At 38.8% G+C, this 144,179-nt stretch overlaps 2 protein-coding genes, 2 long non-coding RNA genes and 2 pseudogenes across 17 annotated transcripts in view; 2 read left to right on the plus strand and 4 right to left on the minus strand.

Annotated features, from left to right (window-relative positions):
* Nucleotides 1-3,075: 3,075 nt before the first annotated feature.
* LOC144297060 (uncharacterized) lies at nt 3,076-69,924 on the minus strand. 10 transcript variants are annotated; one of them, XR_013364113.1, is made up of 9 exons: nt 69,641-69,924; nt 49,891-50,013; nt 48,150-48,303; nt 39,388-39,574; nt 24,729-24,898; nt 22,290-22,352; nt 8,512-8,577; nt 4,763-4,916; nt 3,081-3,867 (listed from the first exon to the last, which is right to left on the minus strand). It is a non-coding gene; the product is annotated as an uncharacterized LOC144297060 (long non-coding RNA). The 10 variants fall into 10 exon arrangements; XR_013364119.1 differs by lacking the exons at nt 4,763-4,916; nt 22,290-22,352 and adding an exon at nt 68,480-68,685 and having other exon boundaries at nt 3,076-3,867; XR_013364118.1 differs by lacking the exon at nt 4,763-4,916 and having other exon boundaries at nt 3,080-3,782.
* Nucleotides 69,925-69,988: 64 nt separating this feature from the next.
* Nucleotides 69,989-86,417, plus strand: LOC144297067 (uncharacterized). The gene is made up of 2 exons (XR_013364121.1): nt 69,989-70,127; nt 85,798-86,417. It is a non-coding gene; the product is annotated as an uncharacterized LOC144297067 (long non-coding RNA).
* Nucleotides 86,418-96,863: 10,446 nt separating this feature from the next.
* Nucleotides 96,864-97,633, minus strand: LOC144297066 (small integral membrane protein 8 pseudogene; annotated as a pseudogene).
* Nucleotides 97,634-100,952: 3,319 nt separating this feature from the next.
* On the minus strand, nt 100,953-107,879 carry MED21 (mediator complex subunit 21). Of its 3 annotated transcripts, none has more exons than XM_077870665.1 (4): nt 107,735-107,879; nt 103,257-103,371; nt 102,634-102,734; nt 100,953-101,425 (listed from the first exon to the last, which is right to left on the minus strand). In XM_077870665.1, exons 1-4 carry the CDS (start codon nt 107,774-107,776, stop codon nt 101,249-101,251), a joined length of 435 nt encoding a protein of 144 aa, XP_077726791.1. In that variant the 5' UTR covers nt 107,777-107,879; the 3' UTR covers nt 100,953-101,248. The 3 variants fall into 3 exon arrangements, with proteins under 3 accessions (XP_077726791.1, XP_077726790.1, XP_077726792.1); XM_077870664.1 differs by having other exon boundaries at nt 107,690-107,822; XM_077870666.1 differs by lacking the exon at nt 100,953-101,425 and having other exon boundaries at nt 102,668-102,750.
* The window catches only part of TM7SF3 (transmembrane 7 superfamily member 3), a 50,397-nt gene continuing 9,933 nt past the window's right edge, over nt 103,716-144,179 (plus strand). The window contains exons 1-8 of one of the 3 annotated variants that reach the window (XM_077870657.1): nt 103,716-103,732; nt 112,678-112,808; nt 127,362-127,510; nt 131,542-131,692; nt 134,230-134,350; nt 135,100-135,271; nt 139,195-139,372; nt 143,832-143,918. In XM_077870657.1, the coding sequence (XP_077726783.1) occupies nt 103,731-103,732; nt 112,678-112,808; nt 127,362-127,510; nt 131,542-131,692; nt 134,230-134,350; nt 135,100-135,271; nt 139,195-139,372; nt 143,832-143,918 (991 nt within the window). In that variant the 5' untranslated portion in view covers nt 103,716-103,730. Of the gene's footprint in view, nt 103,733-112,677; nt 112,809-116,267; nt 116,441-119,212; nt 119,448-127,361; nt 127,511-131,541; nt 131,693-134,229; nt 134,351-135,099; nt 135,272-139,194; nt 139,373-143,831; nt 143,919-144,179 lie in introns of those variants that run through there. The other 2 variants (XM_077870658.1, XM_077870659.1) reach the window with 2 other exon arrangements.
* On the minus strand, nt 129,374-129,485 carry LOC144297758 (U2 spliceosomal RNA; annotated as a pseudogene).

A 144,179-nucleotide genomic window follows, 5' to 3' on the forward strand; every position in this document is an offset into this window, starting at 1 on the left:
ACAGAGGCCTGTACACCTCTCTCCCTCCACCACACACATACATATAATTAATTCAAGTGAGTAGAATGGAGAACAGTTTAATTAAATGAGTAGAATGGAGAACTGTTTATGGAGTGTTCTATAGCAAATAATGATTTCACATACACCATATATTTTTCACAGCACTGGAGTAATAGGGATTGATCTAGGGTATCAGAATAGGATACTATGAAGGCTAAAGCTTTGACCTCCAGTTTCTAAACTGAGGCTATTCTAAAAAAATTCCCACAGGAAGTTGTTGAATATGCCTAATATGAAATAAATTAGAGCCATGTGGCCTTCTAGAAGCCTGGTGAAATCTAAGGACCTTTCTCAGAATATTGTTCTTAAATGCATAAAATAAACTGTCTAGGGCTACAAAGGAAATTTATTTTTTGACACACAGTTATCAAAATACTAAAAAGTGAATTTGTGATATACTTATGTGATAGGCAACTTCTAAGATGACTCCCAATAATCCTCATTTCTGTCTTGTGCAACCCCCTCCTATTGAGTGAGAATCTAATGACTGGTTTTGAAAAAGAAAATATTGCAAAACTAATGGGATATCACGTCTCACCATTAAGCTACAGAAAGAATCTGGCTTCCATCTTGTATCCTCTCTTGCTCTCTCCCTGGCTCACTCTGGTGACCAGCTTGCCGTGGTGTGACCTATCTTATGGAGAGGCTTGCTTGGCAGGGAACTGAGAGAGATCTTTGGTCAGCAGACACCAAAGAATTGAGACACTCAGTCCAACAACCCATGAAGAACTGCCAACAACTTAAGCAAGCTTGGAAGCAGATTCTCTCCCAGGTGAACCTGGAGGTAACTACAGCCCTAGCTGACACCTTGACTGCGACCTGGGAAAGGATCCTGAGCCACAGACCCAGCTAAACCATGCCAGACTCCTGACCCACAGAGATGCAAAATAATAAGTATTTCTTATTTAAGTCCCTGATTTGGGGGAGGCAGGTAATTTATTACACAGAGATAACAGACATATATTTGTATCTTTATTAATGCATTAAATAACAAGGTCAAGACTTACAGAAATTTTGCAGCAGTGATGCACATAATGTTTTAGATGTCTGCAACAACTTTCATGTGGTAGGAAATATGTATGATTTCTCTTGGGGGTGAAGCCACAGGTTGCTAATACTACTGTGGTTTGCTGACTACACTCATAATGGAAGAAATGCTAACTTATAGTTAGGCTTCAGTGAAAACAATATATAAATATACATTTATGTCAAAAATTAAGTATATAGATTATGGGTATATCTACTTTTTCATCAAATTTCATAGACCCAGAGTTAGAACCCAAGCCTATATCACAGATTATGTATAGAGTCTTCCAAAACTCTTATTATCAACTCTCTCAGACATTAGAATTAAAGTTCAGGTAATAAACCCAGTTAATAGATATAGACCATGGCCATTGCTAACTTTATCAACCTACGGTTGAACGTGAATTTTTATCCCCTTTCACTTATTCCCTCTTCTCCAAATTTATGCTAAATGTAGATTGACAGGTTAAAATCTTAGGCTGGAAAGTGAGAAAGATTGTGGTTGAAAACCTCTACAGCCCTCAAAATTCATCTGATTTTTGTTTTCAGCATGTAAACTGAAATCGTAAGCTCCCTGACCAAAGTGACTCCTTAGTATTACCTTTACTCTCCTAGTCCTACCTCATAGGAAGTAACCAATGAATGCCAAATGATGGCAGTAAATAATAACAGAAGGAAACTATGAATAAAATCTTTCTACTGAGTGAGTAAAGGTGCTTTGCTATATTTGTGGCTTTTGCAATTATGGGATATGGCCAAAGCCATGTTTGGAGGATAGTTTATTGCATTAAATGCAGTTAGCAGAATACACAAAATGTAAAAACAGATGAACCAAGTTCTTAACTCAGGAAACTTGAAAAAGTTGATTTCAAAAAGTTGCAATCTAAAGAAAGTAGAAGGATGTAAAGATGAGTACAGAATCCCTTCCAGGGGTCCATGGCCCTTATATGCACCAACTATCACAGATCAAAATATAATCAATCCTAGACATAACTCTGTTTTTTTTTAAATTTTTATTTATTTATGATAGTCACAGAGAGAGAGAGAGAGAGGCAGAGACACAGGCAGAGGGAGAAGCAGGCTCCATGCACCGGGAGCCCGATGTGGGATTCGATCCCGGGTCTCCAGGATCGCGCCCTGGGCCAAAGGCAGGCGCCAAACCGCTGCGCCACCCAGGGATACCCCATAACTCTGTTTTTTAAATGGATGTAAATTCTACTATGATTAGCAAATTCAAATACAATTCTAAAATATAAAGGCAAAAATTCATGCAATAGGGAATTTCTTTTAAAGGCTGAAATTGACCTATAACAACCAAAAGGTGATTCTTTGGAATGTCAAGGAAGTAGGAAACACTTTGGCAAAACTAATTCAGGAACAAAAGGAGAAGACACAGATAGTAAGGATGATAAAAACATAACTGGTATGGAGATTTTCTTAAAGCATAAAAAATTATTTTAAAAGAGAGAGAGACTATTAAGACAAGCTGGTTAACACTCCTCTCTGTGTGAATAAAAGAGTAATGTTAATTCCTGGTTCACTCCACGTTTAGACTAAAGAGCAACTAATATTTACTCTGGGAGTCAAGCATTGTGCTCTTTGCTGGTACTAACTCATTTAATCCTTACAATAAGCCTGTGAGTTAGGTATTATTATTATCCCCAGTTTTCAGATAATGAAACTGAGACTCAGGGAGCTATACGACTTACCTCAGGTCACCCCAGATAGTGAATGACAAAGGCAGCTACTCAGATTCCCAATAGTAGACAAAAGAAGCACAACTGAGCAAAAGCAAAAACAAGAAATCTGGAGACAGAGATACTTAAGTCACTTGCCTAATTACAACATGAATAGTGAATGTTAGCTATTACTGTTATGTTAATCCCCATAGTTTAAATGGGTTTAATACTACCACCTCCAAGGACCTGGCTCTGTGACTAGCTATATGACCTAGCACAGATCAAAAAAAGTTATCTGAAGTCCTATTTCTGCATCTGTAGAATGAAGAATATTAACACAACAGTTACTACAAAGATGAAATATAGTTATGCATGGTAAAAGCACTTTGAAACCTATAAAACCCCATTGCCATAATGCAAATAATACTAGATTAAAGATAGAAAGACCTCAATATCAATAGCTACCTCCTAGGATCACTGTGAGGATTAAGTGAAATTAAATGAGATAAATTAAGCACCTAGTGTGGGACCCAGAACATGCTACATTCAATTCAAGTATTTCCATTTCCGCTAATAATAATATTTAGCAATATTAAAAAACCATATGTTTCAGAATGGAACATTCTTTTCTCTTGTCAGCTACAAGTCAAACAGATCCTCTGCATTTAAGGAACACTTTTGGTGATAACAACATCCAGGAAGAAAGAAAAAGTCAGGTCTTTCCTGCTTTGATTTTTGTCTGCTTTCCATTGATTCTTATAAATTCCTGATACTAACAGAGACATAGATACAGTGGATTTTCCCACCTATGATATAGGAAATCTAGTGCATGAGTAAGATGAGGCTAAGTGATGCTGCAGTAACAGAACATCATGGAATTTTAGTAGTTTCAAATGGTGAGGATTTATTTATTGTTTACGCTTTATTGCCCTTGTAGATCATCAGTAAGGCCTTGCTCATCAGAGGTGCTTCAGCTTCCAGGCCAGTGGAGCAGCCATCATCTTGAACATTACTAGTCTTCATACCAGAAGAAAAGAAGATTGGAGAGTCTTAAGTAGAGATTTCTGTTTACAACCCACTGGCCAGAAGCAGTTGCATGACCCTATACAAATAAAAGGGAGCCAGGAAATATAATCTTTTGATACTCATGGAAGAAGAGAAAACCAGAAATATTCAGCAATTGTACTAATGACTACCACACATTGTATATTGTGCATGTGAAATGGTACTGTATATATGAAAACCACTGTCCAAATGCCAGCTATTATGATTCCCTTTCTCCACCTCCTAAAGAAAAACTGACAGTTTAGTTCCTTAGAAAGGAAACTGCAAGACACTATGATATTTGGTGATGATACACCAAATTAGATATAGCTATATTAGATATGGTTAAAAATTTTTATTATCAAGTTAAAAAGAAAAAAATAAATTTGGTGTCTTTGGTTTCCTAAAAATGATCTTTATTGGTACCTATTTTCCATGGTTTGAAGTAAACTGTCCATGCTCAGAGGCAAAAAATAGGACAGACCAAGTGGGCAAGGAGGACAGAGGGTCTCTACCAAGTCAGATTGAATGTTGGAAACAGGACCACAGGTGGGGTCCATATCTGGACAAAGAGGTGGTTCCTTAAGCCTTATGGTCTTGGGCACAAAACTCAATTAACTCATCCATATTAGGAATAATTTAGAAGGTCCTCATTATCAGAGAATAATTGTTACTAGGAAAAATAAATTAAGATTTTGGAAGGAGAGCCAGGATTTTATAGTAAACATAGGAAAAAATTTATGTTACATGTATTTTACAATAAAAAGTTTTTAAATTAGGTTACAATTGCAGCTATGCAGTACTTAGACTTAGCAAAGGCTGATTCACATGAGGGACTTCTTAGCATAATTTTTCTGACACAATTGTATGATATTATGGATTGACATCCCTTCAGTCTCCATTGGACATTACATCACAATCATATAGAGAAGGTCACTCTTGAAAAAAAATACCTGTTTTCTGAGATCTTTTGATGTTCACATTTTTCTATTTTAAACCATCACTTTCAACAGTTTCCACTATGTTGAAGCAGCTAAAACAATTGAACTTCCTTCTCAATTATCTCCTTGCACTAAAGGATGTCAACTTCAGGGCAAATTCTTAGAACTGGGTGAAAGGGAACGCACATTTTACACTTCTACACTAATCGCCAAACTGCTCTCCAGATAGTGTACTAATTTTCACTATAACCAGGACACAGTACAAGCAAATTCCCACTTCCCCACATGCTTGCTCATGCTAGGCTTTATCCATATTTTTAATCTTACCCAAGAAAGACTAAGACCTTGGCATGATATTAGAGATAGACTATAGTTTGAAAGAGAAGGAAAGTTTGTGTGGAGACTCATTTTGTGATAGGTCAATTGGCTAGTAATTATTTTAATGTTTTAATGACTTTTGCTTCTTTGGACAATCTTATAACAGTGGGGATTCAGGGAATGAATACCTGGATAAGAACCTCTCCCTTCATCTGAAAGAGATGTAAAAGCTAAATTCGCTAAAGGTAGGTAAAATGACAGCTACTTCATAGGCACACCAACAAAGTTCCTCTTCCTCCTCTCAGCACTGGGGCTCTGGTTGAGGTCAAGAGGGTAGGGAAGTAAGTCATAGATCCTGTGGGTTGTTTGAACACAGAGAATTCAAGTAGGGTCTGGGGCAGATTCAAGATCATCACTAGTGTTGGTTGCTGCTTTGTTGATCATTTTCTTTTTGCTAAGCAGTTCTGTGAATCTAGAGATAGGGATTGTGGGGGAGAAGTTACTGGATCTGCCTCTCATTCTGCTACATTCTCCAACCACCCTGTGAGTCAGGTTGTTGTTTTCAGAGGGTTACCGCACACATTTTATGCTGATTTGGTTTCCTGAAGGAAGTAACCCAAAGAGGGCTTTCAAAAAATTTATTTTTTTTTTCTAGCTAGGCCACACAGGCAGGGCCTTGTGGACAAGGTTAAGGAAATTATCTTCATGTAATAGCAATAGGAAACTCTTGAAGGATTTTAGGCATAGAGGTGACATGTCACATTTGCATTTTAAAAATACTCAAACAATAGTTTGAGGGGAACCAGAGTGGATAGTAGTGGGCCATTAGGAAGCTGAGTTTATATTTATAAGCACTAAGTTGTATAGATCATAAATGGTCTGGGGTGGAAATACCATGGTAAGCAAAAATGAGTATCTGGTCTACATGTAGATAATTTCCACTAGGGCTAAATGGTGAAAAGATGATCAGATATTATAAATCAGATAAAGTCAGTTTAATCATCTTACTTACCAAGCAAATTTCTGATTTCACTTTCATTTAGATTTTCTTATCGATTAAGGGTATGCTGATTAGCCAACAGAAATGGTTTGATGGACAATTACATTTTCCATTATAAATTGCTACATGTTCTTTCCTGACTTATTTACTCTGTATTAATTTCTCTAAGTGTGATTATCTCTGACAAAGTTAAATTTCTAGAGATGCAAACCTAAACATCAAGCTCTGTCCTAAGCAATCTAGACAGAGTTTCTTGTTAACATCTTTGTGTTGTTCTCTGGCTACAACAGTTTCTATGGTAGAATCATGCTGGTAAAAAACAAACAAACAAACAAACAAACCAATAAAAGAATCATGCTGGAGTAAAATTCTTATAAAAGGATTAATACACATACTAACTTTAATCATTTTAATGTTTATAACTGGTCAGTTGTAATGCTTGAAATGATTATTACATTATATATTACATTATTATGATTATTCACATATATAATGGCCCATTGTAGGTTGGGTTTCCTGGAAAGAAGACTCTGAAACTCTTGGATTAACATGTGCAGGAGATATTTTAGAGAGTGATCTCTGGAACCACTTACATGAGAGAGAGAGTGTTTCAGGGTTCAGTAGAGAGAGAACTTGAATTCAAATGCAAGTGCAGCAGAGGCCTCAGCCTATCCCACAGGGAACTCTGGAGAGTTGGAATGATCCTTCAGAGTTGTCCCAGTTGAGGCAAGGGGCCAGGTCTTTGTACCCCATCTCAACCAGCTGAGTGGAGAGACAACTCAGTTGGCTGAGGGAATGAGGGGCAGTTCAGTTGGCCGTGGATTCTCAGAAGCCAATGCTCTCAGCAGCCATGGATTTGAGTGATGCTCTGCAGCATCCACTACTAGTCTACCGAAGGCTTTGTCCTTGGGCCTGGGCTTTTATACTGCACGTGTCAATAAAACACTGCTCTTCAAAAATGCCCCATTTTGCCTCCTGATACAATATATTTAGGTCACATCACTTCTGTATTATCCTGCTTACCCTCAATCTAATCATGAAGAACATCAGACAAACAAAAAGTGAGAGATATTACACAAAATAGCCTATACTCTTTTTTTAAAGATTTTATTTATTTATTCATGAGACACACACAGAGAGAGGCAGAGACATAGGTAGAGGGAGAAGCAGGCTCCCGTGGGGACTCCAATGCAGGACTTGATCCAAGGACCTCGGGATCACGAACCAAGCCAAAGGCAGACACTCAACCACTGAGCCACCCAGGTGTCCCTAGCCTATACTCTTCAAAATGTAAACATGAGGGTGCTTGAATAGCTGAAGTCAGTTAAGAATCAAACTCTTGGTATTGGCTCAGATCCTGATCTCAAGGTCATGAAATCAAGCCCCATGTCAGGCTCTGTACTGGGCATGAAGCCTACTTAAGATTCTCTCCCTCTCCCTCTACCCACCGCCACCCATCCTGCATGAATACTCTCTCTCTCTCCCTCCCTAAGAAAAAAAAAAGTAAATGTCATTAAAAAAAAGACAGACTCAGAAATTGTTCCAGGTTTTAAAAGACTAGAGAAATAAGACAGCTAAATGCATCATCTAATCAATAATTGGTTACTTGACCACAATTTTGTTAGTTTTTGCTATTAAAGACATTGTTAGGACAATTGGCAAAAATAAACTAGATAATGTAAATTTTTCAATTCTGATAATAGTTCTGTGGTTACATAAGAGAATATCCTTGTACCTAAGAAATACACAGCAATATTTAAGCATAAGAAGGTAAAATGTTCCATTTGAACAGTACCATTTATTTTTATCTCAAATATTCTCAATTTTTCCCTCAGAAAAACTACAGTATCTGTCAATGGAGAACATGACATTTTCAGTAAGTAGGACTAATTATACCTCATAGAAATGTGTTTACCTAGAATGCATAGGAGGAGAATAGATTCTATCTTCTTAAAGAGCCCTTTCTGGGGCACCTGGGTGGTTCAGTCAGTTGAGTGTCCAACTCTTGATTTCAGCTTAGGTCATGATCTCTGGGGTCATGAACTCGAGCCCCTTCTCAGGCTCCAAGCTCAGTGGAGACTCTGCTTGAGATTCTCTCTCCCTCTCCCTTTGCCCCTTCTCCCACTTATGTCCATGCTCTCTCTCTCTCTCTATCTCTCTCTCTCAAATAAACAAATAAATCTTTAAAATAAATATGTAAATAAAATAATGGTTCTTTACAAAAGCCAGGTGGCTTCACTTTTTTCAGACTTGTGCAACTACCTCCATCCTGCATATATGTATTTGGATCTTTAGGCCTATACGATTTATCTTCCTTTAATATATTTAAATAACCATTTGTAGAAATGCATGCATACATACATAAAAATAAACAACAATTTGTCATGAATTGGTTCCATTTTACATAAATATTATTAGTGAACCTCCACGGGAATTATAGTACCTTAAAAAATGGCAGAGTCATCCTGTTTGTTCAATCAGTAAGGTGCTTTGAATTGTGCTGATCTCTCTGAATAAAAAAGGAATAATATTTTTATAAACTTTTACAATTATTTAATGCTTTCCATAAAGGATCCCAAAGTAATTTACAGGTATTTAATTAGGCAATGAACACTCCTGTGAGCACACTATATATTATTCTCATTTTATTTTTTTTAAGATTTTATTTATTTATTCATGACAGACAGACCAAGAGACAGGCAAAGACACAGGCAGAGGGAGAGAAGCAGTCCTGACACGGGACTCAATCCCAGGTCTCCAGGATCACACCCCAGGCCGAAGGCGGCACCAAACTGCTGGGCCACCAGGGCTGCCAGTATTCTCATTTTAAAGATGATTCAACTAAAGAAACATTTAAAGGAGGTAGATAAATACTTATATATACACACACATATACATATATAATGTATATATTTTAAGTAATTATATGGAACATAAAATTAATAGAAAACAATGTCTACAAGATAGGCCTAATCCCCTTTATTTACTTATTTTTATGCCTCTACTGTATATATATGGGATGACCAACCCATCCCAGTTTGCCCAGGACTTTCTTGGTTTAGCACTGAAAATCCTGTGTCCTGGGAACTCTCTCAATGTCAGGCAAAGCAGAACAACTGGTCACTCTAACTATACCTTCTGTTTGTATTTCAAGGTAAATGAAAATTGATTATAGTCAGACACTCTACTAGTTAGTAAATTATAGACTGGCCTTGTGGACTTGTGAACTTAAACACTCACTTTGTTCCATAATAAAAGTGAGGCTTGGATCAACTTACATGGGCTTTTGCATTCTCCACTGAACATTTTAACTTTTCTTTTTTTTTTTTATAGAAGTGACTATGTAGATCTACCCTACAACCCAGCAATTGCACTACTACTAGGTACTTATCCAAGTGATACAAACATAGTGATTTCAAAAGGCACCTGCACCCCAATGTTTATAGCAGCAATGTCCACAATAGCTAAACTATAGAAAGAGCCCAGATGCCCATCAATAAATCAACTGATAAAAAAATAGATCAATTGATAAAGAAGATGTGATATATATATATATATATATATATATATATATATATATATATATCAATGGAATACTACTCAGCCATCAAAAAGAATGAAATCTTGCCATTTGCAATGATGTAGATGAAGCTAGATTATATTATGCTAAGCAAAATAAGTCAGCCAGAGAAAGATAAATACCATATGATTCAACTCATACATGGAATTTAAGAAACAAAACAGATGAACATAGGGGAAGGTAAGGAAAAATAAAATAAGATGAAAATAGAGAGGGAGGCAAATCACAAGAGATGCTGAATTCTAGAAAACAAACTGAGGATTGCTGGAGAGGAGGTGGATGGGAGGAAGGGATAATTAGGTGATGGGTATTAAGGAGGGCATGTGATGTGATGAATACCAGGTGTTATATGCAACTGATGAATCACTAAATTCTACCCCTGAGACTAATAATACACTATACATCAACTAAACTAAATTTAAATAAAGAATAAAAAAGAAAAGAAAGAGTATGTAAACAGAATTACATGTTGCTGCTAGCCTCTCATGAGCCCAATCTTAGAACTCACAGCACTAAGAGCAGTTATTAGAGGTCCAAGGGGCTGGGAGCTTCATAATAGGAAGGGTCCCTAGGAAAAATGTAAAATGTCAAACAACACATCAACAGAACTTCCAGACATGTTGTGAGGAATGACAGACTTTGGCAAAACAGAGGTAAAAAGTATGTTAGTGAATGGCTTTCCACAGGAATCCTGGATCTTGACCCTAGCAGCAGCAGCAGCAAGAGCCCCATAATGATCAATAATGATCCCCATCAGCAGCAATCATACCACTGTAAATTAATACTGTATAGATTTTCAAATTATTCATACTTTATATGTAAAGAAAGATGAGGTTAAGAGGTAACTGGAATGAATGAAACAGCATTTGTGTATAGCCATGTGTATGGCTATTATATATAGCAATTAAACTTTAAACTACCTTGCTTAATTGATATAACACTTCCTTTTTTTTAATAAATTTATTTTTTATTGGTGTTCAATTTGCCAACATACAGAATAACACCCAGTGCTCATCCCGTCAAGTGATATAACACTTCCTTAAAAATGAATCCTGGAACGGAAAGAAAACATACCAAGAAAAAAATCATGCCTCCCTTTATACACTGTCTGTATCCTGTACACGTTTTATCACGGCACTTGCAACATTCCAAGCAATTAGAGTGATGGTTGATATATTGTAAGGACTCAATAAATACTTTTTGAAGGAAAAAATGAGAGAAGGAACAAGATTTAGGCAGGTGCACTGAATAGTCTACTGAAAATGAGCTTTCTGGGCCCCCAGGTGCTAATTAGAAAATACACAAGACATTGTTCTAAGTTGGGAGGAGGGGTAGGAGGACAATGAAATGTAAGATTATGCCCTCTGCCACTAAAAGGATTAAAACTCCATCAGGGGACACATGGGTGGCTCAGTGGTTGAGTGTCTGCCTTTGGCTCAAGTCATAATCCCAGGGTCCTGGGATCCCACATCAGGCTCCCTGTGGGAAGCCTGCTTCTCCCTCTGCCTGTGTCTCTATCTCTCTCTCCATATCTCTCATGAAAAAAACAAATAAAATCTTTTAAAAAATTAAAATTAAAAAAATAAGAAATAAAAACCATCTGGGAGCTATCACTGAAATTTTTATAATGCCTTTTGTTCAATGCAATAGTACAGAGCAATACATAAGTAAAAGTGGAATGATCAGGACAGTGACCTCAGAAGAGATGGCAGGTTCACTGTGTCCCACGTTAGACTAGGCGAGGTCCTAGCTTAGATGCAGCTTTCTGATTACCACAGACTGGATACAATGTTCCTCTTACAGCTTCCCTCTCATAGAATGGAGGTACTGAAATTCCTATGTGCTTCTCTGATTCTACCTCGAGGGAAAAATCTTCTTCTTTTTTTTTTTAAAGATTTTATTTATTTATTCACGATAGAGAGAGAGAGAAAGGCAGAGACACAGGCAGAGGGAGAAGCAGGCTCCACACAGGGAGCCCCACATGGGACTGGATCCCAGGACTCCAGGATCACACCCTGGGCCAAAGGCAGGTGCTTAAACCACTGAGCCACCCGGGCTGCCTGAGGGAAAAATCTTCTTGAAGGGAGGAACTCTAACTCATTCACCACTGCTTCTCCTAGCTGCCATCATGCCTGGCAAATAGAAGACCAAAAAGAAATGGTTTGGAAAGGACAGACTGAATAAATGAGTTAATGAAAACATATTTGGGGTGAATTTTAAAGGATCTGAGAAATTAAAGGATTCAACATTCAGGGATAAGAGAACAACACGGGCAAAGGTGTCCTGCAGGACAGGACTAGACTAGAAGTTCCAGGAAAGTGAATTTAGCACATAAAGCTTAAAAATTAGTTTGGCTTTTAACATGTGAGTAAGATTATTTTTTTTTTTGGTGTGTTCTAGGAATTACAATATACTTTTTAAAAAGTTTTCGTTTAAATTCCAGTGTAATATTAGTTTCAGGTGTGCAATTTAGTGATTCAACAGTTCCATACAACACTGGGTGCTCATCACAAGTGAACTTCTTAATTCTCATCACCTATTTCACCCACCACCCACCACCCACACCCTTCTCCCTACCCGCTGGTCATCAGTTTGTTCTCTATGGTTAAGCATCTGTTTCTTAGTTTGCCTCTCTCTCTACTTTTGTCCCTTTGCTTGTTTCTTAAATTTCACATATGAGGGAAATCATAGGGTATTTGTCTTTCTCTGACTTATCTCACTTAGCATAATTCCATCTGTGTTATTGCAAATGGCCAGATTTCATTTTTTATGGCTGAGTAATATTCCATTATATTCTTTATCCATTCATTAGTCAATGGACATAATTTGGTTATCGTAGATAATGCTGCTATAAACATCAGGATACATGTATCCCTTCAAATATCTTTGTATTCTTTGAGTAAATGCCTAGGATTAAGAATTTTTAACTTGGTGTTCTAGGCAAAAGTAAGGCAATAAAAATTTGAATTGGGAGATGACAAAATCAAAGAAATCCTTTAGTTGGTGGCAGGGGATGGATGCACTATTGAATGAGGGAAAAGAAGACACAGAACTCAGTCAAAAGGCCAAGGCAGGGGCCCAAGTCAAAGAGACGGGAAATTTGAGGGACTTGTAAAGAGAAAAGCAAAGATGGATGAGAGGAATATTTTATTTGTGATCCTATTATAAAACAGATGTATTTCAGAGACATTTGGGTGGCTCAGTGGTTGAGTGTCTGCCTTCAGCTCAGGGCATGATCCCCAGATCTAGGGATCAAGTCCTGCATCAGGCTCCCTGCAGGGATCCTGCTTCTCCCTCTGCCTATGTCTCTGCCTCTCTCTGTGTTTCTCTCATGAATAAGTAAATAAAAATCTTTTAAAAAACAGATGCATTCAGAAGAGAGTTTGAAGAAACAATCTCTATAGTCGATTGGCTATGGGTAAGAGCAAGGAAAGAAGAGTTATATTTTGGGCCTGGATAAATTAGTGAACAACAATTGTACCTACATATCAAAAAAAAAAAAAAAAGAAAGGAAAGGAAAGGAAAGAAAAAAGAAAAGAAAGAAAAGAAAAGAAAAAAGAAAAGAAAAAAGAAAAAAAGAAAAGAAAAAAAGAAAAGAAAAGAAAAGAAAAGAAAAGAAAAGAAAAGAAAAGAAAAGAAAAAGTAGGGGGATATATTTGGTTTTGGAATGTTGCTATGGTAGCCAGATTTGAAGATGGTTCCAAATAATTCCACCACTCCCTATACACTGAAGCAACTCCTCCCATCAAGAGATAGAGCTGATGACCTCTTTTCCTGAATCTGGCTGGACCTAGACTGCTTTCACCAATTGAATACAGAGGAAGTAATGTTCTGGGAGTTCTAAACTCAGACATTAGGAAGGACTGGCTTCTTCTACTTCCTCCCTCTTAAAGCTCAGAGCCATTGGGGAAATAGTCTAGGATACCCTGAAGAAGAGAGATAGGCCATGGGGAGAAGATGACACATGGAAAATCATCCAGGCACCAGATGTCCAGGTCCAGCTGCTATCTGACTACATGAGAGACTCCAAGTGAGACTCACAGAACTACCCAGCTGAGCCCTCCAAGTCAACCCATGGAATCATGATTCATAACAAAAAATGGTGGGTATTTTAAGCCACTAACTTTTGGGATAGTGTGTTAGGCAGCAATGGGTAGTTAAAATGGTTGCTTCTAGTGTAATCACAGTATATTCAAGGGAAAAAGTGCAGCAGCAGAAAATAAAACTAAGTTGCAAGGCTGGTACACATACAGAGGGGCTGTGGCCTGAGAGAGTAGACCAGCTGGCCAGAACTCTTCATCATTCTCTTGACATGGTTCTAGGAAGATGGAAATCCACAATTATTTTGAGGGCCTGTAAATTAAACCATCACTCTCTCCTTACTCTCCTTTCCCATGCATTAGAGTGTCAGGTAGCCAGGTATTTACCTCCCGTTGGCAACACCCCTGTAGTAGGGTTGCCAGGTAAAATACAGGATGCTCAGTTAAATTTGAATTTTATATAAGCAATGAATCATTTTTTGGTATAATCATGTCCCAAGGATTGCATGGAACATACTTACGCTAAAGAACCATTCATTATCTGTCTGAAATTCAAATTTAACTGGATACCCTGGTTTTTGTTTTTGCTAAATTTGGCAATCTTATCATCAGCCACAATATGGAGAGTTCTATCTGAAAAGGAGAACAGGGCAGTCAGTGTGGATATTGGCTTCCAATGTTTCCCATTGCATTCAGGAGTTTGGAGGCCCACCAGGGTAACACTGGTTTCTGAAGCGAGCTCAGCTAGCCAGCAAATCCCACTCAGAGACACAGTTACACTTTCTAGCATTTCATTCTTTTTTTTTTTTCTAGCATTTCATTCTTAAATATAAATAGATAGCCAGGTATTCAATGAAAGCCCACCACATTAAGAAGAAAGATAAAGAGAGATAAATAGAAAAAGTGGCCCTAGACAGAACAATTAATACAGGGAATAGGACCAAACTTTTCAAAAATGGAAATAGAATCCCCAGAGAAATCGAGGTGACAGTGTATTCCTAAAACAAGAATAAAATGCTATGGAAAAGGAAAAATCAGAGAATAAACCACATTCTTGGAATTTGAAAACACAACTGCTAAACCAAAATATTAAAAGGCTTGGAAGAGGGGATCCTGGGGTGGCTCAGCGGTTTAGCGCTTGCCTTCAGCCCAGGGCGTGATCCTGGAGTCCCAGGATTGAGTCCCACATGGAGCTCCCTGCATGGAGCCTGCTTCTCCTTCTGCCTGTGTCTCTGCTTCTCTGTCTCTGTGTCTCTCATAAATATATAAAACCTTTTTTAAAAAATAAAAGACTTGGAAGATAAAATAAGGAAATTTGGCAAGACATAGGAAAAAAAGACATGAAGTTAAAAGAGAGGAAGGAAAGTGAAGAAATGAGGGATCATTCCAGAAAGCCCAAACCGGCTCAAAAGCATTTCAGGAAAAAAAAAAAAAAAAAAAAAAAAAAAAGAACAGCCACAGAATAGAAAAGCTAAATGGAGAAACAAGCTTTCTTTGTATTACACAAGCCCATTGATTGCAGAACAGGATGAGTGGGGGTAAAACAAAACTGAAAGAAAACACCCAGCCATATCACTGGAAATGTATAAAGATAATACCCTAACAGCTTCTAGAAAAAGTTTACACACATACACGCACATCATTATCGTAAAAGGGAATAAAAGGCAGACATGCCTCAGACTTCTTATCAGTGCTGTCAAAATCCTGAAAGAAAATGGGTTTCAACTCTATGTCCAGCCTGTTGATTATGTTGAAGGCAGATAACAGACATTTACAAGTATGTAAGAACTTGGGAATGTGGGGCACCTGTCTCAGTCAGTTGGGTGTCAGACTCTTGATCTCGGCTCAGGTCATGATATCAGGGTCATAGGATTGAGCCCCGCATCAGGTTCCCCCACTCAGCAGGGATTCTGCTTTTTGCCCTCTCTCTCTGTCTGCTCTTCCTCCTGTGCGCTTGCATGTTCTCTCTCTCTCATAAATAAATAAATAAATAAATAAATAAATAAATAAATAAATAAATAAAAAATAAATAAATAAACTTAAAAAATTTTTACTCCTAATCCATCCTTTCTTAGCAAGTTACTTGAGTATAATCTCCAGCGAAACAGAAATAGAAATCTATAAACAAGGAGAGCAATGAAGGGAAGTACCAGGACGGCATCTATTTAAGCAGTTTCAAGAGAGAAACTCCTTCACTTGGCCAGAAAATATTTATTGTACACCTACCACATGCTAGGCCCTCTCCTAGGTATGTTGGGGATTCAGCAGTGAACAAACAAGTCCTCACAGTACTTACATTCCAATGAGGGAGGTAGAAAAATAAAACAAATTGTGTACGTCATGTAATTGTACGAAGCAACAAATGCTACGAAGGAAACAGCAGGGGAGGGAGAGGTGTGCCAGCACAGGCAGGGTGGACAAGGAAATCTTCTTTGAGGAGTGACACTTGAGGTGAGGCTTGAATGAAATGAGGAACTGGGCCATATGTAACTCTGGGGGAAGAGTATTTCAGGAAGAAGGAAGAGCAAGTACAAGGGCCTAGAGGTAGAAATGAGCTTTGCATATTGGAAGAGTGGGAAGGAGGCCACTGAGGTTGTGATATTGGGAGTCATAGGAGGTGATGTCAGAGAAATTAGCAGGCCCAGATCACAGAGCCTTCCTGCTATGTTAGCTGTGATGACAAAGTCGTTAGAGGGTTTTGAAGAAGAGAATAAAGTGCACAGCCCAATAGAGGAATACAGGAAAAGGATTCCATGAACTAGAAGGTATAATTGAAATGATGACAATATTAAGGATCAAGGCAAAGAATTAAAGAGAAAAATGGAAAGCAGTTTGCAACTCTAGGGAAAATGGGTGGTACAATAAATAAATGTAATTATAGCACATTATGGGGCTTCCCACTGAAAGAAATTTAACTCAACACAATAATATATAAATAATTTTTATTGACTTTCAACTTTTAGGATGGGATTGGAGTAAGCATTAAACAGAGTAAGCAGGGGCACCTGGGTGGCTTAGTGGTTGAGCATCTGCCTTTGGCTCAGGTAATGATCCCAGGGTCCTGGAATCAAATCCCACATCAGGCTCCCCATGGGGAGCCAGCTTCTCCCTTTGCCTATGTCTCTGCTATTCTCTCTCTCTCATGAATAAATAATAAAGTCTTTTTTAAAAAAGTAAGCAGAATAGCACTGTAGCTATGAGCATGGCTTCTAGAACAAGACTGCCTGATTTTGAATCCTGGCCTTGGCATTTATTAACTATGTGACCTTGGGAAAGTCATTTAACCTCTGTTCTTCAGTTTCCTTACCTATAAAATGGGGATAATAGAAAGTGCCTACCTCATATGGCTGTAGCGCATAAATTAATTGATATTTGTAATGTAGATGGAACAGTGGTTCCATCTTAGAACATGATTGGCATTAAATTAATGTTTTTTAAATTATATACCAAGGTATAATCAGAGACCAATAGAAAAGTGCTCTGTCCAAAACTCTCTGTCCCACAGATGTGAAGTTCCATTATTAGGGATTTTTGCTGAAGGCTTCACAATCTTTTAGAGCCCCTGTGAAGTAAAAGTTATTTTGAGAGGGATGACATCTTAAATTCTCATTTTCTCCAAAGTTGTTTGAATTAATCAAATCCTATGCAACCTTGACCCTTGTCGGAGCACACAGGCAGCATGGTGGGCAGCTGAGCTAGGGAGAGGGGCCCATTCACCAGGAAAGTACACAGCTTCAAAAGGGGATAGGAGAGGATAGTTCAAGAGGGAACTAACTAGGACTTCAAGACAAACAACCTCCCAATTTGGCCAAGAACCAGACTTCAACCAATAGAGTCTTGGCTCCTATTTCTCCATGGCCAGTCCTGTCTGTGTCACATTGACATGTTTAAACCAAGACAGACCAGGGAATGAGTACCAGGTTTGGCACAGGCTCAGGTTATTTACTACCAAACTAAAAAGCTGTGTTGTTTCTGGGGCTGCCACAGAGTCAAACCCCAGGAACGTCTTTCTTCACATTTATTTTTGTCCAAGGCTCACTGGCCCCTACAGTGGACTTGATCCCAAAGGGTGGTCCCTGAACCAGGTCAGCCTCGAGGGCTTGGGATGGGCTGTTTGTTCAGGCAGGAAACAGCTCAGAGAAACTCCACCCGCCTTTGGAAGTGGTTGCCTTGGGAGACCTTTCAATCCCCTCCAACTGGGGCTTCTGGCTGGCTGAACTCTTCTACTATTTCCACAAAAAATAGTGTCTGCGTTTGAGTGGAAAGAACATCTGTACAAGTTAAGACCTGCCTCTTTTCAAGATGAGAATTTCTGATCCATAGGGCAATCTACTTTGGAAGTTGATGAAATCCAAAATGTGACATTTCCAGTAAGCCCTTTCCAGCTTTTAGATTTCACTTTGAGAAATATGATATAGGAAGAAACCATGCTGGCTTAAACAAGTCACCATCAGCATTTGCATTTAAAGTATAGAAATCATAAAATTTTAAAGCCGAGAGAGACTTACTACCATCTAGTCCCCGCCCCACCTTCTTTTTACATATGAGGAAGCTGAAAAAAGATGTAGTAGAGATCTCCCTTGCAGCCCCCCTCCCACTCTAATGGCCACGTTTAGATGTCTGGTTGTTTGTGAGTGCAAAAGAAATCTGAGAAGCTTGGAACGGGCAATGGCCAGGTCAGTCCAGCCCCACATGTCCACTGTACTACAGGCCCAGGGGTCCTGAATCCAGAGCACTTGGGAGCTGGAGACACAAAGGAAACATAGAAAGGATAGAAAGTTTGGGAGCAAATGGGTAGGAATCAGACACATAGGATTTTGTTCAGCTGAGGACAAGTCCATCGCTCTGGAACTCTCAGTGTGGTCTCCCCATGGTCTAGGCTATAAAGTGTATTTACTCTGAAATATGGAAATACTTATCATTTTATCAGACTGATAAAATGTTTTAAAAGGTGGAGGTTGGAATAGAATTGGTAATGTACATGTCAGGGAAGAAAGCAAACTTTCCTTAGGGCAGTATTGGTGAAAACTAGCTTCGCTCTCAACATTTTTACCCCTCTCTCTGAATTATCTCTTATGCTCTTTTTTTCTAATGAGCTTTATTTGGCAGAACAGTCTTAGGTACACAGCAAAGTTGAGTGAAAAGCAGAGTTCTCATGTACTCCCTATCCCCACACAAGCACAGCATGGTCCACTATCAACATACAGTTCCAGAGTGATGCATTTGTTACAATTGGTGAATTTATTTATATTGACACATCATTATCAACCAAAGTCTATAGTTTACATTAGGTTTCACTCTTGGTGTTATACACTCTGTGAGTTTTGAAAAATGTATGATGAATATAATCCACCATTACAATATCATACAAAATTTTCACTGTCAGGCAGCCTGGGTGGCTCAGCGGTTTAGCGCCGCCTTCAGCCCAGGGCGTGACCCTGAAGACCTGGGATCGAGTCCCACGTCGGGGTCCCTGCATGGAGCCTGCTTCTCCCTCTGCCTGTGTCTCTGCCTCTCTGTGTGTGTGTGTCTCTCTCTCATGAATAAATACATAAAATCTTTTTTAAAAATTTCACTGCCAAAAATCTATGCTTTGCTTCTTCATCCCTCCCTCTCCTATAACCCCTGGCAACCACTGATCTTTCTTATTTCCAGAATGTTATATAGTAGGAATCACATAATATGTAGCCCTTTCAGATGGATTTCTTTACTTAGTGATATGCATTTAGAGTTTCCCCATATCTTTTTTGGCTTGGTAGATCATTTCTTTTTAGCACTGAATAACATTCCGTTTTCTAGATGTACCCACTTTATTTATCCTTTCACCTACTGAAAAACATCTTGATTGCTTCCAAATTTTGGTAATTATGAATAAAGGTGCTATAAACAACTGTGGGTAGGTTTCCTGTAGACATAACTCTTCAACTCATTTTGAGTAATATCAAGGAATGTAATTGCTGGATTATATGGTGAGAGTATGTTTAGTGTTTTAAGAACTGCCAAATTGTCTTCTGAGGTGACTGTATAATTTTGTATTCTTCCCAGCAATGAATGAGGGTTCCTGTTGCTACACATCCTCACCAGCGTTTGGTGTTGTCTGTGTTTTGGATTTTAGACATTCTACTAGGTGTGTAGTGGTACCACATTGTTGTTTTGATTTGCAACTCCCTGATGACATAGGATATTGAGCATCTTTTCATATGCTTATTGCCATCTGTACATATTCTTTGGTGAAGAATCTGTTCAAGTCTTTCACTTATTTTTTAATCAGATTGTTATATTGTTTTTTCTTGTGTTCCTTGTATATTTTGGATAATAGTTCTTTATAGGATATATTTTTTGCAAATATTTTCTCCCACCTAGTGTCCTCTCATCCTCTTGACTGTGTTTTTCACAGAGCAAAACTTTTTAATTCTAATGAAGTCTAGTTTGTCAATCATTTCTTTCATAGATTATGACTTTGGTATTGTATTTAAAAAATCATTGCCATACCCTAGGTCATTCATATTTCCTCCCATGTTATCTTCTAGAAGTTTAATAGTTTTGCATTAATTAACTTAATTTTTTAGATGTGGATGTCCAAGTGTATCAGCATATTTGCAAATATTTTCATATTTGTTGAAAATGTATCTTTTCTCCATTGTTGCCTTTGCTTCTTTGTCAATGTAACTTGCTGGGTTTTGACTGAGATTGCATTGAATCTCTAGATCAAGTTGGGAAGAATTGACATCTTGACAATATTGTGTCTTTCAATCAATGAATGTGGAATATCTTTCCACTTATTTAGTTCTTCTTTGATTTACTTCAGAGTTTTCAATTTTCTTCATATAGATCTTGTTTATATTTTGTGAGGTTTATAGCTAAGTATTTCTGAGGGTGCCAATGGAAATGACATTGGGCATTTTATTTCAAATTTTACTTGTTCACTTCTGGTATATAGAAAAGTGACTGGCTTTTGTATATTAACCTTGTATCCTGCAACCTTGCTTTAGTAACTTATTAGTTCCAGAAGATTCTTTTGTCTATTCTTTCAGATTTTCTACATGGACAACTTATGCTCTTTTTAAGTTTTGTTATATCTGTGGGGGTTTTTTTTTTGTTTTTATTTTTTTGTTTTGTTTTGTTTTGTTTTGTTTTGTTTCTCAATTACCTCCATTGGAACATCAGAGTTGAGGAAGACATTTGTGGGCGGATACAATTTCCCCTCTGATTCCCCATACTGAACTGAGCAGAGCTGGAATCAGCTCATTTGTGTTTAGGTCAAACCATTTGGAATGATGGTGAAGGGATGAGTTAGTGGGTGAATAAGGTAATTACTTCATCAGTTTTTCAGATTCTTTGCCTGATTTTTTAGCTATTGTTTCCCCCAAGTGCTTTCTTTACCCAAACAGCCATGGATGGCTGGAGATGCCTTCTCATTGTCTCAGACCTGGTACAATGCTTCCGAAATTTAAAATATGTAACTGGCTGGTCCTTGAGTCTGTTCTTTTGCAACACTGGTTGCCCAGATGATCTCCAGAAAGATATCTCCTTAATGGAGCAATCTAGGAACTTAAAATAAAAGATACCTTTGCGGGAAAGGAGAGAAAATGAGTGAAAATATCAGTGAGGGTGACAAAACATGAGAGACCTAAGTTTGGGAAATGAACAAGGGGTAGTGGAAGGGGAAGTGGGCGGGGGTTGGGGTCACTGGGTGATGGGCAATAAGGGGGGCACTTGGCGGGATGAACACTGGGTGTTATGCTATATATTGGCAAATTGAACTCCAATAACAAAAAGAAAAAAGAAAAGCTATTCACTTTCAAAGAAAAAAAAAGAGACCTTTGCTGCTATGTCCTATCCCTCACTCTCAACCTCCCAGAACACCGTAGTCAAGTAGCCCCTACAAGCAAATATTCTACAAATGTGTGTTCAACATTGATTTAGTCAGAAGATGGATAAACTTATTTTTTAATCAATAAAAAGTATATTTAAAAACATTTACTTGCTAATTCATTTCCACTACTCGCCAATAGGAAATGTTCTAAAAGCATTTAACAATCAGTTTCCATTTTTATGAAGTTCTCTTCTTTCTTCAGTTTGTTCATTTGTAATTTTATGAACCAGAAAACACTTTGGGAGGTATATGAAGGAGTGAGTAAAACATTCCACTTGCTGTTTCTCAAGAAACAGCACCAGGACACTAGTGATTCAGGAAATTTCAGCTGACCACTAGTGAACATGTGCATCTCAAAAATATCCAAATTAGGTGGACTGTTGCTAATAGAGTGTTGTTTTCATTTCCTTTTGAGGGCAGTGCCTACCTCAGTGAGACTGGAACCAATTTTCATTTCCTTAAGTACATAAGCAATTGATAGAAAAACCAGAGTTAGTCACTGCTTTCCAATACATTCCAGTCAAATGTCGAGTTGATTTGTTTTTACTAGTATTATTTTAACATCCTTTAAAAATTACCCTTCTCCTATCCACCTCTTCTCAGAGCTGCCCACCAGCCTGCCTCTTTTAATTGGCTTCAAAAGATTGGTCCCACCTAGTTTAATCATATAGTTTCTTTCTAAAATACTCTTCCTTGGCTCACTAACTTTAAAGTTGCCAACTTACTCTTTAATAATTTAACTCCTTTCTTGAACTGCCTCTTCTTAAGACCTCTCTTGACTTTCACTTCTAAAGGGGGGAGGAAAGTAAAAAGACTCACTATGAAATGGGCTAAGGAGTACATGAACCTTCTAACACCCTCCCTAACAGCAAGGGCTTTCACTCAGCCTGACATAAGGGCATAATATAACCCTAGTTTGATCTATATTCATCACATCCCCACCTTTATTCACACTTGAGTATTACTTGACTGGGATTTTTTTTTAGTTGGGAGGGGATGAGCATATGGAAAAAAGAGATAAGATTGATTTATACTGTAATTCTACACTGATCAATTGCAGCAATATCAACTATACTTCTATTTAAAATTCTATATTCCAAGGACACCTGGCTGGCTCCAGTCGGTGGAGTATGCAATTCTTGTGGGGTGGATACAGAGATTATGTAATAAAACACTTAAAAATAAATGATAAAACTAAAAAAAAATGATAAAACTAAAATAAAATTCCATATTCCACAAGTCTATTTAGCAATGTTGTTCTGGGAAGCAATTTGGAAATATGTATCAAAACCTTAAGAATATCTACATTAGTCAAGTTGCCTAAAGTCAGAAAGGCAGGTCAAATTGTTCTAAACAAAAAGAGGCATATATTAGATCAAGTAATTGGGAAAGTCTAGGGGAACCAAAAACTCAAATGATGTCATCAAAATCTCCCTTCTCTTTCCATTTCTCAGCTCTGCTTTTTCCTGTGTTGGTATCATTGTGGCTAAGATGGCCCATGCCAGTTCCAATCTTAAATGGCCTATAGTGCCCATAATTTCAAAAGAAAGGAGATGTTTTTATCCATCATTATCAGACTTAGAACTCCCTCTTAGTGTCTCTGCTTGGATCATATTCCCACTCCTGGACCAGTCACTGTGTCTGGGGTAATAGGAAACGGGACACTGTGATTAATTCCAACCACGTAACAAAAATTTCTACTAGGTGGAAGGAGAAGCAATTCCTGAAAGGAAATGGACAAGTGGAATAGAAGGTCAGTTTTATCATCTTTAAGAAGAAGAAGAAGAAGCAGAAGCAGGAGGAGGAGGAGAAGAAGAAGAAGAAGAAGGGGGAGGAGGATGAGGAGTGGGGGAGGCATTCTAGGCAGTCATAAACAAGGGATATCTATAGTCAACATTCATCTGCTTCTATGAATTTACTTAGGAAATAATCAGGGATGTGAGAGAGTTACAGGTTATTCATTAGAGAATTATTTATAATAATGCAAAATCAGAAAGAATTGAAACATTCAGTAATAACAGATTGCTGAATGAATTATATTACATATTCAATAAAGCACTATGTAGCCTTTGAGAAGTGTGTTACTGAAGAAAACTTAATGACATGAAAAAATAGTCATGATATATTAAGCATAGCAGAGTGCAGAGCATGGTCCCAATTTATATGCATTTTTGTACATACACACATTTTATCTATATAAAACATAATGTGCAAATATTATGAAAGACTAAGAATATATAATGTTGATTACTTCTACTTGCTGTAATTAAGAGTAATTTTAATCACTCTGGTACTTTTCTCTATCTTCTACAGTAAATATATACTTTTTAAAATTAAAAACATCATTGAAAAACTTTTAATTACTACTATCAATTTAAAACGGATCATGCTATTTCTCTCTGTATAAGAAGAGCTGAAATGGAGATGCTAATTACTGGTAAATAGCGAACTTTGGTTAGACTTCAAGGAAACTACTTAGGAGAATAAATTATTCACCAAGTTTTCTAAGATTAGCTAAGGGCCAAATGTGTTCTCTATTATATCACATTTCTATATTTTGAGACTTTATGTGTATGCACACAACTAAGTCTTTCAGAATGAATCAAATAGCTAGATCCATGCCCAAGCACAGGTCCAGATAGCTGTACAGGGAGAGGGTTGGAATATCCTTTCTGAGCTTCATAATTACTCTTCAATCTATCTGGAGAACCTGAAACATATTTCCTGCTGCAAGGGACAAGGAATTTTTCTGGTAGCATTAGAAATATTCAGATTAGGGGAGACTACTTCAGCAAAACAGAGAGCAATAAACAACCTAAATGAACAAATCTATAACTCCTAAATTGCTTACTCCCCTTGTTTCAGTTTTCCCTGGACAATTCCGTTTTTGAATGAGACTCTGCATCATCCAAAGAGCCTCTGCATTATCTGACCTCAAAAGAGGATTCAATAATTGGTCTCTCCCCAGTTTACCAATTAAAAATATCAATGAGCCAAATCTTTATAAGCCCAAAGGGAAAACCGTAAAAAATTATACCAGCGACTTTTAGAAAAGTACAAAACTAGAGGAAGAGACAAAAAGCAACACTCCTATTCATTTATTTGTATCATTACCTGTGTCCATCATTTTGTCTATAAGCTAGCCCCATTTGTTTTTGAATTACCTTACACGAGAGGCAGCTTGATGCCATAGGAAGATGAACTACTGAAGCTCTCTAATGAAGATGACATTTGTTCCTTGATGCCCTTCCACCGTAGGACACAACTATTCATAGAAGTTTGTTCACAATTTGCTTTTATCTGACAAGCTTGTTCTTGTCTCCTGAGTAGAAACCTTAAAACATATAAGATACAGCAATGACCTACACAATATTCTTTTATCTTCTCTATTAACAGAACCCCCAGGTATCTTTGGCTTGGCACTGTGCCCAGTTTAAAACCTTCATTTTCCAGCATAGCATATGTAGAGATGTGCCACTCAGAGCCCCTTTCTTCAAGAAAGGACTTGCTACCGCTTTCAAGGAGTGTGGTCAGCTGATAGTCTCATTTATCAGCTCCAGCAAATTCCAAACTGAGATCATGCTCTCCTGGGACAGCTCCCAGCCAATGACTAAGCAGGATGATAGTACAAAGCCTCACCATTTCTGCCCGATTCAAGACTTCCCTAAAGGGCAATCTCTGCTCTGGGGCTGCACACAGGGCTGACAGAGCTTCTCAGATTTATGTTAGAGAATAATAGCTCCCCTGCCCAATCTGGTGTCCTGCTTCTTTCACAAGTGTTACTCCTCTTTAAACCTTTTGCACTCCTAACTCCATCCAGCACCTGCTTCCTAAACACAACAGGTGACATCCAGATTCCTTGTGGTTTTGGGTGGCTACATGGCCAGTGACATGCAAATGGAAGTGGGTTAGGTGGGATTCTAGAGAAGCTCTTTAATCAGAAGCAGCTCAGCTGACATGGACCTTTTGCCCTTTGCATGTTCTCATCCTTCTGCTTGGGATACGGATGTGATACAGATGTGTTTTGAAGGGTAGAGCAGCTATCTTGTGAGAATGGGGTAACAAGCAAAAGGTCTAAAATTGCATGCTAAAGATGCCAGAGTAGAAACCTGGAAAGCATTATACCTCCCTTGGATCATACCTCCCTTGGAGTGCCTACCTCTAGGTTTCTAATTTTGTGCAGCAAATAACCCCCTTGACTTGTTTAAGCCTTGATATGTCACGTTTTACAATGGAATGCAAATGTAACTAATAGGTAGGAAATGTTCTTGGTATTAATCATGTTGTTAAACAAAACCAGCAGGATACAGAGCAATGTGCAAAGCATGCTTCTAATTATTTATTTACACGTGTGTTCATATATAAAACATATGTATATGTTAAAACATATACATAAACATAAAACATGTTTGTATATGTGTTTTTATACATATTATACACAACTTATTTATATAAAGCTAGAAGATGTGTTTAAGAAAAAAAGGAGGACTTCCCATATTCACCTGTCCAGCCAAATGGACTAAATCAACCTCCTTCAGAAGGGGATTGGGAATGACATCAGGCTCACCCCTCTCTCTTTTTCTGTAATGACTTAACTTATGAGGAATAAAATAATCAGCATGTGAAATATTTTTTAGTGTAAGACAGAAAGCAAATATTTATAAGTTTTATGTATTATAAAATATATATTGATTTGCCCAGGAAAGTGCAAAGCCAAACACTGCATATAATTCAAGTCAAACAATTCTTTTCCTAGTAGAGTAGAAGCTTTTCAAATTTCTTTTTTTTTTATTAATTTTTATTTATTTATGATAGTCACACAGAGAGAGAGAGAGAGAGAGGCAGAGACACAGGCAGAGGGCGAAGCAGGCTCCATGCACCGGGAGCCCGACGTGGGATTCGATCCCGGGTCTCCAGGATCGCGCCCTGGGCCAAAGGCAGGCGCCAAACCGCTGCGCCCCCCAGGGATCCCGCTTTTCAAATTTCCATCTTGTCATTATCCGGGAGTTCCCAATGAGAAGGCAAGAAACCCAACCTTTAAATTTCTAAGGAAAACCAGATAGCATTCATGGGGTTTTGAACTAGAAATCAGGAAATGTGAGTTGTAGACCTAATATACTGAAAAACTTTAACTGTAAAGGCTATAATAGGACTTTTCTTATTCCCTCACAGGAAGTTGTAAAAATCAAATGAGATAATTACTGTAACATGCTACACAAATATAAATTAGTAATAATAGTAGTAACAACAACAACAAATGTTCTTTCTCTGCTGCCAATCACTGTTCTACATACTTTACACATTTTAACTCATTCAATGCTTGCAACAATCCAATGATACTATGTGATATGATTATGTGGCCCAGAAGACTGGGCCCTCGAATATCCTGAGGTCAATTCTCCCTGATGTATGCATTTTTTTGAGTGGCCATTCATATGTTTAACAAATATTCTTTATTAGCATTTTTACACATTAATAAATACAGGAAATGTGTTTAATTGTGATTGAGTTGAACATTAAGCTACTTCTATATCTTTGTGCTTCTAATTATTTTTAAGAAAAGAAGACAAAGGGCAGCCTGGGTGGCTCAGTGGTTTAGCGACGCCTGCAGCCCAGGGCCTGATCCTGGAGTCCCAGGGTCGAGTCCCATGTTGGGCTCCCTGCATGGAGCCTGCTTCTCCCTCTGCCTATCTCTCTCTCTTTCTCTCTCTCTCTCTGGGTCTCTCATGAATAAATAAATAAAATCTTTTAAAAAAAAAGGAAAGAAAAGAAAAGAAGACACATGAGTAAGGAAGAGGCAGGGACTTTCATTTACCCTTTCCTCATGTGTTTGCCTTAATCCCAAGAAAAGGGAACCTCTACTCCATTTCTGTCTTCTTTATATTCGCCCTCTCATGGTTCCTCCTCATAGGAATGCCTGAAATGATTAGTCAGAATTGGGGATGATGGTTGAACTCCTTTCACTGGCAGGCTAGATCTGTGTTGAAGGCTAAACACTAGTGTTCATGATTGTCTTCTCTCATTCACTTCTGAGCTCACACCCAACAGACTCTACTTCCTGTTGGAGTGGCAAGCGTATACCGGCAGGGCCTGGAGCCCATGTTTTGAAAAGAGGCTTGTGGTCCTTTTTTGTCTGCTGTTTGGATTAGTGGACTCAGGATCTGTTCTCAAGGTCCTGCCTATGTCCTCACAACAGCATCCCTGAACATGCAAGGACAGAGATCTATTAATCAGCGTGCCAAATAGGAAACCCCAGCACAGCCAGACTCAAAGTGTAGTCTCTAACACTGCAATCTATCTCGGCCTTGCATTTGGGGGAATTTGTGGCTACTGCCTAGATTAAGAGAGTGGTGCATATACTTTTTATTGGCCTAGTGATCTTTTCATGTATGTTCCTAGAAGAGAAGAGGGTTAGTGGCACCCTAATCGCCTAAAAGAAATCCAATTTTTAACTTAAGAAACTTTATCTCCTCTGCTAGATGGAACCATATGTTCTTCTTCCATGTGTCCGGGTCATGGCAGAGGATTTGACCCAGAATAGTGGCTCAAAAATGCTTGTTGGGTGAATTAATAAAGCATGCTTAAAAAAAAAGAGGAAAAGTGGAATTTGAAAGAAAAATTGGAAAGGAGAAGAGGTTTCCAGAAAGATGAGAATGTAAACTAGATTAGACTGAGTAAGGAAAGATACAGCCTTTCACAGAACCAAGCCAAAGTACCAGGAACTGAACCATATGACTTAGATCTAACAGAATTCTCCAAGCCAAAAGGTCAGGGTCAGAACACAAGGGCAAAAGTCCTCGGGCACAAGCAGAGATGACAATTAGCTGTCAACAGGACTGCTGCTCTGTGACATATCTCTCCACAGGTAGGTCTTGACATATCCACTAGCTGACACCCAGCAGCTAAATTATCTTGGGAAGTTCAGTCACAGTATCTGTCAATATCATGTATTTTACATGTCAAAGAGGAGCAACTAACATATGACAGTTAAAGTTCCTCTTAAACAATAGATGAAAGGCATAAAAGAAATGATATGGGCAGTTCCCCACTTAAAGATATATATTGTTCAATGAATTCATTAAATTTTTATCAAAATAATACATGTACAGTTAAAACAATCAAATAGTGAAAACGGGCTTGTAATAAAAACCAGCACTTCCTGTTTTACCATTCACTAATCCCCAATACACAATAGGTGATTCTTTACCTTTTATCTATTTCTTTGGCATTTTGTTGTCATTGTTGTTAGAAAGGGAAAGGGAGGGGAGGCAGCAGAGAGAGAATCTTAAGCAGACCCATGCCCAGCATACAGGCCCAACACAGGGCTAGATCTCACAACCCTGAGATCATGACCTGAGCCACCCAGGCGCCCAAAACATATTTCTAAATAATATGCCTACACAGCTGCTATTTCTTGACTTACTAATTTTAGAAATCTATTGACTGCTTATGGAGGATAAGCTCTAACTCTACTTTCCCTATCTTTATTCACTCAACAGAGTTAGGTCACAATTTGAGGGTAAATCAACAGTATTATTATAACTATGTACTTGTTTACTGTTGAGATAAGTAATGGGGTTTTTTTTACATCTTTTTTTTTTTTTTAGAGTTAATAACCACTGCCTCATTTTTTCCTTTTCTTATTTTCCAGTGTTCATAATCCTGATTTTTTTCTATCAATCTGCTGTACTTGTAGCAATAGTTTTTCTGAATGCCAGACACATCATTTATTCAATCAAACCCCTTTTTTCCCTAAAGCCCTCCGCTCTGGTTCTCCATTCCTCTGCTCCAATCTTGACTGGCCTTTAGACCCGGGGTGACTTACTGGGACTTAATTTGTCAATTTCTTGTGGTGGATCCTTTGTTTCTAGATCCTTGATCTCATTTCTCAGTTGATGAGTTTATACTTTATCCAAGTGTTAGCACTAGTATTTTGTTTTGTTTTGTTTTGTTTTCAACTCATTTTTATCAAATAATAAAGACCAGATGCAGTTAAAATATTCTAAAAATAATATAAAGTCCTATTTAACAGAAATGATAGAGTTATCCAATAATAAGCAGGCAGTATCTGAATGAAAAGTCCTTCACTCCTTGGGCATATTTGGTGTGTGGAAGATTAAGTGTTATAGAACAATGCACAAAAAGTGAAGTCCAGGTTGTATTAACGAATCTGTGAACTCTAGGTAAGGTACTCACTTGGTATTTCTTCAAACCAATATCTTAAAGATATTTCCTTAATTGTGTATGCACACACATAGACTAATTTGTGCAAATTGAAATTTATATTTTTCTTCATGTCTCTAACCCTTATGCCAGCAGAATATTCATCTTTAAGTTCCCTCAAAACAAAACCCCACTTAAAAATAAGGTAAGTGATTCAAGTAGATTTTTTTCTGAAAATTCTAGTGGGGAATAATGCATGGCTTTTCATTAAAAAAAAAAAAGAAAAAAGAATAAAGAGAAAAGGGGAGGGAGTCCTTTAGCTGTATCTTTTCTTTCAAATTTCCATATTTGGCTTTAAAACCCCTCTTCCTCCCTGTAGCAGTAAGCCCTCCTGACAACTATCCCTGCTTCATAGAGCTCCCCCCTTCTCTCTCCCAAACTCTCTCATGCCAAACACTTGCACTCTGCCCAGTTCTTGTTCCAAACTTGCACAACAACCATTTGTTATTACTTATTCCAGTCTTGCAGTGTGCCAAAGGCTCCTAGATTGATCCACTAGTTAATTGGGATCCATTTTCTTTAGAAGTCGGTGAAGGATTATTAATAATAAATAAATGTTCTTCTTACATGTTCAAATTCAAACTAACAGATTTCTTATATGCACTAAAATTAGAATTGGACTAATTTCAGTTTCTCCACTTATATAAGGAGATGCACCTAAAAACCTAGGTTTATCAGCAACAAATTTCCAGATTGGTGGAAAGGGCATGTTTTATGCCACTTCCAGATTCATGCCCGTGTAGCTGGCTGAGTAACACTGAGAGTAGGCTATTTGAATGTGGAACAAGTGAAATCAAGGACAACCATGGAGTGTTCCAGAGAAAGGCAAGTCAAAGAAAATACATGCCGGGTGTAGGGGGAGGGATTGGCAGGTGTAAGGCAGCATAATATTCACTATTTGGTTTTTCTGGACTGTGAAGGAGAACTGTTGGATTTTCAGGCAGGAGAATTAGGCAGAGACTAGATTATGGAGAGTCCTGAGGCCAAACTGAGGAGTCTTTGGATTTCATCAGTAAAGCAACAGCAATGGAAAGTTTTAAACTTTTCTTGGTATGTTAAAAATAAAAGTAAATGTGAAGAATGAAGAAAGAAAAAAGAAAAAGGAAGGACACCTGGGTGGCTCAGTGGGTTAAGCGTCCCACTCTTAATTTCAGCTTAGGTCATGATCTCAGGGTAGTGAGATTGAGCCCCATATGGGGTTCCATGAGGGCATGGAGCATACTTAAGATTCTCTCTGTCCTCCCCAAACTTGCATGCTCTGTCCAAAAAAAAACAAAAAAACAAAAAAACAAAAAAACAAAAAGGGAGTGGAAGGAGAGAATGAAAGAAAAGAGAAATAAGGAAATCCTAAGAGTTCGAAGAAGTCTTGACATTTATTTATTTAGTCCTACCATCTTCTCACTGCTGGAATCTTTTCTTGAATCTCATATTAAAGGTTCTATATCCCAGAGTTAACTAGACTTTTTTATTTTGAGGTCATTGTAGGTCCACCCGCAGTTTTAAGAAATAATACAGAGATTATCTATATTCTTTTTTTTAATTTTTTATAGATTTTATTTATTTATTCATGAGAGACACAGAGAGAGAGAGAGACAGAGAGAGAGAGGCAGAGACACAGGCAGAGGGAGAAGCAGGCTCCATGCAGAGAGCCCGACGCGGGACTCGACCCTGGGTCTCCAGGATCACACCCCAGGATGCAGACGGTGCTAAACCACTGAGCCACGGGGGCTGCTCTTTTTTTTTTTTTTTTAGATTTTATTTATTTATTCATGAGAGACACAGAGAGAGAGAGAGAAGCAGAGTATTTATATTCTTCATATAGTTTTTCTCCCAACCCAAAGATACCAATTTGTGTAATTATAGCACAACATCAGAGCCATAAATTGTATTTACACGATCCATCCACTTTATTCAGATTTCACCATTTTTACATGTACTTACTTATGTGTATGTGTGTATTTAGTTCTTTGCAATTGTATCACATGTATGGACTTACTTGTTCACTACCACTCAAGATACAAAGTAGCTTTATCACTAGGATCTTCATGCCTCCTTATTACAGCCACAGAGATCTCGTTCCTTAATCCCTTAAGAACCCTCTCAATCTGTTCTATTTTTTTCATTTTAATGTCATAAAAATGGAATCATACACTATGTACCATTTTGAAACTGACCTTTTCCTCAACATAATTCTTTGATGATCTGTTCAAGTTGCATGTATCAATATTTAATTCTTTTTATTTTTAAACATTTTTAAGTACAGTTGACATTCTGTTTGTAACACAGTAATGTAACACAAAGTTACATTAGTTTCCAGTAGTGATTTGACAAGCTCATGTGTTATGCTAAGCTCACCACAGATGTGGTACCATCTGTTACCATGCAGTGCTATTGCAGTATTATTGACTATATTCCCTATGCTGTGCCTTTTATTCTTGTGACTTATTCATTCCATAACTGGAAGACTGTACCTTCACCCCTATTGCCTATCCCTCCATCCACCTCCCCTCTGGCAACCATTTTGTTTTAGATATTTGTAGATCTGATTCTACTTTTTGTTTATTCATTTGTGTGTTTTTTTTTTTTTTAGATTCCACATATGAGTGAAATCACATGGTATTTGTCTTTCTCAGTCTGAATTACTTCACTTAGCATAATATCCTTTAGGTCCACCCATGTTGTCACAAATGGCACAATCTCATTCCTTTTATGGTTATGTAATATTCTATTATATATATTATATATATATACTTCCTGACAAACACCAGGTATAAGGTGTGACATTTAGTTCTTTAATCCATCTTGAGTCTATTTTTGTGTACAGTATAAGAAATTGTGTCCAGTTTTTCAAGCACCATTTGCCAAAGAGATTGTCTTTCCCCTATTGCATACTCTTCCCTCATTTGTTATAGATTAATTGACAAGAATGGGTTTATTTTGGGATCTTTATTCTGTTCCATTGATCTATGTGTCTATTTTTGTGCCAGCACCATACTGTTTTGAATATCCATTTTGTATATCTTGAAATCTGGAATTGTAATATCTCCAGTTTTGTTTTTCTTTCTCAAGACTGTTTTGGCTATTGGGATCTTCTGTGACTCCATAGAAATTTTAGTATTATTTACTCTAGTTTTGTGAAAAATGTTGTTGGTATTTTGCTAGGGATTGCATTGAATCTGTAGATTGTTTTAGATTGTATGGACATTTTAACAATATTTGTTCTTCCAGTCTGTGAACATGGAATAGCTTTCCATTTGCTATCCATTCTTTTTTATGGCTTAGTAGTATTCTATGGTATGACTATACCACAGTTTATTACAAATAGAGATATTATGAATATTTGGTTTTATGTAGATATAAATTTTTATTTCTCTAGGACAAATGCTCAGAGGTGTAATTATTGAATATGTGGTAGCTGTATATTTCATTTTTCTTTTTTTTTTGTATATTTCATTTTTCAAGGAACTGGCAAACAGTTTTCCAGAGTGGCTGCGCCATTTTACATTCCCACTAGCAATGTTGAGTAACCCAGTTGTGAAACAGATTTTTTTTTAAAAGGAAACATAATTTTCAAAATATAATTTAAAAAAGAAAAGAAAAGGCTTACTGACAAACCTAGGATAGTCTGCTTTCAACACCATTTCCTTGCTCTTCCACAAGGGAGAAGGGCCAAGGTTTAAATCTCCCAGAAGCCCTTTCCCCATAGAGTTGCAGGGTAGTGTCTGCCAGTGAGAAGCACTGCAGTGAGATGTGGACAATAGAAGAGAAGGTAAAGCTATCCCTCTCTGGAGGCCACCACAGGCAGATATGTGAGCTAATGTAGACCCAAAGTTCTTAGTAGTCTCCAGATGAACCCCTACGAACTGCTTCAGAACTATTGGCTGCTGAAACTGCCTTCATGGTGCTGCAGCTGTGATGGCTTGTGGGAGCTTCCCACACGTTCTTGACTTTAAAAGTAGCTTTTAAGGGAGCCTTTGAGAACTACCCACTTTGTGCTATAGGCTGAAATCATTGACAATAGCATCCTTACCTGTGCTGGCCCTTACAAAATCTGCATGCCTCAAATTCCCTGTATTAAAACCATCCACTCTTGGAACACACAGATGGTGTCAGTTTTCCAACTGTTGCATAGGGTTGGCTCCTTTTTATTCGCCAAGAGCTTTTTGAACTTTAAAGATTAGGGGCAACCCGGGTGGCTCAGCAGTTTAGCGCCAGGTAAAAAGCTGCTTGCATCCCATCAATATTGGCTTTTTATTTGTTTTAACTTGACAAATGGTAATCTTGATTGTGAACTGGCAACAAGGATGGTTTGGAAGCTTATTTCAGCGTGGCCCATTTCAGGCTGAGCAGGCATGAGGCTTGTGATACTGCACTGACTCGGGGGCTCAGGCAGAGTATGTGAAGTTCCTGCAACAAACAGCCAGCAGGGAAGAAGAGTAAGCCATATGGCTTCTTCAGTCTGGGAAGGAAGAAAGTGGCCCAGTATAATCTGGAAGTCAGGTGAGAGATTGATCAATTATCTTTGCTCTTATATAACAGACTTACCACCTGTGAGCAGAGAGTTTTGGGAGCAGGATCCAGCTCCAGGAAAGATGGGCTGGAAGGTGCCAATGTGGGTACCAAATTCCTAGTTGCAAAGGAGCATTTAGGTACTAGTCAGGTTAACTTAGGAGGAGAAATTAAGGGAAAGCTGAGGAGCAAATAACAGGCTTGGGAAATGCTGCAATGAAGAAATCTGAGGGGTACAACTGTAGGCACTAGTACTGGTGCCACCAGATTCTGGGCCCCAGAAGTATGACTTTATTTCAAGCCACTCTGGTGAGGCAAGAGCTGCTGAGATAGGTCCTTATTAAGGGCCAGACTAATTCTAGAGTGGACATCCAATCATGAGGCTCTGGGAAAGGCAAAGACAGAAAACAAGGTTGAGCCTGACTGTACATCTTTTTGCCTAAGAATTTGCCTAAGCAAAAGGGATGGAGAGCAAGAGGTACTGGTTCACCAAATCCTAGAAGGAGGTAAATAATCAAATGATGGGGAAAATTGGGAGGCAGATGAGCCTCTGGGACAGAGAATGGAAAGCTTCCAGAACTCTCTCCTTCTCACAGTTATGGGCACATAACTGTGTATCAGACTTTCTTCTAAATGTTCCTGTTCCCTCCTAATGTTCTTTTGTCTCTGTTCATTTTCTTACAAGGCTCCTCTTGGCTGCAGTCCCTTTCCCTTTCTCCGGGTGAACAGATCCTGTCTTCTGCCTTCTTTAAACCAGAAATATTTGGCTTTATGTAATAAATCCCATTTCATGTCATATTCTGGTTATTTGTTTACAGATTTCCTCCACTGTATCAGACTTTGGACCATGTGTTTTACATCCTTATATCTCCCCACAATATACAACATCGTGCCAGTAGGTCCTTTTCATTAAATGCTCATAACCCTTTTCCTTTCCTTTTCTCTTTGTTCAGGTTTCAGCAACCTATAGTCTACATGCTAAATCCAGCCCTCTACCTGTTTTTGTAAATAAAGTTTTATTGGGACACAGCCTTGTTCATCATTTACTTATTACCTATGGCAACTTTTGCCCTAACAGAGGAGTGTTGAGTAGTCTTGACAGAATTCTCACAGCCTGGAAAGCCAAGAATATTTATTACCTGGCCCTTTACCCAAAAAACCCCAAAGCTTGCTAATCCTTGCTCATTTTTAGTAAGAAAAGAGATTTTGCCTTTTGAACTTGATCCATCAAGCCACTCACTACATTCCCTCTCATCTTATAAAATCCTCAAGCGTTAGAATTATGAAGTATTTGAGAAATATTCATCATAAAATAGAATCTCAGTTAAGGAAGCATCAGGGGTTACTTAAGGACCCTGTAGTAAGCTCATGTACAATCGAAGAAGCATCTAGAAACCTGTCAGACATAATTATTATTGCAAAGCAATAAACTAACATTCTCAGATTTGTAGATAGTTTTCCCTGAGCTTGGGTAATATAAATCTGCCATTTGTGTTCCAACCCAGCTGGAATCATTCTCTCTCTTCCTTCAATGCTTCCAGAATACTTGATTCTCTTTGTTACAGTGTCTACTTCAATTGGCCTTGCCTTAAGTTCTTTGCAAGAGTATACATACAGACTAAGGTTATAAACACTCTGTGGGAAGGAATTCTTTTCTCCAGCTCTGTGGCCTCCACAGAGTTTTCTCAAGATCAATGGTGATTGAATGGGTGTCATTAACGCAAACATGAAAAATAGGTTTACAATAACATTGATCTCATCAAACCATGAACAGAATTTCAGCAGAGATTCTTCATACTGTGATTTACACATATGCATGTTCAATCCTGTTTATTCTACTCATACCCCTCTTTAGTTTTCTCACATGTGTGTACAGAAAGAAAATCATCTCAAGAATGTCTACTATACAATAGCACTCTGTTGTTTAAAAAAGAGAGAGAGAGAGAGACAAAACAATTCTCTTGAAAAAGTAAATGCCTTGTCTGGGGTCAAACAGTTTTCTCAGGAAATCAGCATTATTGTGAAACGGAAAACCCTCTGGACTTGATTTCCTTCACTATTCACTTCACTGTTAAACTTCAGCCTGGTAATGAATCCTATTTAACAATCCAAATGACAGATGATCCAATAGACCTCTTAGTTTTCATCTGTGTGAAGTAATATTTATAGTCCAGGCCCCATGGAGTCTAACTAGAAAAACAAAAAACTCTAGTGTACTTTATTTGCCTTTGTGTAAGAAAAGCTCTTGGTTGTAAGGTGGACAGAAACACAACTTGAATTTGCCTAAGCAAAAGGGATGGAGAGCAAGAGGTACTGGTTCACCAAATCCTAGAAGGAGGTAAATAATCAAATGATGGGGAAAATTGGGAGGCAGATGAGCCTCTGGGACAGAGAATGGAAAGCTTCCAGAACTCTCTCCTTCTCTATTTGGGATCTCCACTTCTCTCTCTAGGCTACCGTCATTCTCTATGTAGATCATCTATCTCTATCAGGAGGAAAACAAGCTATACGCAGTTTTAAAATCTTAGAGCTTTATTCTTAGAGATGAACAGTCCCTCTCAATTTTAATTGGAAAAAAAATAGGGAAAACCTTTGTGCCCAGGTTGGGTCAAACCTAACAAGATATATTATATATGGAAATGATATTCCTGACTTAACCATGAGGATAAGAGAAGAGGGAGGGAGGTTGAAGGAGAGAGAGTTCCTAGAAGAAGGGTATGAGGTTGACAATTCCATAGATGTCCTTTACCCTTTTTCATGGCATGGGCTGTCCTATTCATAAATCTCTAAGCTTCTGGAAAGACAAGAAAGAGGGCTAATAAAGAACAATACACTGGATACTTCATCTCAGAGAATAGACTTTCATCATAGCAGAACAGGTATCCCTCAGCTGAAGGCAAGGAGAGGTAAAATGTTCACATTCATTCAAAGTACAAAAGTATAGTCAGTGACAATAGGCTTCCTGTCAGAGGGCAGGGAGAGAAACTGATAAGCACCTAAAGCATGTAGTACCTGAAATGAACCCTGCCAGTAACTACTATAAGGGATTTAATCTATTTTCTTATTGCAAAAGGCTATAACTCCAAGCTACCTTACAGTTACACCAAGCCCTACCCCAGTACCACTGACAGCCCAAACAGAGGCTTTGTACAAATTTGAAAGGTGCACCTTCCTTGAGGCAGACCCAGTACCCACTGACCTTTCTAGCAGCATGTCAGGCCTTCTGTGTTGAGTGCTGAATTTCAGCCTCCACCTACCTTCAGCCAGGCCTCCTTACACAGGAGTCTGTGGTAACCCTAGCCTGCCAAAGGGAGGTAGGGTAGGCAGGCTACTCCTTCTCAGAGCAAGGACTTCCAGCATCCACAAAAGTGAGGCTCATGTGGTAGGTTGGGCTTGGTGACAGAAGACAGTAGCAGTAATGGCAACAACCACTGAATTCAAAGCACTCTAGAGATGGATAGCCCACTGCTGGGTCCTGGAGCTGCAGGAACATCTCTGGGAATAGAGAGACCAGCACTCACTGAGCATAAGCAGCTTCTGAGGGTGATGGAAAGAGTCAAGACGCAGCCATGATGAGGGGGCATGCATGCTTGTCTCGCCTAATTAAAAACGGGGTTGCTGTGATTTTTTTAAAATCAAGAATTTATGCTAAGCAGAATGCTTTGAGAGAGATGAAACTTTTTTGTCTCCTTTCTTTTTACCTCCAAAACTCTAAAAATAACTCCTATTTGAAGAAGATGGTTGTAGAAGGATTTAAGAAAGCTATCCTTAGTCACCCTGAACCCTGGGGGATCAGGGCACAGTTCTACTGCAAGTGGGCATCATGCCAGCACCTAAAGCAATGGCTAGAAAAGAGAAGCTATCATCCCAGTACCCAATCCAGGGAATAAGATCTAGGCAGTCTGCCACTGTGCTGTTAGATGCCCGTTTATTTTTGTGCTTCGAAGGAGCCGCCCATGAATGTTCCAGTCACTGTGTGAGTCAGAGTCCTGTTCCCCAAGAGCTGCTGCAACACTGCCTCCCTTCTACCCTCTCCCCCTCCTTCCTGGACTCAGACTGAGGTGGCGCTCACCAGTGCCCCTGGCTGTGCCTAACCTGAGGGTTGGGCTTGGTCTCATACTCTGACAATATGATGGAGCTGCAGCTTACAGAGAGTAGGGAAATGGGAAATAACTGGGTGCTAGTAAAATATTGACAAGAATTGACATTCAAATCACCAAAGAAAATAAGGGATCATTCAAAAATGTTGGGAAAATTGATCAGTAATTAGGGAGAAAGTATTAGATTGTTACCTCTCTACAACTTAATTATAGACAGGCCAAATATTTAAATGTAAACATTTTTAAACATAAAAGTAATAGGAAATAGGAAAAAGTAAGACAAATAATGTTGAGAACAAACAACTGAAAACTTTTTGTGAGGCAAAAAAAAAATCACAGATAAGGTTGAGAGACAAAGAACAAACTAAGGAAAATAATAATAATAATGTGAGGCAAATGGTTACTATCCATAATATTAAAAGAATTTGTACAAATTAAGAAAAATTTAAACTCCTATAGAAAAAAATGGGCAAAAAGACATAAACAGGTAATTAAAATACCAATGGTCAGTAAGTATATGAAAAAAATGTTCAACTTCACTAATATAAAAAGAGGAAAATTAAAACAGTATTGAGATGACTTTTACCTATCAGCTTGGCAAAGATTTTTTTTAATTTCTCAAAATCACACATTGACAAGGTTGGAAGAGACATGAACTTCCTGCTTTTTCTGTGGACATGCAAAATGTACCTGTTTTCCAGAGGGTAATCTGACAAGAAATAATAAAACATAAGATATATATACTCTTTGGTGACAATTCTACTTGTAGACCTTTACTCCAAGGAAATAATTACACAAATATGAAAAGATGTATTCACACTTTGTTTATAGTTTTGAGAAATAGGAAATAATCTAAGTGTCCCTCAGTAAGAGCTGGCTAGGTAATTATGGTACAGCATCCACAGAATACTATACAGCCCTTTAAAAGAATGATATAAATTTATATCAATACAGAAAGATGGCTTTGGTTATTGATTCTTTGAAGCCTCACCATTTACTTGAATCAACCACTTCCTGTCCTCACCAGCAGAGTTTCCACAATTCTAATTCTTCTCTTATTAATCACAGGTTTGGCACCTGGCATATAGTCTTCCAAACGACTATCGTCCAAGTTGACTTAAATGTCCATGTCAACAAATCATCCCATTTCCAGTCTTAGGAATTCTCAAATTCCTCATCTACAATAAAATACAGTCAATTAATACTCTATAGTCATCTAATATCATGGTTGCAACTCTATGTCTAAATTTACTAAAACAGGTATTTCCCACCCTTTGTAGTTTATTTAGATTATCTGCATTTTTTTCCATCCCTTGGCTATCAAACAATGTTCGAGTATCACAACCTGGCAGATAGGCACCACTATAAATTAATATTCACTAATTTATCTGGGCCCTTATCTCAGATTTAGTTCCCACAAAGGCAGAGTTTGAGACAGAGATTGGAATACACATGGTTTATTTGGAGATAATCCTGAATAGAGGAATAAAACAAGGAGAGAGAAGAGGAAGTAAAGGTAGAGAAAAACAGGGTAGAGTGAGAGGAACCCACCCAGGGTATGTTGATGAGCAGATTGCCACTGTGGGTGACTGGAGCTCAGTTCCACTGGGACTTTGGAGAGACTACGTAGAACCCATCTTTGAGTCATCCCTCCCCATTCTGCTCTGTGGTTGGTTGAGGACTATTCTCAGGGGCATTAACAGCCCCTGTCTGCCTCAGAGAGGAAGGACTTTCTTAATCCAGTACCATTTTTAGGAATCTCTCACATCACACCACATGGCCAGTTACCCTTTCCACCTATCTGATGTCTGCTCTGCCTCACGCCATCAGCACTCCCCTGTGGTTCCTAGAAGAGCCTGGAAGACAGTCCTGACCTCAGCTTGTCTGCTGCTCAGCTAGTGGGTGGGGCATGTTTGTCTCAAGGTAAGTGGTCAGTCTCAGGACATGATTTCAAAATTCTGCTGAAATTTTTTAAGGTTTTATTTATATATTCATGAGAAACACAAAAAGAGAGAGGCAGAGATACAGGCAGAGGGAGAGCAGTCTCCATACAGGGAGCCCAATGTGGGACTTGATTCTGGAACTCTGGGATCACACCCTGAGCTGAAGGCAGATGCTCAACCACTGAGCCACCCAGGCGTCCCAAAATTCTGCTGAAATATAATTTCTCTTGACAGATAGGTAATATTTCTCTTTGCTCAGTAAGTATGATAGTCCACAAGAGTACTCTGAAGCTAGGAAGAGAGGCAAAGTATGGAAGAAAACAACTAAAGAAACTGCACAATTACATGTATACTCATAGCTACACACCCCCCCACACACAGAGAGAACCTCTGTGTGTGTGTATGCGTGCGTGTGTGAGTGCGCCACCAAATTACTATTCCTATTTGAAGGAGAGATAAAAGAGTATTTATCCAACAATGATAAAACCTATTATAATAGGTTTTAATCAGAGCAAAAGTAAAATTTGCATTCCCTTAAATAGCATGGTTAAAGCCTCTGAAATGAAAACCCTCACTTGGAATCTTTGTGTCAGCAATGAGCAATTTGTGTTGTCTAGTCTGAAAGTCTCGAGGGGCAATTATTTGATTTCCAAGCTCTAAACTCATTTATCAGTTGTAGTTTATAAACTTGGTGCAGAAATTTGTGAGCTGATGTCATGCTTCCAGCAGAGTGGTTTGGAAACGGTCCATATGGGGGATTCATTTTCAGTAGCAGAAGTGAGAGGCATGGAATTAAGGAAATAACTGGGCTCCTCATCTGGAGAAATGTGGGGGTTTGGAAGTATAGTGTGCCTTATACATTGTGTGGGGGATACATTTGATCTCACATCAGAGTGTGTTTGATATTAAAGATCTATATCGCAGAAAGCATGCACAGAATGGACATGGTAAAAGGACAGGGATCTTGTTTTGTTCCCTGGTATTCCCTCAGCACTCAGAATAATGCCTGGTGCATGGCAGGCTCTCAGAAAATTACAATAGTCAATATTTATTCTATGTGAAAGGGAGAAAGAATAAATCAATAAATCAATAGGTATTAAATTGTCAACGAAACCAGGGCACATTGGGTAACAATGTTATAACTCAGACTTAGCCACAAAGCCTTCGGATCACAGCAAAATGAGAGAGAGGGGAGGGAGAAACCAGGAGTTGGAAAGGTAAGGACAAAAGGGACAAGCAGACCAGCTCTGGAAGCTCTCCATGGTCTAGGCCAGCTTGCTTTGGGTTTGGGCAGGTTGGTCTAGTCTGGAGGGTGCGGCATGGCAGGAGGAGTCCAAGTGACAGTCTAGACTCAAGTCAGGTGGACAGAGGGCAGTCCAGCCCAAGCCAAGCCCAGTCAGTGGCTGAATATTCATGAGAAAGATTTGGTCTTAGATGGGAGGGACCTGGCAAGAACTAAGCAGGGTGACAGGATCTAAATACAAGCAAAGAATTAGAGTGTAGGACAATGGACCTGAAACCAAAGCTCAGGCTTCCAGGACTAATAACATGGTAGATGGCTGGGGAAGGCTGTAATCTGGTGGGCTGCATTGATGCCCAAAGCATCCAGCTTTCTAGGCCATCACTGGCAGGCCTAATGCTAGGAGTTCACTAACCAATGGGCAAAGGCTCATATAGGTAAGCCTGAACCTACAGGTGAAGGGGATCAGACTAACTCCCTCACTATGTACTCCATGACATCATTAATATTCTTTTGGTTATCACTCATCACACTTGCAATAGCTCAAGACTTTTGTAGATTGCCGGTACCAGGGATTGTTCTTCCGTTGATTGTCACTGTATCCCCAGCATCAATACTTCGCACATAGTAGGCACATACTATGAATAAAAGAAAGAACCAGGGCCTCCCTGTGGAAGAGGCTTAGGAAAGCAGAGGGACTCTGGAGCGGGCCAGACTTCATCTCAGAAGTACCCCTCCCCCCACCTGCTCTTACTTCCTTGCGTTAGTCAGGAAGAGTGCTGGAGTCATGGCCCACCTCACAGAGCAAAGCTCACCAGCCAGCTCTGCACCACTGCCACTTTTTCCCTGAGCAGCCCCTGGTTTTCTGTTGCAATTATACATATCACTATTTGAACAGTGTATTTTCATGCCAGTGTTTTCTTCTACATTAAGGAAGAGTAGTTCTCTTACTAGTTGTATGAGGTTCAAGGAAAGGTGAGGAGTAGAGAGAGGAAAGAAAGAAAGGAAAAGAAGAAAAGTAGGACATCCTACTACCACTTGCACCAGCCCCGCTGCCTAGTTACTGTCTTCATCTTGCCCACTGCTGACCCCAGGCTCCCAGGTGCTGCAGCAAACCACCCCCTCCGAGAGCCAGCCTGGAGACAGAGGGAACCCTGCGCACCACACGCCCCCACAGCAGCCACCTTGTTCTACTTCCCACTTCCATCCCGTGGACGTTAAAGTTCAGCTTTGCCATGCTTGCTGACCTCTTAGGGCTTATTTCTTTGTAACATGATCATCCCAATCAGTGGCACAGTGCTGGAAGGTCTTACATTTGAGAGTACCTTTGAGGCCAAAGCTAATAGCTGAAAGAAGGACAGATGGTGAGAGAGAAAGACAGACTCACTGTGTCCATGTGTTTATTTTTAAACAAGTAAGAAGAATATTGTAAATATAATTCCAACAGGACAAAATGCTATCCGATAGGAAAGTGTAAATGCTTCTAAGGAATACCAGAGAATGTAAACTGTCTGCAGAAAGGCCAATAGATGATATTACGGCCTCTAAAAGGACTTGGTGTCTGAAGAAAAATAAACTGGCCCATGAGGCAAACAGATGATGGGAACATATTTGGAATGTGTGATTATGTGTCCCATATTTGTACAGCAAATAAAAGCAAAGGGTTTCCAGCATAATTCTAAGGGGGGGGGGGGGGACAAAAAAATAAACCAAATGATTTGAAACTAGAAGAAGTAATTTCCAGAAAGACAGGCATTAGAGAACATGAAAAAGTTCAAGAATATCAGCATTTCATTCAGGGGTGCCTGGCTGACTCAGTTGCTAGAGCATGTAACTCCTGACCCTGGGGTTGTGAGTTTGAGCCCCACACTGGGTGCAGAGATTACTCCAAAATAAAAAAAAAATCAGTATCTCATTCAGACATAAAAAGGAAGGGATTTTCAAAACCACAATGAGATACCGCCTCACAGCTGTCAAAATGGCTAAAATTAATAACTCAGGAAACAGTAGATGTTGGTGAGGATGTGGAGAAAGGGAACTCTCTTGCACTATTTGTAGGAATGTAAACTGGTGCAGCCCCTCTGGAAAACAGTATGGAGGTTCCTCACAAAGTTCACAATAGAGCTATCCTACAGCCCAGCAATTACACTACTAAGTATTTATCCAAAGGATACATAGTGATTCCAAGAGGCACATGCACCCCAATGTGTATAGTATCACTATCAACAACACCCAAATTATGGAAGGAGCCCAAATGTCTATCAACTGATGAATGGATAAAGAAGACATGGGATATACATACACAATGGAATATTACTCGGTGATCAAAAAGAATGAAATCAGGCAACCCCTGTGGCACAGTGGTTTAGCGCCGCCTGCAGCCTGGGGTGTGATCCTGGAGGCTTGGGATCGAATCCTGCGTCGGGCTCCCTGCATAGAGCCTGCTTCTCCCTCTGCCTGTGTCTCTGTCTCTCTCTCTCTCTCTGAATAAATAAATAAAAATCTTTAAAAAAAATGAATGAAATCTTGCGATTTGCAACAATGTGGATAGAGCTGGAGGGTACTATGCTAAGCAAAATAAGTCAGTCAGAGGAAGACAAATATCATTTGATTTCACTCAGATGTGGAATTTAAGAAACAATACAGATGAACATCGGCAAAGGGAAAGAAGAATAAAATAAGAAAACAGAGAGGAAGGCAAATCATAAGAGACTCAAATATAGAGAACAAATTGAGGGTTGCTGCAGGGGAGGTTGGTGGGGAATGGGCTAAATGGGTAACGGGCATGAAGGAGGGCACTTGCTGAAATGAGCACTAGGTATTAAATATAAGTGATGAATCACTAAATTCTACCTCTGAAATTAACACTACACTCTATGTTAACTAACTTAAATTTTTAAAAGATTAAAAAAATGAATTAGATTAAAATTTTTAAAAAGAAAGTAAGGGATTTTGACTTTTCCTTATAATGCTTTTTTCTGGTTAAGTTAGTATTCACTGGAATCCAAATGGGAAGCAAAGCAGAGCTTCTGGCAAGTTTTACTCAGAGATATTGGTAGTCTTAGAGTCAAGCCCAGGGATCTGTTACCATGCTACTTTTCCAGGAAGGAGAATGCTAGTTAGAGGCTTGGGCATGGGACAGGATAGGCAAGGTATCAGTGGGATAAAATACATTTTAAGAACCTCATAAATACAATATTGCCCTTATGGCATACTTTATTGATTTGCTTTATTGCTTTATTGCTATGCTTTCTTTTTGAACGACAAAGGTAACCCAATATAATAACCCAAATATCTAACTACTGTTCAGAGGGGGCAGGAACTCACACCTCATTCTATTATACAGTATTTTTTTAAGATTTTATGTATTTATTCATGAGAGACACAGAGAGAGGCAAAGACATAGGCAGAGGGAGAAGCAGTCTCACCGGGTGAGCCCAATGAGGGACTCAATCCCAGGATCCCAGGATCACGACCTGAGCCAAAGGCAGGTGTTCAACCACTGAACCACCCAGGTGTTAGTACCATACAGTATCAACACAAAATACAGTTTACTGGGGGAACCATACACGTGTAGAAGCAGCCAGGAGCAGAGTTCATACAATGCCCTGAATAATTTTCTCCCAGGAAAGCACTTAGGCTGAGACCAGCCAGATCTATTCACAAGAAGAACTGCTATACAATGCTCTGCATACTTATAGAGAAAGGTAACTGTGAAATGATAGAAGCTTCCAAATCAAGTTGTTAGGAAGGAGAGCCATCCCTCATCTCTAAAGGAAAGATAATAATAGCACCTATCTCATAAAGCTATTGGGAAGATTAAGATAATCAATACATATAAAGGATATAGAATGCTAACACAAAGGAAACATTTTTTTAATTTTATTAAAAATTAGGTATCAAAAGAAAAAAAGGATGAAAAACTGCATATGCAAAATAACCTTATCTATGTAAAAATGTATGCAAAGATGGTTATCAAAAATATTGTGTTTTCCTCAAAAAAAAAAAACAACCAAAATTTTAAAAAAGCACGCATCAAGTGCCAGCTATAAATCAAATGCTGTTTTAGGTGCTAAAAACACAATGGTGAACTTGGAGCATCCTATTCTAGTGGGTTTGGCAGATAATAAATCAATAAACAACACAGTATAAAAAACAAAGGCATGAAATAACATGTACTCTAAAGAAAGTAATGAAAGTGCTTTTTCACATACGGTGGCACAATATTTGACAGAGATCTGAATGGAGTGAGGATACGACTAATGAAGTTATCCGGAGGAAAGGGTATTCTAGGCAAAAGAAACAGCACATACAAAGTTTCTGAGGTGGGAACATGCTTGGAGTGATTCCCAAGACAGCAAGATGACCAGTGTGGCTCAAGAGGTGTAAAGGAGAAATGGTGGTAAACTAGATCAGGAAAGTAGGCAGATTACACAGAACTGTGCAGGGCATGACAAAGACTTTGGATTTTGTTTAAGAATAGTGTAAGCCTATTGAAGAAGGTTGAACCATGAAGTGGCATTATCTGACTTATGTCGTAGGATGATGAGTGTAAGAAAGAGGGCAGGGATATTTGTTCGATGGTGATGCTCCAGATGTGAGAGGACAGCACTTAGGACTGCTGGTGTCAATAGAGGTAGCAAGAAGAAGTCAGATTTGAAGGGAGAAGTTAAAAATTTTAAGTCTTGTGGTCAGAGTGGATACAGGGTGTGAGAGACAGAAGAATCACTAAAGCATTGGTTCTGAGCAGCTTGGAGGAAAGGTTGTCACCATTCATTGAGATGAGCATCATTCAGGAAGGAGTCAGTGAGATGAAGGGTATTCACATATTTGGTCTTGAACATGTTAATTTAAAAATAAAAACTAGACACCCAAATCTAGTAGGCAGCAGGAATGAGATTTTATAGAACTTCAATCAAAATTGCAGCAAATGTTCCAAAACAGGTTTGAGAGCCTATACAGTTTGGAGTAGCAGAACAGAAGAATGGGAGCCACTCTGCAGGAGGGAAGCACTGAAGTAAAAGTGGTGGCACCATGGTTCAGAATGTGTGGAATGTTCTGGAATGTGGTAGAGACTGGCACTAGCAAGTAACAGTGGCAGCATTTGGGCAGGTAGAGGAAGGGAATTTCTCTACAGGTTCCAAATAGCTCTAACATCTCACTTGTTTTCTCCTTGTCTGTAGATTCTGAGGTCAAGAATGTTAGGCAAAGATAAATCACCTAGTATTACTAAGCCTCTTGTTTTTATCTGTAAAGTAAGGAGGATAGACTGATAATACTCTTAAGAACTAATAATTTTTGAACATTTTTCTGTATGTTAGGCACCACACTAATCACTTTACAAACATTGTCTCATTTACCCTTCACAATAACTCTAGCACACAGTTGTCATATTACAGATGATGTAACTGAGATTGAGAGAGGTAAGGAAATTTCCTGAGGTCACATAGTGTATAAGTGGTTCAGGGACAGAGACCAGGATTAAAATCCAGACAATGTGATTCTAGATCCTGCTAAACTATTCTACTTCCAGCTCTCATGCCCTATTGTATAGGTTAAAATGCCACCTCATGTATGTGTTAACATATTACAAAGCACTCTTGAGAAGCACTGGTGTGAATTCAGGGCACCTGATAATAGTAGCAGCTGGCCAGCATCAAATGGTAGAGTAGGCTGGATGATGCCCCCCCTGCTCTAGTGTCCATGACCTAATTCTCTGAACCTGTGACTGTTACATTATATGGCCAGAGAGATTTTTCCAGATGTGATTAAGTTGGGTGTCTTGAGATGGGAAGATTGTCTTGGATTATCCAAGTGGGCCCAAGGCAATCACGAGGGTTCTTCTAAGAGAAAAAGTAATGTGAAGATGAAAGTAGAGCAAGCTTAAGATCTGACAATGCTATGATGCTGGCTTTGAAAATGAAAAAAGGGCCCATGAGCCAAGAAATCCAAGAAATACAGTGCTAGAAGCTAGAAAAAGCAAGGAAACAGATTCTCCCCTACAGCCTTCAGGAGGAAGCAGCCCCTGCAGACACCTTGGCTAAGCCCAATAAGGGCAATTTTGGAACTTCTCACCTCCAGAACTAAAAGAAGAAATCTGTCTCTTATTTTTTTAAATATTTATTTATTTATTTTAGAAACAGAGAGAGAGAGTCACAGGCAGACTCCACATTGATTGAGGAGCCCAAGGAGGGGCTTGATCTCACAACCCCAAGATCATGACCTGAGCTGAAACTAAGAGTTGGACACTTGACCAACTGCACCACCCAGGCACCCCATCTCATTTGTGGTAATTTGTTATAGCAGCAATAGGAAATAAATACAAGCAGGGTAGTGTGGCAAGCATGACTACTACTGAACAAGGATCTGAGGGACATCTAGAATTGGTGAGGTGGTGAAAACCCTGGACATCCTCAGGGGTAGGATCATCTGTGAGAAAAAGCTAAGAAGCAGCCACAAGCTGAGGATGGCAATAATTTCTAACATAGTTCATAGAAGGCCATGCTTCCCAAAGGTCAGGACCTTACCCCTCACTATTAAAAGTCACGTGGAATCAAAGCAACTTCTCACCAGGCTTTCTTCGAGGGTGAGTACTGCCACATTTCCACCAGGGGAAACTGGATCCCAGGCATTTTGAGGATGAAGGAATGGCACCCAGCACAGTGCATTGTACATAATGATGCTCCAGCAAAGTTTGTCTCTCATTTCCTCCTAGATGGGGTGACTTGGAAACAAGAAACATCTACAGGTCCACTCACATATAAATGTACCTCAGAATTCTAGATTTCTAAATAAAATAAAGCCATGCGAAAAAATTTCTACCCAAACGTAAAGAATTAAGGAAAGTAATCAGACATAGGTAGATGTTCTGATTCTAAGGAAAGTTATGCCATTTTTATAGATATCCAGACTCATGAGCAGTCTGCCCACAAAAGGAAAAAATGTCAGCATTAGCAATAACGTCACCACTGCACCTGATTTAACACCAGCTCTGGGACAAATGCAAACATCTGCCATAATAACTCAGTTTTAATAAACTATTTAGCTAGGTGAAATACCAGTACTCTACCTTTTTTTAAAGATTTATTTATTTCTGGGGATCCCTGGGTTGCTCAGCAGTTTGGCACCTGCCTTTGGCCCAGGGTGTGATCCTGGAGTCCGGAATCGAGTCCCGCGTCGGGCTTCCCTCTGCCTGTGTCTCTGCCTCTCTCTCTCTCTCTCTCTCTCTCTCTATGTCTATCATGAATAAATAAATATAAATAAATAAAATAAAATAAATATTTAAAAGATTTATTTATTTCTTTTAGAGAGACAGAGAACACAAGCAGGAGGGGCAGGGAGACGGAGAAAGAATCTCAAGCAGGCTCCTCACTGAGCAGAGCTGGATGCTGGGCTGGATCTCATGACTCTGAGATCACTATCTGAGCTGAAACCAAGAGTTGGTCACTCAACTGACTACACCACCAAGGCACCCCAGTACCCTACCATTTTTATTTTTATTTTTTTATTTTTTTTTATTGGAGTACAATTTGCCAACATATAGCATATCACCCAGTGCTCAACCCTACCATTTTTAAATGGGATAATCTAAATTTCCTAAAGTCATCCCTTGTAAAGGCCACTTGCCCAAAGCAAACAAATAAACAAACAAAAAAACCCAGCAAAAACCAACAAAACAAAACAAAAACTGGGATTATTGCTTGATCTCCTCCCAAGGAAAGCATTATTCACAGAACAACATTATATTACTTCAGATTTCTGAGGGTTTTTAGAGAGCTTCAAATACCCTGGGTTTGAGTGACATCGAGTCAGAATGTACTGGGTTTTGGCACAGAGTCAACAGAATTTACAAATCAAACGCCAGATACAATGTATCTTTATTATTAACTTTTTTATTATTAAAAACAATGCATTGTCATCTTAGAAAATTTAGTAATGTGATAAAATGAACAAGATGAAAATATAAATTACCCACAGTAGAATTAACTGGATATAGAACTATTTGCATCTTACTGCCTTTTTAGATGTATTTTATTTACAGACCATTTATACACACACACACACACGTGTTTTTTCAATTCAGATAATTCTGAAAAACTACAGCCTGAATTATTATTATATCACATTCTCCCAAGCTATTAAATATTCTTGAAAAATCTGAGTTTACTAGTTGTATCATATGGATTTACCATATGTATTAATGGTTTTATTATTGGATACTTAGGTTGTTTTTCTGATATCCAATAAAGAGTCTTATACTTAAATGTGAAAACCTATAATTATTTCACTAAATTCATAGAATTAGACTCACTGTGTTATAAGATAGTAATTTTAAAGGTTCTGATTCAAGCGTGCTTGGTTTGCTCAGTCAGTAGAGCATGTGACTTGATCTCAGGGGCGTGAGTTCAATCCCCATGTTGGGGGTAGAGTTTCCCTGAAAAATAAATAAATAAAGGTTCTAATACAGAAAGGTTATAACAGTTTACATTCCCACCAAACTTATACCCATTCTGAATATTATTTTAAAAACGAAGACTCAGGAACAAGCAGAAAGACTCCAATAGTTACAAACACATATCAGACCAAAAGTAGTTGAACTTTCTTGAAGAGACAACTGGAATTTCTGCCATGGACTTTCTGGTAGAGTTTCACATTAATAAACAGTTCTTAAAAAGCAGTTTTTCTCCTCTTATTCCTTTTCTGATGTGTGTGTGTATGTATGTTTCCAATGAGCATCTATAACTTTTACAATCAGGAAAACAAATTATCAGTTAGAAACATGAGGATATGCCTTTAACTCAATAGTTCTGCAGAAATGGGCAGCCCTGGTGGCCCAGTGGTTTAGCGCCACCTTCAGCCTGGGCTGTAGTCCTGGAGACCCGGGATTGAGTCCCATGTCGGCTCCCCGCATGGAGCCTGCTTCTCCCTCTGCCTGTGTCTCTGCCTCTCTCTCTCTCTCTCTCTCTCTCTCTCTATCTCTGTCATGAATAAACAAATAAAATCCTTTTAAAAAATAGTTCTGCAGATAGTCTTGCTAAACTAGTATTCCTATCTATATCCATCACTCAAAATAAAATATAATAGAACACAATCAGAATATTTGCTTTTTCTAACGTGTCCAATAGGTCAATGAAGGACTCTATTCTGTGTGTTTGTTTTCATTTATTTAGTTTGCACAAAATGTTTTTTTAAAGATTTTTATTTACTTATTCATGAGAGACAGAGAGAGAGAGAGAGGCAGAGATATAGGCAGAGGGAGAAGCAGGCTCCATGCAGGAAGCCTGGTGTGGGACTCGATCCCAGGACTCCAGGATCATGCCCTGGGCTGAAGGCAGAGGCTCAACCACTGAGCCATCCAGGCGTCCCATAGTTTGCATAAAATATTTTTAATAGGAAAAACAAAACAATGCACCAGAATAGTCTAAGAGGCAGTCTTAGGTAAGGCTGCTTGAGCTTCCTTGCTCAAAATGGAACAGAAAACAATCTTTTTTCTCTCAAAAATGTGTCGAAAACCCCAAAACCTTCCTTTGACCCTATACCTTCCCAATCTCTTCCACCATCTGTCTCCTACTCTACCCACCCAGACTTTTGAAAGTAGTCTACACCTGCTGGAAACCCTCACTTCTGCACTTCCCATTCAGTTCATAGTTGCAGCCTTGCTCCATCCCAGCCATTCCAGTAAAACAGTTTGTCAGAGCAATCAGTGACCTATTGAGACATCTAGTGATGACTTCTTGTCCTTATTTTAGTGAATTGTTCTGCTGAGGATAATGCTGTGGATTATTTCTTGCTTCCTGAAATCCTCAACCCTTGGCTTTGGTGACACCATACTTTCCTGAGGTTTCTTTTTCTTTTTTTTTAATTTTTTTTTTTTATTTATGATAGTCACACACACAGAGAGAGAGAGAGGCAGAGACATAGGCAGAGGGAGAAGCAGGCTCCATGCACCGGGAGCCCGACGTGGGATTCGATCCCGGGTCTCCAGGATCACGCCCTGGGCCAAAGGCAGGCGCTAAACCACTGTGCCACCCAGGGATCCCTTTCCTGAGGTTTCTTAAACCTTTCCAACTCTTTCTTCTTGGCCACATTCCTAAGCAGCTCTTCCACTGCCTGCTCCATAAGTCTTGATGTTCTCCCATTTTCTCACTAGCCCTCTTCTCTTTTGGCTTTATGTGTCCTCCCTCTAGGTCTTATACACCTTCCCAGTTGTAGCAGCTATGTGAACGCTGCGTCTCCCAAACCTACACCTCCATCTAAGGCCTCAGACTCACAAATCTGTTCAAATATCCATCACAATCTATCACCGCAGACACTCCAAGTTAACGTGTCCCAGACTTCCCCCTCAACATGTTTCTCCTCCTCCATTGTCTGTTGGGGACACTACTTAAGGTTCTAAACTGAACACTGGAAATATTTCTTGATTCCCTCGCATGTCTTGATTCCCCCGCACGTGAGTTATAAGTTGCAAAACATCAAGCCACCCACAGTTGAATTCAAACACAATCGTGGTCCAAGAAACATTAGTCTGACAAGACAAAATAAAAAACAACTCAACTCCTTTTAGGGTTCTTTCAAAGAACACCAATTCAGGGGAATCCATATCTAGCCAAACTTCTTATTTGCCTAGTCTATCTTCACGGACTCACATAACAGATGGTGCCTGATGCCTGACAGCTGCTGTCCGCTCTAACCACTCATTGTGCTCTCTCTAAAGTCCCTCACATTTCCCTGATACCACTTCTCCTTGGAAACTCATCCTCCCCTTCTCTCTCTCCTTCTCATTTTTTGTTGTTGTGTATATTAACCTCAGTGTTCTGGCTGTCATGGCCTATTTCTGCTTTGTCCCCTATGCATGGAAGTCCTAGGTCTGATGCAGGAAGAAGGCTAGAGGGGGAAGATAATTTAATTTATAATCTAGTATCCTTTCCTTTTGTGCATTGCACATAACACTCTGCATATCATAACCCTATATATCCTAAATATCTCTTTAATCTGTCCTTTCCTCTCCAAGCAATGATCCTTTGTCCAGGTTCAGTTTCTCACTATCTCTCATCTGGGCCCCCCCACCAGGCCCCAGCTTTCCTTCCCGATTCCAGTATTGTTCTCTTCAAATCCATTATCTAGGGGGGCCTGGGTGGCTCAGTCAGTTGGGTGTCCAACTCTTGGTTTCAGCTTGGGTCATAATCTCAGGGTCATGAGATCGGCCCTGTACTCAGCACGGAGTCCACCTGGGGTTCTCTCTCCTTCTACCCCTTCCCACTCTCCCCAGCCCTACTCTCACTCTCTCAAATAAATAAATCTTGATTTGTATTTCCCTAATGGCAAGTGATGTGAAGCATTTTCTCATGTGCTTGTTGGCCATGTCTATGTCTTCTTTGGTGAAATTTCTATTCATCTCTTTTGCCCATTTCATGATTGGATTGTTTGTTTCTTTGCAGTTGAGTTTAATAAGTTCTTTATAGATCTTGGATACTAGCCCTCTATCTGATACGTCATTTGCAAATATCTTCTCCCATTCTGTAGGTTGTCTTTTAGTTTTGTTGACTGTTTCTTTTGCTGTGCAGAAGTTTTTTTATCTTGATTAAGTCCCAATAGTTCATTTTTGCTTTTGTTTCCCTTGCCTTCATAGATGTATCTTACAAGAAGTTGCTGGGTCCAAGTTCAAAAAGGGTGTTGCCTGTGTTCTCCTCTAGGATTTTGATGGATTATTGTCTCACATTTAGATATTTCATCCATTTTGAGTTTATCTTTGTGTATGATGTAAGACAGTGGTCTAGTTTCATACTTCTGCATGTGGATGTCCAATTTTCCCAGCACCATTTATTGAAAAGACTGTACTTTTTCCAGTGGATAATCTTTCCTGCTTTGTCAAATATTAGTTGACCATAGAGTTGAGGGCCCATTTCTGGGTTCTCTATTATGTTCCATTGATCTATGTGTCTGTTTTTGTGCCAGTACCACACTGTCTTGAAAATCACAGCTTTGTAGTACAACTTGAAATCCGGCATTGTGATGCCCCTGGCTCTGGTTTTCTTTTTCAATATTCTCCTGGCTATTTGGGGTCTTTTCTGATTCCATACAAATCTCAAGATTATTTGTTCCAACTTTCTGAAGAAAGTCCATAGTATTTTGATAGGGATTGCACTGAATGACTCCTAACTCTGGGAAATGAACAACGGGTAGTGGAAGGGGAGGTGGGCAGGGGGATGGGGTGACTAGGTGATGGGCACTGAGGAGGGCACTTGACGGGATTAGCACAGGGTGTTATACTATATGTTGACAAATTGAACTCCAATTTTAAAAATATACAAAAATAAATAAATAAATAAATAAATCTTTAAAACAAACAAACAAAACAAATCCATTCTCCACTAACTACCCAGTGCTCTAATTCAACAATCTAACTTTGTGCCCCTCCACTCTAATACACACACACACACACACACACACACACACACACACACCATCTGGCTACCACTGACATTCAATACCATCTTGCCAGCCATGGGAATGAACTAACTTTAAAGTGGGTCTTCTATCCTCCAATAGCAGCTGAGCCACCCAGATGACAGAGATGAGCTGTGCCCACCAAGTTCTGACCAAATGACAAAGTCATAAACAAATAAATAAGAGCAATTGCTATAAGCCACAAAGTTTTAGGATGGTTTGTTATTTGGCATTATATAACAAACAGCGTGGTTATATTAACTAAGACCAGAGTCTTTGTGACTTTTCCTCTTTTGTCAATCATATTGCTTTCTTTCACTTAACTTCTTATACTTTGCTTTCCTGTTGTTCAATTTTTGATAATATGCCTGGGCTATTAAAATGATTCTCAACATTATCAAGTGCTATAGAAAAATACACATATTTGACATATGTTGTTTCCTGCTCTTCAGCAATACTATAATCGTTTTTCATTAGAAGATATACTTTTTCAATGACTTGTCCAAAAACATATCAGCATGCCTTATGGTGCAATAAGCAGGAATTTATTAGAGAGAAATATAAAGGCATGTGAGAGATTATGTACCTCTGACCAATGCATCTTATTCAGGACAGGTGGAGATTGGTTGTTATTTTCTGGGCAAATGGACTTTATGAGAAGCATCCGCTTAATGCACCCAGCCATATCAACTAGGGGTGCCAACCATCCTACTTCTCTCTTTTTGAAGCATTCCAGCATACAGAACTCTAACATGCTGTAAGACAGAGTAGGATAAAAACTTCCCTTTATTCAGAATTGCTTTTAAAATTCTGACCTGCAAGGGCACCTCGGTGGCTCAGTTGGTTAAGCAGTTGCCTTTGGCTCAGGTCATAATCCCAGCATCCTGGGATAGAGCCCCACATCTAGGCCCACATCCAGCCCTGCATCCAGCTCTCCGTTCAGCAAGAAGTCTGTTTCTCTGTCTCCTTCTGCCCCTCCCTCCCCAACTCTTGCTTGCACTCACACTCACGCTCTCTTTCTCTCTTTCATTCTCAGTCTCTCTCAAATAAATAAATAAAATCTTTTTTAAAAATTCTGACCTGCAAAAAAAAAGAAGAAAAAATCGTGGACAAAAGTTAGTAAATTCATCAGATCTGAAAGTTAATTCATTTTAATTTGATTTTAATTATCTTCATATATTTAGCACATGATTTGACAACTTTCCCATGTCTGCTCTTTTAGAGAACAATAAGCTTTGAACTAAATATCCTTTTGTCTTAAGGCCAAGACAAGATTCGATGTCTGTCAGTTTACTCTTCACTTTCAGGAGTAAGGAGATTCTTTATAATCAGCTCTGTCCCTGTCTGTAGTAAGCAATCTTTTCTAGTCTTCCTTTTATAGCCTATTAACCTATTCATTCCCCACTCTGATTATTTCCTCCTTCTAGGAGAGATGCAGAGTCTCTCTCTTGAGTGAACATCTCCACTTTATGTATTTGGCAATGTTATTCATTCAGTAAGTCAGTACTTTTTCTGAATATTTACTATGTTTCAGGCATTGTTCTGGGAACTTTAGATTTAGCTGTGAACCAGAGAGTCTGCTCTCATGGACCTTAAATTTTAGAGGTAGGGGGTGATTCAGTCAATCAAAAGTGATTGAACAAGATAATTTCAGGTATTGCAATGAAGAATATTTGACCCAGTTACCTGCTAGAGAGTGGCTGGGGAGCTACTTCAGATTTGATGCCAAGAGAAGCCCACAAGGTGAGCCTACAAAGGTAAGCCTTGTCAGTTATATAATATGCTAAAAGCCTTCTTCAGTGGCAGTAGGAAAAGGAAATAATCTTAGGGGGATTCTTTTGATGTGAATTTTTTTTCTTTTTTTCCCATTTTTTCTGGTTGGAGTCAGCAGAGATGTCAGAGCCCTGGATTTCAGGAAGCAGGCACCGTGTGTTAGTTGCCTAAGGCTGCCATAATAATTACTACAAACTGGGTGGCTTGAGACAACAGAAACATATTCTGTCACAGTTCTGGAGGCCTAAAGTCCAAAATCAAGTTGTTAGTAGGGCCGAGTTCCTTCTGAAGACCCTAGGAAAGCATATTTCTTTGCCTCTTCATAGCTTCTGGTGGTTTGGCAGCAATTCTCAGTGTTCTTTGGTTTGTGACAGTATAACTTTAATCTCTTCACATGGCTTTCTTTTCTGTGTCTCCTCTGTATCTCTGTGTCCAAATTTCTCTCTTTATATAAAGACACTAGTGTTTGGATTTAGGACCTACCCTAATCCAGCATGACCTCATCGTAACTTGATTATATCTGCAAAACGCCATTCCAGATAACGTCACGTTCTCACAGGTTCTGGGTAAATATGAATTGGAGGGGGACATTATTCAATCCACAATAGACAGAGTCAACTAGAACTCTCATGAATGGGAGGAAATACATCTCAGCAACATGATGGGGCTCAAGAGGAAGGCAAAGTGTGGGGACCTCTTGAGAGGCATAGTTTGTGGAGTCGAGGAGCACTATTATTTGCCTTACAATTTTTAGTTTGCTTCCAATGTTATCAATCCCTTATGCTATCCTTAAGAGTTAAGTTAAATTTGTTAAGCCTCCTAGGAAGTGCTTCAGGAAACACAGAGAGCAGTTGGGTCCCTGGTTTTAAAAAGTGTGTGAAGAGATCACAACAACCCAGAGAAGCAATTGCTACATAGCCAAGATTGATCAGCAGCCTCCATCTGAGATGACAATGGAAACCAGGACCAGCTGGGTGTCCCCAGAAATACTTGGAGACAGATTCTTTAATGATGCAGCCTTCATTCCCTCATCCAACAACATTCACCCAACACCTGCTATATGCCAAGTATCTTGTTAGTATTAGTGATAAAATGCTGAGCAAAAGGAGACTGGCCTCTGCTCTTGAGAATTTCATTGGCATTAAGGAGAATGAGAGTTTGAAGAGTGTCATTTGGATATAAAGGAACTGTGACCCCATAATGCTGAGTTGAGGATGCATGACTTGCATTGATTATAAAGTGATTGATAGCGCAACAAATATTTGTTGACTGCCTCCCACATGTCAGGCTCTGTGCTAGGTACTGGCATTCAGAAGCAGCATTCCTCTTGCTCCCCTCCCAGAGCTTCCCCTTCACTGTTCCATTGAATCATTAGACACAACAGACCTACAAGACATTAATGTCCCTACGACCTCCCCAAAATAATTTCTTTGATTGGTATGCTTCATCTGGAAATAGCTCCATAATAGTATCACATATAATATGCTTGATTACTCAATATTCCAACCTGAAAAACCCCAGATCAATGCCTCAATGTCCTCCTCCTTAACTCCTATTGAAAACCTTATACCACTGCATAGAAACACATAGCACAGTGTGTTGGACAACGCAGACATTCATTCATTTTCACATCTACTGAGCAACTACCATGTACCAGGCAGTGGGATAGACACTAATTAAATGTTAGTTTCCTTTTCTTTCCTAAATAAGGATGGCACATTTGCTTGCTGGTTGTAGAAATGAGTTTCATATAAAAAATATAAAATTCTGAAAAGTGATCTTATTATAATTTTGTCAAGGAAAGAATCACTATTGTTTAGAAAAGTTATGCCTCTTCAAGATCTTATAAGAACCCATCTCCAGCTTTCCTTTAATTTTGAATTTCCCTGCAAACATAGTGTTTTTGCCTTCTCTGATCTCCCATTGAAGATAGCCACTCACTATTAAGTTTAGTCAACATACATCATTTGCAATATTATCTCCAAATAAAAGCTAGATGAGTAATTTGCATCTATATTGTAAAAGCTTCCAGAAATGAATGTCTAGGCCATCACTCATGAACACACCTGATAGGACTTGATCCAGTTTTTTTTAATAGTTACAGACACCATGATATTTTGGGGTTTTTTAAAAAAGATTTTTTTCATTTATTCATGAGAGACACTGAGAGAGAGAGAGAGGCAGAGACACGGGCAGAGGGAGAAGCAGGCTCCACGCAGGGAGCCCGATATGGAACTCGATCCTGGGACTCCAGGATCACGCCCTGGGCCTAAAGCAGGCACTAAACCACTGAGCCACCCAGGAATCCCCAATACCATGATATTTTGAAGAGAGCATAGTGTGGCAAGAGTCCAGGAGCATGAGGTCAGGTATGGCTTTGAATCTCTACTCTTTCGTTTGCTACCTGAGTGAATGAGTGAACCTAGGCAGTTAAGTTTTTTTTACAGCTTAAGTTTTTTTTTTTTTTTTCACAGCTACATTTTGGGGCTACAGTGAGAATTAGAGACAATCTATGAAAATTGTCTGGCACTTAATTAATTGAAGCTCTTACTATTATTCTAGTCATGCTCAGTAATCCATTTAATCTCTCAGATCTATTTATGGTTGCTTCTGATATTTCCACTTTTACCTTTTTGTTTATCAGCTATGAATGGATTTGTAAATATAACCTAGCATCTTCCAAATGCAAAGAGGAAAAATACCAATTGAGATCACATTGCACAAAAGTGAATGTGCTAGAACTCAAGCTGTAAGATATTAAACAGACTAACTACCATGGGCTGCTGGTGAGGTCATAAGCCTAAAATAATTTGGCAGAGCTAAACTAGACTAGCACAAACAGACTTCTGAATTGGCACATAGCACAAAAGGTAGTTCTCCTTATGCCCAAATATAGATGTTGACTCACACAGTCTGGGTGAGACAGCTGAGGAACAAAGTGATATCATCCGAGGAGGCAGGATGACATCATTCTGCAAATGTTTTTCGTCTGTCTGGTTTTTGGCATTAGACGTTTTTGGCTCCTATTTCTCATGATTTCCATCAGTTGCTCTTAAATACTACCCTCCTTGAGGGAGGCAGCATCAGCTCCTGCCTATCTGTAAGTTTCCTGTATGTTATAAATATTTTTCCATATCTGACACAGTATCTGGTTTCCCCTCCGTTCATTCTATTGAAACTGGTCTCAAAAGGGCCACTAAAAATAGGGTAGTTGCCCAATCCACCAGATTTCTTTTTTGTTTCCTTCCCACTGGAACTGTGTGCAACGAAGGACACTGCTGATCAACTCCTCTTCCTTGCCTTACTCTTTCTCGCTTCCTTAGGCTTACCTTGGGGTTTTCATTCTAAAGATCACTTCTTAGGAGCCAACTTCACTTGTCTCTCTTCCGTGTCTCCCCTGAGATGTTCTCCTGAGTGATCATTCTTGCCTCTTCTTTGCCCACAAGCAGCCCTGGCATGTTTATCTCCCTGCTTCCCCATTCTCAAGGACCACTTCTTCAATGACCTTCCCCAAACCAAACCATTCAGGTCACTGTCCCAACTAAGAATCTTTAATTTTTACCATTGCCTTCAGGATAAAGCCCACACACCCTAGGAAGACTGCCAACCTGTTCATAACCTGGTCTTAGAAATCTTCTGAACTTTGTCTCCCCCCACGGACCTTCTCTGCTGTTGCTCAGGCTATTTCTTTATCTCTCTACTCCAACTCCAAAAAATCTTGCAGACCCTCTGAGATACAGTTCAAATGTCCCTTCCATGAAGTTTTTCTTAACTCTTTCCTCCCTGCCATCCTGGTAGAATTAGTGGCTTCTTCACAGTCCCCATGACAGTTTTTGCATACTGCTAGTGTAGCATTTACCACTTATACTGTCTGTTCCTCATTTATTTGTCTATTCCTTTACATGGTGACTTCTGGAGAACAGTGATATCACCTTCTGTGTCTTAGTATTCATACCACCAGCTCAGTGCCTTGCAGATAATTACATCCTCAATAAACAGTTCTCAATTTCAACTGAACCTGTTTTTCAAAGATCAGACTTCTAATCAGGTCTAGTTACTCTGCTACTTTAAATGAGAGAAAGAGACACAGAAAGAGAGAGAGAGAGATAATATCTCTGCCATGAATTAAATGTATTTTAGGCCATATTTAGGCTTTCATGGCAAAATTCTCTTTCATTCTTTCTGCATAATTAAACTGTGTGCAAAAGAAAGGCATTCCGTGTTTTGTTTTGTTTTTTTATACACGATCAACTTCCAGGTCAGCTAGATTCCAATGTATAATCACCAGAAAGAACAAGAATGCCTAATCTACCCTTGGTGAATAAAGGGCCTACTCAATTGAGTAAACTCTTTTAAGACACCAGGGTATCATTTAGTACATTTCTTCCTCCAAGGAGATTAAATAGGGCCTGGATGTGTGTTATAACAGATGCACATAAGCTCTAATTTTGTTTTGCAAAATAAATGGTTACTTAAAACTAAGCCTGGATCAACTCAAATATATCACATAGCCAACTCAGACAGAAATAAAACTCATTACAGTGATTGTGAAGAGAACCATTTTTCTTTCACCTGCTCTATTCAGTCAAGATCTACTTCAACAATGATCTCTGTATAGGAATATCGAGTAGAGTTCTTCAGCTCAGTATATCATAAGAGCAATAGCAAAATCTCTCATGAGCAAATGAATTTGCACTGTTTAAGTGCACATACAGGGACCCCTGGGGGGTTCAATGGTTTAGCGTTTGCCTTCGGCTCAGGTCATGACCCCAGGGTCCTGGGATCAAGTCCCACATTGGGGTCCCAATGGGAGCCTGCTTCTCCCTCTGTCTATGTCTCTGTGTCTCTCATGAATAAACAAACAAAATCTTTAAAAAAGAGAGGTATGTACAATTTAGAATATGTGTCTCCATAAAAATGAATAATATATATTGAGCAATAGCATGTACATGTCATGCACCGCCTCTATATCTCATGTAGATTATCTCATTTCCTCAAAATAGCTCTCTGAGGTTGAAACTATTACCATCTCTATTTTATAGATGAGGAAACTGAAGGTTAAAAAGTCTGGTAACTTCCTTCTGTTGCAGGGCCACTGAGCAGTGATTGGGGGTCAGAGACTGAGTCTGACTGCAGTGAACTCAAGGAGCCATACAGATACTTTTGATGGCAATTGCTTGCACCTGCTTACACAGGGAATGGTGACAACCCATAAACACTATGGATAAGGAAAGGTGGCCAGTTAGGTCTGAATCTTTATGCATAGTCTAAAGAACTGAGCCTCCATCACTTCTATGTACAGAAGACTTTACATTCTTTTTGAAGTAAAAAAGAGAGTGGGCAAGGTAGAGATGCTGGGAGAGTTAAATTATATAAATGCAGAGTTTCCTGCTCAAACCTCAGCTTATAAGTATGTGCAAATAAGTGGAGGCCATGCTCAGATCCCTCAGGTTCTTTATAGTGGGTCTAAGTGCACATTAGTGGAAACAATTCTGCCTTTGCCTGGATCTGTCCTCCACTTCCCAGAGGAGCTGTAGCATGGAGCCCAGGGGACGTTAGTATAGGATTGTCAAGCACTGCCAACCAATCACCTTATTTATATGGACATTCCTTTTGTAAACTGACACTTCTCTTTCACTTTTGTCTACTGGAAAAATGATCTAGGGAAGCCCCGGTGGCCCAGTGGTTTACTGCTGCCTTCAGCCCGGGGTGTGATCCTGGAGACCCAGGATCGAGTCCCATGTCAGGCTCCCTGCATGGAGCCTGCTTCTCCCTCTGCCTGTGTCTCTGCCTCTGTGTGTGTGTGTGTGTGTGTGTGTGTGTGTGTGTGTGTGTGTTTCTCATGAATAAATAAATAAAACCTTTAAAAAAATTTTTAAAAAGAAAAATGATCTAAAGGGTCTACTGGAAAAATTATCCATTTCGGCCATTGAAGTAGAAGAGGCAAAATATTAATGTTTATTGAATCTATTCCATTTTCAGCAGAATTCTTGAAAACAGTGCTGTGCCCTTCAACTTCCAAGATAGGCTACCTGCAAATATTTCTTTTTAATCACCAGTTTTTATGTTCCTGGCATGATCAGTTTGTTTCTGAAAAAGATGGCTTCCTACATTGTATCTCCAAGAATAAATGTTACCTTCTCTTGAACAAATCACTTTGAAGCTAGCATTTAAAATGGAATTTAATAATTATTAAATGCAAAAATTAGTGCATTTTATTAGCTAAAGTTGAATTTTTAAAAATCTTAGATGAATTACTAACAATCAGTAACAATGATGAAATGACAAAATACAAAACATATACTATATATGCTGAGGGTATAGGAAAACAGAAATTCTCATTATTGCTGGTAGAAGTATCAACTGGTAAAACTTCACAGAGAGCAATTTGGCAATATCTGTTGAAATTACAAATGCATTTACAGATGATTCATAGGTGATTCACAGCAGCATTGTTTTGTAACAGCAAAAGATTGTAGTCTATCCATCAATAAGGTACATACAACACAAACTTTAAAAAATTTGAGAAAGCCCCATCAGTATGGAATAGTATCTAAACCACATGTGTTAATGTATGTGTGAGGATATGCATGTGTATGTATTATGGTGTGCTGGTTGATTTTCAACCACCAGTTCCCTACGTGTGGTTCTGTGAATGTTGATTGACAAGTAGATGAAAGTCAAATAATGAAGATGTATTCTGGAACTTTACTGGTTTATCAATGAAGTGAGTGACTTCTTTGCCAAATCGGATAATAATTTTAAATACAGAAAGAATATTTCTTCAATTATTTGTTACATTCACAAGGACAAATTTTTAGGTTTAATTTGTAACATTTTACCATCATTTTCTTAATTCCAGACAATCAATGAAACAAAAAATTAAGTCCTGATTTGTATCATCAGCTGATTTCTATCTGGGGGGAGTACTCCCCCAATGGCCAACTTCAGGCTAGCAATGTGACCTCCTGAATACACAGTGGGAAAGGATGAACATACCTACAGGAACAACATTATATAGTATTTCTTCCATATAGATACAGTAGGTGCAAATAATCTCATAACACACATATAACAGTGTAATATAATAAAATAACTAGGAAGTGATTTTTAGTATTTGTTACCTTTTTTGTTAATAACTAGGAAGTGATTTTTAGTATTTGTTACCTTTTTTGTTAATAACTAGGAAGTGATTTTTAGTATTTGTTACCTTTTTATTGCTACCAATAACTTAATTGGAAGTTTACTTATTTTTTAATATTGATTGTATTTGGTAATCTGCTCCCAAAATTCCTGAAAAATGTAACAACTGGCTCTTGTTTATTATGAGATGGCACCATACCAGTTGTGCATATAAATGGATACAATTAGACTGTCCCACCAGGAAGCAGAAACACATTTGGATGAAACTCTGAGGACTTCTTAAAAGGTATGATCAAGGCTAAGAAAACACAAAGAGATGCTGAGAAATCTGTGAATGTACCAAAAGATGTTGAATTTTACACTTCAAGTGGGTGAAGTGCATGGTATGTAAATTATATCTCAATAAAACTGTTTTATAAAAAAGAGAGAGATTCTGAGGCTCCCAAGGACTAGAGGTAGCAGAAAGCTACGATTACCATCCCTATTTTTATGGGGCAAAAGAAGGGAATAGTTTTACCAGAGCACTGTGAGAGATAGGGACCCAGAGGGCTTCCAGCAAGAGCTATCATTATAGAGGGACTCATTCACCACCACAATTGTAGTTTGAAAACAGGAAATTGGGGATGGGGGGACTAGGCCAGACTTTCCACTCTCCTGTTTTTCAGTCTCCTATTGGTGCCTCACATTGGCCAAACCGTAAGTCAGAGGGCTAGGGAAGATGGCTGATATATTCATAGAGGTCAACTCCTAGGGCCCAGAGCAGATCCATAAGGGTTAGATAATGGATCTGTGTGAAAAGACACATGCACACCTGCACATGCATGCATATATTTGCTAATAAAGTATGTGTATAGTATATTTCTGGAAGAAACACAAGGAAGTTATTAATATTGGTTGGCTTCAGGGAAGGAGAAATATAGAAAGACATAGACTTTTCACTCTGTAATATTTATAGCTTTTGAATAAATTATGAATTTTGAGCCACATGAATATATTACCTATTTCAAAAAAGACATAACATTTAAATTTAAAAACAAAAATAAACCAAAAAACAAGTAAATCTCTGGTCGTCTTAAGTCAGTTCACAAATCACTTGATACTTCTCTGCTTCTGAGCACATGACAGGATTGTAGTTCCTTATCCCTGCTGGAGGTGGGTGTGGCTACGGGCCTTATTTGAGAAATGCAATATAAGCAAAACTAATGTGTGTCACAGGAGCCAGTGTATGTATTGTCACCTTCTCTCTTTCCTGCCTCATAGGTCATGGAAGCATCTACCAAGATGGAACTGCCGTTAGCCAGATCCACAATTTATAAGGAGTAGACACCTTCCTTTGTGCCATCACTACACTAACATTGGACATGAAGCATGAGTGAGAAATAACCTTTGTTGGTTTAAATTACAAGATTATGGGGTGTTTGTTGCCACAGCATAAACTAATCTATCCTTGTTGACACAAGAGGGAACCAGATGGCTCCTGGAATTATTTGCAAATCAAAAATATGTGATTTTTAAAAATAGTTATGTTTAGGTGCACTAGAGTGGTTCAGTTGGTTGGGGGTCTGCCTCCAGCTTAGGTCATGATCCCAGGGTCCTGGGATCAAGGCCTACATGGGCTTTCTGCTCCAGGGGTGAACCTACTGTCCCTCTCCCTCTGCCTGCTGTTCCCCCTGCTTGTGCTCTCTTTCTCAGTCAAATGGATAAATAAAATCCTTTAAATAAATAAATAAATAATAAAAATTAAAAAATAAATAAAAATAAAAATAGTTACATTTAGCCTCTTATATTTAAAACAATACACATATTTACACCCATGGAAATATCACTGTTTTCAATGACAGTATGTATATTGATTTGTGAATATTAATACCAAGCTTACATTTGGTGGTTTATATATCAAAACCTCAAAATGTTTACCATTAGGCTAAAAAATTATACTTTTATGAATTAATGTTAATGGAATAATAATAATGGCTAAATTTTATTGAGCAGCTATTACGCACCAGACACTATTCTAAGTACTTCACTTAAATTAATTTAGAATACTCACGGCAATCCTTTGATATATGACCTGTTATTACTACTACACTTTTACACAAGAAAACTGAGGCTTGGAGAAGTTGAAAAACTTGTTAAAAATTATATAACTAATAGGAAGAGTATCCAGAATTTAAACTATCAGCCTAACTCAAGAGACTGTGCTTTCAACCATTATGATATACTGCTACTTCTTACTTTTTTTTTACTTCTTACTTTTTTAAAAATTTAATTTTCACCTTTATTTCTTCTTGATCTACACATTTTTAATTTCCAAATGTATGTCTTTTTCTAGTAATCTTTTTTCCAACTTTATTGAGGAATAACTGAAAAATACAGTTGTACATATTTAAAGCGTACAACATGATGATTTGACATATGTACACACATCATAGAATGATTGCCAAGATTGAGATAATTAACACTTCCATCACTTCACACAGTTAATACGTTTTTTTTAACGGTGTGAATGCTTAAGATCTACGCTCAGCAACTTTCAAGTATAGATCATTGTCAACTTATAATAGGGTTAAATCCTGGTAGACCCATTGTGAGTTGAAAATATCACAACTCGGGATCCCTGGGTGGCGCAGCGGTTTGGCGCCTGCCTTTGGCCCAGGGCGCGATCCTGGAGACCCGGGATCGAGTCCCACGTCGGGCTCCTGGTGCATGGAGCCTGCTTCTCCCTCTGCCTGTGTCTCTGCCTCTGTCTCTCTCTCTGTGATTATCATGAATAAATAAAAAATTAAAAAAAAAATATCACAACTCAAAACTGCATTTAATACACCTAACCCACTGAACATCACAACTTAGCTTCACCTACCTTAAATGTGCCCAGAACACTTAACATTAGCCTACAGTTGGGCTAATCATCTAAACACAAAGATTTTTATGATCAAGTGTTGAATATCTCATGTAATATATTGAATACTATACTGAAAGTGAAAAACAGAATGATTGTACAGATGTGCAATGATTGTAAGTCTATTGGCTGCCACTGCCCAGCATCATTGAAAGAGGATCATACTGCATACTCCCTGGGTAAAGGGTAAAAATCCAAACTTACAATCTGAACTATGGTTTCTACCAACTGTGTATTGCCTTTGCACCATGATAAAGTCAAAAAATTGAAAGTCTAACAATCGTATGTTGGGGACCATCTGTACAAAATACATGGTGACATGTAGTCACCATGCTATACACTAGACCTTCAGAAGTTCATGGTCTTATTACTGAAAGTTTGTCCCCTTTGACCTACTCTTTCTATTTTCCCCTGTCCCCTACCCCTAGCAACCTGTTTCTATGAAATCAGGTTTTTTCTTTAGAGTCCACATACAAACAATACCATACCTATTGCTACTTCTTAAATAGCTTTAGGATATAAATTATTGCACTGCTTTAGAATAACAAAATGGAGAAACAACTCTAATGTCTAAATGGCAAGAGAATATTGAATCAATTGTAGCACTGTATGATAGAATACTATGCCCATGCAGTCATTTTCTAAAGATCATGAAGAACATGAAAAGATATCTGTAATATAAAAAATGAGAATAAAAAATTAAATAAATAAAAAACTAAAATGAGAATAAGTTTTAAAAACCTGGTTCCATTTTTTAAAAAGTATATGCATAGACAACAGCCTAGAGAGCTTGGTAGTAGATCTGGGTAGCAGATCTTATAGGAGTTTTTCCAAGTGCTTACATGTATTGTCTGATTTTCCAAAACAAGCCAATAAATCTAACATTAAAAGTGCCTCACTGTAGATCCTGAAACAAGAGCTTGCACGCAGTTACTCTAGTTAGTAAAGCCCCCAGCCCCCGCCACCCCGGGAATAGGAGTGGGGATATGCAAGAGGGAACTGGGATAGAAGGAAACCCAATTCGAAGATGTGAGTGTGTCATAATGCTGCTCACCACTGTGGGAAACTAAGGTGTTTTCTCTAGAAACCTCTCTAAAGAGCCAAGTAGAATGGACCTCATCATTGTCTGCCTGAGGGACATAAGGCAGGAAGATTTATCCATGGCTCTTTTCCCCATTCGTCAAGGGCACCAAATTCCTCCTATTTCTGGTCTGCACCTTTGCCAGGACTAAGAATGTTGCTGCAGGCATCCTGCAGGCCACAGCAACGAAGGCTGGGGCAGAGAGCCAGTGCTAAGCCCAAACACTGAGGGAGGTACTGGAAGACAACTAAAGATTGGAAAAAAGGTGAATTGAGAGGATGAGCACTGGGGCAAGAAAGACGGGGACCTTACCAACCTTTGTATAAAATTTAAAGTTGAAAAAAAATTAAAAAAATAAAATTTAGAGATTGAAATACCAGCTTCAAGTCATGACTCTCTTCTAACTTTAGAATGTGGTAAAGGACGCCTGGGTGGCTCAGTGGTTGAGCGACTGCCTTCAGCTCAGGGCATGATCCCAGGGTCCTGGGGTGGAGTCCCACATCAGGCTCCCCGCAAGGAGCCTGCTTCTTCCTCTGCCTATGTCTCTGCCTCTCTCTGTGTGTCTCTCATGAATAAATAAATACAATCTTTAAAAAAAATAGAACGTGGTGAAATGGGGCACCTGGGTGGCTCAGTTGGTTAAGCATCTGCCTTCAGCTTAGGCCATGATCCTGGGGTCCTGGGATCAAGTCCTGCATTGGGCTCCCTGCTCAGCGAGGAACCTACTTCTCTCTCTCTTCTTTTGTGACTCTCTCCTGCTCCTGCTCTCTCTCTCTCTCTCTCTCTCTCTCTCAAATAAAGAAGTACAATCTTTTTTTAAAAAAAAGAATGTGGTAAAACCCAAGTTTTATTTTCTTTTTCTTTTAGAATAAGAGCTATTGTAGTAGGAAAGGCTAAGTAGAAGGCCCTGAAACTATCCATGTCCCCATCCAGTCAAGACAGTAAATAAAATATTGTATCACATCTCAGAGGGGCATGGCAGAGATTAAAATGAACCTCAAAGATTTAAAAAATGCAGGAGTGTTGTTCTCATTAAACACCATCCTGGCATCTACAAAAACCAGATTGTAAATGATTGTACACTACTTTAATTTGATAAAGGAGAAGTCCCACGCACAGCTCCTAGGCTGGATGTGGTGTCTTTGCTAGAGCAGATTAACACAGCCTCAGGCATGCATGTAGCATGGTGTTATTGATCTGGTGAGTACATTTCTTTCTATATCAATCAAAAAGCAGGATGAAAAGCAGTATATACAATAGTATACATTCACAGGCTTGCCCCAAGTCTCCTGTTTTCTGTCATAGGGGGCTGTACTTTACGTACATTCTATAAAAATTACATTGGTCCACTCTTTTGAGGATACACATTAATAAGCAAGATGTATAATGTACTCTTAATGCCCTAATAAGACATATATAATCCAGAGGGTGAGAAATCAACCCTCTGAAGATCTAAAGCCCTGCCAGATGACTGCAAGACAATGTAGAAATATTCTCTCCAAAGTACAGGGCAGGTTACTGCATCATTCACTTCCCACATGTAAGAAAGAAGCACACCACTTTTTAGGCCACTTTAGGTTTTGCTTGAAGAGTATTCCACACTGAGGGACACTTGATTCAAGCCACCTATAATGTGACTTGGAAGGTTTCTAGCTTTAGTAGAGCCCAGAACATGACAGGGCTCTGCCGCAGGCTGTTTTCAGTAGAAGAAGCCTTGCTGTTTGGGTCATATGAGCCAGCAGATCCCCTGGGAGCAGAGGTACCTGTGAGGAAGAGAGGTCATGTGAGCTCTCTGGCAACTCCCAATGGCAGGACTGCAGTACAGATATCTAGGGTTCTCAAAGCAATGCTGTGTTATTTGCTCCAGAGAACTATATATCACAGAAGGTTCAGCTCCTGAAAGGCTACTGGGCCAGGCCTGATACAGCTCGAATACCTCACTCAGGAAATCAAGTGACCACGTGGCCAGAAGTGTTCATCATGAGCTGGATGCTCTCAACAACCCAAGTTACAGGGTGAGGTGGGCCTAGTAACAATATATTGTAAGAGAGCTGGAGATTATGCTTGAGAAAGTACAGAAAGCACAAACAAGCTGCATGAGAGATAACCCAAGGCCTCAGGATCCCCATGCTGTGCGCTGTCTGACATCTCTGCCTCATAACAGTTTCCCTCTGACCACCTAGCAAAGGAAGAAAAATCCATGCTTGTTCACAAATGAATCAGCTTGGTGAAGTGGTATATGTTGACAGTGGTCTGCTGCCCATGACATTTCCATCCAGGGGTGGCCTTGAAAGACAGGGTAGAGGAAATCCTCCAAATGGGCAGAACATGTTTTAAAAAAAAGTGATTAAATTGTCTTTATACACATTCACATATTAATTCATAAATGTGCTACTTCTACCCACAAGATTTATATAGGGCTTAAAGTAACATTTGTATCATTTGTTTAAGTTACCTGGATTTAAATTGCATCACCAATAATGAAAACAAAGTATTTACATTACAGGTTGCCCCCACTATTCGAAAGTAATGCATTCCTATGAAACCTTTCATAAGCTGGAAAGGCAGAAAGCAAAGAAGCAATTATCATTAATATACCTGAAACATTTTTTAGCATTCTCAGGCCCCTCTCAAAAAAACCCTTATACTTTTCTGATATCTTAAGACACATCTTGCTAACAGATGCACCAAATGAATAGAGATAAAATTCATGCTCACAGACACAGTTCAAAGTTATGGCAGCTTGATGCTGAGATGCGAAGTTCCTAGAGAAGGAGCTTGGTGGTGTCGCTCTGGCTGCCTTTAAAACAGCTGGCTGAAAAAAAAATGCTATTTTGCTTTTTGCCTTTTCTCATAAAAGCAAAACTCATCCTCAGCTTTCTTTTCATTAGCAAAATCAGGTACCAGTGTAGGTCTTTCAAAAAAGTGAAGTGACACAGAACAAACAGGCAAAAAGCAAGGGACACCTATATAAACAGTGTTAATAAGAGAGAATGGAAGGGGAAGGGTTCTAAGACCATACAGAGAACATGCATAGGAATCTCTCTGAGAATTCTATCATTATTGTCTCAGCAGTGGGAGATTTGGTGAGCCTCAGCAAAAGAACAAGGCGGCAAATTGAAATAGCAGAGGGATAATGGGATTTCAGAACCAGACTAATGTAGCTTTGAGTCAAAGCTCCACCAGTTACTAACAATGATGTTGGGTAAGTTATTTAATCTCTCTGAACCTCAGTTTTCTTCTTTGTGAAATGAGGTTGATAATACTTTAACTAGGTTTTTTTTTAAGATTTTATTTATTTATTTGACACAGAGAGAGAGAGCAAGCGGGGGAGGCAGGCAGAGGGAGAAGCAGACCCCCCACTGAGCAGGGAGCCAATGTGGGGCTCGATCCCAGGATCATGATCTGAGCTGAAGGCAGACACTTAACTGACTGAGCCACCCAGGTGCCCCAACGCTAACTAGTTTTTAACTACATTTCTGCTGAGTGCAGTTGTGCAGCCTGTGAACTGCACAAGTACCTAGGGAAGAAATTAAAAGGGTCTGACATCCCACTTACACTCAGGTCAGTGGAGCATCCCACCATGCACAGGTATTTGTATTTCTAATTCACACATCGCCCCTGTAGGCGACCCCATTCCTGCCTGTTGTCAGGATTTAAATGAGATAACATATGTAAAACATCTAGTAAGTAGTAATAAATGATAGCTGTTATTGTATTCTGTTGTCTCCAAGTCCATCAGTTACCAAAAGCCTAAGCTAAAAATAGAATTCAGAAAATAAGCCCTGCATGATAAAGATGGTCACAAAAGGAAGGGCACAAAAACAGACACCAAGATCAATGGAACAGAACAGAGAACCCAGACATGGACCCTCAACTCTGTGGTCAACTAATCTTTGGCAAAGTAGAAAAGAATATCCAATGGAAAAAAGACAGTCTCCTCAACAAATGGTGTTGGGAAAATTGGACAGCCACATGCAGAAGAATGAAACTAGACTATTTTCTTACACTATACACAAAAATAGACTAGAAATGGATGAAAGACCTAAATGTGAGACAGGAATCCATCAAAATCCTAGAGGAGAACACAGCCAGCAATCTCATGACCTCGGCCACAGGAACGTCTTGTTAGATATGTCTCCGAAGGCAAGGGAAACCAAAGCAAGAATGAACTGTTGGGACTTCATCAAGATAAAAAGCTTTTGCACAGGAAAGGAAACAGAACCAAAAGACAATCAACAGAATTGGAGAAGATGTTTGCAAAAGCCTTATCAGATAAAGAACAAGTATCTAAGATCTATAAAGAACTTATCAAGGGGCACCTGAGTGGCTCAGTTAAGCATCTGCCTTCAGCTCAGGACATGATCCTGGGGTCCTGGGATCCAGTGCATGTCAGGTTTCCTGCTCAGTGGGGAGTCTACTTCTCCCTATCCTTTCCACTTGTGCTCTCTCTTGCAATTTCTGTCACTGTATCTGTCTCAGTCTTTCTCTTCAAATAATTTTTTAAAATTCTATAAAAAGAAAAAGAACTTATCAAACTCAACAACCAAAGAACATATAGTCCAATCAAGAAATGGCCAGAAGACACTGACATTTCTCCAAGGAAGACATACAAATGGCCAGCAGACACTCATGCTCAATATCACTCAGCATTAGGGAAATACAAATCAAAACCACAATGAGATACCACTCACACCTCTCAGAATGATAAAATTAACAAGTCAGGAAACGTTGGCAAGGATGTGGAGAAAGGAGAACCCTCTTGAACTATTGGTGGGAATGCAAACTGGTGCAGCCACTTTGGAGGACAGTATGGAGGTTCTTTAAAAAGTTAAAAATAGAGCTACCCTATGACCCAGCAATTGCACTACTAGGTATTTACCCCGAAGATACAAACGTAGTGATCTGAAGGGGCACCTGCACCCCAATATTTATAGCAGCAATGTCCTCAATAGCCAAATTATGGGAAGAACCCAGATGTCCATTGACAGATGGATAGAGAAGATGTGATATATATCTACAATGGAATACTAATCAGCCTTCAAAAAAATGAAATCTTGCCATTTGCAATGATGTGGATGGAACTAGAGGGTATTATACTAAGCGAAATAAATCAATCAGAGAAAGACAATTATCATGTGATCTCACCCATATGTGGAATTTAAGAAACAAAACAGAATCATAGGGGAAGGAAGGGAAAAATAAAACAAGGCAAAATAAGAGAGTGAAACAAACCACAAGAGACTCATAATCATGAACAAACTGAGAGTAAATGGAGAGGGTGGGGAGGATGGGGTACCTGGGTGATGGGCATTAAGGAGGGCACATGGTGTGATGAGCACTGGGTATAAGACTGATGTATTACTGAACTCTACCTCTGAAACTAACAATACACTATATGTTAATTAATTGAATTTAAATTTTAACCCCCCCCCCCCGAAAAAAAAAGGAAGAGCATGATTCTGACAGAACCTGCTTCCTCCAATAGATTCTAAAAGCCTCAGGGGCTGGGACCTGCCTTACTCACTTTTGGATGTTCCTGGCACTTAATATCAGCTAATAAATATTTGAATGAATGATTGACTGAATGAATAAAGTGACAATTTCATCTTTTTTTTAAAAAAAGTAAGAGCAACAAAGACATCTTTGAGAATATTTGCTTGGAACCATCCTTGAGTATTTTCCAATACGTGGGTTTCAGTTTGCCAGTTCTCACCCTGCGTTTTCTCTCAGTTTTGAGGTCATGTACAGAATAATCTAGGTTGATATTCAGAGTACATTGCTTCAACTGTCTTAAATCTAGGGAAACAATCCTGAAGTAGTGAAACCAAGCAAGTGACAGCCCCACAAATTCTCCAAGCTTATCTCTCTGTCACATTTACCAGGTAGTCAACCTGTCTTCTGGCAGATGGAAGTCATACTTGAATGGAAATTGATTTTTGTTCTCCCACAAAACAAAGAAACTAATTTCTGTCTCTAACTAAATCAGCTATTAACTTCTAATTGACATACCTTTTTTAAGACTAGAAAGTTATTTCAACCTTTATAACTCTGCAACCTCTAGACATATTACTTCTTTTGTCCCTCTTGGGAACTCCCTCCTAGCCTGTTGAAAACTTTCCACCTTGCTTCCCTTGAATATATTCTCAGATTTAGAAAAAAAAAAAAAAGAAGTTCTGAAAAGAAGATGACCCAGTTTTCCAGAGTGAATAAAAATGTTCACCTGCAGTGGAAATCTTATAGTATTTTTTCCCCAAAGCTATAGATGGTGAGACAAGAAGTACTTTTTTATTTATAAGTATTGAATAAGGCATAAACAATGTCAAAAATCTTAGAAAATCTACCAAGAATCAGTAAAGAAAGCACAGAAAACTACAAAGAGTTTTTTTAAAAAATTCAGGCAAAGCCTCTTTCTCTTGTTATCTAATTTCTCCATTTACTGAAATTTTCAATGAGCCTTTCTATTTCAAACCTTACAGTGTAAAGACAGTTTGTTAACTAGTGATAATAGGTTAGGAAAATATTTTACTCACAAAAACAGATAGCTCTCTTTATGCCATATAAAAGGTAATAATCTTGTAGAAAAAACACTCAACTAAAGCTCAAAATAGAAAGTATTACACTTCTTCAATCTATATAAGAAATTTATCAAATTTTTCTGGAAAGCTGAGTTTTTCATATTCATTCTGATATGCTGTTTCCCTTAAATGTATTGGCTTTTTATCTCTCGCATAAATCTCCAAGGAATACCTTTAAACTATTTTTTATAGTGTCTAAAAAGTTAACTCTGATTTTTCCTTCTGCCTCCTCCTGCCTGTCACTCCCAGGAATCAATTCTAATTGCTTACACTTAACAGCATTCACTTATTTATTTATTTAATAAATGTTTGAGGGCTTACTGTGTTTCAGTCACTTAGGCTCTCAGATGCCATGATGAGCACAAATAGACACAGCCTCTACTATTACGGAGCTGATTGTCAAATGGGGCATTCAGATATTAATCAAATAATCACACTAATGGGGGTATAATTATGAATTGAGGTTCATGTTATGAAGAAAAAAAAAAGAATACAATCCTAAAGAGTGAAACAATAGGATCCTCACCTAGACTGGAGGAACAGGTAAAGCATCTGAGGAAACAAACGACATGTCAAGAACCAAAATTGGCTGGATCTATAACCCAAGATTTAATCTCTTTTCATAACATTGTGGTAAGTTGCACAGCCTATTTATTAATTCTAAGGTGAGCAGAACAAAATTTCATTTTGAGCCTTTCCCCACCAAAAGTATTCCTTTTCATCTGATAGGAAATATTTATCATTGCTCATCTAAGCACTATCCATTTTAGAGGTTCCCTCACCAACCGGCTGGGTATTTCCATAAATTATCCAGGTGAGAAAAAAGAGTGAAAACAAAACCAGCATTTTTTCACCATTTTGCTTCTCTGTCAAATGAATTACCATTTTAAAATGTTTTCTATATAAAAAAAGATGTTTCATGGATTCTTATTTGCAGTCTATTCCATAAATATAGCTATTATAGATTTCCAATTTATTCTTTTAAATTCTCTTTAGAAATCTGTAACCCTAGATCAAATTACTCCTTACTTATGTTTCATTTAATGAAGTGCATAAGATAATCTTTAGCTCCAAAAATTGTTGCTTTATTATTTATTTTGAAACATTGTAAAGAAGATAATTCTTCTATAAAAATTTTCCTGAAACTCTAAATATGTTCGGTCAGTTTTCATTTAGTTTTTATCTATTGGGTTTGTTTGATTGCAGTTTATTCTTATTACAAAGTTAACGCATGTACAATAGAGAAGAAAAAGGTTTTTAGCAGCAAAATAAAATGAAAATTTACTGGCCCTGAGCCAGAGATAATTTCTATTAATATTTTGTTGTAGGCCTACATATATCTATATATAATTCTCCATATTTCCTCAGAATTTTCATAAAGTGGTTTGGTAAGAAAAATGACTGTATTTTTCCCCTTAATTTTATTCATGATCCAGTTCCATCTTTTGTCAAATATTGAGTTATGCAAACGTTTATGGAGAACTACTGTGCACCAACCTTTCTAAAGTTGCCTCGGGCAGCCGGGTAGCTTAGCGGTTTAGTGCCGCCTTCAACCCAGGGCCTGATCCTAGAGACCCAGGATCGAATCCCATGTCAAGTTCCCTGCATGGAGCCTACTTCTCCCTCTGCCTGTGTCTCTGCGCCACTCCCTCTCTCTCATGAATAAATAAATCTAAAAAAAAAAGTTACCTCGTAAGTAGTATTGGCATCAGGGTTGAAAGAATATAAGTTTGTCTTTATTTCAGTTCTTTTACTCCATTTTTTTATCTTATCCTTGTTTCAAATTCTACCAGGCTTTTCCTTTAACTCATAATTTTCATCTTTTTGCTGTCAACACAGCATACGTATCTACAGAATTCACTGGGAATCCTGATTTTACTATATGTTATTTTAGCTAACCACTCCCAACTTTTGTGTCATCAGCACATTTGAAAATAATTTCATCTAAGCCCTCATTTAAATCTTTAATGAAAATGTCAAACCAGGGATCCCTGGGTGGCTCAGCCATTTAGCGCCTGCCTTCGGCCCAGGGCGCAATCCTGGAGTCCTGGAATCTAGTCCCACGTTAGGCTCCCGGCATGGAGCCTGCTTCTCCCTCCTCCTGTGTCTCTGCCTCTCTCTCTCTCTATGTCTATCATAAAATAAATAAATAAAACTTAAAAAAAAGACTAATAGTCTTGAAAAAAAATTTTTTAAAAAAAGAAAGAAAATGTCAAACCATTGATAGGATATGGTAAGCCTGGCTAAAAGAGAAAGGGCAAGAGCAAAGTGGCTTACCACCCCAACTCCAGTGAAATGACAACAGGAGAAAAAAATATAAGGAAACTGGGTACAGAAAAGCCTCTTTCTGGGTGTACAGCATGAGTCCAGCATAAGAGAATAAGAAGAAACCCAAGCTACATTTAATATCAAAAGCAGTAGTCAATTTGAGAAAAAATAGAGGAATAGAGAAGATTTCAATTCAAAGAAATCTGCACAAATACTTGATAGCATACAAGGAAAGGCTATATATGACTGTAAAAAGTTTATAAAGTTGCCTGGAACACTACAATAAAAATACATTCTTCTCAGGGGCACCTGAGTGGCTCAGTCGGTTAAGCATTTGCTTTTGGCTGAGGTCATGTTATCAGGGTCCTGGATCATCCCCACCCAGAGCTCCGCCTGGAGTTTCCTGCACAGTGGGAAGTCAGCTTCTCCCTCTGTTCCTCCTCCTTGCTTGTGCTCTAATAATAAATAAAATCTTTAAAAAAAATACATTCTTTTCACCTCTAGTTAAATGATGGAAGATTGATTGCTAGCGTTGGGTGCACTAGCCTACATGGCACCTGTGTGCAATTAGAAGACAATTCTACACCAGGCTGACACAGGTCCACACAGAGGCTTAGTGCTTGGCAAGGACAACACTCATCCTCTTACTCATCCTCTTAGCCAGGTATGTATCCCTGTGCACTCATCACAGTGGGGTTTGCTGGAACTCTACAAACCAAGATTCAGCTTTGCCAGCGGGCTCTTTGTTAAGTTCCGACAACAGGGAAGGGACTTGCTCCTTCCTGTGTGCTTCCTGTTGTGGTTCTTGTTTTATGAACACTTTCTCACCATAGCAGCAGTTAGATCTAGTTTGTGGTTTTCCCAACGCTTGAAGAACTAGTTGCATTGTGCCCCCTTAAGGACACCAGGCACCAGATTCTTTCTCAGAGGTGGGTCCCAACTCAATGAGGCACTTCCTCCAAACTCAGAGACACCAGCACCACTGAGCAGTACCTGCCTCCTCACGCAGCTGAGTTTCTGCTCCCAGGAACCCTCCTCTAAGTTTCTGCATTTTAGTAATTCCAGCCTCTTGACTTTGTTCCCTCAACTAGAGGTAATTAATAGTTTCTTGAAGTTGCTACCACATTAGGCTTTTCTATTTACCTTTGTAGTTACTAAATTGACAATTTTATACCTAGTTGATAGTTCTTTTAGTCAGGAAGATGAATTAGAGCAATAAAATGTCACAATCCACATATATGGTGTTTTTCAGGTATTACATGAATTGTCCTAAGAGTCAAAGTGCTCAAAAATGGGGAAAACTTTACATCAACTTCTCAAATTATGGATTATTGCCAGAATTAAAGCTATAACACAATAAAGAACTAGTTTAGTTGACAGTCTCTCCTCAGGGACTCCTGCTTGGAGAGTGATAAAACCCACCCTACATCTTTTGGAAGGGAATACATTCCACTCTATGTTTACCCAACGAATATGAGAAACACTATTTTGAAAAGGTACATGCATTCTTTGGTTTTTGAGACATTATTTATAATAGCCAAATTATGAAAACAGCCCAAATATCCATCAATAAATGAATGGATAAAGAAGAGGCGGTGTGTGTGTGTCTGTCTGTCTGTCATGAAATATTATTCAGCCATAAAGAATGAAATCTTGCCATTTACAACAGCATGGTTGGATCTAGAGAGTATGATGCTAAGAAAAAGAAGTCTTTCAGAGAAAGATAAATACCATATGATTTCACTCATGTGGAATTTAAGAATGAAAACAAAGGGGGAAAAAGAGACAAACCAAAAAACACACTCTTAAATATAGGTAATAACAACAACAAGGAAAAAATAACAACAACAAGAGAAAATAGAGAATAAACAGATGGTTACCAGAGGGGGTGGGAAGATGGGTGAAATAGGCAAAGGGGATTAAGAGTACACTAGTCTTTTTTTTTTTAATATTTTTTTTTAATTTTTATTTATTTATGATAGTCACAGAGAGAGAAAGAGAGGCAGAGACACAGGCAGAGAGAAGCAGGCTCCATGTACCGGGAGCCCGACGTGGGAATCGATCCTGGGTCTCCAGGATCGTGCCCTAGGCCAAAGGCAGGCGCCAAACCGCTGCGCCACCCAGGGATCCCAAGAGTACACTAGTCTTGATGAGCACTGAGTAGTATATAAAATTGTTAAACCACTATATTGTACACCTGAAACTAATAGAACACTGTTAACTATATTGGAATTAAAATTTTAAAATAAAAAAATAAAAAATAAATTTAAAAATTAAAGGGGATATATTAATCATAAATAGGTTATTCTGGAATAACAAACAACTCTCCAATTAACACTGGCTTACAACAATAAATCTTTACCTGTCTTGGAAGTTTTCTGGCAGCTGCAAAATCTACCAGATTCCACTGCAGCTCTGTTTTATGGCGCTGCTCCAAATGTCTTCTTCATTTGGGTTCAAAGGCCAAAAGTGTTGCCCCTACCCTTGTCTCTTGGCAGAGGGAAGAAGGTAAAAGTGGAACAATGCAATGGCTCATAAGCCTTCTGCTTGGAAAGGGCAAGAGTCACCCCACTTAAATTCTATAGGTCAGGCAAGTTATAGGATCAAACCCACTCTCAGGTGTGGCAGTTTGGATAAAAGGTTAACAAGACATTTTCTCTACTGCTAAAGAATTTGACCTTTATTTATCTCATTAGCTTTGTTTCCCCTGAAATCCCAGGTTAGAGTTCCGTATTAGCAATATTCCTCTGCAACAATGCTTATAATAAAAATGGTCTCTGACTGGGAGGAACTATAAATGCCCTATAGATACCTACTAGAGGCTATGTAGCTTTTAGCTTCCCTGAATGTGGTGAGTGTTTAACTGGGCATGTCCTTGAGGGGATTTAGAAGCTCTGTTTCTTAAGTTATTGCAAGAAATATTGACTCCTCTGGGGAACGAGACTCTAAGTCAGAGTGATTTCTGCACCTGCCCCAGATGGATCTCATCTTCCTGCATTTGAGTTATTCCTGAGTTATCACACAGTTATTCCTGTGTGATTTGATTTACCATGAAAGAGGGGCAACTGATGCTGCCCTGCTGGCAAACTGTGGTTCCTGTCCTATTTTTTTCTGAGTGAATCTGATGCCAAAGTGGCCAATGGTAGTTTTGTGCATCAATTCTGAGTTGAGCCTAAGAATACCCCATAGTGGGCTTCATAGACAGAAATGCATATTCACACGCAGTGAAGCTACAAGGATTTATATTCTTACTGAGACAGGAGCAAATAAGTAGGAACAATCATAAAATCTACATAGGGGATTATCTTATAGGACCCTGGTACCTTTCAGCAGATGATAAATTGAGAAATACTGATCAACAGAGGCAAACAGAAAGAATGGGTGTGTGGCTCAGATGCCTGAATCTGCTGTTTACTTCTTATAAATTAATGAACACCAGAATCCTCATCTATGAATTTATTATTTTTCAAGCCTTTTTATTGAAAAGAAAAAACTCAACTGGAACTCAATTAAGCAAAAAAAAAGGGGGGGGGCTTATTTATGTAATTGAAAAGGGCAGGGATCGTGCTATAATCTAATGGACTTGAGTCTCCAGAACTCTCTCCTAGTCCTTATCTCTAATTTTTTCAGCTTCTTGGCTTCATTCTGACCTACTCCAGGAAGGACTTTTTCATATGACAGAGCTGATGACGGCTCTGGCTCACATTCTTACAATGAGCATCTATCTTCTTTTTATTATTGATTTTTTTTAATTTTTTATTTATTTATGACAGTCACACAGAGAGAGAGAGAGGCAGAGACACAGGCAGAGGGAGAAGCAGGCTCCATGCACCGGGAGCCCGACGTGGGATTCGATCCCAGGTCTCCAGGATCACGCCCTGGGTGAAAGGCAGGCGCCAAACCGCTGCGCCACCCAGGGATGCCTATTATTGATTTCATTTAAAAATGCAATGGGGTGCTCTTGTTATCTTACTTGTCTTAATTGGACTGAGCTTTCTCTTTAGGCTGATTGTTCTTCCCTCTACAGATTGAAGACAATCCTTGCTAGAGAAACTGAAGAAAAAATAGAAATTGAGCAAACTGATAATCATAAAGTTCTACATATGGTAGGGACCATGGTGTTCATGGAGTCCATGAGTTTTGCCTTCATCTAACATTATACTGTCTTTCCCCAAAAGTGGGCCTGTCCTTTACTTATTCAGACTGTGATTTAAAAGTCTATTTTTACTAAGAATAATGGAGCACTTGGGTGGCTCAGTTGGTTGAGCATCCAACTCTTGATTTTGATTCAGGCCATGATCTCAGGGTAGTGACACTGAGCCCAGTGAGGGCTCCACAACTCAGAGCAGAGTCTGCTTGAGATTCTCTCTCTCCCTCTATGCTCCTCCTCCCACTCATGCTGTGTCTCTAAATAAACACATAAGTAAAATATTTTTAAAAATAAAGAATATTCATAAACTTATGTTTATTCTATACTTTAATCTCTGCTTTACATTGGATTCCCTAGAAATAGTTTCTGAGGAGTTTCCTACAGGAAATTGCTGAAGAGTGATCTCAGGAGATAAACCTGTAAGGAATGAGGAAGGCAGGATTGGGCAGTGGGAGAAGTGGTCATGAATGAGGCCTCAGATTTTTATAGACTGCACTATAATTATCCCAAATTAGGAAAAGGCTTTTTTTTTTTTTTTTTTTTGCCTTTTTTTATTCCTGCATAAGCCACATCTGGGAGAGCTGTCAACTGAGGTCAGGTCAGCCCCCTGCAGCCTAAAGCAATTTCAAATGAGGGATGCACCTGTGAGCCAGCAATAGCTAATATTCCCAGCAGCTTGGAAAGGAGTACATTGGCCCTGAAGATGGAGTCCTGGAGGGGAACATAATACCTACATTCTTCTTACAGACACATTTGTGTGGGACAGATTCCTTTCTTTTCATTCTCTTACCCACTCTTCTACATCAGAGAGCATTTTATCACAGTCATGCTTTTATATGTCTCTCCTGCTTTTTTAAAATTACTCACATTTATACAATTATTATTTTTGAATTTTCTTTTTTTTTTCTTTTACATATGATGTTTGAATCTTTGTAAACCTGCTTTGCTACTAGAAATACAATTCTTTCCAAAGCTTTCTCCCACAGAACCAATCTTTCCTTTCTCAGAAACAAGTTAGAATGTAAGTTTTCCCTTTGATTTTCTCTACTTTCAAATAATAGTTCAGAGTTCTTGGCTGCAAACAAAGAGAATAAATCTAATCCAGTTAAGGAGAAAACTAATTCTTGGAAGTGTTAAAGGTCACACATTAGGCAAGAAAGCTGAAAAGACAGTCTTGGGCAGGAATGGAAGTGGACAAAGCACAGCCGAAATGCTGTTAAGAATCATCTGCATTGGATGTTCTACTGGCACTGACCTGCTGGAGAGTCACAGCTGTGCTGCTGGCATCTGCTGCCTCTGGACACTCATTCTCCTTCCTTTAACTCATGGCCCCTCTGTAGATACAGTAACTATACTGACGTAACCAGAATTAACTACTAACCAGAAAGACTCATTTACTTTCAGCTTCCATGTAATGCATCAGAGCCCTCCATTCCTTATTTCTTCCTTGTGATTCTCCCTGCCTAAAAGAGATGTTCATGTACTGAGCTCCCCAAACAGTAAATGACTGATAGAAAAATATCCAAGTAATGTAAGGATTAACATGAGAGACTCTTAACTCTGGGAAACGAACAAGGGGTAGTGGAAGGGGAGGTGGGCGGGGGGATGGGGTGATGGGCACTGAAGGGATACTTGACAGGATGAGCACTGGGCGTTATACTATATGTTGGCAAATTGAACTCCAATAAAAAATATACAAAAAAAAAAAAGAAATTTAAGGATTTGTCAGTGTTATTCCTTGAGCACAACTGGTTTTTAGAATGTTAGTATATTTGGATTCTTACCTTACCACTCTAACTTGTCCCTCTGCAGTGTTTATAGTTTATGTTAGGAAAGCATCTTTTATGTAATCTTCCTGCCTATGTCCTTATTACACTTCAACAATAGTATTTTTGCTCTTGTCCCTGTTTTTTATCCTCCTCTGAGGTCCTACTTTGAGATGTGAAAAATGTGTTCTGTTGGGGGTAAAACAGGTCTTTAGTCATGTAAAATGAAGAAGCACTGGAAACTAGAACTCCCTTTTGAAAAATCTCAAAGCACAGTAGCCTATTAAAGGTTTTGGGAAATTCTTTTTTTTTTTTTTTTAAAGATTTTATTTATTTATTTATTTATTTATTTATTTATTTATTTATTTATTTATGAGAGAAAGTGAGAAAGAGAGCAGGAGCAGGGCAGAGGAAGAGAGAAAAACAGACTCCCTGGTGAGCAAAAAGCCTGATGCGGAGCTGGAGATCCCAGGACCCCAGGATCCTGACCTGAGCCAAAGGTGCTGCTAAACTGACTGAGTCACCCAGGTGCCCCTGGAAAATTCTGAAGTAGAGAAATGGATTTCATTTTAACTCAGCTTTGACCATCCTTAATAGAGTATTGTTCTAGTTATTTGTTGGCTCAACTCCATGCCATCCTCCCATCTATACCTCGGGACCTGGAAGCCTAATGCTCCATTTCCCAGACTGTCTCATCAGCTGGTTCCTGATCAGGGCTGGCACTGGAGGCCCTGGCCAGAGGTTAGAAAGCAGGAAAAGGAGAGGAGCTCTTGTTTCCCTTCTTCTGCTCTGGCTTGGGCAGTGGCAATAGCAGACCATTCCAGGCAGCTGCAGATTGCTATAATAGTGGCGCAGTTGCAGCAACAGCAGCAAGAGCAGCAGCCAGGCTGTCAGCACAGATGGGACTGTGGCTTCCAGCATCCTGAACCATCCATGGGACTCCTGGCTTCCTGCAGGGCAGCAGCTGCAGTGGTTGCATCACAGCACTGGCAGCAGTGGTGCTCCAGAAGCCTCAGCAGCACTCATGGGATCTGGGCGACACGACACCCCTTTCTCTTCTGCTCCTCCAGCCTCAGGGGCTGGCATCTTCCTGGGGTTATTGTTATCCAGGTAGCATCCTTTCACCTCTGCCCTTTCAGCCCTTCTAACACTTTGGTAAGTGTGTTAATACAAGTCTCTGTATTCAAGGTTAAAGGTTGGAAATATCTGGGGTTATTTCTATTATTCTGACAACACATAGAAAGAAAGAAACATGGCATCTTCCTCCCAGGAAACTAACAACTTTTATGACTACAGTATTCTCCCTGAAGTTGTTTAGGCAATGCAAACAGCCCAAATCCTCTCCAACTTCCTTCTATTTTCTAGTTGTTGCTTCTTCTGTAAATAAGTACTTTGTTAATGCTATTATTCCTTACAATGTATTATATATTTTTGACCTAAGTATTACTTAAATTCCATATTCCATTCACATGTTCCACCTAAGAATTCTTATTGATACCTTTAAGATCAAATGTCAAGTTTATTTTGTTCACCATCATTCTGTGTACTGATACAGAGATACAACTCTCAACCAACTTATTTATTTACTTTTGAGGTAACTTACATGTAGTTAAGTGCACAAATCTTAAATATGCAGCTTGATGAACGTTTACACATCTTTATGTAACATACATGTAGTATACATATCACAGATCAGTTCTGCTTGTTTTGAGCTTCATATAAATGGTATTATATAATAATACTCCTTTATGTCTGGCTTCTTTTAGTATTTTGTATGCGAATTTCATCCATGCTATTTAATGGAATAGTGGCTTACTCATTTTTATTGGCATATTATTATTATCATACCACTTTATCATTCATTCATAACTTATTTATCTATTCAACTCATAGTGGACATGGTTGGCTGGAGCTATTACAAATAATGCCACTATGAACATAGCTTTTGATGGTTATGAGCACTCATGTCTGTTGGTGTCATATTCAAAAGTGAAGCTGCTGGGTCCTAAGGTATATGCACTTTGGCTTTAGTAAATACTGCTAAAAGAATTTTTCAAAGTGGTTGTACAAATTTGCATTGCCATGAGCAATGTATGAGAGTTCCGTTTTGCTCCACATTCTCATCAAACCTTGGTGTTAACATTCAGGTATTTCACCCTTGGTATTCCATTATGGTTTATATTTGCTTTCTTGATATTTAAGCATAATGAGCACCCTTTATACTTACTATGTGGACATCTTCTTTCTGTGAGGCATAAATTTTTCTCATTATTAGATATTGGGTTGTTTGGGTTTTTTTAAATCAGTGTGGGAGTTTTTATGATCCATGATGAATCCTTTGTCAGATACATTTACCAAAAATATCTTCTTCCAGTCTATTGTTTATATTTCTACTCAATTGATTCCATCTTTTGATAAATATAAGTTTTTAACATTAATGAAGTATAATTTGTCAGTCTTCTCTATTATGGACAGCTTAAGATATTTTTGTCTACACCAAGGTCATGAGGACATTTTCCTTTGTTTTCTTCACTTAAGCTTAGCCAAAAGGACGAGAAACGATTTTTTCCTTTGTTTTCTTGAAAAGCTTTATTTGGGATGCATTCAGATCTTTGGTCATCTCAAAGGAACTTTTTAGGCAGAGATAAGGGTTAATTTTTTCCATATAGGTATTCAGTTGATTTGGCACCACTTATTGAAATGACCACCCTTTCCCCTGCTGAATTCCAATGGGCTCTTGCCTGTAAACCATGTGACTATATATACTTAGACCTAGTCTAAATTCAGCATTCTCTTTGCCTATTTTTGCCCCAATATTACAGTTTTATTGAAGCTTTAAAGTTATTCTTGATATATGATAATTTAAAGTTCCAATCTCTTACTTCCATGATTGTCTCCTTCGTTCTTGGTCCTTGCATTTCCATATTCCTTTTTTCAGAGCATCTTAGTCCAAATTAATGTAATTACTGAAATGCTTGGGTTTAACTGTACCGTTTCCACCAGTTTTTTTATTTGTCCATCAGTTTTTATTCCTTTATTTCTCCTTTCTTGCCTTGTCTTGTACCACACTATTATCATTCCATTTTCCTCCTTCTGTTAGCTTTTTAAACAACTTCATTGAGATACAATTTACTTACTATACAGTTCACCTACTGAAAGTATACAATCCAATGGCTATTAATATATTCAAAAAGGTGGGTGTCTGTCACTACAATCAATCTTACAACATTTTCATTGCCTCAAAAAAAATCTCATAACCCTCAGCCATCACTTTCCAATCCCCCATATCTCCAGGCCTAGATAATCACTAATCTACTTTCTGTCTTAATAGATTAGCCTGTTCCAGACATTTCATATAAATGGGAACATGCACTCAGTGGTTATCAATGTGGTATTATCTGAGTGTGTGTGTGTGTGTGTATCTGTATACGTGTTTGTGGGTGGGTGGGTAAGAGACTAAGAAGGAAAAGGGAGTTGTGAATAATGCATTGAGTGAGGAGAAAATGGGAAGAAATTAAAAATGAGGATAGAGTAAAATTTTACATTTTTTGAGCATGGATAATCATGCGGGCTTAAAGATCAGATTTATAAATACAGATACTGAATTTCACGTCTTTGGTGAAGTTCACTAAGAGAAACTAACATTTCATAGATAAAGCAATGCTCCTAAAGTGTAAAAGTTTTGGTTCTCAAATATCTGCTGATGAAAGACTATACATATTTTAGCACTGTAGTAAGAGTCAACAAGCTGAAACAAGTTTTTCCCTTCAAAGTACTTCAAAGGAAAGGTGTACCTCAGCCACTCCTATCCTTTTTTCTAGAAGGTAAATAAAAATGACTAATGCAGCTGGCAATCCAAAGCCTGTATTTTTCTTCAATGGACAAAAAAGACCTCTTAAGAATTTTGAGTTTCATCATGAATATGTTACATGTATTATTCATATCAACCACATAATTCTGTAAGGGAGGTCATTATTGTCCTTAGTTTATAGATACAGTATCTGAGACAGAGTAGTAATGTACCTTAACCAAGGTCACACATCTGGTAAGTGGTATAGTCAGGGTTCAAACCCACAGCCTATGAATCAAGTCATTATGTCTTCTGTCTTCCAGGTATTAAAGAGCTGTTCAAAGGTGATGTGTCAATAATCTTTCAACCAAGAAGTTCTTGCAGCAATAATCAGGAGACTGCCTAGTAAGATTCTACCTTTCCTAAGCTCAACTTATATACATTGAACTTAAAGCCAGTGCTTCTGATATTTTTCAATGGCTCCATCTAATTTCCAGCTAAACTATGGGAGTAAAATTCAATGCTCAGTCACCATATATAAAGTCCTGCACTCTGCATGGTATGCTTTAGTTGGCAGCATACTAGTTGCCAATACTAGTTGTTTAGTTCCTTTGTTTTGATTTGGCCAACCTGAAAAAAAGGCTGATATTGAACTTGCATCTCAAACCTGAAAAAGTCTTTCTGAATTCCTGTGTATCAACCATTGTTAGAAAGAATAAGTACAAATGAAGGGAATTAAGCTTAACCCCTCTAATAAATAACAGAGCCTCAGCCAGGGTTAGGAAGAAATCTCTCCCAGCAGGGCTCTTAGGAAGGATAGAAATTTACTGTACTGTTCTGCATTATTTGCTGAAGCACTGAGAATAACCCACCATCTAAAAGGGCATCCTATGTCATGGTGGAACTTAACTCTCCTCCAAAATTAAAGTGCATATTCAATCTCTTATTGGATTTTTTTTTAAAGACTTGTCTTCAGTAAGCAATTTCTTCACCGTGGGCTGAGAACAATAATTTCAAGATCATAGGGCAGCCTGGGTGGTTCAGCAGTTAAGCACCACCTTAAGCCCAAGGTGTGATCCTGAGACCTGGAATCGAGTCCCATGTCGAGCTCCCTGCATGGAGCCTGCTTCTCCCTCTGCCTGTGTCTCTCATGAATAAATACATAAAATCTTTTAAAAAAAATTTCAAGATCATAGATATGACCATAGTATCTACAGATTTTCTTAAATTTTGAATTGTGGTAAAAGAAAATTATAATTTAAGAAGAATTTTCCAAGTTTAGCCAGTTCTGGATCTGAAACATAAACATGATGAATGTAAATAGTCTGTATAACTGACAAGCAAATGCTCCACTTTCACCCTCAACAGGGTTATGTGACTTAGGAGGCTCATCCATATTGTCAGAATGCTTCCTGCTATGATAAGACAATTAACATAAAATACCAAGCCATAACAGACATCAACTACAGGAGAAGAGAGTAAAAGGAAAAATGTAACCACTTTTAGGATGTATCTATCCTATCACTATTTGATGTAAGCATCTTCTCCTTTTACCTACGCTTAACCAATCTTAGCAAAGTAAAGGGATCATCCTGTCTTATCTTTCTTTTGAGACAGCAGTTCTCAAACCTTTTGGTCTCAAGACCCCTTTATTGATCTTAAAAACTATTGAGGATTCCAAAGAACTCTTGGTCATGTGGATGGTATCCATTAAAATTGAGAAACAAGTATTCATTTATTTTACAATAATAATAATAAATCCATTATATGTAAATACATTAATATAGTTTTTATGGAAATTAACTGCATTTTCCACAACAAAAAAGTAATTAGTGAGAACAGAAAGATTTTGCAAATTCTGAGTTGCCATATCTGCTTCTGCATCTAAACTATTCTAACATGTTGTTTTGGTTGAAGTATGTAAAGAAAATCTGGATATGCAATTTGAACAGGGACGAGTAAACTGCTTTTTCAGATAGTATGAATATTCTTCCTTGATACTGCACTAAGAATCAACAAGTGGCAGTTTATTAAAAGTCAGTCTCCATGTGGAATCCAAAAGCATTATCAATGAACTTTCTTAACTACATTACATTAAAATCCATTGCATCTGAATGGATATTTTACCCACAGATTACTTTGTAACATCAAACTTTGGCCAATTGGGGGAAATTTGGTTTGCTGAGCCACTCAGATTTTCTATATATTAACACATCTCATTAAACAATATTTTAAAAATCATAATTGTTAATATCACCACTGATCTCATCAGAAAGATATTGGAAAAGTGTTTAAGTATTGGGAAGCTGTCATGCTCATGCAGAAGATACAAGTTTTCCAGAATTCTAATTTTCACTTGAAAACTCAAATTTTATCACTGGTAATAAATACTGTCAATTGTGTTCCTTGAAGTGGCAGGATTACTTGATTCATTTTTGAGACATCTCAAGTCACGTAAGTCTGAAAGTCAAGTTTGTCTCTCAGTCATTAGTAACTGAAGTTCTCTGGAAAAAGCAGCTAGTAGCTAGTAGAGCTCACAAGTCAAAAAAAATGTGTAAGTTCTTTTTCCTTGACACAACTATAATACCTGGATATGCAGCAGCAGTGCTTCCTATGCTTCATATTTTTTGTCATAACAGTATAATAAAAAGATGTACACTCGAGGGTCAAGATTTAATTAACAAAATTAATTTTTACTGCTTCATCAAGGGCATTCTTCTGAGATAGGTTTGTTGTTGTCCCTGTGAGTGTATGACAGTAAAGAATATCACGATCAGTTTGGTTCCAGGGTCATAATTCACAGTAAGGCTCCAGCAGTTATATTCACCATTTGTTTTGCTCCATCAGCACAAATGCCAACAGAGTAAAAAAGTTAAGTAATGTCAGCATCATTATGAAAATAGTTTTGACTTCACAAACCCAGGGGTCCATGGGCCACACTTTTAAAAACTGTTCTCTAGGGTACCTGGGTGGCTCAGTGGTTGAGCATCTGCCTTTTGCTCAGGTTGTGATCCTAGGTCCTGGGATGAAGTCCACATCGGGGTTCCACGGGGAGCATGCTTCTCCCTCTGCCTATGTCTCTGCCTCTCTCTGTGTGTCTCTTATGAATAAATAAATAAAATCTTTTTTAAAAAAACTGTTCTCTAATAACAATATAGTACATTAATATCTGAATTAAAAGTACCACTTTCTAGGTTTTTTTTCTTGAGAGGAGGACCGCCCTAGAAAAATATTTTGACTAAATGTTGCCATTGAGATGACCTGATATTTACTTAGGTATATGGGTTGTTTTGTTATCATATAGGCCTATGATCCCTGAACTTTTTCATTGGACATCCCATCTAAGTAATATTGAGCTGACATGCCTGATATATGCATATTTACCTCTTTATAAACTACACAGGTAGTGCTAAAGTAATATATTTTATACATTTTAAGTCACATCTCCAAAGATAGAAATTTTAAAAGGATGAGATAGAAATAAAAACACTATTCTTATAAAATAGCTTATTTTATTATAAATAAAACATTTCTTTGCCGTCACCAAAGAAGTGTTGGTGAGAGAAATGTAATCGAATAGTTTGTTTCTATAAAATTTGGTTTGGTACCATGGGATAAAGTGATATGAAGTTCTGGCTACAAATTTAGTTTATTTCAGTATTTGGTATTAATGGCTCTCACCGCTAAAAAATATATTGCAAAGAATTATGAATTCAAGTTGAAGGGTTAGCTTCATTTACTAAATCAATCCATCTACCTATTATATAAAAATATTTTTTGACATTATATAGTAAATTTCTATCTTCCCAAATATCAATAAGCTGTTTTTTCAAACACTAAAAGGTTTTGCCTTTTCATATTTTAAACAAAGGGGTTCAAAACTAACCTTTTTTGGAAGATTTAAAAACAGATTAGTTTTATTTTCAATATATTTTAAGTGTTTAGATAGTAAAATTTTATAGATGACATAAATCACTTTTGGCAAAAAAAAATCCCACAATGATGGAAATATTTTCAAACATCTGTTATCAAAGTGTCTTCTGTGTTTGTACAGTGTCTTAACGTATACAAATGTTTTATACAGAGGAATTTCTTTCAAAATGCAGATGGATATTCTCACTCATTGTTAAGTGTTCCCTTTCCATTGAAATGACAGGTTAAATGTGGGGTTTTTTTGTATGTTTATTTTGTTTCTCATTCTTATTTCCATGCAACCACTTTGAAAGCAGTTTTGCATATTCTTTTAAAAAGTTCAGTATACCCTTATTATATGATCCAGCCATTCTATTCCTAGATGTTTACCCAGGAGAAATGAAAGCATATGTCTATACAAACACTTGCACATAAGTCTTCATAGCACTGTTTGTGTTGAACAAAAATTAGAAAAAATCTAAATGTCCATCACAGATGAGTCAGTAAATTGTGGTATATCCATACAATGGAATAATACCTAATGGTAAAAAGGAATGAACTATTGATACATGCTGCAACATGAATGTATCTCACAATAATTATGCTAAGTGAAAGAAATCGTACAAAATACATACTGTATGATCCCATTTATATAAAATTCTAGAAAATACAAACTAATCTACAGTGACAAAAAATTGTTTCTTGTCTTAGGGACAAGAAACAATTACAAGGAGAGGATAAAAGAAGTTTGAAGGGGCATGAGGAAAATGTTGGAAGTTACTACTACACATCTACTAGCATGGCTAAAGTTAAAAGATTTCACTGAGTGTGGGTGAAGGTGTGGAGCAACTGGAACTCTCATACACTGCCGATGAGAAAGTAAAAGGTACAACTTTGAAAAATAGTTTGGCAGTTTCTTAAGAAGTAAGATATATACCTAACAAATACTCTAGCCATTCTACTCCTAGATATTTATTCAAGAAAAATTGAAACATCCGTACAAAGACTTGCATATAGCAGCTGTATTCATAAAAACTAAACCTATAAACAGCCCAAATATTCATCAATAGATAGGAGGATAAGCACATTTTGTACATTAAATGGAATACTATTCAATAATGATTGAATAGATTAAAAAAAGAATGGATTACTGATAAACTCAACAATCTATACAAATCTCATAATCTTTATTGTTAATGAAAGAAACCAGACAAAAAAAGATTTCATACTGTATGATTCCATTTATTTAAAACTCTAGAAAATACAAACTAATTTATAGTGACAAAAAAAAAAAAAGATCAAAAGTTACCTGAGGATGGAGGTAAAAAGATAAATAAATTAAAAAGACTCAGGAGGAAACTTTTGGGATTGATGGAAACGTTATCTTGACTTTGATAATGGTTTCATGAGTGTATGTATATGTCAAAACTTATCATCCCCCACCCACACATATAGATTATTATTATCAATTGTACCTGAAAAAATTTTTGAAAAATAGCCAGAGGGGGGCACTGGAATACGATGGTTGTTGCTAAGTGCTATCACTCAATGCACTGGGGGGAAAAAATGAAAGGCTAAAAGTATTAATCACCAATTTAAGGCAAAGTATAAAAGCCAGAAGTCTTCCTTGGTATAAGACACTCAGCTCTTGTAGTCTAAAGGCAGAAAAAGATGAGAACCAAATTTATCCTTTAATTATAATTGAAGCTCTAGAAATATTTTATTCTCCACCCAGGCAAGTCAGCTTCACCAAGGTCAGGGCATTGATTAGAAAGGATTGGCCTTGAAAGAAAGAAAGAAAGAAAGAAAGAAAGAAAGAAAGAAAGAAAGAAAGAAAGAGGAAAAGGAAAGAAGAAAGAAAGAAAGAAAGAAAGAAAGAAAGAAAGGAAGGAAGGAAGGAAGGAAGGAAGGAAGGAAGGAAGGAAGGAAGGATTGGCCTTAAGACTTAGAATGGGGACTTTGTGGCTTAAAGCACTCAAAAATCTTAAATCAAGTTCCTCTGGGCCTGCACAAGTATCCCACTCCTCCCCATCGAAGGCGTGCTCTACCTACCCCCTGGAAGATTATACAGAATCTCTGCTTTGCAAGACAAATGCAATCTCCATCCTTTGTCCAGGATATAACCACACCTCATATTCCAGCTACCATATAATAACCTAAGGTCAATCACAATCTAACACAGTTGAAGAAACATTAGGTTTGCTGAGGAATAAAAGGTGCTATAGGACCTAATGAAGGTTACTGGCAGGAGCCAAGAAAATATGTATGGGACTGAGACATGACAGGAGGATACAGAATCAAAAAGATAGAACAAAAAGTTGGACAAGTAAGGGTTTATCAATATAGGATCATTCTCCTGTCCTATAGTATTTAACATCTCCCATTTAACAACTGGCACAAAAAATTCTAAAATGTAACAATTGGCTCTTGTAAGAGCTGGTAAGAGCTAGCACACTAGTGGCCAAGGCTGATGGCAGGAGACACTGGCACCATACTGGGTAACATGATAGAATAGGAATGATAAAAAAAAAAAAAAAAAAAAAAAAAAAAAAGAATAGGAATGATAAAGTCCCTAAAAAGTAGGGGCCATGTGGCCTATCAGAAGCACAGTGGGGGGCAGCCCCGGTGGCGCAGTGGTTTGGCGCCGCCTGCAGCCCGGGGTGTGATCCTGGAGACCGGGGATCAAGTCCCACATCAGGCTCCCTGCATGGTGCTTGCTTCTCCCTCTGCCTGTGTCTCTGCCTCTCTCTCTCTCTCTCTAGCTGTGTCTCTATGAATAAATAAATAAAATCTTTAAAAAATAATAATAATAATAATAAAAAAGAAGCACAGTGGGCTCAATTACCAAAATGAGGGCAAAGTCAGGGTGGATGGTAATAGGGACCCTGACTCAGAGAGCTATGGAGATTGTTAAGAGAGCACAAGTCTTTAAGGGCGAAATAGATGATCAGCATTGCTCAATCAATACAATCAAATGAAACCAAGGATGGATGATTAAACTCCTGAGAGCACCTGCCTCAATAGAAGGTCATGGTCTCTTCCCTATTTCCAAACCTGACCCCCCTTTCAGGTTCAAAACCCACTGATTTTATGTAGATCTCCCATAAGAAAACCATATGATACCATAACAAAGTTTATGATAATTCTCTCAGACCTAACCCCAAAGGGACCTATGGACTTTTACTCAGGTCACTGTGTACAAGGCAAAGAGAAATACCAAGGCATTTTGAGGAGTGCTGGTTCAAGGATCTGATTTGACATTAATACCTGAGAATCCGAAGGATAATCATGGTCCCCTGTTGCGGAAGTTAATAATAAATAATAAATGGTGTCCTGACCAAGATCTCACACATAGTAGGTTCATCGGTTCCATGACTCATCCAGTGATCATTTTCCCCATCACTAAGCTTCATAGTTAGCAGAACTTCCACTTTAGTTTTTCAGCCCATAGCATAAGAGCTATGGAAGTGGAAAAAGCCGAATAAAAGCTCTGAAACTGTCCCTCCCACTCTACCTTGGCCAAGACAGTAAGTTAAAAACAATATTATAAATAAAAATATATATTGTAAACATTTGAAAATATTATAAAATGTCATTAAAATATTATAAACAAAAAACAATATTTCCTGGACCTATGGGAGAAATTAAAGCCACCCTTAAAGACATGAAAGATATAGGGACTATGATCCCCACTACATCCTTATATATAATTTACTAGTCTAGCTCCTACAAAAACCATACATGTCCTAGAGGATGATGCTGGACTATTGCACATATATAAATTCATTTACCCTTGATAACAATCCCATGAGGTAATTAGTAAGATTATCCCTGTTTTACAGTTGCTAAGACACAGCTAACTTGCCCAAGCTCACACAGCTAATAAGTGGCAGTGCTTAAGCAGTTTTCACATTACTTTTATTACATAGGGCTGCCCTTCAGCTAGAATGTAGCTGATTTCTGATATGTGGCCTCTTTCTATTACACACACACACACACACACACACACACACACATCACACACACACATGCACATGTGGCTGCTGCTACCAAACTAGCTAGCTAATCCTCAAGTATCTCTCAGGGTCACAAAATATCCTATCCAACTACTGCCTCAATAAAACCAAAATTTAGGGTCAAACTGCCCTCTGGTGGTGAAAGATTGCTATCGGCTTGGTCTCAGAAGTTCCAACCCGCAGCATCAGTGCCTTCATGGAGATTTCCTACTATTCTCAGGCCTCCCTTTGACAATCCGGAAAGATAAAAAAGAAAGAGAGAACCCTAAATAGGCAGAGACAGGATGAGGAGCAGGGTCATGGTAATAGGAAGTTCATCTTTCTAAATTCTACCTACTGTTGAACTTTTGAGGAGTGTGGCGGACAGAATGAATGGAAGAAGATTGAAAAGCCTCTCCCAGCAGTGTCTATAACAGCTAAAAGCAAGCCACTTTTGCCTAAATTCAAACTTAGATGAAACAACATATCATGCTGCTTAAAACTGTGCTGCTTTATACCTTATTATTGAAAGCATGACTTTTAGATACAGCTTGCATTAGGAGCACCTGGGTGACTCAGTCGGTTAAACATCCAACTCTTGATTTCAGCTCAGCTCGTGATCTTAGGGTAGTGAGATGACAGTGTGTGGGCTCCCACTGGGCGTGAAGCCTGCTTAAGATTCTCTCCCTCTGCCCCTCCCCACCCGCTTGCACTTGTTCTCTCACTTTCTCTAAAATAAAGAAAATATAGTTTGCATTAGTTTCTTAAAATACATACCTCTTGGTTCAAGAATATTTTTACATTACCTTAAAAGTTCTGCTGTGCTCTTCCCTAATGGCATCCCTTTCCCCACCAGAGTAATAACTGACCTAAATTTTGTCCTTGGAATCGCCTTTTGAGTTATATAAACATATGTTTCATAGGCCTGTCCTGAACATATGTAGCCTGGTCAAGAATGCATGGAAACTCATGGACCCATATCCAAATGTATAAAATTTAAATCAAGCTAGCAAAGCGTTAAATTAAAAAGTATGCTGTCTTCCTGCCTAGAAAAGCTTAATTTTCTAAAGACCTAGAAAGCCAGATTAAAATTTCTAATTACCAGGATGCCTAGGTGGCTCAGTGGTTGAGCACTTGCCTTCGGCTCAGGTCGAGTCTGGGGATCGAGTCCGGCATCCGGCTCCCCATAGGGAGCCTGCTTCTCCCTCTGCCTATGTCTCTGCCCCTCTCTCTGTGTCTCTTATGAATAAATAAAATCTTTTCAAAAAATTTTCTGATTGCCAAAGGGGTGGAGCATTTTTTTTCTTTATCGGCTATTTCTCTACTATGAAATGGCTGTTTTGCAATTTTTCTACTGGATTATTCATCTTTTTCCTATTGATTCTTATTAATTCATAGAAGAGCTTTACATATCCTAGATACTAACCCCTTGTGCAGTTACAAGTATTGCAAATAACTGCTTCCAAACTGAGTTTGCATCTTCACTCTTTATGGAACCCTCTGAACACAAGGTCTAAATTTAATGCAGTTGAATTTAACCTTTTCTAAATTGGTTAATATATGTAAGTTTGAAAGTGTCTGACACATATTGCTTATTATAATTTTTATTTTTCCTTTATGATGTGAACTTTTTGTATCTATTTTTAAAAATTCTTTCCTGTCCTATCCTGAGTCTCTGTTCTCTTCCATGGGTCTATTTGTCTATCCCTGTACTAATATATGCTGTGTTAATTACTATTAAAGCAAGCTCTGTCATTATGTTTTCCTCATGAGTATCTTGAGATCTATTGCCATTTGGGACTTCCAATAAATTTTAGAAATAACTTGTCAATTTCCAGAGAAATCTCAGTTGGAAACCTAGTTAAAATCGTATTAAATCTATGAATCTGTGAGGGAAACGGACATATTTTAATGACTCTTCTGTTCCACATAGTATTACTATTTCAGTCTAAAATGTTTTAAAATTAAGTTTTAGAATTTTTCCTTAATTTTTGTCTTATATTTGAGTTGTACTCATTCCTTGAAATATTTTTGATGGTATGAAAAAATGTTTTTAATATTTCATTTATCAAGAAAGAGAGAATGAATAGGAGGGGCAGAGGGAGAGAATCTCAAGTAGACTCTGCGCTGAGCCCAGAGTCCGACACAGGCTCCATCTCATGACCTGAATTGAAACCAAGAGTTAGACATTTAACCAACTATGCCACCCAGGTGCCCCTGGACAATTTTTTTTTTAAGTATTTTCCTTCCATATGTGGCTGGTGTGTTGTGCATTGTGGTTACATCCAACAACCATTCCAAAATATATCCATGGAATCCTCTTGATTTCCTCTCTGGGTTATTATTTCATCCTTATATAATAAGAATCGTTTCCTTTCTTTGATAATTTTTATGTCCTTTTCATGGCTAGATGTATTGCTTACGACTATCAGCACAAAGATGAGTAGATATGTTTACAGCAATCATCCTTGTCTTCTCAAACTGAAAATACACTTGACCTTTTAATATGATGTTCACTATATTTTGTAATTCATATTTTAAAAATGCTTTTGTTTCTCCTTTGCCAAGTTTTTTCGTAAATAGATGTTGAATTTTATCAACAAGTTACATGATATGATTCTGATTTCGGCCTACTGTGATAAATTACTATTTTTAACCAAAGATCCCACCAATTATAAAACGTACCATTCTATGTTCCAGTAAGGAAGCAAAAAACCACCACCCATTGAATATTCCAATTTAAGATACAATTAAGAAAAAAAATGGTGGGCATCTTAGAATTCATAAAAATACAAAATAACTTACAAAGATAAAACTTCCATGTATCCCTGGGATTAAACATAAATTTGTGATAGTCAATTTTTAATACATACCTAATGGCTTTTAATTTGCTATTATTTTTGCATATTCATGAGAGGGATTGGTTTCAATTTTTACTTCTGTACTGTCCGTGAAATTTTAATAATGAGCTTTATGTGAAATTAGTTTTTCTCTCTGAATGTTTAACAAAACTAATAAAACTCTCTAGACTTAATGTTTTCTTTGTGGAGACTTCTGACTGAATTTTTTTAAAGGCTGTATGACCATAATTTCTATTTGCTACATTTTCTAGGAATACATCTTTTTACCAAAAATTTTCAAATTTATTGGCATAACATTACTCAAATTTTCTAGTATTTTAAAATCAATGCATATGACCTCTTATTGTTTATTTACATCATTTTTTTTCCTTGACCAAACTTGCCTAAATTGTCAATTCTATTACTTCTTTTGAAGCCCAACTTTGGGCTTTTCCTTATTTTCTCGTGGCATGGTTGTTTGCTTATTTCTTGACATTATTTCCTTCCTTCTTTCAGGTGGAACCTTAGCTCACGGATTTTCAGCCTCTTTTTTCCTAATATAACCACAGAAGGTAATACTTACATTTTTTTCCTAAATGCTTAGAATGCCACAAGTTTTTAACATCACTGGGTACTTAATAATTAACAAAAATGACTTCCATTCCCATAGCACTTTTATTCAAAGACTTAATAAAAGAAAAATATTGAGAAGCTCTTGCTGTGGAGACTGACAGAAGGGCTGCAGCTCTGTGACAATGACATTTACTCTAATGGTCTGGTTGCAACTGCTACCTTCTTTCGTCATCAATGCATTCCAGAACAAGAAGCATGAGACTGCAGTTTTTCATCTGATGATTTCAGAGCCCTCAATAAAGCTCCATCTGCAGTATCCAGCACTATTAATCCTATCTGGATGTTTTCCTCCTCATAGAACCGTGTCCCTATTGATAGCTTCAGAAAGGTTCTTTGTATTCTCGTGTTGCATGTAGATAACCAATGCAAGCCACATGAATCCAAAAGTCATTACAGGTTAGGTTTAATTTAGAGCTCTGGATTCACAACTGGAAATAAGGTTGTTGTACAGACCCCTGAGCCCTGGGTTTCCAAAGTCTGTCTCTTTGTGCGGTTCCTTTTTAAAGCTAGGAGGCACAGGTGCTGAAGACATCTTGACTAATGAGGATTTATTACCTGCCTCGAGGTCACCTCCCTTGCGTGCCTGCTGCACTCCAAGTCTCTATGTGTAATATTTTCATTAAGTTTAGAATTATGTCCTAATTTCTGTTATAATTTCCTCTTTCAACTCTGAGTTATTTACATCTCATAGGGTTGGGTTTTTAATATTAATATTCTCTTTATGAATCTTATCCTAAATGTACACATAAGATGTTCTGAGAGACAGATTTCTTATTACTTCACAGTGAATGAGTGCCTCAGCCCCCTTTGCCCCAATCTTAGCCCCTGGGGCTATGTGATGAGAGAAGAGGAGGTTTCTTTTTACACAAGTGGTGTCAAGTAAAAACAAATCCAGACTTGAGTACAGAAAAACTTTATTGGAAAATGTTGTTGCAATGAGAATGCACTGACCATAAGATCTCCAATTGTCTTAAATATCAGGTGGAAAAGAACTATCTTTAATAGGAAGGAGTATGTAAACAATGATATAAAAATCTGAGTGTAAGGGAGTGAGATGAGCAGTTGATATGAGACAGTTGACCGGGGAAAGTCTTTTTTTTTTTTTTTATGGTCCGTTAATTTTCAGGAGGTGTCATTGAGATACTATTCCACATTCCAGTGCAGGTTCAAACTGAGGGTAGATTAAAGTTCAGGAGTTTTTGAGGGGAGAAGACTAAAGTTTGATCCAGTTGTAACAGGGCATTCTGTCCAGATTGATCGATGGGGACAAACAGTTCAAATAACCCTTTATGAGACAAAGAATAGGAATTTGGAGGTCTGGGTCTAGCTTTGTCACACGTAAACAAAATCAGAGGGATAAAGGTAGTTCTTTGCAGGAAGCCATTTGACAGAAATACAATAGGATGGAGGAACTTAACTGTTTTCCAGGAACACAGTGTTCAACTGTCATTGGCCAGGCACTCCATAGGCAAAGGACAGAAAAATTGGTTGGAAACTGTTTTACATGTCACACACAAGACTACCTCTCTACTTTTAGCATGTCCTGAATGGGAGTATCTTCTCTGGCATTTATGTGGGGAATTATAAGTGTACATGAAGTCTATTCCAATAATACATTCACAGTAGAAGCTATAGCCACAGTGTTATCAGGTCAGCCTAAGTTATATTTAGCAATAAAGTTATATTTAACTTCCTCACTGGTTACTTTGCTAAGACCCAAAGTTGAATTTGCATGTCCTCTCTCCCACTAGGCCAAGTATGATAGTAACCTGGGTGTCCATATCCAACAAAGCCATGAAGGTTTGTGTTCCTCCTTTCCTTAATCCCCCAGAAAATTCCAACAGGGACATAGGGTCTATGGTCCTTTGCAAAGAGAAAGACCATTGGCCCATCTTTAAGGATTTTTCTCCTTAAAACAACTTAGATCTGGGTAGAAGGGGAGGGAGGGGAGGTGAAAGACATAGATATCCATTGTTTTCTGTCCTCCCAAAGCCGTGTACCAGGCAGCAAAATCATCACTGCCCATACCATTTCAGCTTTAAGGACTTCCTCATCCAACAGCCATGTACACAAAATGATGGCTAAGAGAAGCTACTGTATACAGTCTTTATGACTTATCTTATAAAATCTTTATGAATATTTCAGAATATGTATTACCCTTTTTTATAACACCTTAAACCAGAAAAAAACAGGTAATTTCAAATATAAAAATCTCAGGTTAGGATAACAGTAGTCTACCAGCTTAATGCTATATAACTTTTTGCACTTCTTTCTTGCAGCTAATTGTATTATTCAGTACTTTGAATATTACTTTCTTTTGTCAGTTACTTATCTTCTACCTCATGCTAGTGTTTAAAAATTCAATTTATTTATTTATTATTATTATTTTTTAAAGATTTATTTATTTATTCATGAGAGAGTGAGAGAGAGAGAGAGGCAGAGACACAGGCAGAGGGAGAAGCAGGCTCCATGCTGGGAGCCCGACACGGGACTCAATCCCGGGACTCCAGGATCACACCCTGGGCCAAAGGCAGTTGCTAAACCACTGAGCCACCCAGGTGTCTGATAAAATTCTGATAAATTTTAAAGGGACACCTATCTCAATCAGGAGAGTATGTACTTCTTGATCTTGGGGTTCGAGCCCCATGCTGGGTATAAAGATTACTTAAATAAGTAAAACTTAATGGGGTGCCTGGGTGGTTCAGTCAGTTAAGAGTCTGCCTTCAGCTCAGGTCATAATCTTGGGGTTCCTGGGATTGAGTCCTGCATCGGGCTCCCTGCTCAGCAGGGAATCTGCTTTTCCTCCTCCCTCTCCTCCCTGCTCTGCTCATTCTCTCTCTCTCTCCCTCAAATAAAATTAAAAAACAAAAAACAAAAAATTAAAACAAAAAATCTTAAAGAAAGAAAAAGAGAAAGCAGAAAGCAAGCAAGATTACTCATGGGGCACCTGGCTGGCTCAGTTAGTAGAGCACGTACTCTTAACTTCAAGGCTGCAAGCTCAAGCCCAAAAGATTACTTAAAAATAAAAATAAAAAAAAACTTAAGTAAAACACATTTTAAGTGATATCAGAGAGAATAAGCAAACATTTTAATATCTATTGGTATGGTAACATTTAATATAACTTTAAAAATTAATGATTCTATAAATTGTATTTTGGAGTTAAAATGTGCCCCTAAACAATATTTTTCAAGAACTATGGAAGAGCTGGATTATGATGGGAGTAACAGAATCTCAGACTATTGTTCTTGCACTTTCTTAAACTCTGGGTAGTACTAGATTGCAGGAAATGTAGCTGAGCATATTCTGAAAACTGTAGCCTCAGGAGACAGAACAAGTTACAATATGGAATACATTTCAACTCCAGCATTCTAGTGGAAATAATCAGTGGATTAAAGAAGAATAAAGAGCTGGCTGCACAATCATATTTGATAATACTGATACAAATGTAAGCAATAATAAACTAAGGTAGAATGCAGAAAATGAATTAAAGTAACTGATGTAGCAGAATTATGTTCTGGTCAGATTAGAATGCAGGAATAAAGACTAAAAGGTTAACAAGGTCAGATGACGGAACCTTCAGATAGAGAAAAAGGATGAGAAGGAATCAGTAACTCTGGGAACATACGTTATTATGCAAATTAAGAATGAAAAAAGCAGGTCAAAAGATATGTGAAAGGATAGTTCAGGATGAAGAAAAATCCTCTCATAATAGCACTGCAATTCTATGATAGGAAAGATGATCATATTGTAACTTGTTCTGTCTCCTGAGGCTTTTCTCAGTAGAAACACAAGGGAGATGAAACAAAATGGGTATGAGGTTCTGGAAAAAGAGGAATGTTTCCATAAAAGTGATCTAATCTCTCACCGAACTACACTAACCCTAAGTTTCTTAAAAGCAATATGGTTTCAGAAACCTTCCTTGCTCAAACTCCAAATTTATATAATGTCACCTCTGAAGAGGCAGAAGGATATCAACCTATATTGAAATGTCTCATATCTCTACATTTACCATTTCTCCTTTGGCTTGAGGGATATTTGATTTGCAAAAAAGACTGTAGAAATTTGATAAAAATAAAAATAGAAATGTCACAACAGAATTTTAAAGTACATCTGTTTAATAATAATATAACCATTAATGCAATATCTGCCTCAATAATTTCATTCCAATAATAAAAAAATGATATGATGGTTTAAAACTGGTTCAATCGCAATTTTAGAGGCTTATTTATCAAGAGTGAAAATAGAAGACTATTAAAAAATAGCTAAAAAGGTAACATGTGTCATAGTGCTTAATGTTTCTGTAACTGTTGGTAAGGCTTACATCTAAATTTGATGCAGAACTCTTAATGGCACTGAAATAGTTCTTTTCTCACCCACATGGTAGATACCGGTACTATGAGTCTGGAAGAGACTGGCTATGGGTACCACTCCTTGTCTTCAGTTGTGACTGTGCAATATCAGCAAGTGCACTTTGTATCTTTTCCAGAAGCATGTCCCCTCGGTAAACAACATCCTCCAGACATGTAGCAGCTTCGTGGTTTTCTTCTTCCAGCTTATACAAGCTAGCAGCCTTTGTAAGACACAAATTTAAAAGTCTTTTGAGAAATGAAAAACTTGGAGATTAGTTAAGAGTTGAGAAGAAAAAAAACTGCAGAAGTATTTATTTTTAAATCTGGATGATTCTGCAACCATTATGATAGATTTTTCAGTGTCAGAAATTCTAAAATCAGGGGACGCCTGGGTGGCTCAACAGTTGAGCATATGCCTTTGGCTCAGGGCGTGATCCTGGAGTCCAGGGATCGAGTCCCACATCGGGCTTCCTACATGGAGCCTGCTTCTCCCTCTGCCTATGTCTCTGCCTCTCTCTCTCTCTGTCTCTCATGAATAAATAAATAAATAAATCTTTAAAAAAAAAAAAGAAAGAAAGAAACTCTAAAATCAGGTAACTTTTAAGGAGCTTTCCCTGTATGAATTACTTAAAAGAATGAATTTTCAATTAGAGATCTCTGTCTAGATGTGACACTCTAGATGTGACACTGCTTTTGGACACACTACTATTCTACACACCCAGAATGCCACTCTCCTCTCATTCTTTGCTAGGAAAAGAGCCAAACTGAGAAGACTAAGAAGTTTCCTTATAGCTCGAAATTGGACAACCATATATATTCAGCATGATCTTTAATAGACTACAGTAGTTTACAATTAACAAAACTTCCATTTTAAAACTTAATCTTGGGGCGCCTGGCTGGCTCAGTCAGTGGAGCACGTGACTCTTGATCTCAGGGTTGTGACTTCGGTCCCCATGTTGGATGTAGAGATTACTTAAAAATAAAATCTTTCAAAAATAAATAAATGAAACTTAATCTTAAGGAAACTTTGAATATTGTAACAAAAGGTATTAAATCTTTGGGGCAATGACTGGCTCAGTCAGAGGAGTGTTGTGATTCTTGGATCTTGGGGTCATGAGTTCAAGCCCTCATGGGTTCAGTGTAGAGATAACTTAAAAAAAAAAAATCTCCTGGGCAGCCTGGGTGGATCAGTGGTTTAGTGCCACCTTCAGCCCAGGGCATGACCCTGGAGACTGGGGATCGAGTCCCACGTCGGACTCCCTGCAAGGAGCCTGCTTCTTCTCTGCCTGTGTCTCTGCCTCTCTTTCTCTCAGTGTTACACACTCTCATGAATAAATAAATAAAATCTTAAAAAAAAAAAAAAAAACAAACACCTCCTTTAATCAAAATACTCTACTAGCAAATTTCTCAAAGGAAAAGAGATTTTTACCTGTAAAGCAGCTGTAGATTCTTCACTGGGTAATGAATCTATCAAAACATCAATGTCCTTTGCTGTTCGTGCAATTAGTGCTGCAAAAAGCTGGGCATATTCTAAAGAAAGATATTACTCATTTAGAGTATTAGGAAATGTCAAGTTTTCAGAAGTAGAAATTAAATTTGAACCTAATGAAACCAGAGAAGGTCATAAACTTTTTCTGTACTATGCTTTGAATGATTAAAATGTAATTCTAACACACCAACCCTATCACATGTTTGAGAAGTAGCCTTACTATTAACTCAAATTGGGAACTAAACATGATTATTTCATTTTTTAGGACAGTATGTCAGTCATTTGAATAAAAGAATATGTAAATGGAATGCCTTCCTTATTAAGGCCCCTCAAGTGAAATTCTGCTAAATTCATGTAAAGTCAGCTGTAAAGGAATAACAATCTGCTTTTTGTCATGAACAGAATTACGAAATGTAGAATAACTAATGAAATCATCTTTTATAACAAAACTTACAGTAATATTCTCAAATCATAAGTAAGCTGTATTTCTCAATAAATTTAATATTAAAAGATTATAAAGATTATAAGGGTCAAATGAAGAGAAGCCAAGAAAATCTATTTACCTTCTGTAGGATTAGCTGGCTGATCTTTGTTAATTGCTGTCTGAATATTACTGAAAGAAGCAGGAGGACCACACTGCTGCAACACTCCAATGGCATTACAAAACTGATCTGCAAGCTTGAAGCCAAAGAAAATGTGTCGGAGTTAGAAAGGACTGATCAGTTTTAAGGATTTTACCAGTAACAGCAACAAAAGTAAGTTTCTATAATAACAATATCTAAGCAAGGGAATAAAACAGGAAGAATCTGGGATAAAATTAGCTAGTTATTATTAACAATGATTAAATGTTTAATCACGCAAGGAAACTAGGTTTGGTATCAACATAGTTGAAACAGTTAACAGGAAATACAAGATAATCTTTGTTTTCTTCCCAAGGTAACAGAATGATAAGAGAAATAAATGCCAACACATGTTACAAGCAGAAGTAGGGATTTTTGGGGGGTAGCGGTGGAAGAAAGCAAATCTGACTGGCAAATATGTAAGTATGGCCTTAGGATAAATTTTAAAATATGTAATTTATATACAAAGTATTTGATCCCTTTTTTGAGACTAAAGTAGTTACAACTATAAAAAAATAGTGGGGAAAAGACTCCACCTGAAGAAATTATAAGGCCATGATGCATGAATGAAAAAAGAAACTGTGGTACACACACACAGGCACATCATTCAGCCATTAAAGAAAAACGGGGGAAATCTTGCCATTGCAACAAGAATAGACCTTGCGGGCATTATGCTAAATGAAATAAGTCAGGGAAAGACAAATATTACATGATTTCACTTATATGTGTAATCTAAACAAAAACTGAGCTCACATACAAAGACTCCTGGTTATCAGAGGTGAGGTGGGGCTTATGGTGGGCAAAAAGGGTGAAGGGAGTCAAAAAAGTACAACCTTCCTATCCCCTTAAGTCATGGGGATATAACGTACAATATGGTGACTATGGTTAATACTGTTTGTATATTTTAAAATTGCTAAGAGAGTTATCTTAGAAGTTCTCATCAAAAGAAAAAAAATGAACTTTATAACTACAGTACAGTGACATGTTAACTAGATTTATTGTGACTTCACAATATATGCAAATAGTGAACCATTATGTTGTACACCTGAAACTAATGTTCTGTCAATTAAAAAAAAAAAAAAAACCCTCTACCTTAAGTACTTGGAAATGTTTTCCTCTGTGACTCAAGCTGTAAACTCCCAGTGCTCTAACAGTATTCCTTAAACAGTTTTGAAGACAAGAGAATACCAGTTCCTTACAGTTGGCAAAGTTAAAACTCCTATCCTCCCCACTAGCTTCCCTCAATAGTCCTGACCTTTTGAATCTCACTTATTTCCAATCTGTAACTATTTCCACTAAGTTTCTCTGCCATTTTTTAAATGACTGAACTCAAAGTCAACTGTTTCCTTTAATATCTAATCTTATTGAGAATCTCCTAGTTATAAACCAGTCTAACTTCAGACTCTTAATCTCCTTTCATCTTCAAATAGTTCTATTTTCTTTTCATTCTATCATTGGAACAGCAGGAGTTCAATTATCTCACAACAGAATTGTTACAATAGTCTCCTTCTAGTTTTCTAGTTCACTACTTATTTTACCCTGCTTAAAAATTCTGAGCTCAGGGGCATCTGGGTGGTATAGTTGGTTAATTGTCCAACTCCTGGTTTCAGCTCAGGTAGTGATCTCAGGGTTATGAGATCAGGCCCTGTGTAGGGCTCCACTCTCAGCAAGGAGTCTGCTCAATATTCTCTCCCTCCCCCTTTGCCCCGCCCACTTGTGTTCTCTCTCTCTCAAATAAATCTTTATTTTTTTTTAAAGATTTTATTTATTCATGAGAATACACAGAGAAGAGAGAGACAGAGAGAGGCAGAGACACAGGCAGAGGGAGAAGCAGGCTCCATGCAGGGAGCCCAATGCAGGACTCGATCCCGGAAATCCAGGATCACGCCCTGGGCTGAAGGCGGCACTAAACCGCTGAGCCATCTGGGCTGCCCTCAAATAAATCTTTAAAAAAAATTTTTTTTTTTTAAATTTGAGCTCACCCCAACATGGCCTTTAAGATTAATCGCCAACCCTTCAGGCTATTTCAAAGCTTTCGATAATCTAAGTCAACTCTACTTCTTCATTTTCTACTAATTCCTTCATATATACCTAACTAGTGATAAATTCATTCCAGACTATACTGTGTTGCTCATGTTTTGCTACTTGTAATGGCACAGTATTAAGTGCTTAGAAGCTGTACAGATGTGGATTCCAATTCTGGTTCTAGTAACCTGAGTACAGTTTTTAATTTTTAAACTGGGAACATTTTCATATTACACCACTGTTCTGAGGAATAAAGAAAACACACAAGCATAAATATTCAACACAGTGGCTATCTGTTGTGTTCTTCAAAAGCTCTCTCAAGATCCATTTATTCAATAAATATTAAAAAAATCAACTCTATGACAAGCATTGTAATAAACATTATAATGAAACAATGAACAAAGGCACAGCTTCTGCCCTCATGGAGTTCTCAGGGGGTAAAACAAATAACTTTAATAATTTTACAAATAATTACAATTCAGATCAATGCTTAGAAGATTTCCTTTACTTCAGTTCATATCACTCTCTATTCCAATTTACCTCAGCACTTACATTTGAAGGCGCTTGATTCATTATAAACACCTAACCAAATCCTACTTTTAAATTATTTAAATGTCTTGAGTATATGACATCATTCCAATTAGACTGTAAACTCCTCAAGGAGTATTTTTCTGTAAACATGAGAGTGCTTACATACACATTAGGCATTCACACTAGTTAACCTAGAGATTTCTCTCCAAAATCCAATTATCAGCATGCTTACCCTGGAGTCAAGGCCATATTCACTGTCTCCTATTATCTCTCTGGTTACAAGACATGTATGAATATGCAACATTTCTCCTAAAATAACATTTCTGCCCAGCAGCATCGTTACAATTTGATTCTGAAGAGCCTCAAAGTAATATCTCCCAGAAGGAAGTTGGCTGGCAGCCCACGCATGTCACCATAAAGTAGAATTTATCTTAGTGACTTCATCAACCTTTAGGGGCTAGCCCTCTCAGTCCTAAAAGGTCTTATTTTATTTACGGAGTAAGTCAGTTTTATTTTATTTTTTTTAAGACTATTTATTGAGAGACGGGGGGGTTGGGGGGGGAGAGGGAGAGAGCCACAGACACAAGCCCACTCCATGCAGGGAGCCTGAGGTGGGACTCGATCCTGAGTCTCCAGATCACACCCCGGGCTGAAGGTGGCGCTAAACCGCTAAGCCACCCGGGGCCGCCCGGAGTAAATCAGTTTTTCACAAGTCGATTCCCCCCTCATTTGAAGTGAACAAAGATGGATGCAACAAGAATCCTAACTTCTTATCTTCCGGTGTGAAAAAAACTGGCAAGGGAACAGATACTTCGATTTTCCAGTCAACATATTCTCTCTCTAAAGACATTTGACCTGGGATATCAAATTATAAACAGATTGGCAGGCCCGGGTGGCTCAGCGGTTTAGCGCCGCCTTCGGCCCAGGGTGTGATCCTGGAGACCCCAGATCGAGTCCCGCGTCGGGCTCCCTTGCATGGATTGTACTTCTCTTTCTCATGAATAAATAAAACCTTAAAAAAAAAAAAAACAGATTGACAATGAGAAATATAACTAATGGCAAACTGTTGAACTCTTTATGGTCATGAGCACATGAATCCTCTGGTTCGCATGTACTTTCCAGTCAGGCATAACAGGAAAAAAATAATAAGGATCAAAGTAAGGGGGTCGGCTTACAAGATCTGACCCTTAACAGAAAGTAGACTTTTTGCGACACATTAAAGACTTAAATAAATGGGAACATACGCAAGGATTAGAAGATTCACTCTCCTAAAGATGTCAGTTTTCCCCAAACTGATTGATGCCAGGGAGCGCCAAGAGATGGAACGAGACCCTTTGTCTCTGGGAACCAACGAAGAGGAAACAGAATTTCTCACCTCACCATCACTCCAGGCTCAACCTGCAAAGTCCTGACGCAGGAATACTCTCGGCTGACATTTAACAAAAAAATATCCAATCGTCAGGAGCACAGTTTCTCCTTCGCGGCTTAACACTGATAAGGGAAACAAGGAGCTTCTGCCGCTTTCCCCCTTACCCCCGAAAGAGAAGTGAGCCCAGAAGTACGACTGGCAGTAAAATAAAACTGTTCCCGGAGAACAGGACAGGACCGTGACGCCTAAGTGTCCTGACAGAGAGACCCCCTACTTTTCCGGTGAAAGAGGCTGCTGCTCCCTCAGCTCTCCGCGAAGCCGGCAGCCGGCCTCAAACCTCCCAGGACGCCGCGCCGCCTCCCGCCGCCGCCAGCGCTTTCTGCGGAAGCCCTGCCCCAGTCCGCTCCCCACTTTCGTGTGTTTTTCCCGGGGCCCTTTGCCCTCGTTTTACCTTAAGAAAGGGGAAGACAGAGACCAACAGAGCAAAATCGCTCACCGAGTTCACCGCGTCCTGCAGCTGTGTGAGCCGGTCCGCCATGTTCCTCCTGCAAGCTCCGGAGGCTAAAGCAGCTGCTCGCTCGCTATTGGGCGGCTTCAGGAAGCGTCGTAGCCAATCACAGGCCAGCGTTCTCGGAGGGGGTGGAGTCAGCGGCCCTCCGCGCCCGGCGAGTAGAGCGCGGGTGGGACTTTTGCGAGGCTGTGTTTCGGGCAGCTCCGCCCGCGAAGGCGCCTCGCGGGGGTTATTTTGAGTGACTTTGGGGCGGGGGGGGGGGTGTTCCGAGTTCCTTCGTTTTGGGTCCAGCAGACTCGTTCTCGAGGTTTTCGGGTGGTAGACAATTTTACGGAGATGGTTAGATGCTGCAGTTTTTAGAAGTGATTTTCCCCATCTTCCCGTGTATATTCGTTTTTAAACATTGCCTTGAATACTTACGTTACGTTGGATTTCCAGGTGGATCACCAAATATATACACAGCAACCAACTCAGGAATACTTGGGGGTCGCGATCCCGATTTTAACTTCAACAAATCCAAATTAAAATTCACCAGGCGATCTTGGCTGTGTTAGGGTGTCTCCTCTGGGGGGGTGGGGGTGGAGGGGGTGATGGGCCACCCAGGTGAAGACTGGGTGCGTGCTTTAATTCTGAATGTGGGTGTGCTGGGGAAGCTGACACACATGGGATGGAAAGCGTCCAAAACAACTAAGCACTAAATCGAGCTGTATTGACCGCGTAAGAAGAAAATGGTTGGGGGCAGCCTGGGTGGCTCAGTGGCTTAGCGCCGCCTTCAGCCCGGGGCGTGATCTTGGAAACCTGGGATCGAGTCCTACGTCGGGCTTCCTGCGTGGAGCCTGCTTCTCCCTCTGCCTGTGTCTCTGCCTCTCTCTAATAAATAAATAAAATCTTAAAAAAAAAAAAAGTTGGAAAAGGAAGGTTTCTGTAGGCAAAGTGAGTAGCAGAAGAGTGGCATCTGGAGTTCAGAGGTAAGGTGTGAGTGCAGTTAACTAATAAAAATCTCGCTCCTCTGACAGCGAGAAACTCAGTAGGAAGAACAGAAGAAGGTTGGTGGAGAGGAGAGTGGAGGAGGTTCCTGGAAAATGAGCCTTATGTGTAGGTAAGGGCAGGGACAATTTTTAAACAGATAAGGTGTGCAATTTATACTTAGCCGTGAGACCTATTGAGGATTTAGTGTGAAGGAAGATAATAGGAACTTGGTATCTGGAGCACCTGGCTGGTTCAGTGAGTGGAGCATGTGCACTTGATCTCCCGGTCCTATGTTCCACGTAGCCCCAGGTTGGATGTGTAGAGACTACTTAAAAAAATAAAAAAAGAAAAGAAAAAACAGAACTTGGTATCTAAGGAAAGTTATAGCTAGGGGATACTGTGACAAGAAATAAACCTGGAATCAGCAAATGACTGGTTTGTGGACTTGGGATAGACTTATACACCCTCCCTATCTGGCTGATTATCCCTGATTATCCTACTGGAGTTGGGGGAAGGTGGGAATTATCCATTGAAAACTCAATTTGTCACATTTGCCCTAGTCCTAGCTGGGAAGCGCTACTTCTACTTTACCATTCCTTCCCCTCAATCCCCAATCCACAGTATCTGCTGGGACCTAATTAGGAACCTCTCCAGGTGAGTAACCTACTCCCACATAATGGGAGTAATGAGAGATAGCTCTAATTTGTTTTAACTAATATGGGGTAGTCTTGTGACTCTCTTCTCATCCTCAATTGGCAGTACAATTTACTGAATGCTTGCCACTACCAAGAAGTTTGTTAGGTGCTGTGTTTGCAAAGATGAATAAACCAGGGGCTCATTAGGAAGAGGGCTTTGGGGGGAACCTGGGTGGCTCAGTAGTTGAGCATCTGCCTTCGGCTCAGGGTGTGATCCTGGGGTCCTGGGACTGAGTCCTGCATCAGGGTCCCCGCGGAGAGCCTGCTTCTCCCTCTGCCTATGTCTCTGCCTCTTTCTCTCTCTCTCTCTGTCTCTCATGAATAAATAAATAAAATCTTAAAAAAAAAAAAAAAGGAAGAGGGCTTTGCAGTTCCAAGAATGAATGGGTTTGGGCCTAGACTAGGATGTTGATAAGAGAAGAGGAAAGGTTTGTTTTGAAGGAAATGTTAGCATGAGTTGGTGCCTGGTTAGGTATAGAGGAATGAATGAGAGAGCCCATAAAGGAGAGTACCGTTTTGCGGCCTGATTGAAAAGAACCTGGGCACCTGGCATAGAGGAACCACTTCAAGACAACTTTTGTCCTATCATTACCTTCTTACAGGTTTTCAGTAGCTCCACTAAGACCTCAGGTTGATGTACAGCAAACAGATCCAGCTGCCTTTCCCAATAATATTCTGAGTGAAATCACATTATTCATCCTTGGTCCCTGAAACCCTTGGTTTTCAGGTTTCTTAAGACTCTTCTGGTGATGGACACCTTTAAGAATCAGATGTAAGCTATGACCCTTTCCCCAGACCAGGCTAAAATTTTGTGTATATTTTTAAGGGGTTTATGAACCTCCTGAAGGTGAACTTCAGGGAAAAACCCACCTTTCCAGAACAGTCTCTTATGTCTAGCTCAGGATTTTTCAACATCAGCACTAATGGCATTTTAGGTCAGATTTTTTGTTGTTCTGGAATGCTGTCGTGTGCCTTGTAGAATGTTTAGCATCATCACTATCCTCTACCCATGAAGTGACAATGGCAAACTCCCCTTCCAGTTGTGACAATACAAAATATCTCCAGATATTCCCAAATGTCTCCTGCAGGGCAAAATTACTCCCATTGAGAATCACTCTTTCCTCATTCTTTACCCTTATCCAAGTAATTTCTTTGCTGCTATTTCTTTATCTTTTACAGTTTCACCTTTCAGTGTAAATTTTATGAATTACTGGAGTCTACATGGACTTCTCCTTTTTCCCTTTTATGATTTTGACACTCTTTCATATGCTTTCTCATTTGCTGTTCTTGCATTCCCAACTGGATTATGTGGTTTGAAGAGCAGAAACCCAGTATGACATATCTCTTAAACACATAATTTTGGTCAGTATGTTCTTTTAAACTTCATATAATTTTTTTAACATTTTTTTAAATTTATTTATTTACGATAGTCACACTCAGAGAGAGAGAGAGAGAGAGGCAGAGACACAGGCAGAGAGAGAAGCAGGCTCCATGCACCGGGAGCCTGACGTGGGATTCGATCCCGGGTCTCCAGGATCGCGCCCTGAGCCAAAGGCAGGCGCCAAACCGCTGCGCCACCCAGGGATCCCTCATATAATTTTTTAAGTTCATTTTTTTTTTTTTAGTTCTTTCTACACCCAGTGTGGGGGTAGATCAAGAGTCACAAGCTCTTCTGACCAGGCCCACGAGGCATCCCTAAGCTTCATATTCTTAAAAGTTTCAAACATATAAAAATAGAATAAGGGCAGCCCAGGTGGCTCAGCAGTTTAGCGCTGCCTTCAGCCCAGGGCGTGATCTTGGAGACCCAGGATTGAGTCCCACATCGGGCTTCCTGCATGGAGCCTGCTTCTCCCTCTGCCTATGTCTCTCTCTCTCTCTCTCATAAATAAATAAAATTTTTAAAAAGATAGAATAATAAGGTGGACACTCATGTATTCATCACCCAGCTTCACTTATCAACTCATAGCCCATCTTGGGGTATTTTGTTTTTTTTTAGATCTGTAGTGACTTTTTTTTTTTCCAGGAAAAAAATCATTAACAATTCTTAGCATTCTAGACTCTTAACTACCTTTATTACCTACTCAGTCACAATTTATTAAAGATCTAAAACATTCCAAGCACTGGGCTAAAATACCATAAATAAGCATTTGCTATACCAGACTCTCTTTGTTCCTTTGTTGACTATCCACTCACCTCATTTTAAACATTTCTTTTTTTAATACAATCCTTCCTGAAACCCTATAATAAGTTCATTGCTCCCAATGTTCACCACAATTGTTCCTTATACTTCTGTTATTGCACTTAGCATATTGAGATGTAATTATTCATATATGACTAATTCACTCACTATCATGGGCTGCTTGTGGGCAGGAATCATTAAAATTGTCTCTGTGTTTCCATTACCTAGCACCCAGCATTTAGCCTGGCACATAGAAGCCGATGAGTGCATATTTGGGGACCGAATGAATACATTTCCTAGCAGAATGATTTCCATATAATAGTTACAAAGTAAACATTTATTGTATTTAATTTAGTAAGTATCATCAAAATAATGTAACCCACAGGAACAAAAGAGTTAAAAAAATACAGAGGGAAGGTGAGATTAGAGTGAGATAAGATAAATAGTCAAGTTTCACAAAGGGCTGCTGAGTTAGGGACAGATGAGGCTATGCAGGGAAAGATAAGGGAAAGGCCTAGGGTCAGACTCCCATAAAACCCAAGGAAACAAGAGATAAAGCAGCAAAAACAGAAAAATAAATAAATAAAAAATAAACCTGGCTCCCTAGATTCAAAATATTAGGGAGTATCCCCCTTTGATAGTTATAAAGCAATCACAGAAACTTACCAGACCCCAAAACAGCCATATGTCCATCACTCAGGAAAACACAGAGAAATCTCAAGGCCAAGGGCTCCCTGGTCAGATTTTCAATAAAAGGCCAGCCAAAAAGCCTTCAGTGGCAGCCCTGTCAGGACCCCTCTCACTCCTGAGAGTTTTCTCTGTATCTTTGCTTAATAAACTGTCGCTTTACTCATTCTCTGTTGTCTGCGGGAGCCATTCAAGATTACCTAGCTCTCCTGTATCACTGCCTTTCCCTTGGAGTCCTGTTCCCATCTCTATTCAAGATCTTGTGTTTCATAAAAAAGTCTAGGATAGGTTGCTTGCCTTCCTTCCTTCCTTTTCAAAATTTTAAGCAAATGTTAAGGCTCTAGTTATCTATATCTTGGATTTAGGAATCTTCTCAGTTTTTGCATTTCAATTCCCAGGAATGACAAACTCATCTGCAAAGCTGCTGAGTCCATTTGCTTCACAGGTTTCCAGTGGAACTGGGACATGAACAAGGAACCTCAGCCAATATTCTTCCCAAGCTGTCACAGTATTTCATTTCAAAGTCAAGGTACTAAAGTCCTCTTCTGATTGCTGACATATCTGTCATCAGTTGTCCTCCAAAGGCAAAGGGAACTGCAATTCAAAGATATGGGGGGGGGGCGGGGGGGATAGACAATGGGGTGAGTTCAGGAAACTGGAATTAATTCAGTGTAGCCAGCACAGAGAAATTGTTTAGTTGCAGCATGAACCTGGAGAGATGGACAGAGGCTACATCATGAAAACCATTGTGTCATAGTCAGGAAGGTAGACTGCTATCCTGAATGCTTTTATAAGAAAATCTTTAAAATTATACATATCTTTTAAAAATTAATGTTTAATTCAAAAGCAATTCATATTCAATGTTGAATTTTTCCAAAGTGCAGAAATGTGGAAAGAGAATCATGCTTGGGGCATTTGGCTGGCTCAGTCAAATGTCTGACTCTTGACCTCAGCTCAGATCTTGATGTCAGGGTTGTGAGTTCAAGTCCCACATTGGGCTGCATGCTGGGCATGCAGTCTGCTTAAAAAAAAAAAAAAAAATCATTCTTAATCCAATCACCTAGAGATAACTATTTAAACATTTTTATTTTTGTCAACTCTTGTATGTTTATAAACATGAATAAAACGAAAACAAAATAAAGATCATACTACATATATTTACTGCTTTGTAACTTGCATTTTCATAAACACTTCACAGTTGCCTTCTAAAAACATGATTTTTGAAGGGCTACACAGTATTCTCTTACATAGATGCATTATGGGTTATTTAATCAATTCCTTATTGTTGGACACTTAGATTAGTTTTTTTTTTTTTTTTCTTTCTCTAAAGCTTGATTAAGGGGTACCTATGTGGGTCAGTCAGTTAAGTGTCCTACCTTTGATGTTGACTCAGGTTATGATCTCATGGTTGTGGGGTTGGGCCCCACATGGGACTCTTTGCTCAGGGCAAAGTTGGCTTGTCCCTTCCCCTCTGCCCCTCACACCCTTGTCCTCTCTCTCTCAAATAAATAAAATCTTTAATACCTTGATAGTTTTATGCACTAATTTTGTACAGATATCTAATATTTGTACATATATACATACTTAAATCTCAAAGTGGAATTATCACACCAAAGGTATGGATATTTTTAAAAAATTTTATGCAGATTATGCTTTAAAAAGTGTGTTAACTTATACTCCCACTGGTCCTATCTTAGAATGTCTACTTCTCAGCTCTTGCATCCACACTGGATATTCTTCTAAAATGTTTACAACTTAGGTCTTAATTTTTTTTATTTAAAGATTTTTAAAGACTTATTTTGAGAGTGAGAGAGAACATGTGCAAGTGGGGGTAGGGACAGAGGGCAAGGGAGAGAAAATCTTAAGAGACTCCATGCTGAGTGCAGAGCCCCACGTGAGGTCCGAAATCATGACCTGAGCTGAAATCAAGAGGTTAAAAGCTTAATAGACTGAGTCACCCAGGCACCCCTAGTGTCTTAATTTGATTTTTGTTGTTTTTGTTACTAGTGAGTTTGGAAGATTTTCATTTGTTTATTGGCCATTTGGTTTTCTTCTCCTCTTATTATTATTATTTTTTCAGTCATTAACTTGATTTCTTTCTTTCTTTTCTTTCTTTCTTCTTATTTATTTTAGAGAGAAAGAGCAGGAGTAGGAGCAGGAGGGGCAGAGGGAGAGGGAGAGAGAATCTCAAGCTGGCTCCTGAGTGCAAGCCTGAGACAAGTGGATCTCACTACCCTGAGATTATGACTGTAGCCCAAACCAACAGTTGCCCAACGGTGCCCCTTGACTTTTCACATTGTTGTTGGTATTTGTTGGTATTTTTCGACTTTCATACAATTTAAAATTTTAAGTAGCCAAATCTATCAATATCATCCTTTATTATTTCCTCCTTTGTTTTTGTTTTTTTGTTTTTTGTTTTTTTTTTTTTTTTTTTGCTTAGAAAGTTCCTCTCTTGAATTCTTCTAACCACTTCCTGCTTGGTGCTTCCAGATTCAAATAGATTTTTGCTTAAATAAACTCTTTTTAAAAGAAATTCCTTCCATTCTGAGATCAAGTTTGTTTTTTGTGAAAGGAATATATTTCAGGGTGTCTGGGTGGTTCAGTTGGTTAAGCATCTGACTTTGGCCCAGGTCCTAATCTTGGTGTTTCGGGATTAGCCCTGCCTCTGACCCCTAGGCTGAGCTCGGTTTTTCCCTCTCCCTCTGCCCCTCCCCCTGCTCGTACTTGCTCTCTCTTTCTCTCTCTCTCAAACAAATAAATCTTCAAATAAGCATGCATTCCTCCAACTCTCTTATGCTTTTAATGAATACTTTGGGATTTCATTTTGCTGGGGTGAGATAAAGTTCTAATCCTGCATCCCCCATGGGGTGCAGTTAATCAGTTATCAGTTTATTAAGTGCATCCATTGATTCAAATGCTACCTTTATTGTAATCGCTCTTATCATTCTGGGATTTCATCTATTGAAAATTCTAGGAACGAGGACGTGTGGGACAGTGAACAAACACCAGTGGGATGGACAGTGGTACCAGAGCTGTGAACCTTTGGATCAGGTGGCGGGAAAACAGGAAGAGAGTCGTGCCTGTTTAAATTATGATGATTGCTAAAAATAAATAAATAAATAAATAAATAAATAAATAAATAAATAAATAAATAAATAAAGGTGATTGCTATAGGGTTTTAGTTTAGTAGTGGAATAACTGAATTTGTATTTTTCAAGATAGTTGCTCATTAAAATATCCAAATGAAAAGTTAAAAGAGGAGGGAGAAGAAAACAGAGGACTCTTCCCCTAAATAACTGAGTCTGTATCTCGAATCCCACAATTGGCCCACCAGTCACCCGCCACGCGGACTACTGTCCTTTAAACAGCCCTCAGGTGTAAAATTTGAGAGAGGAAGTTGGGTTAAGGTCTTGAGGCTTCGAGGATATTTGCTAGGAGAAAATGAAACTATATCTTTATATGGGGAGCTCATCACTATAGAACTAAAATCCACCCCCCCCCCACCCCACCCCACCCCACCCCCCCGTCCCCCGCATTTGTGGGTGTTTCGAGGTCAGGATTCGCAGTCTTCCTCTTCGCAGAGGGCAGTTAAACGCGGCCACAGGAGCGCGCAGACGTTAGGCCGCAACAGAAGATTATTTTTTTATTCTAACGGCGGTTTTCGTAAGTGGTAAAGGTACAAAAGTGAGAAGTGGAGGTTACATCACAGAACTTCCTGGGGTCCCCCGCCCCGTCCCCCCACCGACGCGCGCGGGCCCGCGAAGACTCCCGGCGGCGCGGCGCTCAGCGAACCCGCGGGGGCGCCGGGAGGAGGCGCGCGCGGGCTGGAGCCGCTCTCGGGTGCTCCCCGGTGGCGCGGGCGGGGGGGGGGGGGGGACCCGCGGCGGTGACGTAAGGGGGCGGGGAGAGGCGCGGAGCGGGGCTGCGGGGTTTGGGCCGGAACAGGAAGCCCCTGGGCGGGCGCTGCGGGGCGGGCAGGTGTGCGGCGGGTGCGCCTGGCCAGGGATGGGAGCCGGCGCGAGCGCCCCGGGCTAGCGCGGGCGAGGCTGCGGGGCCGGGCGCCGGCTGCCATGGGGCTCCTTCGGCTGCTGGTGCTGGCGGTGCTGGCGTCCGAGCCCGGCGTGGCCGGTGGCGCCGAGACCGTCGGGAATGCCAGCGAGGGTAAGGTTAGGGACGCCGCGCCTCTGCAGCCTCACGTGAGGCTTGCGTTCCTGGCGAGGTCACGGGCCCCCTCGCGAGCCGTGCGTCTCGCAGGGCAGGTGGTGAGTTCGGATCCGGCGGGACTGGATCAAGGTCCTTTCCTGCTGAAGGAAACTCTCATTGCTCCGGAGGCCTCTCCATCAGCCTCCTAATTTAGGCTGAGGAGTTGGGAAGGGTTAAGGAACTCTCTCTCTCCTGTGCAGGCACGTTTTTAATCTCTCTTAGGTACCAGTCATGTGTTTGTAGGTTGAATTTAACGCATTAAAACACCCTTTTTGGGGCAGCCCGGTTGGCTCAGCGGTTTAGCACCGCCTTCGGCCCAGGTTGTGATCCTGGAGTCCCAGGATCGAGTCCCACATCGGGCTCCCTGCATGGAGCCTGCTTCTCCCTCTGCCTGTGTCTCTGCCTCTCTCTCTCTCTCGCTCTGTGTCTCTCATGAATAAATGAATAAAATCTTAAAAAAAAAATAAAACACCCTTTTGCTCTCAACTGGTATATCTGAGACTCAACAGTGAGGCTCGGTGCAGAACTAAGGACTTTATTAATAATGTTCCTCCAAACTGCTGCGGTTCTTTACGCTCCAGAATCTAGATGCTTTTCAAATTGGTTAAATGCTCTACGGAGTTTGAAAGGAAAAGTGAACCCAGAATGGGACTTTGGATAGTATAGGTCATGTGCTCGGTGAATGCGTTTTACTAATAGCTCGTGATTTGTTAATATAAACCGTAAAGAAGCAATAATTGTGCTAGGCTGATGATAATCATGTGCTTTTCCATGAGGTTAATCACGTTCGTTTTGAGCTTAAGAGACCAGTTGTAGTTCTGAACCAATGTATTTTCTGAATAATGTGGTTGTGTTCCTAACTGCTCATCTGAGAAAAGCTCTTGTGCAAACTGAATCATAGAATCATTGCCCAGGACTTAAGGCTGAAAAGGGCAGTTATATATTTGCAGAAAAATAGCCTCGATAATAATAGGGCACTGACATTTCACTGTGTGCAATAACTGCCAGGTGCTTTCCCTGGCATTGTTATCTAATCCTCACAACTCTAGGAGAGGATTATCCTCCTCACTTGCCAGAGGATGAAGCTGAGGCCCTAGATGATGCTCATTACATGGGTGAACTGTTAATAGGGGCACAGAGGATATTTGAACCCAAGTGTGTGTTGCTGCAATTTTAATTTTCATAGTCCTTCCACTTCAACAAAGCTGCTCTCCAATAAGAATATTTTACTTAGTATGGTGTGTTACACTTAATTCTGTGAATTCTCATTTCTCAAAATAGCCTTATGAGGGAGGTAATGGTGATGCTATTCTCATTTTATTTTTTAAAGATCAGAGCATGAGCGAGTGAGCGTGAAGGGGGAGGGGCAGAGGGAGAGGAAGAGAGAATCCCGAGCATGCTCCCTACTGAGATCATGACCTGAGCAGAAACCAAGAGTAGGGCACTCAGCAGACTGAGCCTCCCAGGCACCCTGCTATCTCCATTGAAACTGGTGAAGAATTTGAAAGGTTCAGTTTGTGGTTGATCATGGCTCTTGAGTCAGGAGGGCTGTGAGCCACATCTGTTCTAGTTCTGTACTTTTGTATTTAATATGTCATTCTTGTGCATTCGTATTCAGTACTTTACATGGAATTACATAGTAATTGGAGTTGAGCAGAATGTCATGTGGGCCTTCTAGTATTTGTATTATTGTGGGTAGTAAATTTAAGGTAGCAGGCCATTTGTGTGGTTCCTTGTAAGTGATCTCTTTTAAAAGTATGTGAAAGATAATGTGTATATTTCTGTTTCCTTTTAGCTTTTAGGGTTAATGAAAACTCATAAGATATAAATGAGAAATGAGGAGGCCAACTGAATGCCGGCCAACTTAAGTATTCTGAACTGCTTTTGTTTTTAATAGTTGATCTGAAGAGAATTATGAAGACTTAATTTTCCCAGATCTAGAATTTGGTTGTATCAAAGCATAAACAGGTAAATTTTAGTAAAAACAAAACAAAAATGCCAAAATAGAGCCAGATAATTTTAAGGTTCAAGTTTAGTATCTGATTGGGAAAGAAAAGGGAAAGATTAGGTTTGGGCAGCTCTTTTTAGAAAGAAATTATTGGAAAGAAAAATGGCTCTGGGTAAGAATGGAGGAAGGGTATGAAAAATACCTGAGAGTGCCTGGCAATGGGTCAGATGGCAAAAAATATCTTTGGCAGAAAAAGCAGAGCCATTGTTTTGTAGAGGAGAAGCCACAGCCTCCGTGCTATGTCTCCATGTTAGCCATTTGTCTGCAATATCATTTGATGTGCTTTTTCCTTCCCACTCACAAAGTCATAAGATCTAATTATGCCTCATAAAGTGAATCCCTTTCCAGATGGCCTGTTAACTTCTTCAGGATATATTTTGGATACATGTCTTCTCTTGCTGTGTCTGTTTTTATAAGTTGGAATTAAATGCACATAGCCAGACTATACTGTTAAAGTCTTGATCTTTAATATTTTTCCTTGTTGCTCCATGGAAGTCTCTTTCTCGTTTGATGTTTATGATGGACATACTGGGCATGTATAATCCTTTTCTCTCTTCTAGTTTATTTGTAGGGCCATATGGAATGCCTGACTTCTTTTTTTTAATAAGGAGATGAGTCTCTGAAGTCCTGGAAAGCTAAAGGAAGTTAATAATGCTACTTTATTGTGTAACATTGGACAGTTAAGAATTTTTTTTTCCTGTTTTATATTTCAACAGCCAAGTGATGTATGAAGTACATGACCTCCATTTCACCTGGGGAGACTGAGGCCCAGAGGTCATAAAGTTCAACCATCATTCACCAAACCTTTTCTATGTGGCAGCTGTGTGACTGGTACTGTACTAGACACCAGTGTGTCAAATATAACAAAGCCCTGCATAGCCAAGAGTCAGACCACAACTGGTTTGGTGAATATGCAATCTTCTATAAAAATTGTGAAGTGGCTAATAGACTGCCAAGGTAATACTGCCAAAGGATTTTCACACAGAAGTTAGGTTAAGGATGACCAAGAATAGGAAAAAATATACTTATCCTTTCCTAATTCATCAAACATTGTGTTAGGAATTCTCAGACTTGACTGAACATTAGAATCACCTGGAGAACTTTTTAAAAAGGCAAGTTGCTGAAGAGACAACTAGAAATTGAAATTTAAAAGAGAAAAAGAAATCTATTTTCTAAACATAGAATATTTAGGAGTAATTATAATGGACTATGTAAAGACTTCTACAGAAAAAAATACATTCTTGAGATAAATTGAGAAGCTAAATAAGCAGAAGGTTATTTCAGAGTCATAAATTAGAAAATTAGACTAATAACATAAATTAGAAAATTATATGTTATAAAGATATCATTTCTCCCTAAAATAATACTTTCATTGCCATCCCAGTCAGATTCCTGGCAGCTTTGTGTGTGTGTGTGTGTGTGTGTGTGTGTGTAAATTGACAAGCTGCTTTCTAAAATATATATGGAAATGAAAACTGGCTAAAATAGTCAAGACAGTCTTGAAGAGAAAACAAATTTGGGGCAGAAATGAAGACAATGTAATATTGGTGTTAGGTTAAATGAATATACCACTGGATTACAATTAAGATTCCAGAAACAAACCAACACATGGTCACTTATGTGACAACTGGAATTGCAGAGTAGAAGGGAAATGGTGGTATTTTCAATAAAGGCTGCTGTGTCAACTGGATATACATATGGAAACATGAACCTTGACCCCCTGTCTCATACCCTATATGAAAACCAATTTTAGATTGATTTTAAACTTAAATGTCTAAACTAAAACAAAGGTCTAGAAAGTTAACATGGGGAATGTGTTCTTATGATCTTATAATATGTTGGCAAAGATTGGGTTAGAATGACACAAAAAGGACTAAGCAGTAAAGAAAAACTCAAGAAATTTGACTACATTAAAATGAAAACTTCTGTTAAAGGTAATGAGAGAGGGAAAAGATGAGCTACAAGAATGGGAGAAGATTTAAGGACAGAATGCTCACATCCATGATGTATAAAGAACTAAAATTCAGGACAGTCTGTGTTTAGAGTGGGCCAAAGTCTTGAACATAGACCCTTTTACCAGGAAAGTATCCAAGTAGCCAATAAACAAAACAAGATATTCTTAACATCTTTAATAATTAGGGAGATGCAAATTGAAATCACAGTGAGATACTATTATGCACCCAACAGAGACACTGATGATACCAAGTGTTGGTGAGATAGTTGGGCAGCTGGAATACTTTTCCATGAGTTAATAGGTGTGTAAAGTGGCAAAACCATGTGGGGATAAATAACTCTTAGGCAGTATCTCCTAAAGCAGAACATAAACATAAGTATACCCTGTTACCTGATGGTTCTACTCTTGGCTTCTACCCAAAAGAAATGTGTACATATGCTCGCCAAAAGACATGTACAAAAAAAAAAAAAAAAAAAAACCAACATTTGGAGTTATTCATAATAACTTCAAACTAGAAGTAATCCAAATGTTGATTAACAGAAGAATAGATAAATTGTGGTATATTCCTTTTATGAAGTATGCAGCTGTAAAGATGAATAAGTCATGGTGACAGTAGCTTGGATGAATTTCACAGGTGTGATACTGATTTTTAAAAAGCTAAATACAAAAGAATTCATCCGAGCAGCCCGGGTGGCTCAGCGGTTTGGCACCTGCCTTCGGCCGGGGTGTGATCCTGGAGACCCAGGATCGAGTCCCATATCCGGCTCCCTGCATGGAGCCTGCTTCTCCCTCTACCTGTGTCTCTGCCTCTCTCTCTCTCTCTCTCTCTCTCTCTCTCTCTGTGTGTGTGTGTGTCTTTCATGAATGGAGGAATAAAATCTTCAAAAAAAAAAAATAACAAACAAAAGAATTCATCCTGTATGATACCACTTAAATTTCATAAGTAGGCAAAGCCCATCGTTGGGGTTTGAAGTTAGGATTGTGGTGTCTCTAGGCAGGAGGGAATACTTAGTGATTGGAAAGGACCAGAAAACCTCTAAAATGGTAGAATGTTCTTTCTTAACCTGACAGTGTACACTTTGTGCATTTCTCTGTATGAATGTTATTTCAGTAAATGTTTTTTAACTGACACTTAGACCCTAATCCTTTGGATTTTTATTTAACCAGTTGGATAGGGACCCAGGCAGCAATAGTTTCTAAAAAGCATCTCCAGATGATTGTAATGCGCAGCCAGGGTGGATAATCACTGTATAAGAATTTCCTTCTAATAATGACACCGTATACAGAGAGAGAGACAGAGACATAGGCAGAAGGAGAAGCAGGTTCCCTGCATGGGAGCCTGAAGTGGGACTGGGTCCTAGGAACCCGAAATCACGCCCCCTGCAGAAGACATGCTCAACTGCTGAGCCACCCAGGCATCCCAATACCTTATAAGTTCTATAGAAAATTTGAAAAATAAGGAAATGTGAAAAAAAAAAAAAACATTTAAAATACATCCTAGGGCACCTAGGTGGCTCAGTCGGTTAAACATCTCCCTTCAGTTCAGGTCATTATCCCAGGGTCCTGGGATTGAGCCCCACATCCGGCTCCCTGCTCAGTGGGGAACCTCCCCCTGCTCATGCTCTCTGGAGCTCTTTCCCTCAAATAAATAAAAGCTTAAAAACAATACACCCCCAGAGGCACCTGCTTTTAATACCCCTACGTACTTTGTCAAGTGATCAGATTTTTAAATCATGAATACAGTGTCTCTTTTATTATCTTCGCATCTGTCACGTTCCTACTACAGGTATTTGATTGGGAAAGGGGGTTAGTGAGATGTCATCTTTCCTTAGCTTCCGAAAATCCAGGAAGTAATAAGAGAAAGTTGTAGCCAGGTGTTTTTCTTAAAGTCCGAAGCAGAGGCTGTAACTTAATGTTCTGGTCCTGATCATTATATATTTTCACATGGACTATTTGTTTTCATTTCTAATTTTCTTAATGAGAAAAAGACTTCTTAGGTAGTTTAACCATTTAGGATCAAAAGTGATCTGTTACACTGTAACAGCAAAAACCTTCTCATACAGGTTTTACCACCTGATAAATATATATGCTTTCTAGAAGACTCTTTCACAAAGACAACTATTTCTTATTTTTTATGCTGAAATGGTAACAGCCTATATGTTCCCCAGTAGGGGATTAGTTGAATAATTATGGTTACTTACAGAATGGAATATTATATAATTTTTAAAATGGTAAAGCTTGAATTATTTCTGTTGATATGCAGAGATATCTAGGACCTGTTCAATGGGCTATAGCAAACGTATTTACATTTTTCCATGTATGTAGAAATACTCATTATGGTATCTGCCTAAGTCCTAAAAGATGTATACCAAACTGTTAATAGTGATTATTTCTGCACAGTATATTTGCTGTAGGAAATAATTTTGTAATAAATTTTGTAATAAAGGTTATATATTATATATTATCTGGAAAGATAGTACCATTTTAAGGGAAGAACAAAACAAGTGACAAAAGTGTTAGGAGAGTGTTATCATTTTGTCTAGGGTTTGTTGCTATTCTTATAAATTTGAGATGAAGACTTGAAGTAGAATCTGTGTTTTAGGGACATTAAGAATGGAGTTTTTTTTTTTTTTTTTCAAAATGTGCATCTTCTTTCTGATAAGAACATCTCACCATCATTATAAAAATTTGATTAACAGTGAAATGTATATAGAAAAATCCCTTAAGCTATACTCACAGTGATACCTGCTTTCAATACTCCCCACTTACCTTATCAGTTGTTTAATAATATATTTTAATTTATGATTCTCTCTTTCCTTATTTTTTTAAGATTTTATTTATGTATTCATGAGAGACACAGAGAGAGGCAGAGACCTAGGCAGAGGGAGAAGCAGGCTCCATGCAGGGAGCCCGATGTGTGGGACACAATCCTGGGACTCCAGGATCACACCCTGGGCAGAAGGCAGACACCCAACCGCTGAGCCACCCAGGCGTTCCACCTCACTGTCTTTTTATTTTTTATTTATTTTTAAAGATCTTATTTATTTATTCATGAGAGACACAGAGAGAAAGAGAGAGAGAGAGGCAGAGACACAGGCAGAGAGAGAAGCAGGCTCCATGCAGGGAGCCCGACATGGGACTCGATCCCAGGTCTCCAGGATCACACCCTGAGTGGAAGGCAGACACTAAACCGCTGAGCCACCCAGGGATCCCTCTTACTATCTTTTTAAAACGCTGTACGTTTTGGTGCTCAAAGTATTTCTGACTTGCGATTTATTTTCACAACCCTGTGTGATAGGTTAAGGAAAGGTTAAGAAAATCTTTACACCAAGACTCTGCTAGTTGATAACTTTAATCTCTTCCAGGACCTTTTTTTTTTTCTTTTAAAGATTTAATTAATTTATTCATGAGAGATACAGAGAGAGAGGCAGAGATGACACAGGCAGAGGAAGAAGCAGGCTCCGCGCAGGGAGCCTGATGCAGGACTCGATCCCAGGGCTCCGGGATCACGCCCTCGGCCAAAGGCAGATGCTCAACAGCTGAGCCACCCAGGTATCGCTGTTTCAGAGCTTTTAAAGCTTTTGGGTAGAGTTATGATTTAAGGCCTGTGTAACGGGAGACAAACATACAGATTACCTGAACAGTTTCTAAGGTATACTTAAGGGCAAATTTAGTGAGAATTACAGAAACCTTGGATAACATTTATGAATTTACCCATCCCAGTTTTGATCACAGTACCCAATAGGCAGAACAGGTACTTCATAGATATATGTCAAATAGAAAAAAGGAGGAAAGAAGGGGAAAAAAAGAAAAATGAAAGACTGAAAATGTAACTAGAAAAGGCAGCTGGTAAATGAACTGAGTGCCTTACTTGAAGCTAATATTATATTGTATGGGATCCCTGGGTAGCTCAGTGGTTTGGCACCTGCCTTCCGCCCAGAGTGTGGTCTTGTAGTCCCGGGATCGAGTCCCATATCGGGCTCCCTGCATGGAGCCTGCTTCTCCCTCTGCCTGTGTCTCTGCCTCTCTCTGTGTCTCTCATGAATAAATAAATAAAATCTTTAAAAAATATATTATTATACTGTATGTTAACTACACTGAAATTTTTTAAAAAAGCAAAATAAAATATTAGTTGGGTGCTTTGAACAGTTAAAAAGGATAGAAATCCAGATAGTTCCTAGGAAAACAAACATACTACTCTTAGTTTGACAAACTAGAATTTGTGGATATTTTTAAAAGACTTGGAAGACAGAAGATGGGACCAAAAGTAAATTATAATATGTGCTACGTTTTTAGTGCCATTTCCTGAGACCCACTTAATTTTATGTATAATTTGATTTCTGAATAAAATAATCATGATGATGGGAAGGCCTGGAAAATGTAAAAATGTTTTTCTTGTTTCCCTTTATAAATAGGAAAAAAATCTCCCTCACATTTTCTAGACTTCCCTATCTAGATTCTATTAAATACTTCCTAATATTTTTATTTTACTCTGGCTAGAGTTTTGTTCTACATGAAACTTAAAATGTGTTTCTGTTTACATAAATAGGAAATATACCATCTTCATTTGTCATTGTTAGCACTATTAAAATTTTCCCTGGAGTTTTAGAAATAAACCATAGCCACCAGTAACTTTTTTTCTATTAATTATAAAAAAATTATGAAGCTAATATAACAGCACAAGGTTTGGGGAATTTATACAGAATAACCTTTGATCTCAAGCTAGCATTATTTATATGTTCTGCTTGGCTTTCTTGGTTAGCCATTGTTGATAGTCCCCCCCCCCCCTTTTTTTTTTAATCATCCAGCTGGAATACTTGCATTTAAAAAAAAAAAAAGAGTATTGAAAATTAGCCTATTTGGGAAATAGTACATAAAAGTGAGTTTGAAATTGTTTAATGTCTAGAGTGTTTTCCTTTACCACCCACTGACTCTTAATTTCTTTCTAAAATAAAACGACAATAGTTCCACAATGGGACTCTGGTGACTTATAATTTACCTCATTAACTCTGTTTCATCTTTATTAAATTTAAGTCTTTTTTTCTATTTGTAGAGTTGAAATACCCACCCTTCCCCCTGACTGCTTATGTAATGACTGGGAGCTCCTCTGCTATTTTTGCAGAGAGATGCTGACTATAGGGTAGAGGATGGGATGAGCGTCCAGGACCACACAAGTAAAAGCAACCTGTTTAGTGGAATGTTTGAGAATTAGGTTGATGAAAGAAAGAACCAGGTGCAGCTAGGAGAAGGACACAGTGAGTGGATGAGTGAAACACAAGGGGAGGCAAGACAACAAGACAAATGAGGAAGGCCTACGTGAGGTGCTGCAAAACTAGTGTGGACTTGGCACCTGGGTGGCTCAGTGGTGAGCATCTGCTTTTGGCTCAGGGCGTGATCTCAGGGTCGTGGGATGAGTCCCGCATTGAGCTCCTCTCGGGGAGCCTGCTCTGTCTCTGCCTCTCTCCCTCTGTGTCTCTCATGAATAAATAAATTAAATCCTTAAAAAAATTATAAAATAGTGTGGACTCTGGACTTGGTCCTTAAACAAAAAGCTCCTTTTTCCAGAATGCCTATGGTTCATGACTGTATGTAAAGTACCTAGTGTGGGCACTCAAGAGATTTTTGTCAGTGTTGATGGCACCTTAACTTTGCAAGCTAGGCAAGATAGTCCCATTTGACAAATGAAGAAATTGAGCTTTAAGGGAATTAAATAACCTGCCTAAAATAACACAGCTAGTAATTGGTGGGATAAAATTGAAGCACCCTGTATCCCTATGGCCTGGGCTGACTTCAGAATTTACTAGATCAAGTTCTGTTTTTAATTAGAGTATACTGGGCAGCCCCGGTGGCGCAGCGGTTTAGCGCCGCCTGCAGCCCAGGGCGTGATCTGGAGACCCTGGATCAAGTCCCACGTCAGGCCCTCTGCATGGAGTCTGCTTATCCCTCTGCCTGTGTCTCTGCCTCTCTCTCTCTCTCTGCATCTCTATGAATAAATAAATAAAATCTTAAAAAAAAAAGAGTGTACTCACAATTTTTAGTACTTCCTTAGGGTTGTTAAATCCTGAAATTCAGGGCCTCTCTTTTTGCTTGTTTTATTTTTTTTAAAGATTTTATTTATTTATTCATGAGAGACACACACAGAGAGGCAGAGACACAGGCAGAGGGAGAAGCAGGTTCCATGCAGGAACCCGATGTGAGACTTGATCCCAGGACTCCAGGATCATGCCTTGGGCCAAAGGCAGGCGCTAAACCACTGAGCCACCCAGGCATCCTGCGTTTGTTTGTTTTTAAAGATTTTATTTTATTTTTTATTTGAGAGAGAGCATGGAGGGAAGGGCAGAGGGAGCAGGAGAAGCAGACTCCCTGCTGAGTGGGGAACCAGATGTGGGGCTCAGTCTCAGGACTCTGAGATCATGACCTGAGCCGAAAGAAGGCAGATGCTCAACTGACTAAGCCACCGAGGCACTTCTGTTTTGTCTTTTTTTAATAATAAAAAAAAATTGTAAGTAAACTCTAAGCCATATTTGGGACTTGAACTCACGACGCTGAGACCAAGAGTCACATGCTTTACTGACTGAGCCAGCCGGGCACTGCCCCTGGGTCTGTTTTGAATGGAATTGTTATGGCTGCTTGCAGTGGGGAATGTTTCTGGCATCTTGGACATCTTGAGCACTTTAAGTATTGTTTGCATCTTTTGAAATGCTTTTCTTACATTTTTAGTGCTCCGTTCCACTATTTACTGCCTGCTTCCCCTCCTTAAGCTTAATTGTCCTCATCAGTAAAGTAAGGGCAGTAATAATATATATCTCCCCAGGTTTTTCTGAGGATTAAATTAGCACACGTACGCTGTGTCTGTGATTTCTACAAATTGATATTACAAGTACAAATGTTACAGTGAAATGTTTCTCCCATTACAGGTGTTCTTGAATTTTCCATAGGGAAGTTTAGATACTTCGAGCTCAACAGGCCAGAGGATGCCATTTTGCGTCATATTTCAAGCAATGTCTCTTTCGTTATTTTCCAAATACACTCACAATATCAGAATACAACAGTTTCTTTCTCTCATGTAAGTATGAAAAATTATTTCTGTAAATACCAGTTCCATGTTTTGGGATCTTGTATTTAGTAGAAACATTTTCAATTTGATGCCTCTTTATGTTTGACATTATGTCCTTAAAAGAAAAAAGTCAAGATTGGATTCTGTCAAGGTAGTGGTTTAGACTGGCTAAGAGATAAATGTCTAAGGCCTTTCTTGAGTGTGGTGACCTCTTACTTAAAAAAGGGGTGAGAGAGTGCTGAATCTGGTGGGAGAGTAGATTACCAAATTCTCCTGGCTGCAGTTAAGTTTTAAGCTTATGATTTTTATCTTGTTTTCTCACTCTGCTGGGTCCTTAATGATTTTTACCTCTGAATATTATTTATTGGGTTTCCATCATTGTTAAGCCATATAGTATTTACTAAGTTTACTAAGACCCTTGCAGGATCACCTTTATTTGTGAAGTCTCATGGAAACAAAAGAAGCCCAAAATTCAGGTCTTTTAGCCCTGTGCTCAGCTCAGACTCTATTTTATTTTATTTTTTAAGATTTTATTTATTCACGAGAGACAGAGAGAGAGAGAGGAAGAGACACAGAAGAGGGAGAAGCAGGCTCCACACAGGGAGCCTGACGTGACTTGATCCTGGGTCTCTAGAATCACGCCCTGGGCTGAAGGCAACTCTAAACCGCTAAGCCACCTGGGCTGCCCAAGATTCTTATTTTAGAGATCATCACTAACCCCTTCAACCTCAACCTCACCTTTGGGAAGTTTTTCAGATGCCCTGGATTAGCTTAACCCATTAAGAATCTGCTATTTATAGTAACCTTTTATAAATCTATTTATATTCGGCCTATATGACCCCTTAGACTAATAAATGAATTTCACTCTGTATGAAGTCATGCTGCTCTTTATTTGTCCTTGGCCTATCTTATTATAAGCCTGTCTTTTAATACTCTGGAATTTGTTAAAGCAATTCATATTGCTTATTCTTAGTCCAATTCATATATATTCTATTTTTTTTTAAAAAAAGGATTTTATTTATTTATTCATGAGAGACACAGAGAGAAAGGCAGAGACACAGGCAGAGGGAGAGACAGGCTCCATGCAGGGAGCCCAATGCAAGATTTGATCCCGGAACTCCAGGATCACGCCCGAGGCTGAAGGCAGGCCTAAACCACTGAGCCATCCAGGGATCCCCCAATTCATATATATTCTATATAGGCATTGGGCATATTATCTTTCAAACTAAATGTTTTGCATGTTTTTATTCTTGCCTTCCTGCACCTACCATGAATTTTGAAATTGCGTGTTTGGTAATTTAATAGACTAGAAATGGAAGAGTTTGATCAAGGAAAAGAGGAAGGAATACATTTTGTTAATTTCAAGAGTTAACAGTGTTTATGACCCCCACTCAGATTTTGTCTGAGTTCTTTGCAGCCTGAGCAGAAATCAAAGCATGTTAAATATCTTTTTTAGAAGGAAAGACCATGCTAGTTTCTCAGGAAAGCCAACCTTTTTTTCTAGCACTAAATTTAGAAAGAAACTTGCTATTCGTGCCCTTACATAGAAGACCTAATAAAATGCTACACAGATGATTACCTTCAGAACATCACAGGGAAGACAGCATTTGAAGGAAGAGAAAGGATTGGAAAAAAGGCATTTATATTTTTTGCATGCCTACTAGGGGCTGCAAGGTTAGTGGTTCTTAAGCTCTCCTGGGGCCATAGACTTTGAATCTGCTAAAATTGGAAACTCTACACCCATCACACTGTATGGATACATTTGTATAATTTCATGGTGATCTCTGGAAACTCATTGGGCCTGTGGGGCTTCTAGTTAGCATTTAGTTTTCCATATAATTAATTCTTACAACAGTTCAACAAAGTACTTATAATGCATGTTTTTACATTGGAGGAAACAGAGCTTGGATAGAGGACGTATCAGATATTAAACTGATAAGAACAGATACTACACTTGATCTTAGCCAAAAGGCCGAGAAGCAATGGAAACAGAGCTTGGAATGTTGACAAAACTACTGTGACTGAAGTGGCCTGAGTGAACAGCATGTTGGGCCTCACTTTTCATGCAAGGCGGATCTTAGTTATCCTGAATTATAATAATGTTCCTTTCTTGGGCTGCCCTTACTTCTCACTGTATTTATACTACTGAGAAGAAGATGACCAGAATTGCACATAGATCTAGAAATGAGTGGTCTATGTGAAGAGAGCAGTTCCTGTTTCTTCTACCCTTCTTGAAGAAGCATGGCACTTTGGTTTTTTGGGTCATCATAGCATTTGGTTCTTTGAAACTGTTGACACTGCACTGGGTCATTTAGTATTTGAATCATTTTCCCTTACGCTTGTCAAATTGAAGCCCATCTGGTGTTTTTTTCTTCCCGTTTCCTTAGCTTTAAGAAAACACTCTGGATCTACTATCTCTTAACTTAGTATTTTGTAATTCAAAAAGTTTTCCAAATGGATGGCATTAGGGGATGAAGGAGTGGAGGGGTGTGAGGGAGGATTAGAAAGGAGTGAGAAGAGACTAAGTTTGCTTACTATCCTGATTGTGATGATGGCTTCACAAGTGTCTGCGTATATCAAAACTTACCAAATGATATTCTGCATGTATAATTTATATGTTGATTATAGCTCATTTAAAAAAAAAAACAAAACTTTCCAGAAGCTTAATTCTTTGGGGGCAGGGATCATGTTTTTGCTTTCGTAGTGATAAAGTTCTTTTTTTTTTTTTTCACAAGTTTACTTACTTTTTATAAGTTTAGTTATTTTTTTTTTTAATTTTTATTTATTTATGATAGTCACAGAGAGAGAGAGAGAGAGGCAGAGACACAGGCAGAGGGAGAAGCAGGCTCCATGCACCGGGAGCCTGATGTGGGATTCGATCCTGGGTCTCCAGGATCGCACCCTGGGCCAAAGGCAGGCGCCAAACCGCTGCGCCACCCAGGGATCCCAGTTTAGTTATATTTTAAAGCTTTTATTTATTTACTTGAGAAATGAATGGTGGGGATGGGCAGAGGGAGAGAGAGGGAGAAGCAGGAAGTCTGCTTCCTGCTCTGCAGGAAGCCTGATGCTGGGCTTGATCCTAGGACCTGGAGATCATTACCTGTGGGGAAGATGGATGGTTAAGCAACTGAGCCACCCAGGCGACCCCATAGTGCTAAAGTTAATTTATATATTGGACTTACAAGATGGAGGCTGCCTCAGTGGCCTAGCCCAGTTCATGGATCTATTTACACCTGAGTCAGCTTGCACTTATGGGTAAGGAAATCTAACATGGATTAGAAAGGAAATCTAACATGACAGTCAAGGAAATCTAACATGATAGTCACCTTCCTCCATCCTCCAACTCTGCTCTAGCTTGCTTAGCTCTAAGAGAATAGGACTGTCTTCCTTATAAGGAAATTCCTGACCTCCTAGCCAATCATCCCCTGTTTCTGTTTTGCTTCTTCTACAGTATGAAACTTACTTTTTGCCTCAAATCTCTCAGGTACTTCTTCACTGCTTATAAGGTACTGTACTCCCCTAATCTTGTGTTGTTTTCCTTGAATAAAGGACACCAGATTCTTTACTGAATTGTTTTGTTATTTGACAGTCTTAGTTCTTGACATAGTAAATCTTAATTTGGGGAATTGAAAAACTTTGAAATTTCACTGTGAATCTGTTATTCCTATCAAAGGTCATATATTTAACTAGTTCTTCCATGTGTATGCATGGGTCCCTGCAGGTAGAGATGAAAAGAATTCTTTATAAGGAAGGTCTGTGTTTCTTCCTTCTTGTTTTGAGAAGGTTTGGAATAGGACATGCATAGTAGATCCAGCTTGGAATTTTTTTTTAAAGATTTTATTTATTCATGAGAGACACAGAAAGAGAGAGAGAGAGGCAGAGACACAGGCAGAGGGAGAAGTAGGCTCCACGCAGGGAGCCCGACGTGGGACTCGATCCCGGGTCTCCAGGATCACGCCCTGGGCTGAAGGCAGCACTAAATGGTTGAGATATTTTGCTCAACTCCCTATTCATGATGACTCTTTTCTATCTTATTGCAGACTCTCCTTCCCAATACTTCAGGAACAGGCACTGACAAAGGACTGGTTTCCATTCTTAGACCAGAGGAAAGTATGTGCACTTGGTACTTGGAGACTTTAGATTCTAAGCCTGTCCAAAACATGGCCATTCCACTCTCCTACTCTGAAAGAGGTAACCTTTCTGTCTTCAACTCCCTATTGACTCTCCAGAATGTGGAACTTATTCATGAAAATTCAGGGGAAAGTACAATCCTTTTAAAAGTGTTTATTGCAAGTATGATATACTGAATCAAAGATTTTAGCAGTGAGGGAGCCAAAGAATTGTATGATGATTAAAAGCCCAGGTAGGGGTATAGGAGAATGTAGTCCTTAATTCAAGAGAAATTTAAGGAGCCTTTGGAGAAGCAGTAACAGAAAGGCAAGAAACAGTCCTTAACACTTTTAGCTGGTTATTCTAGGCAAAGGAAGGCATGGAAGAAGAATGGAGAGTATTTGGAGAATGGCAGAATGGTGGGTGTGGCTGGAGCCAGAGCATGAAGGGCCTTGTATATAATTTGAGGTTTGCATTCTACTCTGAAGGAGCATAAAGAGTTTTTAAGCGGAGGAATGGTATGCATTTCATCTGTCAGAAAGTTAACTCTAGAAGCAGTATGGGGAGTGGTTTGGAGAGGGCATAGCAAGGTCAAGACTCTGTGTACCTTTAAGGGCTCAGAGTGAGAAGGTGTTTGGGAGGTAGCATTGATGAGACACAATGGCCAATGATCATGGATTATACAAGTGAGGAGCGTAGGCTTCCCATTTGGGCTACTAGGAAATAGTGATGCAAAATAGGATTGAGATAGAGTTGTGGTACTGGATAGTTTAGGCAGTTGGGATGGGGTAGATTGTGACTTCACTTTAAGACACCATGAATCTGAAATGCTCATAGGAAATCTGGAAGGAAATGTGTAGTAGGGAGGGAGTTTAAGGGTGTGGAGTAGAGACCTGAGGTTAGATGTCCACCTGAAAGGTTCTGTGTAAAAGCCATAGAAGTAAGTAAGATTGTCCAGGCATGTACTTAGAGATTTAAGGGGAAAAATAATAGCAGATGCTTTCATAGTGCCTACCTCGTATCAGGCACTGTTTCTGGGCGATGCTAACTGCTGAGGAATAAGCATAACACTACAGAGACAAGGAGGCAAGAGAAGAGCCCGAGATTCTGCGTTAAGTAAGGAGAGGTAAATAGCACATTGCAGAGGTCAAGGAAGTGATTGAAGGTGTCTGTATGATAGTGCAATGAAAAGTCAGCAGGGGCCTTTAGTGAGAATCATTTTAGTGGCACATGGGGATAAAAACTAGATTACAGTGATTGAGGAGTCGAGGTGAGGAAATTTAGACTACTCTTACACAGTGTTCTGTGTTGCAAAGGGGAATGACCTGATAGAAAATCATAGACTGGGTTTTCATCAAGGACAGTGTACAAAGAAGTATTAGGAACAGTAGAGCTTCCATTACAATGCATATCATTTTCCCGGGTGTGGTAAAGATCTGTAAATGCAGGAAAAGGAGAGTATGAAAGAGGAGCAACATTGAAATATATGGACATTGAGTTTCTCGGTTCCAGATCTGGCTGGGGCAAGTCAGCCACCAGAATTCCAACAGTTGATAGAAACCAGGACCCAACTATGGGAATGATTGGATGGGTGTATGAAGTTGAGACCTTGTAGATCTTTAAATTGGTTTACCTGGACCTATTCTTATTTTAGCCTTTCCACTTGAGTCCACTGTAGACAGCTGTTTGCATAGAATTGAGCTCATGTCAAGTGACTTTTTTGTTTTGTCATGCTTAAGGTCATGAATAGGATTCCTAATAAGAAAAGAACAGCTGTTTTAGACACATTATTAATGTAAATGAAATACCTAAAATATGTATTTAATTAAACGTCCAAATGTTATTACAATGCATGGTCATGGGGCTCTTTTGAGGTCTTTTTTATTTTTACTCTTCTATGTGCACACAAAGAGTCTTCCAGCACTGAGGATGACACCATCGTTCTTCTTGTTGAAAGAAACATGTAAAAAGTGAACACCCCTTTCTTTACTACTCATGGAGTTCCTTTACTCCTTGGTAGTGTTTTTTCCCCCTCTATCCCTGTGTTCTTAAGCTTTTTTTATGAGATTATAGACCCCAAAATCTAATAAAAGCCTCTCTCCTTAAGAAATTCACATATTCAGCCTTTGACATACAATTTCAGTGTTCATGAGATCCTCAAAGCCAGTTTTTGGTACCAGCTTAAGAATATCTATCTCTAGATCTTTTCAACTCTAGAGCAGGGGTTGGCAAACACAGACCATGGGTCAAAGCCTGTTTTGTACTTAAAGTTTTATTAGAAACTGCCATGTTCCTTTGCTTACATATTGTCTATGGTTGCTTTCCTGCCCTGAGGGCAGGGTTGAGTAGTTGCCACAGAGAAACCATCAAGACTGTGAAGCCTAAAACATTCACCATCTTTACAGAAAAGTCTTGCTGACCTCTATTGTAAAGCCCTTAACCTCGATTAACTTTTCCCTCTTTGACCTCAGTTCATGAGGTGGTAGTACAAAACCAGAAGCTCTATTATGTTTAACTTCTATATGGAAAGTTCTTATAAAAGTAGAGTTCTGTTTTTCTGAGTACCATTTGAATATATAAAAATTCTGTGTTGAGTAACTTCCTTATTTTTCATCCAGATCCTGTCCCTGGAGGCTGTAATTTGGAATTTGATTTAGATATTGATCCCAACATTTACCTGGAATATAATTTCTTTGACACAACTATTAAATTTGCCCCAGCAAACCTAGGCTATGCAAGGTATGTCTGTGTCCTATCTCCTAAAACTGCTTTTAGGATATGCATGACTAACTGTTGTGTAGATTTGGTGAACTCTCAAAATCCATGGTTCTCTTTAGTAAAATGGGATTGTTTAATCTTTTTTTGGAATGGAGGTAATTTAAGCATTGCAAAATACTTGAGCTGCCACTTACCAATAATACTGTCCCTCTCCATTCTTAGGAAGAGCGAGATGTTGACTCTCTATTGTGAGCTTAGAAGTACATTTAGTTTCGGCAAAGAGTTTTGAATATGGAAAGCATTCTGAAGCATGAAGCACTCGTATATTTTTGTCAGGATTTTATTTTTTTAATTAAAACTCTGCCTTAGTTTCTCCTTTAATAGTAATGATAGCTAACATTGAGAAACATTTGAATGCTGTCTGTCATTCATCCATAGTGCTGAATGCTCTGTGTTCTTTAATTCTGGCAATTTTAGGAAGAAGGGGTGGTGGTTCTTATTTTCCAGAGTGGTTCACTAAGGGTTGCTGAGATTATGTGATGTGCCCACAGATGCAGAGCTAACAAACAGCAAAGCTGGCATGTCACTCTGGGCCTGACTGACATTGACATCTGGTTATTAAACCATACTGCCTCTCACTATGCTACTTTTCTTCATAATGCCAAAATTGGAATCAATGGCAGAAGTTTGAAATTTGAGCTTTTAGTTCCTTTTATAGATGGGACATGCACCACAAGAGACTGATGTTTAGTTTTGTTGGTTGACTTTAGAGGCACGGATCCTCTGCCGTGTGACATTGGGACAGGACGGGACTCTAGGTGGAGGTTGCTGTATGATGTCTATCAGTATTTTCTGCCCGAGAATGACCTCACCCAAGAGGGGTTGCTAGAGCATCTGCAGAGGATGGCTGAGGTTCCTCAGGTGAAGGCCAATGCTATCAAGGTAAATCTGGTTCTTATAATTTGTGTGGCCAGATTGTTGAGACTTTTATAAGAGTTGAGAAGGGGAGAAGCTACCAGGAGCTTATTTCTTTACTGTTTCCTTGGTCTTCCTGGGGTTCTCACTTTATTCTCTTTCATTTTGTTATCATCTTGCTAGTAATATCCCAAGGTAATGTTGGGTTCTGTGGAGGTGCATGCAAATTATGTTTACATTTTAGTTGCTGTCACATACGTGACCTGGTAATCTTGAGCTATGGATGGAAGGGGGTGGTGATTTTTCTATGTACTCCTGTAAATATTAGATAAAAATTTTTGGCGAGTATAAAAATTATAGTATTCTGAGGAAAAAACAATGAGAAACCATTTAAGGGTATACACATTGTCATTAATATTTTATTTATTTAAAATATTCTATTTTTATTTATCTTAGAGAGAGCACGCATGCATGTGCATGTGGAGAGAGGGAGGAGGGGAAAGTGAACCAGCAGACTCTGTGCTGAGTATAAAATCCCCACCTCGGGCTCGATCTTACTACTCTGAGATCATGACCTGAGCCAAAACCAAGAGTCAGCTGCTTAACCCGCTGAGCCACTCAGGCACCCCTGGCATTAATATTTAAACCCAAACTCAGAAGTCTCTAACTTGAAGCAAAAGTTTTCTCTGACCTTTTGAACCCCTGTAAATTCTTGGAATATCAAGTGTAGGGTATGGACAAGCGGCATTTGCATCACCTGGGAGTTTGTTAGAATTGCAGATTCCTTGGCTCCACCCCAGACTTACTGAATCATAATTTGCATTTTGAGGTCCCCAGGTGATCCCTATGCATATTAAAATTGAGGTTCATGCTATAGATCATTTTTGTGGAGGACGGGATTTATGTCTTAAAAGATATCTGATTGCAGTCTAATATAGAAGTTCATCCTTCAGTCTAATGGTTTATGGGTAGAGTTTTTCTTGACTGCTCTGATTCTTCCCAGAAGGTTGATAGGTGACCAGATTATATAGAAGGAAATGGCTGACAGGCATATATGATTAGCCTAGAGCCTCAGTCTGTTGCAGAGCAAGATCTCATATTGTTGCCCTGTCACCTAGGATGTCATGATCACATGCTAAGAAGGAGCCAGGTATAAGAAAATTCATTGTACTTGTTTACAAATTGCTATCATTAGAGGAGACTCCTATACCAAATTACTCTGGAAATCCATCCAGGGAAGGAATTTATATTGTCTTTTTTAAAGGATGTAATTCATCCTTGTTGATGAGAGAAGGATTTACAGAGGAATTCCAGTCAGTAAATGTAGATTAGAAAGTCACCATTTTCTGCCCTCAGTGAAATAATTCAGGCAAGGATCAGCAGGTGAAAGACTGTTGGGGAACAGGATATTTCCACCATGCTCAGATTAATTCTAATTGCAAAGGGAAAACTTACTTTTCCAGTGGAATGATCTGATGGTCATTAGATCACAGGTCGATCATTAGATAAGACCACATCTTATCCATGTGGTCGGTGAGCTTCACCGATAGCAGGTTAGCTTGCATTATATGCTCATATGACACAGTCTGACATCATCACCACCGCTATCATCTATGAAGTATTCTAGCAAAGCATATTTAACCTGAATTCAGTCATCAGAGTTCATGTTTACAGGAAATATGTGGCATAAAGGAACAAAAGTTGGATACCTTTGAGCATACTGTGACAAATCCAGACTGTGGAATGTTCTATAAGACAACCGCTCTTTTTAAAAAAAAAAAAAAAAAAAAAAAGTGAGAGAGAGAGCATGAGCAGGTGGTGGGGGATAAGCGGCAGAGGGAAAAGCAGGAGAGAATCTCAAGCTGACTCCAGCACTGAGTTTGGAGCCTGACAAGGGGCACGAGGAGAGGCTTGTCAAGGGGCTTGATCTCACAACCCTGAAATAACAACCTGATCCAAAACCAAGAGTGGGAGGCTTAACTGCACCACCCAGGCACCTCTTAAGATTTTATTTTATTTTATTTTATTTTTTTTTTAAGATTTTATTTTTAAGTAATTTCTGTACTCAGCCTGGGGCTCAAACATAACTGTGAGATCAAGAGTCACAGGCTTTACCAAATGAGCCAACCAAGTGCCCTTATGAGCTGCTCTTGGGGCACCTAGGTGGCTCAGTAGGTTAAGCAACCAACTCTTGATTTCAGCTCAGGTCATGATTTCAGGGTCATAAGACTGAGCCCTATATTCGGCTCTGCATTGTACAGGAAACCTGCTTAAGAATTTGTCTCTCCCTCTCATTCTGCCCCTCCCATCCAAAAAAAAAGACAACTGCTTTTAATCTTTTTAAAAATCATTGAGTAGGTGGGAGAGAGTGATGATGGGAGGTACTGTCCTAGATATAGAGATAAATACCATGCATGAAATGGTTGATAAAGGGTGAGAAAAGCTATGAAAGACATGGTGTGAAGGGGGGGGCACCTAGTTCGCTCAGTCGGTTAGCTCTCTAACTTGTGATTTCGGCTCAGGTCATGATCTCATGGGTTGTGAGATGGAACCTACATTGTGGGGCTCTGCACTCAGTGGGGAGTCTGCTTGAGATTCTCTTTCTTCCTTTCCCTCTGCCCCTCCCCCACACGTGTGTGCGCACACGCTCTCTCAAATAGGTAAATATATCTTAAAAAAAAAAAGACGTGGGAGAATCTGAATATAGTCTGTGTATTAGATACGAGATTATTGATTTTCTTAGCTGAGTTAAGGTATTATGGGTATATAAGAGAATATCCTTATTATACCTTGCTACTCAGAGTGTGATAGATGAATGGGTACCATTGGCATCACCTAGGAGATTGCTAGAAAAGTGGAACCTCAGGTGCCTCCTCTACCAATAGAATCTGAATTATAACACATTCTCCCAGTGATGATAGGCACATCCAGAAATGCTGTTTCAGGATGTGCACGCTACAAGTATTTAGAAGTGAAATGTCACGGTATCTAACTTATTTTAAAATGGTTCAGCAGGAAAAAATAGAGGGAAAGAAGGAGGAATTAATAAATAGGATAAAATATTAAGAATTGTTAAATCTAGGTGGTGGTATATACTTTATTCATTGTATTCTTTCAAATTTCTATAAGGTTGAATGTTTTGCAATAAAAATGGGAGTAGGAGGTAATGTTAACATTTTGTTGAACTTGACCAGTCCTTTGCCAGAACCCATATTTTTGAAGGCTAAGCAATATTTTTAAACAGAAGTTTTCTGAGAGGTTTGTAATTATTCCTGAAACTCCAACATTAAATGTCCTAACTTTTATTAGTAGGAACATATTAGTGTATTACGACTATAATAGGGCTTTTGTTTCTTCCATAACATATATTATCCATCTAAAAAACAACCTTTAAAAAGGAAGTTTCGAAGTGAAGGACCATTGCCTAACATAACTATGTGGAATGTTTTCTTATTGCAGTCTGTTAGACAAAGATAAATGGGTCCTCTCTGTGAGAAGTTAATAAATGCTTGTCTGTTGACAGTTCCATAGCTAGTAATAATAGCTAACATTTGTTGAACATGTATTCTGTGCCAAGCATTGTGCTAAGTACTGAAGAAAGAAGGATTTTCGAGCAGGATAAATATAGTTCTTGCCATCGTGTTGTTTACTGTCTAGCAGATGACAAATTTTTTATTTTGTCCTAAGTGTTTATACTTTATATCATGTTTTATTTAAATTGTTAACATTTGATGCTGTACAAAAAGTTTAGAAGCATTTTGTGTAAGAACTTCCTTATATTAGCACATATAAACTATGTAGGACAATCGTTTGACAGAGCTAAATGGGTTGGTGTATATTTTAAACAAGAATTATAATACTATGATTTAATATCATGTGTAGGTAGGGTTATAATAGAATAGCTTTTTTAAAAAACCTAAATGCTAATCACATGTTATTTTTGGCATCAGGTGGTTACCCTAACAGCTAATGATAAGACAAGTGTTTCCTTCTCCTCCCTCCGAGGACAAGGTGTTATTTATAATGTCATTGTTCGAGACCCACTTCTAAATACATCTGCTGCTTATGTTCCTGCTCACACATATGCTTGCAGCTTTGAGGCCAAGGAGGATAATTGTTCTTCCCTTGGTGAGTACATGGATTTGAACTTTGGAATTTCTTCTTTGGCTTTGCAAATCTACGTCAACCAATACAGAACTTAAGAATATTAAAAACTGCTTTTGTTTAGACTTCATTCATTCAGCATATGCATTTTGAGTCCCTGCATTGTTCCACTCTTTGTTCTAGGCATAGGGATACAGCAATGAACAAAACAAACAGAATAGCTGCCCTCCCGGAGCTTATGCTTTAGCAGGGGAGTTGAGACAGACAAAATAAATTTGTAGAATATATGTCACAGGAGAAACTGATGTGTGCAAAGAAGCAAACATTAAGTAGGAAGGGTAGATGACAAGTGACAACAAGGGAAGAATTCTGAGAGGGATGGCCACGCTAGCCCATGCGGAAAAGCTCACCATTGGGTGGAGACCCAAGGCGAGGCAGGGAGCCATGCACATTGTCCAGGCAGTACTGGCAAGCAGGAGAACAAAGGCCCTCAGCCCAGAGCCTTCTTGATGTGTTTGAAAACCTGCAGTGAGAACAGTGGCTGGAGGACACGGAGGAGGGTGAGAGTTGTGCAGCCTGGTAGGTCACTGTGTGGGTGAAAGCGTCTATTCAGAGCAAAAGGGAAAGGCATTGGTGGGTTTGAGCAAGGAGTGCCATGATCTCACTCATATTTTGATGGGGTCACTCTGGCTGCTTTTATGAGAAAAGTCAGGGGCAAGATCAGAGACGGAGATCGATGAGCAGGCTATTGTAGTTAATTCAGGTGAGAGGACAGTGGTTTAAATAGGATGGTGGCACAGGAGGTTTTGCAAGATCATTCTGTGTGTGGATTTAATGTTTTATTCTGAATAGTTTCTCAGATAAGACGCAGAAATACGAAGAATTTCCACATAATCTTCACTCAGATTTCTCAATGTTAACACGTGCTATTTGCTTTTTATTCTTTCACTAGAGTGCACTAGTGTGCACTTTCCAAATGTACATACACACAGACAATTCTTTGAGCCACTTGAGAGTAAGTCACAGACATAAAGCCCTTTTTCCCATAAATATTTATTTTTTATGTAACCATGATCAAATTCACATGATTCACTTTGATACAGTACTGCTTTTTAATCAACAGATTTTACTGAATTTCACTAGTTATTCCACTAATGTCCTTTATAAAAAAAAAATTGGTCATGTGTTGCATTTAACTGACATGTGTCTTTGGTCTTCTGTAATCCAGGACAATTCTTGGTCTGGTTTTGTCTTTCAAGACCTTGACCTTTTTTGAGTACAGGCTAATTTTTTAGAACATCCTCCAGTTTGAGTTTGTCTGATGTTGCCTCATGATTAAGTCCACATTATGCATTTTTGGTGGGAATACCAAAAAGTGATATTATGCCCTTCTTAGGAGGCACTTGATATCTATTTGTCCCATTACTGGTGGTGATAACTTTGGATATTTGGTTAGTGGTGTATTCCAGGTTTCTCCATTGTAAAGTAATTATTTTCCCTTTAAGTATTTTTGGGTGAGACTCTGAATGTAAGTAGATAGTCCCTTTTTAAACTGTCACTTGCTAGTTTTAGGATTCCATGATCTGTGCCTGAAACTTTCATTACTAGGTGATTGCCAAATGGCAATTTTCTAATTTCACCATCTTTTAAAAGTTATTAGTTGGCATTCTATTTTTTTTTTGGCATTCTATTTTAAGGAAGAGATTTCTCTTCTCCCCTATTTAGATAATAAATAATTTACATAAACCTATGGATTCTTAATTCTCTGGATTATAATCCATTACTATCATTATTTTCATGTTAAATTGTCCTCATATTCGGCCAATGAATGGCTGTGTGTATTTTGAAATAGAGCCAGTAATAGTTGCTGGTTGGATGAGGCAGTTGAAGAAAGTTGTAAAACAGGACTACCATTTTGGCCAGAGCAACTAGAGAACTAGAACTGCCATTCACTGAGGTGGGAAAGATTGTTGGAGAAGCAGGTTTGGGAGGACCTATCAGGAGTTCAGGTTTGGACATGTTAGTTTGAGAACTTTAGGAAGCATTGAGATGGACATGTTGAATTGTCAGTTGGTTATAAGTATGCTGGAATTCAGGGGAAAGGTTTGAGTTGGAGATTTCCTTGAAAGCCATGTGTTTGGCCATGGACTAGATGACCTTACTGTGGAGTGAGGGTGTAGAAAAGGTCTAAGGATAGAGCCCTGGGCACTCTGGTATTTAGAGGTCCAAATAGCACTTTCCAGGAGTTTTACTCTAAAGAATAAAGTCTATCCATTGTGTTCAGGGACTAGGATTCCTTTTCCTTTGGTAGAGCTGTATCCCATCCAGTCTTCCACTGCCATGCTCAGGACCCTGGAGAGATACAGTGTAGGAAACCCAGGCAGATAAAGGTTCTATAGTTTTCACTGATCGACTTAATCTTTTCTGGGTTCCTCTATTCCCCTTCCCTTGAGCTCTTCTGCACCAGAGCCCCTCTTAATCAGAAAGCTCTCCCATTCCTCTGGGTTTCAGGCTCTACATGTACTCCTGAGGGGAAGGGTAGCTCTGATCCTATACCTCCAACCTAGAGTTGACCTGTGCTAGTGATGTTGGTCCTATTGTTGCTTTCATTTTCAAGCTTGATGTGTATGAGGACATCTTTCCTGAGCTCAAGTAGGGAGAAGGTATCCACACTGCCTTTTAATTAAAACCTTGGCTTGTGTATCATAGCCTAGAGTGAGACTGTGATGATTAAAGACCACTCTACTTGGGCTATCTCCTATCCTCCCTGTCCATTCACCACGTTGCCTTCGTTTGTCCCCTAAAAGTGCCCATTTTGTCTCTTGTGTTGTTTCTAGAGTCTACTTCTTATGAAACCTTCTGCTGTCTGGTTTTACCTGTATCATTTTTTTTCTGTCCTTTCCCAGTACTGTGATGGTGGATTCCATTTAGTTCCTCTCTGCTGTCTAATATCATGGAGAACTGTGTTAACAGTGCGTGTCAGTTTTTATTGGGTTGGAAGATCTTGATAACTCTGATGATTATACTTGCTGGAAACTGCTACTCGATTTTCACTTGAAAAAAACTATCCCAGCAATCTCTATGCTTGTGGTATAAAGATTAAATGATAGAACAGCAATCAACCACAGGTCTGAAATAAGCAGACTGTGGCCTCTTACCTTTTGTTTCATCTTTCTTTTGGGCTCTTTGTTCTCAGAAAAGCTGCTGTGTGGGTATGTATCATACCCTGCAAATTCTGGTCTTCTGGCTGTGTTTCTTATCTGGGTATAGGTCTTTCTGATATCTCCATCTGAGCACTCTTAAGTGTTTTATGTGTTTTAATCTGTGGTAGGTTTGTAACATTTTTCACATGAGATTGTATAGGCGTTTTGTTTTCTTTTTAGTTCAGGGATTATTTTCTTATGTTTATCTCAAAGGAGTCATGATGGTGAATTTAGTGAGTATATTTTTCTCTTTTGTAAGCTGTATCTTTCAGTTCATGTTATTTATATTTAAGGTAGTGCCGAGTAAGGACCATGAGATTTGGAACTCTTTAGCATCATGAATTTATTGTGCTTTATTGTTAGTTATGCTACATTTTTTTCAGAAGCAGTATATGTAAGGAAGATGGGCAATAATTTGCTCATGTGTGACTTGCAATGTAGTACATGTTTTTTTATTTTAATGTGAGTTTCAGTTAAAATCTTTTATGACGAAGAAGTTCAAAGAACCTTCATAAACTAATTGTTCAGCCTTAACAATTTGATTCATGGCCATGATTTTGTTTCAGCTCTAAACCCACCTGGGTCGCTGCCTCCCAGCCCTCCTCTGTTACTGAATTTTTTTAAAATAGCAAATCCCTGGCCATCATTTTCCTCACAAAGTTTTTGTGTGTGTGTGTCGGTATCTTAAAGATAAGTGCTGTTTCTAAAATCTATAGCCACAGTTTCACCAACACAAGTTTCAGTGAAAAATATTGAAGATAATTCCTTAATAGCATCAAATTAACAGCCAGTATTTACATTTTCCTAATCATCCCAATTGTTTTTCAGGTTTTTTTTTTTAATTTGAATCAAGTTTCAGATGAAGTCTATACATTGTATTTAGCTGATGTGTCTTTTAAGTCTCTTTTAATCCCTAGTTTTCACTCCCGTTGCCCTCCTTTTTTCTTACAGTTTGTGAAGAAACAGAACTATGTGTGTTCTAACACACAACACCCTAAGAATATGTCACAAGTAGTGCTGCATACCTCATTAGGAAGCATAGATTGTCTGGTTACTCTTTTTGTTATAGCAGTAGCATTGATATTCATTGCCCACATAAAATTTGTTAGGGGTGGCAAGGGTATTTCCAAAGTAGGTTTATAATGTATATATTTGTTATATATGTTATAAATTAAAATAACTACATAAATTATTGTCAGCTCACTTTGCTTTATTCATGAAGCTTTAAATACAAGGCATTAAATTGGATATATCATCCATTAAATTTTCATTCTTTTTAGGAAGAGTATCAACCAAAGTGTTCTTCACCCTTTTTGCCCTGCTTGGTCTCTTCATTTGTTTTTTTGGACACAGATTCTGGAAAACAGGTATTACTGATGTAGTTGCTATTTATGTGCCTTGTGGGTTGTTTTCTTTTTTGTTTAAATTCAGCTGGGGAATTTATGACTTTTAAGGAGATGAAGCAACTGTGTATCTCTAGCTATCTTCATGGATTTGTGACTGGGTTCTTTCAGTAAAGATTTTACTTAGTTGCTGTGCATTTTAACTTTTTCTCAAAGTTGGAATATAAACCCCTCTTATTAAGAGGGGAACAAAATTGGATTTATTTTAAGATTTTATTTATTTAT

This window comes from Canis aureus, chromosome 25, assembly GCF_053574225.1.
Source record: "Canis aureus isolate CA01 chromosome 25, VMU_Caureus_v.1.0, whole genome shotgun sequence".
In the NCBI taxonomy this organism is placed as follows: domain Eukaryota; kingdom Metazoa; phylum Chordata; class Mammalia; order Carnivora; family Canidae; genus Canis; species Canis aureus.

Coding starts and splice junctions, on each gene's coding strand:
- MED21 (XM_077870664.1), bottom strand. CDS start 107,776: ATGGCGGACCGGCTCACACAGCTGCAGGACGCGGTGAACTCGGTGAGC. Junction 103,372..107,689: donor CTGTCTTCCCCTTTCTTAAG/GTAAAACGAGGG, acceptor TTTGGCTTCAAG/CTTGCAGATCAGTTTTGTAA. Junction 101,426..102,633: donor AATCTACAGCTGCTTTACAG/GTAAAAATCTCT, acceptor TGTCTTACAAAG/GCTGCTAGCTTGTATAAGCT.